This window comes from Aythya fuligula, chromosome 3 (genome assembly GCF_009819795.1).
Source record: "Aythya fuligula isolate bAytFul2 chromosome 3, bAytFul2.pri, whole genome shotgun sequence".
Classification (NCBI taxonomy): domain Eukaryota; kingdom Metazoa; phylum Chordata; class Aves; order Anseriformes; family Anatidae; genus Aythya; species Aythya fuligula.
This window is the reverse complement of record NC_045561.1, coordinates 88,041,611-88,185,789: the sequence shown is the minus strand read 5'-3', so window position 1 is coordinate 88,185,789 and position 144,179 is coordinate 88,041,611. Positions and strand designations below refer to the sequence as shown.

Below are 144,179 nucleotides of genomic sequence, written 5' to 3'. Positions count from 1 at the left end.
CCCAATGTTAGCTGGGCACAAATAAACTATCTGTGGCAACATGATGCATGAACTAACTTTTCTGTCCGATAGGTGGAGTTTTATAATCACCAATGCTCAGATTCTCATGTCATACTGTTCATTCATTATAAATTAAATTAGACCTAACAACGTATTATCACTGTTTAATATTGATAATGCAAGATGTATGTTTGCATAGATGAACGAATTATTAGCCCTTTCCATCTTTTGGTAGTATGGAGGCTGTTAAGACACTTGATGTCAGCAGTGTTATTTCTATCCGTAGTTAAATTGGTGAGCTATTCAAGAATTAGGATTTTTAAACTTTTTCCTTTCAAGCACTCTAGCACTATCAGCAAGGCAGACACCTTGTTTAAAAGGAGCTTTACTGCAAAAAGAGCAGACCACTTTGTTCTATCAAATACTAACTAGCTTTACATTCTTGAGTTATGTTGACTGTTATTCAACTAATTTAAATGACCTCTCAGTCTTTTCTGCAGTCTGCCTCTTTGACTGGGAGAATCAGTGATACAGATGGCAATAATTGTACACCTTCTAGCTACATAAAGACATTTTGGTAACTCCCACGTTGTGATCCCATATTTTTGATAAGCTGACATCTTATTTGTGTATTTGCTTCACACCCTCCATTTGCTTTACACTTTGCACTCCACAGAGTTTTCATTCACTTTGCCAAACAATATTCGTCTTCCTGTAACTGCAAAACTACCTAAAAAAAAATGCAACTGCAATAATGAGAATGATCATGGACTGAACTTGGATGGATGGAAGAGCTGTGGACTGATTACTGCTCCCCAGCCTATTCAGAAATTAGATCCATTCCTTTGGGGTTTAGTTCCAATTCTCATGTGTAAGTCGTGATTGTTTATTGTATGTTCTCCTTCCAACGTGATGAATCTTGCATCATTCTTCATGCAGCATAGCCAGGAGTGCACCTGGAACAATTGCAGTGTCAGTCAGTCCCAGCAGCAGGAGAAATGGAAGCTTGATTGCACATACTCTGAGCACATGTGCAACGTGTTTTGTTATTACACACAAAATAGGTGTGGTGGTACCATTATCTGTAACCATCCTGATTGTTGGTTTGAACAGGCTGTGCTCTGATTAGTCTTTCAAAGATTAGGTATAAATGCCTAATATCAGGGATGGACTCTATGTTCTGGATCCCAGAAGCAGGGAGGAACCTTCCTGAAGCATTGAGTCAGGTACTTTGGCTCTAGGTGAGGATTTTAAACATGCTCCTGCACTTAGCATTTCCTGTTGGTTCCCCATGCAGCACGTGATATATTGGGGTGTAGACCTTAAGGTATGCCGTCCTCTCCTGCTGCCCTGAATAGGAAATTTAAGTGACTAATTTTAAGGCCTGGATTCCATTTTAGGAGGAGAGCCCTAAAATTGAAATGTTGAGTATGCAAGCATTTAAATGTTTTGTTTAGTTTAGTCCATATTACTTTTTAAAAATTTTTTGGACATTTCAGCCATTGTATGATTTTGGCATGTACTCTGGAAATTGCCTGGAATAGTTGTCTCCTCCTACATTTTGTACATATTAAAGTGGTATAGAAAGAAGAAAATGTACTAAGATGGGCTAAATAGAACGTATTGGTTAGATGAGGTATAGTGTCTAGAGATTTTCTATGCTGTTTGTTGAATTAATCCTGAAAAACTATTCAACTACTCAATTATTGAAAAAAAAAAAAAAAAAAAAAAAAAAAGATAAAGGAAAGAATGGATTTACTGGTGTCATCAGTTACTAATAATGTCTTTCCCTTTTGCAGCCAAGGTTAAGAAACTGCAGCTTTAGCAGGTTTTCTTCCTTCTGGGTGTTCTCTTAAACCAGGTATATTGAATTGGACAGAAGCCAAATGTAGACATGTCTGTAAATTATCACATGTTCCAGAGGAATGATAATTTAGGAATCTCTCTTACATTCAGAATAAGAAAATATTACTTGGCTAGAAATTTATGTCTCGTACCAAAAACACACAGAAAATACTGTAAATGCTGCAGGCAAGAAAACTAATAAGAATGTATGCATGCAGATTCAAATGCTATAGTCTGGAATCTGGTTGCAAGCAGTAAAAAAGGGGTTAGATTGTCTTCATATAACATATTACTTCAGTATAACTGTATTTATTATTGTTTATGTACTCTGTCAACATTAACTGTCAGGGTTAGTTGGGTACTGGGTTCATCGTAACTCATTCAGTGGAATACTATGTTGACAATTGAAGAATGTCTGGCATTCTGCAATGGTGATCCATAGCACCTTTCTTACTGGGTAAATATGGATTCAGCTGAACTGGTGGAATTAAATCTTAGGGCAGCAGCTGATAGAACTAGGTCTGGCTGTAGAACAAAAATTCCCTTCGAATGTACTGCAGGATCATAATATTTTTATGTTGGTTCTCAGAAGGGATTCAACAGAGGAAGCATACTTCCTTCTATAGTCTAAAAGCTGGGAGTGCTCAAAGGCATTGATCAACTCTTTTCTTGCCCTGGGCTTGCTTATCAGGACAGGGGGTTGCTGTCTGTCCCTTTCAGGCTTCATGGTACTTAAACAACCTGTGACAGCCTTGTGCTCAGTCTGACCACAAAGCCCGCTTGGTATGCGGGCTACAGATGATGCCACAGGCTCTTGTAGGAAAGACCTAGGCTCCTTCCAGCCCCATAGCAGGTGTCACAAGGGCAGGCAGGATATATGGGGCAATCTAGCAAAGCAAAGGAGTGGCACATCTACATTTCAGGCAAAGACATACTCAGGACTAGCATGGATGTGAGGTTTCTTTAGCATTTCCTGAATGTCACTTTTCTACTATTGAGAAAGATGATGGCCATCCAGACAAACTGGACAGATAGGACTTAGCCTAGGACATGAGTTCGTGTCCACACTGTGTAGTGTAGTTATATCACATGAATCCTGTGAGCAGTGGGAAACCTCTTTCTTTCACCCTGAAGCCATACAGAAACATTCTACAGATTCTGTACAAATTCAGTGAAGATTCTTCCTTACAACATTATCAGCCACCTTATAGGTCACAGAAGATGTTCCAAAGAATAATCAACATTACATGATTCAGCTGAGACTTCCATTTCTCTGGACATACTCCTGGCAGTGAAGTGGTATTAGTTATGTATTGGATATCTGACCGTGGCCTTGGGTTGCAGTACTCAGCGGGGAGCATGGAGGGCCAGGCACTCCAAAGAGAGGAGCAGCCACTCATTAGGGAATCTGTCCACCTCCATACTAGTAAGAATGAGGAAAGTATTATTCTTTAAACATTCAATGTTAGCATCAATCTTATACTTATCTCAAATGATAAGTGAAATGAAAAAGGAGTCTGCCTGTAGCAACAAGGGCTGGCAGTTCCCTGAGGCCATGGCTGAGAGCTGTGGGGCTCCCTGGGGATGTGGGGTAGGGCCTGGCACCCCCTGTGGGGTAGGGCAGAACATGATGGGGGTACTGCACAGCATACTGGGCCTATACTGGGCACATCCCTGGGGAGGCAGATGAGGCCAGGCCAAACCAAGGGCCCTTGAGTGGCCAGGGACACTGTGGTCCCGTTAGAGCCCTCAGGGCCCTGATTGTGACATATGACAGAAACTACTCTACTGTGGTGGTTTTACCATGCTGGGCAGCTAAACCCCACAATTGCTCTCCCACTCCCCCTCTTTTTAGATGAGGAGGGGGAGAAGTAAAGCAAAGAACAACTCACGGGTTGAGATAAGGATAATCTAATTAAAGGGAAATAATAATAATAATAAAATAAAGATTATTATGAACTAAACAATTTAACTAAGGGGAAATAAAAAGGGAAAGGGGAAAAGGGAGGGGGAAAGGGAAAATAAAAAGAAGGGAGGAAAACAAACAAATAAAATAAATGAAGGCTATGTGGAAGTGCAGAGGAAAGAAATTACTCTCTACTTCCCACAAATGAGCAATGATTGACCATGTCCTTGAAGCAGGGCCTCAATGCACATAGCCTGTGTTTGGGAGGAGGACCGATGTTTTCACAACGAGAGCCCACCCCTCCCCTCTTCTGTTTCCACCTTTTATTGCTGAGTGTGACATCACATGGTATGGAATATCCCTTTGGTTGGTTTAAGTCAGCTGCCCTGATGATGTTTCTCTTCTCACTTTTTGCCCACCCCCCAGGAGTGTTAGAGAGAGGCCTGATGCTGTGCCAGTGCTGCTCAGCAGTAGACACAACACTGGTGTGATAACACTGCTGTTCCAGCTACAAGTGCAGAGCACAGCACAGTATGGGCTGCTGCAGGGAAAGTTAACATTCCAGCCAGACCCAGTACATCTACATGCAGGGAATGGCTTGACTAGGAGGGGCTTCAGCTGCAGATATACTGCCTCATCTCAGTAAGCGATATACATCAAGAGAGTTTGCATCTTTTTGTTGTTGAAAGCTTGGAGAACAAGGAGAAAACTGAACTTAAGATACAGTTCAATAAGCAGCTGTAGGACATGACTCAGAAGGGATTTTGTGTTCTTGAAGCAAAACATGCAGCTTCAGCATATAGGGCAGACTATGAGGAGGCATACATTTTAGTATCAAAAAGATTAGGAGTTTCAAACAGCAGAACCACAAGGATGATGAGATCAAGAGATGGTAGACTTCAAAGAAACGTTCTAGAGGGGGGAAAAAAAAAGGCGGGGGGGGGGAACACCAGATTTTTGTAAGAGCAGACATACAAGAGACATAAAAGAAAGCAAAATGAAGATGATTCCTATGAAGTGATTCATGTTAGGGAATGGAGCCCTGGAGAAAGAAAGAGTATTTACTCTGTGAGGGCCACCTTGACTTTAGGATGCTTGTGTGCTACCCAGATTGTAATGGAGACTTCCTCTCATTGGAGAGTGGAAGTGTATTTTAAGGCCACTATCTTAGAAGAGCGTGTTGGGCAGTACATAAATGTCCATGAATTCACTAAAAACAACGGGAACAAAACTGAAGGTCTGAGGGATGCTGATAAAGATTGAAAGAATAGCTAGGGGATAAAAGGAGACTAAAGGGAACAACCCATAAAACATGTGAAGATTGAACATCAGGGAGAAGAAAGCTGTCCAGAGTTATAAAAGTCAACAAGACAGAATAAAGCACTTGAAACCTGGCCAGGAAGATATGTATTTGAGCTGTTTGCACTGTTTCTGCTGCAGTTGCTCAGTGAACAAATATGAATTTATGGCAAGAACAGTGCAGTTTACAGCAGATTTATACATTTCAAAGAATACAGCTAGACATTTCCCTGCTGATCTTTTTTATTCTGTTCCTGAGTTAGTCCCCACTACGTCCACAGAAATAAATGGAAGTATTCCTCATTTTCAAAGCTGTAGACAAAGTCAGAATCTAGCCTAGGAATATATACTTCAAAATAGCTCATTGACATTGTATACGATAGCCCCCTAAATGAGTAAGGAACTCTTTGAGTGTGTCTGCTTTGAGTGCATCTGATCTGCTGCTTGCATAGCAGACACTGAAAGAGCTGCTAGAGGAAAGATAGAGGCAGTAGACAATTGGGTTTATCACAAGCAGTGAGGCTAACAGGGCTTGGGCAGCACCTATTCAGTGAGCCTGTTAACTGCCAAAAGCACTCCATTGTGAGAGAAGCTTATGTCTACCCATATTTTTCTTATTGAAGACAGAGATATTTTAGAATTCGTGATGGTGTTCCCATGGAAACTTTCCCTACGTCATGCACGTTTTCTTTACTACAGGTCACATCCTATTTCGTCGTTAGTCATTTGTATTATTAAGGTAGACAATAATTGTTTTATGACTGTCTTGCAACTCTATAGCTTGAATGCTCCTAAGACCACCCTTTAAGATAACTGGCCTAATTGTTAGGATTTCATCTGTCATTTTCTTCCTGTATAGAATATAACAAGGAAAAGACCCTCATAAAACAGTCTGTAGGCATCAGCAAGAAAAGCTTAAGTAAAATACTCACAAATATCATCCAATTTGGTTTGCATAGGATACTTATTTATATATTTAAAACATTTTTATGTCCTAATAGAACTAGCGAGGGTCATTAACAGTAGTTTTAATAGTTGGACTTTTTACAGGGCAGTACACACAGGACAATTTAAGATTTAAAAAAAAAAAAATGTATGTAGAAAAAACAGCCAGTTGTGCTTGCTTCATTTTGACTAGTAACATTTTAGGTGTAAATATTTCTGGACAGATACTGTAGCACTCTCCCCTGTGATCTTCATTCTCCCAGATATTCGTTCCAGAAATTTTTACATGTTGGACCCAGATTACTTTAGTCCAAGACAAAGCAATCCTGGAGCTTGACTGAGTAACAAAACTTATATATATATGTATATATGCGTGTGTATAAAGACATTTTTCTTCTTTTAAGTAGCTGCAGTTCCAAAAGTGCTTCAGCAGAAAATTGATTTTTAACAAAATAGCCCTCACTCAGGAAAAGTATATGAATGTGCTGATGAAAATCAGTTTAGATCTGGCCAAGTTACAGTTTGCTGAAAATAATACTTGGTGCAAAAGCAATCTTTTTTTTTTTTTTTTTTTTTTTTGTAGAATGATCACTTAAAATTGAAAAAATACTGTACCTGAGTGCACAGCTAGTATTACCATGTATTTTCTTTAGCTACTGTTTCTCAAACAACTCTCTGTAACGTACAGATTTTTGCTGCACCATTTCACAGTTCTTTTCAACAAATTACATTCTTTGTTTCTGGATGCCATATGCACAATATGATGTAAAAATGAAGAAAATGCTGCACATTTATGGTTAAGGTGTAGAAACCACACAACCGCAGACAGATGAGATGTCCTAAAGAGTGATTGAGCAGACAGATTTGGTCGGGACTGATGTCCCAGTTTCCTCATGTTTTTGCAGAGGGATTTATCCTGGCTCTTTATAGCTTTAAGATGATGGAAAACTATACCTACCCTTACTGGCAGTGCCCTATTGTCAAGTGTCTGCCTGGTTACAATTTCTTACCACCCACAACAGAGTGTGAGAAAATGTACAGACAGGGAGTAAGAAGTAGGGCACTGACTCCATTGATGCTGCTTTCCCTACAGTGGGCTGGAAAGGAGGAAATTAAACAGCGAATTGTTTTCTTGTTTTTTTTCACTATATTGTAGCAAGAGCAGAAGTCATAACATACTTCTCTTTTACATGGGCTTTTACAATATTTTTTACCATGTACCCTTGTCTTTGTCCTAAAATAAGTGGTGCCAGTATTTTCAGTCTTCTTTCTCTGGAGAGAAACCTTGCTGTACCTTTATCACTTTTCTCGCCCTTTTTTTAAGCATAACGTACAGTATCTCTGAAGTAAATCTGCATAGCACAGTGTATGCAGATGAAGCTGCACCAGTGATTTGGCCAGTTGCATGTTTCTGCTCTTATTTACATCTTTTTTCTTGTGCATCTTAATATGTTTTTGTTTTTCAGTACCTAGTGGCTCATGAGCTTAATAAATGATACATGTTCTTTTCACAGTGAGATGTTGGTCTCTTGTCAGTTTGATAGAAAACAGTAGGCAAACCTGTGATTGCAGGTGACTTTTTAATATTCAGTTACAGAAGAGGGCATCCATATTGACAGTGCACCCTGAATTCAAGATGGTTTTACTGTGATGGAGTCAGTGGTATTACTTTAGTGTTCCCTGAACACATTTCTGAAGAAGTGTAGAAGTCACCATGATGAAGAAAAAAAAATAAATTGAGTGAACTCTACTTAGTTGGAATTCATGTGTTATCAAAACTATCAGAATAATAAAATCAGGATGACAAACATCTCTGCTCAGAGTATTTCATGTATCTCCTCCTCTGCAGTGTCAGTATCTTCAATCAACTAGCTGATTTCTTGAAAGAGAGTTTTCATTAGCAGAAAGGAAGGGTGACATATCCCATCTTTTAAAAACTGTAATAAAATTATTAAAAAATACATAAAAATATGTAGTGCAGATTGAAAGCAGGTGGTTACATGTAACTGATTCTGTAGGTTTTAATTTCTTAAAGCAGTGACTGGACAGAACACAACACCTTTTCTTAGATCTAAGTCTCTTTCTGACTGCAATAGAAGTAAGATTATGCCTTTTAAATCACTTTTTATCTATTGAACTGTTTCAGAGAAACACCTAAACAGGCTATCTCTATTTCCTCAGGATATAATGCCCACAGAACATGAGACTTTCCTGTGTTAGGATGCACAAACGACCATGGAAGATAATACAAGGGCATTCAATGACAAATGACTGTATGGCATAAATATAACTTCATAGTTGCTCTGTGCAGCTTTATTGGGAAATAAGACAAGCTCAGAGGCAGATTGAACAACTTAGCTACAGCATTACTCCAATTTCTATGGATCCCACAGTATTATAAGAAAGATTCATTAAAACAGAAAAGTTATCAAAAGCCTCCTGGTTTAGTGCTGTGTTTGTAGTCTAAATGGAGACCCAGGGAACACAAGCCAATGTCTTGTTTGAGCTCTCTTCTAAATTTATAGTTTTTTAGCTATGCACTGAGTAAGGCTGCAACAGACCCTGGCTGCGAATGGTGTCCAGGCAAGGGAAAGACACTCAGGAATAAACTGGAATAGCTGTAAGAACAAATTAACTTAATGACAGCAAGAAGGCTCCTGAGTCATTTAACTTCCATTAACTCTAATTAATCAGAATGAATTTTTCTCCATTCTCCAGTGTGTTTAGAAGTTGGGTTTTCTTTTAAAATCTATTTTAAAAGCCAATCCATTTATCTTAGATCCCCACAGTTGGCCAGCTTTTGCTCCAGATCCACTGTTGCCTTAAGCCATCGATACCATACATCAGTTTTGGATTGCAACATCCTCCACAAAATTTCACAAAAATAGTTTGCACAGCCCCAGGCCCTTATCATCTATGCATGACCATCCGAGCTAATTTTAACTTGCAGTTTCTTGAATACTCTGCAAACCTATAGTTGCCATGGAAACCCCTGCACCTCAGCACGCACGTATAAAACTTCCATGTGGAAAACCAGACAGGGTAGCGGTGCCTGTTTTCAGCTTAAACACTAAGGAATGGTTACGAATTTTGTATCTCCAAAATATTAGCGTTTATGCGTTTCATAGAATGATATGGCTGCACTTCACATGCATGAAGTGATTCTGGGTGAACATCACCCATAACAGGAGGGAAAGCATGTTTTGCTATTGTCAGACTAGACAACTCAATAAGAACTTAGTGAAATTTTCGTAAAAATTTAACAGCCTTTGTATAAAAGTTATCTTGTCCATGCTTATTATGCTGAGGAGAAGAACTCAAAAGAATAATAATGTTTTCACTTGACCATACAAAAAGTGACCTCTCTCAGGCAAACAAGCAGCTGGAATTTTGAAACGATGTCTCAGTAATAAATGCTTCAGTAAACCTTATAACACTAATCTGAGAAAAGACAATGAGCTGAAATAAACAATACAGACAAACACATTAATACATTAGTCAATGGCCATAAACATATGCTATTTTGGTGGGTTTTTTTGTTTGTTTGTTTTTAGCAAGGGCAGGCTAGCAATAAGCAAAAAGACATACCACAGAAAAGAAGAGAAATAATATGAGCCAACTGAAATGATCCAGATGATCTTATCATTGGGTATCATTACTATTACTTGTAGTGCATGCTTATTCTGTATTGATTGTTTCAGATGGTTAGGTCTTTTTTTTCCTTTTTTTTTATTTTCTCTTTAATTTCCTATTAAATTGGAAAATATAAAAAACATTCTCAGACTTATATGGACAAAATATTGGTCAACCAGCAGATGTAAAGGTCACAAGAGATATCCTATATACTTCCACTCCACTGGTTATAGTTAACATTTTTAAAATTGTTTTGCCTTTTACCACCCCTCTGTACTTTGTAGCGGGTTAAATCTAGAATAGAATTGAGGCATGCCTGACTTCTGGTCATGGTACTGACACTTTCGGACTGTTTTGGCATGGCTCGTTTAACCTCACTCTGTTTGGTCTCCACATTTGCATAATGGGAGGTCATATTATCTATTTTTAGTGTGTACTTCTGGTTCAAATTCATTATATAACATTGTAAACAAACAAAACAACATAGATACTAAACTTTATAGTTTAGTAAAAAAAAAAAATAAAGTAAGCGTTATTGCTTACTGCAAATAAGTATCATGGCTAGATTGAAAAAAAATGAAGAAAAAGAATGATACCAAATGAAGGAGCCACATATAACTTATGATTTGCATGTTCCTGATCCTAGCTTACGGAACTTTGTAAGCAAATGTATGAATTTTAATCACAATGATTGTAATTTTTAATATAAAGAAATAAGTATCTTTGCTGCAGAACTCTCTAAGATCCATTAAGAAATAACACAGTAGATAATTCTTTATCGATTTCAGTAGATTACCTCTTCCTGACAAAAGACTTCTCTATTGATTTCTTGCCTATTAAATGCCATGGGGTCTCTCCAGAAGAAAGACATGCTTTTAACTAATAGCATTACAACATCACTTCCACCTTCTCTGTCAATAATAACATACAACAAAACAAATCATTTGTATTGGAACATCTGTTATGGAATAGGAAACAACTTTATTCCCCTTTGTGTTGATGGGCAAAGGTCATTCAAAATGGAAAGCTAATCCAAATCTTAGTAATTTTCATATACAACCCACCTGATTTGAAAATGGGTTCTCTGTTCTGAAAGGGCTTGGTATCCTTCATTCAATGTTGTATTTCTACACATGTTTTTGAGTCCACTGACCTCAAATACATGAAAAATGCCATCAATACCATCATAAGTCTTTCTTATGATCAATAGTATTTTAGTTCCACTCTGTACCCCAAATGACGGGGCAGTTGGGAGATGGTTAGGAGTTGCTGATATGTCCATGTAGAAGTCAGACTTGATGAAAATCCCTTACTCAGGTCAGGTGCCCTCTTTTCACAAATGTTACAAATTCAGTCACTGAGTTGAAAACATACAACATATCAAGTTCTATTAAAAAAAAAAAAAAAGTAGCCTTCATGTGCAGGACTGAAACCTGACATGATAAGAATCAAATTTAATCGCATTAAATTTAGTTTCTTTGCTATTTACCATCCAGTGGAAGAGAGTGATTCACTAAGTCCTTTGACAATCCAAGAGCATAGAAAATCAATGTTGTCTATGTGAACATGTCTATTTGCATGACTCTAACAGGTTCCATCTAAGACCTTGAAGGAATTTTACAAAAAAAATAAACCACAACAGTAAAATAATGTGTCAGGGAGTTGCATTTTATCTTGGTTTCATGGATGGAAAAACTTAGGGAAACTGCTGTGTCAAAGATCAGACAATGCATCAATAGTAAAGCCAACACAGAAGATTCGAGTCCTGACAACGTGTGTTAGAATTGTAATTTCCAAATGGCCAATTAGCTTGTGAAGAGGTCAGCTTGCTGAATAATGCTATGATGATGCAATTTATCATTTTCTAACTACAAGCTGTCAGGACTCCTGTCTTTCATGCTGAAGATGCTTACTTTCTGAAGAGTTTGAAAGATTGTGTAAGTCAGAAAAATATGCTGAAGAACTTGTCATGAGGTAACTTAGTAGCTGGTGGACATAAAACTATTTTTATAGGGTATGAACATTTTTCTTGTTCTTTTCCCATGTATCTGAGCCTCATACAGGATCTGGAGTCATGTTATAAAAGGAAGGTGATGGTTAGGTGATAAAGAGGAAATCTCTTCTCCTACAAATGTTTGTTTGATCCATTAGGATGAGGTTGAAAAAGGAAGTTCAAACTATGCACTCTATCAAGGCTATTTTAATAACCTTCCTAGTCTTTTTCTTAATGGTTTCTCAGCTTTTTAATTGTTGGTTTGGAGATTTTATTGCTGGAATCATTTTGGTAGAGACAGGGACAAAGAGAAGGCAGATGTCAATGGAAATGATGCTACAGTGCTGTATTGACTCTAGTTGCTGTACTGGACACTTTTTTTTTTTTTTTGCTGAACTGAGGCCAAAGAGAATCCATTTACAGGATATGATCTTTATCTTTTGACAAGCAGCTACACTGCTGCCAATACCAATTTGAATGTTAGCATACACTTTTGTACTTAATATCTTTATCTATACACTCAGCTATTTAAACTTAGATATTTTTTCACTGTATGTGTGTCTTTTGAAACATCCAAGCAATCCTCTTGTGCCAGAGAGCATATAATTACTGTGACCACAGGATACAAGTCAAGGAGCATCTAAAGAACCACAGCATTTCAGCCATAGCATTTGGGAAGCCCTTCCCAACCAAAGGTGGGGAAGTTGGTGTGGCTGCATCAGGGCAAAGCAGATATGAATGAGGGCCAGAATGTGCAGTCAGGCTGTCTCAGAGGAGGGGAGGCATCCTCGCCCAAGCACACCAAAGGCTGCAGCTTCCGTGCCAACTGTCAATTCTGCACTAGGAGAGCAAACTCTCTCCCCACAGGAGCTCCTGCATGTGTTTTGGTCACCGGTGACAAGGAGTCACCTTACAAGACTTTACAATCAGTCTAGGTGGGAGATATTTTTCTCCACATTCATCTCTGCTAAGTGATTGATCACACTAACACCCTTGTCATCTCTCACTCTTCCTTTGTCTCTTCCTTCAGGGTTCTTTCATGTCTTTCTTATTAAAGGTTTGTAGTCTTGTAATCAAACATACCTCAAGCAAAAGGCAACAAAAAAATGTCCCTGTGTAGGAAAACACTTCTGCTGCAAAGTACAGTAAGGCTGGTGAAGCTTAACCATGCCTTCCTACAGTGAATAAACTCTATGAACTTAAAAGTGGTGAGCTTGGGCAGCAGTGGATTAGACGGATGAAGCAAAGAATTTGATTGTTATGAGTGTACTGCTTGCTGAAAGGCCTGCGCAGTTCTCTTTTAGCAGCTCATAGCTCCTGCAGTCTGTGTACCTGTTAAGTAGAGAGCAGGATATAGGGGACGCTGAGTGTGGTCTACTGTTACTGCAGAAATGAATTTAGATATTCACCGGTGCTCCTCATACATCAAAGTCAAGCAAATGACATATATATCAGTGAATTATGTCCTCAGAAACTATGTGGATTTAGATTACCATTAATCACAAGCACTTGCTTACATGGCATCATGTTATACTTCCAACCACAATCTCAGCAGCTGTGATGTGTCATACAGCCTCTCATGCTTTAGGAGGCGAATCCCTTTATCCAGATTTTAACCTCACTTTTTTTTTCTCTTCCCCCTTCTTTACTGCTCATCCTCTTTTGCTTGCCCTTCTGATTCTCCCCTTTCTTCTATCACAGATTTTGTTCTTCCTCCAGCCTTCATATAGGACTTAACCTGGCACTGCCCACCAGAGTGGGATCGAAGCTTTTAGCCAACTGATGACCATGGAAAGTGTTACTCATGAGTGTATGGTATGTGATAAGTTGATCATTTAAAACATGTGGTTGCTCTTTGCAGTATCTGATGAAGTTATTTAGAGGATGCAAGTAGATGTTGAAAAGGACCAAGACAACGTGTATGTTGACACTGAACATCTATACATTGTGTTAATTGGTGGATGTAGAGTTTCCAACAGCTTTCATTAGCTGCATTTCTACGAACTAGTTGCTTTCCTTTTTAATTTAGCTTCTGTGAAACTCAGGGAGAAAGGATTATCCATCAATGTCAATAAATTAAATAAAACTATAAGAATGGATAAAAGCTTTCTTTAAGTGAATAGATGGTCATCAGAGACTTTAGTGAACAGGTCTAATGAAAGAACTCAAGATTCATCCACTTACTGTAGGACTGAACTCAGTTTTGCAGGGAGAGCAGCCACTTTTCCTCTTACTTCTGCACACTGCCTCATACGCCACAGAACAGCCATGTTCCTGTTGCTTTTCAAATTGGTCAACAGGCACAGATTTGCACAAAAGTAAGGAAAATAAGCAGTGGCTGTGCAGTGTGGAATGTACAGCATAACTGGAGAAGGGTATTTGAAGGGAACTCGTAGTGCATTTGGTCAGAACTGGCAAAGCCAGAAGCTGCGTGGTGTAGGCAGCAAAGCCCAAGTCAGAGCCCAGGTTGCCTTTGGTGGGAGCTGCTCTACGATGCTCTGCAGCTTGGCTTTCTACTCCAGTTTCTCAGTTTATCAATGACGGCTTTGAAGATGCATTTGCATAGCCCAGCTGATAAATGCCTCTTATTATGGAAAAATTTTTGAAAGTCTGCATTCAGTAAATTACAAAGTACTGTGAGTCTGTTTTGTCATACTCTGGTTTTGTGGTTAGAAAGTAAGTTCTGGTAGCTAGAGAAGTGTTACAAAACAGCCCAATTAAGCAATCATGTTCAGATGAGTGCAGACAGAGAGACCAATTCCTGTTTAGATTTAGTTAAGTACACATGGTGAAAGAATAATATTAGCTTAAGTTTTCTTGGTTTTCTTCCTCTAGTAATGTAGTGACTTCAGACCACAGGAAAAAAGGGGCACTACTTCTGTCATGTCAAGAAAACAATAGTTTTCTGTAATTCTTATACCGTGGCACCCAAAGCTGCCCAAAATACTGATGTAAGGCCACACCAGTGAAGAGTGGAGTGGGACATTCATTTCCCTTGGCCGGTTAAATTGGGATACTCTTACATGCCTGTGTTCCTTGTACACACAGGCCCAGCACAGCCATCTCCCATCTCTTCCCTTCTGCATGTAGTCTTTGGTGTGAAGGCCATTTTAGGGACAGGGGAGGTACGTGGTGCATCTCAGTGCACTAGTTCCTAGACAGTCCAGATCAAGGTCTCTTCTGGGAATGCCATTACTCCCTTCTAGCCCTTACAGCTGAGTTTGCTCATGAAAAATTGAGATTTCTATGAGAAAATAAGGATTTGGGGGAGATGAGGGAAGGTGTGGTGAATGCTGAGATCTCATTCTGACATGGAGGTGATACATGAGCAAGCAGAGGATGTGACTGGCCTTAGGAGCCTGGAAATGTTCTCGTGTCCCACAGGACAGACATAACCCTGGTCTGTTGTTAGGATTTCAATTTATCCCTAGCCCGAGGCTAGACTGTCTGAATCTGTTCTCAGTTACAATGCCCTTGGATGAAAGCCTGACTTACTGAAATCATCTGAACAGCTCCAGTCCTCAACAGGACTAGAATTTTGGCCTTTATTTTATGCATTTTTTTAAATAAATGCATATATATATGTGTGTGTGCAAAGAAAAAAGTCAGAGGTGCTGCTGTTCTGTGTTCATTGAATAACTGAACATATTTCAGTCTTGCCGTCTCTCCACTCAAACCAGAAACTGAGGCCAAATGTTCCTTTTTATTTAAAACAATACCATGATTTTCAAAGAAGAATCACAACATGATTTCTTTTTTCATAAAAGAAATGGTATTTAAAGTCTTAAAAATATGGGTGACAATCAGAGCTTTTTATTTTAAGTTATTTATAGTTAATAGTTTCTGCAGAGCAATATTTGTGTCTTGAGGGGGCGACTATCACAGTAGCAAACTGAGACTAAGGTATGAATATTATACTTGCTGTGACAATTGTACTAACAATCCTTTGTTATGAGTGGATATAAAACTGTGTGTTATAGGAAAAGACCTCACCATCTGTTTATGTTCTACAGATTCACCAGTTAAGGGTGTGTAATACCAGACTCCTAAGTATCCATCTGAGTTCTTAGCCCCCTTTCTTTCCTACCTTGCTCAGTATCATTTTTACTTTATGTGAATATTCACATTACTGTTTTCACAAATGTCAACAGTAAAAAAAAAATACATGTTATTTCTCTTTTTTTTATGTTTATATTAGAGATTCTCTCATCTGTCTTGGTTACAAAGTCTAAGCTCAACACGTAACCTAAGGTAATAACCATAACTTTGAAAGACAAAGAATAAGTTTGTCATGTGAGGAATTTGCAAATGAATATCTATTGTTCACATTGTTGATTAGTGACTATGGATGAATCACCAGATGTAGAATTCAAGAGAATAGATGATATCGGTTGTCTAAGAGCACATGACATAAGTGCACTACAATTTAAAATCATGCTGTTTTTCCAACCAGTACTCCTCTGTGTCACTGAAACAAGAATATATAGTAATCACACTTCAAAAAACATGACGGTGCTGAAGGCAACAGCTTATACATGATAGTTTTACTTTCTGCTGGGTGAATACAATTGTGGTAGCGTAAACTTCCATGTATTCCTAGTAATTCCCTTATAATTAACCAGATGAAGCTACACTGGGTATCTATGCTAAGGAATTCTAAAGAGTACTGATTGTTAACTTCATTTTTTGACATATAAAAGCAAGTGTATTATGAAGAATACATTATGGACCTTTGAAAGTAATTTGTTTCTGTGTTTGAATAAATATTCATTTAACTCAAAGCCCTGAAATCATAATATTTATGGAAAAAAATATCAAAAAAATAAAAGAGAAATGTATTGCATTTTAATCCTCCTGATTCTAATTTCTGATTTCCTTCCACTCACTTGTAATCTTATAAAATATTGAGAAATTTAAAAAGTGAAACCCTTCACTTACATAATAAGGAAGGGGAGGGGAGGTAAATAGTGTAGATTCTATATACTTTACTCCTCGGAAGGCTGCATGCATTTGCAGTGCTTGTTTTGCTATGCACACATGTATACAGCAGTCTAATGCTGGGCAATATCAGCATCACAACTGTTGCATGTATGTAATTCAGAATGTAGACTGTGTCTACCTGTTCCTAAAAAAAAAAAAAAAAAATTTAATAAGGCCTTTCCTCCATCAGTTATTATATATTAAACATTATCTTGCTGCCTACACTTATTCTGCAGGCTCCTGGAAGATCACATATAATGCCTTTGCTAGCTCCAGTAGAGCTTGATATCTGTTCAATCAAGTTTGCCTTCTGGGCATTTCTAGAGATTCTTAAGGTCTCTGCACGTACATAATGCTTTCTGTCTGAAAATGAAACCATTACCACAGTGAGTTTTCAGAACTGCTGAACTCCTAGGCATCTGCGCAGCCTGCGGTATCTTGAGGAAAAGTCATACCATGCAGATCGTTCTGCTTTTTGTTTTTATAAGAATCGTGAACAGTTCAGCTGTGGTTTTGTGGACAACGAGATACAAAAAAGAGGTACGCATCTGTAAAATGCAAAACATAGATATGTGGAAGAGAGACTAAGGACCGTGTGCTATTTTCTCTTTATTTATATGGTATACAATGGTGTTTGGGATTTTTGTTGACAGGACTGCAGTTAACTCACAGTTTTTAAACCAATGTGACAAAATAGCACAGGCTTGCTTAGCCTGTGTCACAACACCCCACTGGGACTTCATTTCTGTTAATTTATTAGTGGCTTAAAGGAGATGAAATTTTAAAGTTACAGGGTATATATCATATCTCTCTACTTATATAGTTTTCTGAAAACTACCCATCAAACCTTAGGAGACCTGTATTGCTGCTGTTCTGTGTTCTTTCTAAATTGTCATAAGCATGGCTCAGGTATTATTTATTTGTTTGTTTGTCTATTTTTGCAGTAAGTACAATATTTTTTTAAAGGCATGAGGGAATATTGTTGAACCTGGTTTAGATCCAAGCCTCCCTTTTGAGCAGAGTAATATTCAGCCTTACCCACGGGATCTGTCCAACCGATTGCCAACCATTCTGTTGTTGCCTGATCCTTTTTAATCTTGCAGTTCAGTTACATCCTAAAACTTCCTTTATCTTACTGACATTTTACATACACAACTCACAGTAATGCTGCTATCCTTTCAATTAAGGCAGGCTATCGCATTATGCTGTTGATGGACTGTAGTAGCCATTCATCAGAGCTGTGTTCTCCTTATCTTTGAAAGAATGTTTTTCCCTGTTTTTAGAACAGAGATTTGGTTGACACTCCAGATCCCCTATAACACTTTCGGAAGTATTGAGGAAATCCTGTGACTAGTCAGGGAAAACTCGTGCCAAACACTGTTATCAGTTAAAAAGGGTAAGTTTGTTTTTAAAAAAAAAAAAAAAAAAAAAAGTCTATCTGTCAGCCTATAGCAGGTCCTGAGTATTCACTACAAAACAGGAGCCACCATTGACTGGGGACTTGAGCTCCTTGAGAGTCTATGCAAAGCGTGAAGGGACTTATTCCTATTTATTCCTTATGCAAATAATATGGTAAACAGAAAAACTGAAAAAGGTCTGGTTTATTGGTAGAGACTTGGAGTGATTTTCCACTATTACCAATCTCATTCTCTGTGAAGCTGGCATTTCTAATCTTGGTGTTGACATTTATATCATACTGTGAAGGGGTTTGGAAGTTCTGTTTATCGTGTTTGCTCATATTCCGTAATACGCTTTGGATAGATGATTCCCATCTGGGAAGAGTGGGCATAACGCGCTCGCCTTGCTCAAAGGGAGGGATTACCTGCTTGAGCCAAAACAATACGCAGCACAGGCATTGGAAAACAAGTGATTATGGAGCTGATGATGCTGTCAGCATGCTAATGAACTCAGTATTACTGTTTTTACCTAAGCCAAGAGGTTGAGATTGTTTTCTGTAAACTGAGATGAGAAAATTCACAGCCTACATTTATGTTCCAAAAATAGGGACTTTCATTTTCGCAAGTTTTCTACTGAAGTATGTAATTTCTGAGTTCATCCATAATATCCAGAGATTGGTTAATTTGAATATAAATGCTGAGACAGTGGGTCTTGGAGCCAGATGTATTGAAATTGCTGCCCCAGTTATTACAGAATTCATAGCTAACATGTTTAATATGTCCTCTGCAGTGGCAAATTACCATTTTGCTTGGCAGTTTATTGAAATTAATTTAGTACCTAAGAAGCCTGTCTCCTCATTTAAATAATTATTGAACTACTTTTTTTTTTTTTTAAACAAACCTGGTGGCAAAAACTGCACACTGATGGTAATATAGGGATATCTTTCTGAACAAAATGACTGGCTGTGTTTTAATCAAGCAGAAATTAAGAGTTCAGAGGTAAGTGGAAAAAAAATAGAACCAAAGAAAGGCTTCCATATGAATAAGAAGTTAAGAGTTTAAGTTCAAAATAAAATTACTATGAATAAGAAGAGACATGAAGAAACCTGTCAATGAAAGGAAATTTGCCAACTGTAAGCTGCAGAGGTTCTCCTACCTACCTTCCACTTAAGCATCTTTGTGGGGACCCTGTTCAGTTACCTAACTCTGCTGTGTCAATCCAAAATTTCCCAAGGTCCTCTTCAACTTAAAAGGCACACAAATGTTGCACCTTTTACCCCTCAAAATCTGGAAGTGCTTTGTTACCCCCTTCATTTGTTGTTTTAAACATTCAAAGTTGCTGGGGAGAATGAATGAGCTCCCACAGAAGTGCCAGGCAGAGCCCATGGGCTACTTCAAACCTGCCTGATAAATGCCCAACAAAGACTTCATAAAGGCTGTCCTTGCTCCCTTCTCTGTCAACTGGACTTTGAGACAAGAGCAGAAACAGGGAGAAGTGGCCCCATCCTGCCTGTTTTGGAAGGAGCCCAAGGGCTCTTCTTCCTGCCACAAGGACATGGCCAGGACTCTGTCTGCCAGGTAAAATTCTCCACTGCCTGTACACAAGTGGTGTGAAGTAGTAGCATGTGGCTAGTAGATACCTGGACAGGCATATTGACCCTTCTTAGGAGGATTTCATAGCAAGGGATGGCTGAATTTCTACACAGCTAAGCTAAGGACTTGTGCATCACATGCCAAATATGCTGCTCTCCTTACAAGATAATATGGACGTGTCCATTATCTATTTTCTGATCATTATTGTGCTACTACCACAGAGGTGGTTTTTATTTTCTGAAAACAACTGTGCAATCCTTCTTTCACTTGGATTATACAGGAGACATTTAAGGGCAAAGTCCATGTGAAAAGCTGAGTGTAACAGACCAGGACACCACTTCAATGCACTATAAAAGTCGGTCATTATGTGCTGTGCAAACAACTCCTTGAAGAAAGGAACCATAGAAAAGCAGTTGTGCAAGGATATGCATATGAAGGAGGTAAGCATAACTCGTCATCCCCATATTGTCAGTGTTTATAGTTCTTCCATGGTCTCTGTACCAGAGTACCATGCCTCACCACACCATGCATATATGTATATGCTATGCATGAAGAGGTGTGTCTGCATGGATGTGCAGGAAGCAACAAACATGAACAGGACAGTTGTATCAATAATAATGGTGAGTTCACGTGGGTGAAGGTAGATGTACTGTCTTATAAATCTAGGACAACAGGAAATAATGTCTCATTAAAGCCATATGTAAGAAACAGACAATTCATCCATTAAGTCACTGATTCACATTCCAAAACTCCCATATCAAAATTCAGAGCAATTACAGCTGAGTCACGCAGACAAGGAGACGACCTCTGAGCTGCAGTAGGTATTGCCAAGACAAGATGTAGCAGCGGGGGTGGGGAGAAGGGAGGTGCTGCATCAAAATCTTGGACAGAGCCCAGGGCCACACGATAAGATCAAAGTATCAGTGTTTAATTTAAAAGAAATGTTCCTTCTTCTGTCTGATATGAAGAAAAGATTAAAAAATATAACAAGCTACCTGTTGCTTGAAATATTAGCCTGAAATGTGAGCTTCATTAGGAGTAAATTGTTCTGCTGTGCCTCTCTCTAAGAACTGTTGCCAGATAAAGGAGGAGCATGTACTGCAGAGGCAAGGGGGAGCAGAAGCGAGGCAAGGTTGGCCAATGCAGTTGTATGCAAAGCATGCCCTGCTTTTGGCTCCAGAAGGGCCTTGTGAAGCCTGGGTATGATCTTCTTTGTGAAAAGCCTATCCACTTACATTTTCCTGATTCCCTTCACATGGTGACTTAGTGAAACCATGAAAAGATGATTTATGCATGAAGTACAGAGGTCTGTGAGTCACAGTCAAGCCGTACCAGCTCATTCAATGAAGTGTTCCACACTCAACCAGCCATTATTTGTACTGACTGTATTGGTTGAAGATTTCCCTGCTCCTTTGTACAGTGTACTAATAAGGTGCATAGTTAATTAAGCTACCTACCAGGAACACAGCAATACATCTTTAGAAGGCTTGTCCTGACAGAGCGAGGGATCAAATAAAGAATGCTTTGGGGACATGGTAGCACTCAGGAGAGCCGAAAGTGTCAAAGTTTCCTGTCAGCACTCTCTAATGACTAAAGTATTTCCAGGCATCTAATCCCCATACCATGAATGTGCAATTCCATTGTAGTTGCAAGGGACAGACGTCTCACTCTCCAGCTGCAGAGTGCTGCACTTCTTCCTTGGCCCGTTGCCTCTATCGTAATGTCTCTGTGTGCCAGTACTAAGGCTGCCACTGCACGGTAGAGTGTTGCAGCTCTGAGAAAGTGCAGACTCTCCATTTTTTATGGATCTACAGCCTCTGTTTTTTTTTTCTCCAGTAGAAGTGTGCCAATCCTGTTGGCTATTTAATAAAGTACTGATAGACAGACAGATTTCTCCTGTATGAATTTATTGTGGCAGCTTCATGCTTTCTTATTTAAAATATGCATAAGTTTGTAGAAATGCATACACCCTGACATAATGATTTAAATAAAAAAACCTCAATGTTCTCCAAATATATAATACTCTTGAAATACAACAGGCTTAGCAAGATTTTTGTCTTGTTAGTACCTATGTGATTAAAGATATCTTGCGGCAATACATTTTCATTATCACTTTGGGACAAAAATTCTCTCAATCACTTAGCTAAAATAAAAGTGACATTGTTATTTCCTAAGCAACCCTCACTCTGCATTCTCTGCTTATGTAATGTTGATTAGAGAGTTTGAGAATATGGAAATGGAAAAATCCTAAAACCTGAATTGTGTTTCTGTGTTTGCTGCTTTTTTGGATAGATGGGAATATAGTTATAATGACCACTGATGGAAAAATTGCAGAGCTGTCTTTCCGTATGTGGACTAGAAAAGTTCACATGCAGGGATAAATGTGTGGTAAAACGTGCCTCATAAGAGCACAAATTACCTAAAAAGAGTTAAATATAGATGTCCTAGAGAAACAAAAGCAGTAGGCCAAATTGGAAGAGCTGCTGCCATTGGAAGTTGTTACTCCTGGAGTCGGGGACTGGTTTTGCAATATCACTCTGCTTGTTGGATATAAAAAACCACCATGACTAGAATAAAACAATATAATTGATATTGCTTACAATGACTATTTTATTATTAACAAAAGGAAATGATATGCTGGAAGGAACAGCATTGTAAGGAATAGATAATTTTGTCTTTTCCATATCCCTCTATAGAAAGTTACTGCTGCTGATAGCTTTGAGAGTGAGTCTGTTCTTGGAGGGGCGTAACGAATCTGTGGGATAAAACACAGGGGAGACAGTGTAACAAAAGCTGTAAAGCTGAGCATGGGACAGAAATCCAGTTACTGGTCCTGAGGACAATTCTAATCTCTTTGTTAGGGATTCTAATCTCTTTGTTTGGTGAAGGATCTAGAAGGGAAGACATTATTAGAAGAGGTATGAGAAGAGGCTGGGGTCCCTTGGTTTGTTCAGCCCAGAGCAGAGCAGGCTGAGGGGAGGCCTCATAGCAGCCTGCAGCTCCCTCACGAGGGGAGCGGAGGGGCAGGCGCTGAGCTCTGCTCTCTGGGGACAGTGACAGGACCTGAGGGAACGGCATGGAGCTGGGACAGGGGAGGGCCAGGCTGGGTGTTAGGGAAAGGTTCTGCACCCAGAGGGTGGTCGGGCACTGGGACAGGCTCCCCAGGGCAGTGGTCACAGCACCAAGCCTGCTGGAGTTCAAGAGGCACTTGGACAACGCTCTCAGCCACATGGTCTGATTTTTGTGTCATCCTGTGTGGAGATAGAAGTTGGACTCAATGATACTTGTGGGCTGGGATACTCTACGATTCTATGGTTCCTTCAATAACAGGAAGTCTACTTATTATGTATTATAAATACCTGAAACAATGTGTAGAAGGACTGATAAATTCTTTTATGGAAAGATAGATCCTGTTTGCTATCACAGGTAGCCTATATAGCCTGTTATCTATATACTCTTTATTAACTGTATGTTGTGTATGATATAGACCAGTGAGAGAAATGAGGATCAACATTTTAGTAAATCTCCTTCATTTAAACTACATTCAAATGAGCTAGGTTTTATATTTTTAAATTTAAACTCTGTTTCCAATAAATCCAAATAGCTTTACTCATGCAAATCTTGCAGCTCACCAAATGAATGGTTTCTGACTTTTAAGTGGCTGTTCAAGAATGCATTATCATTTTTTCATAATCTTTTTTCTCTTATGAGAGTGGGTGTCATCTGAGTAATTTCTTTTTGAGTTGTATAAGCCAAAGGCTTGTGTATGCCAGCTGGCTAAATTAACTTCCCAATTAATATAAATATTCTAACACAAATAGCTGTTTTTCTCAGTAACCACTATCACACCTTACTATACTGCACATAATATTCATTCACACAATAAGGGTACCAGAAAACTACTCTGTGGTACATGTTGACATATATAAAACATTTGCATCTGTAGTCTTAAAAGAGAGATACTGTTTTAAACATTTAAATAAACAATTTTTTTTTTTAAATACAAATTATACAGAGCTAACAAATAACCTTGGTAGAAAAAATTGAATGATAAAGGCTTGCTTTGAGATGGAAGATTTTAAAATGTTCCCAGAAGAAAACATTTTCAGCAAGAAATGCTTTAGCATCTTTTTAATATATTTAAACAGAAAATTGGTGCCAAGAAAGAAAGTGCCATGAAAGGCCACCATGACTGTCCTGACTGTCCATGAGCACCACCCAGGCGCCCCCTGGCCCAGGGTCCCACCATCCCCAGGCTGCCAGCCCCTGCCCCAGCCAGGCTCCAGCTCCCTGCAGCCCAGCCCTGCCTGGCCATGGCCCCCACCGACCAGGACCACATCCCAGCCTGGTCTTGGCCTGTCCCTATTCCCCAGGAGGTGCCTGGTGCTGGGGCTACCCCTGTTCCCCCACTGCCCTGCTCCTGGCTGGGATGGTGGGACAGGTCCTGGTGCCAGGCCCTGCCCTTACAGCCCCAGGAAACTGTTCCCAGCCCCACCCCAAGGAGCCATCAACCCCATGGTGCTTTACAGGCCCTCTTATTTCTGCAAAAACATACTTCTAGCCATATTTCTTTTTCTTTTCCTTTTTCTTTTATTTTTTTTTAATCCACAGATTTCAATTTAAAACACGACTATGCTACAAAGCCTGCTTTCTTGAGATAAAGAGCATATGCTTGCCAAACCTTGAAAGGCAGAAATTTCCCATTCTTCACAGAGGAATACCTGTTGTTAGATTTATTGAGTGCTTCTTGACCAAAAAGCAGGTACCTTCAGAGTCTGCTTTTTAATATATTTTTAACTTACAACTGAAGACTTCATGCAAGTATGTCTTATGAATAACAATATCCAAGCTCACCTAAATTTTCTAACAGAGATAAGAGAGAATGGTACAAAAAGTTAAAGCAAGTAAAAACTAACATGTAAAATACAGATTTTAGTGTAGCACAGGTTAATTTACATTGGAAAGGAGCTCTGGAGGTCATTGAGCCAAACTCCTTGCTCAAAGCAGGGCTAGTTCTCAAACTGGATCAGGTTGCTCAGGGTTTTGTCCAGTCAAGTTTTGTATTTCTACAAGGAGGGGCATCCCACCACTGCTTTGGGATCCTGTCCCAGTGTCTGCCCATGCTCATGGGTGAGAATCCTGAGCCTCCCATCCTCAGGATGAACAAGTCAAACTCCTTCAGCCTCTCCTTATACATCATGGCCCCAGACCCCATGGCCTCTATTGCCTTTCAAAGGTCTCACGATACCGCTGGCCAGTTCCCTCAGAGTACTGTCTGAACCTATGGGTTTATGTCCAATGTGCTTGAGCAGTCCGTAGCTCAGTGCTCTTTTACTACAGGCAGTACTTTTCTCCCCTAGAGTCAATCAGTCACCATAGAGATGCCTGAGGAAATACCTAGTTTGTAAAGACTGAGGCAAAGAAGGTACTTCCATGTGTTTTCAGGTTCTTTTTTACCCATCCAGTTCTGCAGCTGGACACATATTTGCTTCATTTTGCTGCTGATGAACCTGCAGAAGCCATTTTTACCTTACACGTTTCTCAACAGCTTTAAATTCAGCTGAGCTTTGGCTTTTCCCTGCATGCCTGGGCAATGCTGCTACACTCCTCCCAGTTAGCCTGGCCCCACTTCCACCTCTCGTACACATCCTGCTTCTATTTAGGCTCAGTGAGGCACTGTCTTCACACCTGGCTCCTAGTCATACCATACACACTGCCTGCTTAAACATATGTAGGACTTTCAGAAAAACAAACAAACAAATGAAATTCTCTAAACTAGTTATATATTCCAAGCATTTTGGTTATAAAATATGTAGGTATTATTAATAGATATTTTGAATAGCTTTGAAGTGAATCACTAAGGAACATATCTACTTCGAAATTTGGATTCATCAGCAAAAAATGATTAAAAATATATTTTTAAATGTCTAAATTTTGTCTTTTTTTCCTAGATTTATTGTATTATTTCTTACAGCCAAGATGCCTTTCTGTAAGACTTTTACCCACTTCTTTACAGATGTATGGGTAAGGTAACATGCCATCAGTCTGTATATTTTTGTGAGAGTAAAAGAAAATGGTAAGTCATCCAGAAAACAACACTCAGTAGTCATCAGATGACAGTAGTCATCTTAACTATTTTCTTGACTGTTAGAAATTTAAATAGCTTAATTGATTTATCATTATTAGTCATCTATTTAATTTTATTTTAATACTTTTATTTGGATACATCTTTTATTCTGATAAATTTTATATTCTAATACATTTCATTCATCTTAAGATATCTAATACATTAAAATATCTAATACATTCTAATACATCTGAACACAGATCCAAGAGTTTTGTTCATAAAAACTATTGAATCACAAATTGCTAGGAATCATACATATCATACATATTTTAATGCTTCATTACAACCATTGCAATTTGTACACAAATTACATCCTCTTATTTACTCATTTAACTGTCAGATAAGAAAAAAAAATGAAGAAAGTTATAGAAAATATGGGAACTGCAAAGAATTTACTTACAAGTGTTGCAAAAATCCTTAAAAAACAGATTATATATATTTTGAGATTATGATGCATAATTATCTTTCATCTGTTTTATTGTCTGCATTTATGGCAAGAAGGTGGTTTACCCTGTGAACTGAAAACTCCTTAACCACTCATTCTGTCTTCCTCCTCACATCTCACAGACTGATCAGGAGGATGTGTCACTCTGCACAAGCAACCCAGGTAGTATTTCAGCAAGGACAGCAACTGAGAGGATTACTTGTTCATACATGGTGCATGGTGACTCAGTGGCTCTTGCTGGAACCTCTGAGGTGAGAGAAAATCTTCTCTCCTATCTGAGTGCCCATGGCACCTGGCTTTATAATTACGATCTGACTTGAATTCTGGTTTTGGTTCTGCTGAGTCACAATGATTCCTAATCCTGACCACACTGGAGAATTAAAGGATACTGTTTTGCCTAACTATCCTTTTCCCACCCCTGACACTGATTTATTGATGTGTCATATGTGATTTATTTAAAAAGTATTTATGATGCATGGCTTGCAAAATGTTACAAAACCCAGATACTTTCACAAGGTAAGCTTGTAGCTGCAAGTCAACTCAAGGCGTGACCTATAACACCTATAGAGATGGAAGATTCAGCCTTCTGAACGCCCTCTTCTCATGTCAAAGGGCAGTCATTCCAAGCTAGCCTTAAGATGTCTCATTTGGATTCCCACTGCAGGTCTTGAGGCATTCATGTAAATTGTTTAGTAACTTAATATTAGTAGATCTAGTCTTCCACTCCTGGATGTATTTTGGAAGGATCAAAGATGTGCTGGGACAGACCATGCCCTTTGCAGGCAGAAGGGCCATGGACCAGGTTTACCTTGCAGACTGATTTGCACAGTGGCTGAGTGCCCTCAGGAAAATAATCTTGATATGCATCAAGTACTCATCAGGAAATACATTCATAAAGAACTCAGAAAAATTGTATTCTTCAGTACACAATTCAATAACTAAATACAGGAATAAAGAACAACCCCTCCACAGTCCACAGATCAGTTTAATGGATATTTCTGGCTATATCATGATAGATTTCCAAGGGGTGGAGGGGGATTTAAGAACCAGTTTAAGAACTGATTACATCATCTTTGGTTATCAGAACAGTTCTCCTAAGCCAACAAAATGAAAAAAATGGCACAAAATCTAAAAAATTGTGCCCAAAACATATTTATACCTGACTCTTAGAAATACTATGTAAGATTTCTGACAGAGGATGAGATGAGAGAAAGAAATGACTTTATTCCATCTACTTCATGCAGCTGACAGTATTTATCTGACTGCTTTTCCCTAGCGAGGCCTGATCAAGCAGCTACTTGCATAATTTTACAGACGGGTAACAAATTCCCCTCACTTCAACACCACCTGGCTTTACAAAACCAGGGTTCTCACCAGCTTGAGGATGAGAACATGAACCACCATTGCACCAGGTCACAAAAGACAGTAGAAAATCAGAGACTTTTGATCTGTTTAAGTGACAGCCAGCCATAGCTGCTCAGCACTTTCCTTTCAGACCATATATCCCACCTCTGTGCTGGCAAACCACTTGTTGGATATGAGCAGTTCATACAAAGAACCAGTGGAAAGCTATTTTCTTTATATTTTTAGTAGGATCAGTTCTCTGATCATTTATTTCCTGGGATAAGCTCGCCATGGAAGCAGCTCTAGGCTGTCCAAGTGATAGTGCAGAATTTTTTTGCATTTGTTTTTTATGCAAGACAGGCTACAATATTAAAATAAGCAGACACATCGGGGGACATGTGTCAAAATGCATCTCTGGGGCTTAAAGCAAGAAAACCAGTAAAGTAGCTTCTTGACCTAACAGTGTTCTTTCAATTTTATACTAACTTTGATTTATAAGAACCAGCTGGTTTGGCTCCAAGGCACTGCTAGAAATCATTAAGTCACTGAGCAAAACTTGAAATGATTACATGAAGCGCAACACCTTGAATCATAATTCAATCAACAGCATCCTCTGAACCCCTACTTTGCTTCAGTGTGTTTTCTGCCCCCAAATAATATTTCTTCTATTGGCATCCACAGGTGTCTAAATTTCTGTCCTAAAGACTCTCATACAACCCCTGTGCCTCTCCACAAAACAGGCTGTCCTCTCCTCCACCTGCCTTAACTCATGACCCATTGGAAAGTCATTCTCAGAGCAGTGTCAGTGTTTTTTCCAAGTCTTAATAGTTGTGCTACCTAGCCTAGGCGGCCTCTTTCTTAGCTTGCCAAATTCTTTTGATCCTGATGTTAGCATCTACATAAGCACATGAATGAAGGGGTAATGCAGAAGACCTAAACTCAAGGAGAAGGGAGTCCCCACCAATTTTTCACTTGTGCAAAATTCTGTAGGTGTCTCTGGTTTAGGTGTGTCTGGTTTTACCACCACAGCTTCTGAGGCAACAACATGTAGCTGTTACTTGTTGTGGACTAAACTGTGCTTCTCATTACCTAAACCCATTTGGATCCAATCCAAGTGCTCATAGTCTTTCCCTCTAAGTCCCAGTCAGGTGGGCAAGACACAGATGTTGCTAAAAAGACTTCTCTATAATACTAAGCAGTATTGTTGCATTATGAAAAGTCCCTCTCTGGCTTGGGCCTCTCATCTCTCAGACATCAATAGTTTTCATGTACACATGAGGCTTTCTTTTTTTTAGTGTTACAAGTATGCTTTGTCATGCTCTTAGTCCTGGTTTTCTTATACCGTTTGACTTCAAGAGAACAATAGGAACTAGACGACAGTGCTTGTGGTATAAACACTTCTCATAAAATTATGTCCTTTCTTCACTATTTCATTTCTTTTTGACAATGTTCAGGTACATTTATTTTCCCTCTTCTTGTTTTCCCTTGAAATACATCTTCCTTAAAATATGGTTACACTGCCAAGATTCAGACAGGGTTCCTTTCCTTTTCTCTGCATTGCATTGTACTTATTTTTATTTTTTTTTTTTTAGATATTCATGAAATTGATAGAATATTTGCACTGAAAATTGGAGTCCAACAGAAACAGAAATATCTGAATTGAGCACAGAAGTATCATCAGGAATCAAATCTTATTTTAAATGCTCTCAGAATGGGGTACAACTTACTGAAAGAGGGAGACAATACCTGTTGTTTAACCATGCTGCTCACTTTCCTGAAGACTTTAAGCCTTTTCTTTCACCCAAACCAAAGCTATTTCAGCTCAACTGACTTTCAAAACCAAATACAATTTCTCATTTATTTATGTGACTTCGCGCTGTTTGGTTTAGGTCTCAGCCACAGGCAGCATTAGCAATTCTAATCCTACAAGGACAAACAACGTGTACGCGGGCATGGAAGGTTAAAATTAGGTTGTTTGTTACTTGTCACATGCTGTAGTAGATTGTATCAGATCCATTTATGTTACACTATACAAAGATAATCAAAGCCAGTGAAAGGAAAATATTGCAATTTTAATACACTGTAAAGAAAAAAAAGAAATAAACTATGTATTGTAGCAGTCCAAGCCTTGCCTTCAAGTAACATTTTCAAAATTATTTTTATTGGTGTTTTGCCCACTTTATAAAGTTGTAGCATATTTTTAGGGAAAGCAACTAGTTTACAGGATTACAGTGTTTATGCACACAAAGTGAATGTAGAGCAAAATGGTTCCACAAAAAGGATAAATGGTTAAATGAGTGCACGATTACCCATGGAAAGCTATGTCTGAATGTCTGAATCACAGATTCTATTAATGAAAGAGATGTTTTCAGTAAGACCAAACCATCATGACTCATGATTGCATTAATTAATTAATTCAATGCAGTACATTTTTCACAGCAGCTGTAGTTAATAACACTCAGGAGAAATGAGTGGCCTTTTCAGCATAGACTGCTCAGACAATGACTCCATCTTTCTCTGTTGCTCTTTATGTGCTAATAAATGAAATGGTGGAGAAAAATTCTGAATAAATCCATGATTAAGTATCAGACCCAGGTTTGCTCAGGGCACTGGGAGAGATCCAGAGCCAGTATAGAACTGGGCAGAATTCTGACTGCTTGATATGTTTGATATAATCAGAAAATAATTTTAAAACATTAGGGAAGATGGTTTATACTCCCTTCCTAAAAATAAAGCTAACAAAAAAGTTTGAAATGATAATATTCTCTAGTGGTCTATCTTTCCTGAATTAAAAATACTGGCATTATTTGAAACTGGTCTAATATATGGACTTTATTAATATTGTGTAACACACACACACAAAGAATAATCTATGTCATTATTGGGTGATATTTCATAAATTATGTATTGAAATATCTTTCATAGTGATAATATTGTTTTTCAAATCAATTTTTACTTCATCAGAAAAAGTGTTGGGCCAAATGTCTTAATGAATAATTAATTTGCTTAAAAAATGAGTTTTAGCCAAAAGTAAATGATATTTTCTGATGTAAAAATTAATATACTGTTTCAGAAAAATGGAAATACTTTGCTTAAACCCTTTAAATGATTTCAAATCCCATTACTCTTAATTTCCAAAAACATTACTTGTTTAAGAATGTATCTAAATTTACTACTTTGAAATAATACACATCTAGAAGCAGCATTTCATATTCAGCTAAAAGAATATTTTGAAGTGAATTAAACATATTTTAGAGGTTTTTTTTTTTCAAATGTTTATCCATAACAGGTAAGAATTTCTGTTTCACTTGACCTAAACAAAACAAAAATTTCCAGTTTCCCTGGCTAGTCAAACAAAAAAATACTCAGGAATTTCTACTATATGTACATTCAACTACTAGAAAAGAGAGCAGATACACTTCATGTGCCTTATATTGGTGATTCATTGGTAAATATTAACACAGATGTTAAACATCATACTATACTCAAGTAACAAACACAGGTTATAAATATAGGATTAAGCATAATGTGAAATTACCAATGTAATTTCTTAGAGTCCTAAGAAAAGATATCCAGGCACAAGCAAAATGGAAGTTTGCTGCATAGCTGGTAAGTGATAAAAATAATGGAAAACATTAGAAAAGTTATTTATAGCATTTTGCAGTGATTTGTCAGAATAAAAGTAATAAATTATGTTTTTAAATCACATATTTAGCCAAATTCTAATAAACTAATATAAAAATTAAAAACAAAACCATATTAAATATGTATCATCTAAAACCTACTTTTTATGATTGCAGTGATAAGGAAAGGTGAGAAATAAAGACAGAACTTTATTTACCCACTGAATATGAACATGCTTGTTCCTTAATTAATTAAATAAATACCTGTAATGGGTTTTAAAATTACTGACACAGTAAGTTGATTGCTAAAAAGAGAAAAACATGCTGTCTTTTATCAGACTACAGTGTTTCTAAAATATCCTGTTTTGAATAGTAAACAGTTTCAAAAGCTTCAAAAATGCCTAAATAAGAAACAGTCAGAAATGTTTGTTTCATTCTTAGAAATGAGAAATAGTTGTAAGTAGTTACTTAAATATTTATTGATCAATAAACTGATAACAGTCTTCAACTGCATGTTCCCCATTTGCACTTCCATTATATAATCAAATCAACATATCTTAAAATATGTTCATGGTCAAGATTAGCAGATGGCTATCTTTCTCTGCTCAAAAAAATCCTTAAAAAGCTGGTCTCTGAATAGCAATTGGAAAAAACAAATATGCAGATGGCAGAAGTAACTTTTATAGCCATCCGTTACTGATATTAAATCATATGGGATAGATAATTTCACAGCGTAATCACTGATGATTAATTGCAAACAACAGACAATGTATACATTTCACTTGCTTGTTCTGAAAGTGGACTGCTGAGACAGCTAGGCATTGAATAAAAAGATTAAATCGCAAATTAGATGTGCTGTTGGCAAAAACAAACCCAAGAAAAATATCCATAGCTAGTCAATCAGCTGCTCAATAAAATAAACGTCTCTTGCACTGTGCCCTGAAGGGCAGCAGTCTGTGCCTCTGCTGGCACGTCAGGAAGAGCGATTTGCTTCAGCTGAAGGAGTCTGCACACAGCATTCAAGCTCAGGAACTAGTCAGGAGAGCATCTAAACAAATCTGAATTGCCTTTTCCAGGGCAAACATTATCATCGTTAAAATATAGCCGGTCTGCTTTACATTTAGATCTCTTCTTCCCTCAGACACACAGGAGATAATCTGTGCTGTGCACCACGCAGGCATAATAAAGAACTTGATGATGGAGCAGGCATCAGAAAGCTGAAGCAGCTTTAGGCTGTCTTTCCATTTTTCTCGTCTGGGACTATGAAAGTATGGGAGTGACTCCTAATACCGTTCAAAATGGTCAGGGCAGCCATTAGGCTACATATTGCATTCTGGGCATTCATATCTGTAGGACCATGCCTGCACTGCAGAGCAAGCAGGCCTCCCTTCACCTCAAACTATGCCATACTCCACGCTGCTTCCTCATGCCCGCATCACACATGCCTTGAGGGTCCTCGTTGTCCTCTTCCAGCCTTCTAGCAGTGCTCGCAGGGCTCGCGTGTCCCTCTGACCCTTCAGAGCGATGGAGTCCTTTCCCCAGGACCGGTGGGTCTACGAAGTAAACATACGGCAAACACAGCGTCTGCATCTTGGTGATGCTCCAGCCAACATGAGAAAGGTATGAGAAAGGAAGAAGATGGCCACTAAAACTACAAATGGAAAACAAACAAACAAATAAATAAATAAATAAATAAAGATAGTCCAGAAAAGAATAGCCATAACCATTTCTGTGGGTTATTGCAAGTGAATTTCCTACACTTTGGGGCCTTCAGTATCAAAAATAGAGGCAAAAATAGGTTTTATACCATGCATTTTAATCTTTTTATTTATCATCAGTCCTAAATATTAGTGTAATTCCAATTCCATGCCATATTTGCTGTTTCCTTAACTACATACACGTTAATAGAGAGCAAGGGAAAATGTGGAAAAAGCAGCATCTCTCAATAACCTTTTGTTAGAGGAAGGTTCAAGACAATACACTAAACAATGCCACATTTTCTGTGAGGATGAAGTGCCTAATCGCTGCTCCTTCAGCTCTTTCTTTCACCAGCAAACGTTAACTATACTTATCAAAAAGGGACCTAATGGGTCTGCACGGCTTTTTATACTCCATCAAACTAGCTATCTGTGACACAGTAATTACTACAGTATCTGAGCACAGCAGAAACTGGGGTAGCTTCACCCTGGTGTGATTAACAGTGTGATCAGTGATATGTCCCTCAGCCCAAGTCAATTTAAAATGTTTATGTACAGCATCCTGAATACCAGTCGTATTAGTTCTGCAGTTGTAGCAATGATAGTTACATATCACAGCTCCTAAATATTTATCACTGGATATTCCTGCTGTGTACCCACAGGAGTGGTGACCCTGTCTTTGGGATTTTTTTTTTTTTTCAAAATACAACTCTAAAAAGACAAAGTATTGATGGAGATAGTGTTCAATGGGTTTGCCAGCAGGAAAAGTGTTCAGACACAAAGAGTCGTAGTATTTTCCTCTCTATTGACAATGTATTCCTATGGGGAAATCAGGTTTCAGTCACTGTAAAACTAACGATCAAACTTTCTAAACAGCAATCAAAGCAAAGACAAGACCCTTCAGTAGCTCTAATCACTTCTTCTCTTTGTTTAATTGTAGTTTCTAGGCCTACCTGTTTTGAAACAGTGGCTTTCAAAAATTTTTTTAAGTATTTGGAAAACAGCAATGTACCTTTGCTTTCTCAAATTCCCATGTCTCATAGCCATTTTGTCATGTTTTTTCCATCCTCCAATGGTCTATTCAGATTTACAATAAAATATATCCCTGAGAAACTTCAAAAAGATTGAATGCACCTAGATTAATCAGGAGAATAAGATTAAACCACCTCCACGAGGTTGGAAGAGCTATAGTTTTGAAGGAAGTTATCATCTCCATTTCAAAAACAGCTGGTTTATTGTACAACTGCAGTCTAAAATGCCAGGTTAAACTGATGAGTTTTCTATGAGATTTCAATGAATTTCAGCTTGCCAGCAGGACCTGTGGCATATAGCAGAACTGCACAAGGGTAATTGAACACAAATTACATACTTTCTGGCCTACTATTGTAGTGTGCCAGTTCCTTCAACTGTCATAGGATGGGAAAATAAAATGGAAGATACAGAGAAGAGAAACAAAAAAGGATATTTAAAACCCCTAGACCATATTTTCTTTCTGACATTTTAAGACAAAATTTACAAATATGAATTTCATGAAAGTGATAGCAGCACTGAAACTTAAACATTTATGATTTCTGAGGACAAAGCATGTTGCCAAACGTATTTATTTCTTAAGCACTGATTTATTTTGGGGGACTTCTCAGCATAAAGGAGAGATACCATTTGTGCCTATGGACATGAAACAAAAAAAAATGCATATTTTTTTCTTGAGAATAAAATATATTTGAGGGTATTCAACATCTAGACTTAAATTTGGTCCTGTATATTATCTCAATGACACCTTTGTATAATTTTGCCTCTGAAATACATACATATTTCTTTGAAAAGTTTTATTAATAAGATATGATCATCTTCATGATAGATAATTGGTTTCACTAAAGAGCATTAATGATTTTCTGTAGAAACAGATAGCAGTGATCAAGCATAATTTGAAAAATTATGAATGAAATCATTATGAGTTAACCTAAGCCATCCAGAATTTTGATGTAAGAACTCTGTTAGGGGGGTGCATTGATTTAATTGCACTTTTTATACTTTTATTCAAAATGTCAAAGGTATGCTCTGAATTTTATATTATCAAGGGCTTGATTACTCGTTTGTTAATAATTGTATCACTCAGCTGGAAATAAATTCTTCTGACATTTAGCTTCATGGTGTTTGCTTTTAAAAGTGAGACACGATTTAGAAAAGGCAAAGAAAAGAGTATGAAATAGGAAGTATACGTATATACTTATGTAAAGTAGGAAGTATATATATAATTCTTTACTCTGTAAAATGACATTTACATTAAACTGTCTCAGACCAGACCAGCTGTGTTTTTTTAAATGCTAGCTGACTAAGTCTGTGAGTGCTGTGCTTTTCTGGATTCATCTGCCTTGGTGCAAGAGATTACCATGCTCTGCCCTCTGCTCTGCGTGCCCTTTGTGCTCCCACCCTTCTGGTCTGCTGAGAGAGTTCCTTGGATTTCACTCATAAGTTCCAGTTTAGCAAGGACTGAATAGTTTAAGCCATTGTTGCATTGTTTGAGCTAATATAAAGATGTATAGCTAGTAGTATTTAAGCTAAAACATGTCACTGCAGTAAAATGGAGTGAGAAGTGCTCACAGGAGCTATTGCTGCTGAGCACAGCAACTTCTTACACAGATTTTGGAAAAGATACAGATCCACAAGTAAGGTTTTATGCCTTACTCAGGGTTCAGTGTGGATAGGTCATAGTCTGGTTAGATCACCTCTTTCAGTAATGATGTTCCCATATAGACATAAAGTGCTTTGATCATACAAACCCTGAAAACATTGAGCAAGAACAAGGTCTGAGCTGGTTCCCAACATGAAGAACAGAACACAAATTCTAACATGCTTTGGGTTCCTCTGTACTGGATGTCTAACCATGCTAAATCCAAGCTACTTTCTGCTGCTTTGACCTGTCCAGGCTTGCTCATCAAATGGAGACTGAATGCAGGAGAAACTGGGGCTGTCAACAGCACAGATAAAATTTCATCACTGCATTTGGTTGCAACATATTTTGTTTGAGGAAGTATCTTCATCATGGTCATACAATTCCATTTAGTACTACAGGGTAGACTAGTAGCAGTTATCATTGGGCCTGGATAAACAGCATACAAAATAACTGCCTAATAGGTTACAAGCAGATTGTATTCTATTAATTTCACTAATTGTTAGTTAAATATTAGCAAATTGTTTCTATTGCCTGGGCAGTTACAAAAAATAATTGACTGTAACATACCATTTTTTTTCCTGTCACTTTAAGTTGTTCTTGCACAGAGAGCTGTTCATTTAGAGAAACTGGGATTCTGGCAGAGGGCAACCTTGTACTTCTGTCCTTAGCAACATTATTTCTCATATTTTATGTAGTGGATTATAAACATTAATAGATTGTCTCAAGTGAGAAAACTCAGTGCCTTCTGACCCTTTTAGTCATGCTTCATTTCCCACAAGGGCTGGCTCAGTTAAGGATCTCCAAGTTTCATCATAATGTATGTCATCCAAGTCTGAGGTGGAGAATGCCTCGTCCCTTGTTACCAGTGCATAGCCAGAGCACTGTGCCTCACGGTCTGAGAAATGCAGAACTAATTAGCTGTTTTCAAGCAATCTTTAGATATATCAGAGCAAAACTTTCATGATATTTATTGCATAAATATTTTCTGTTGTTATGCTGAATGCTGAGGGTCTAACGCATGATGGATGTGCTGATTTTCCTTTTCTGAAGTGCTGATCTCACATTCATCCCTTTCAGTGAGTGGCTGGTGCTGCGCTACCACAACCAATTTGGACATTGTCATTAATCTAAATGTAGTTAGAGCCCAAATGAGATAAGAAAGAGGGACAGCCATGTTTCCATTTGCTTCTTAATCAAATGCTGTTGTTCAAAGAAAAAAAAAAAAAAAAAAAAGGAAAAAAAAAAAAACTACCACCAACAGCAATTACAACAAAAAGGAAAAACTAGGACAGGTATGGCCAAGTCCCAGAATTACTGCGTCTGTCTGAGCTAAAGTGCCAAACTTATTACTTGACATGGTCTCAAAGGAATTGTGTGTCATCCTGCAATGTCTGGGCTGCTTCTTCCTGCCACCTTTCACCCTCTCCCAAGATGCTGTGAAGAAATACCATGCACTATTGCGTTGGGAAAGAAAATGGGTCAGGACCTGTTCTCTGGTCCCGAGAGAAGGTGGCACAGCACAGCTCATGTTCATACAGCTACCTATATACAGCTATATTCTCCTGCATCGTGAGAACAGCCCCGAGCCCCAAGCTCTTCCCTAAACTCTGCCTGGCCATTGCAGGAGAGAATACGAGTTAGTGCAGGCCAGAAACATGCAGAGAAGCACACAACCTCCGTGCCTGTGCCTGAGCACTGTGTGCTGGTCCCGATTAATTTCCTGGTATAGGCAGTTATAGGAGCTGTGGTGTGGGGTTAGAGAACTTGGTCCGTGGTTTTATGTAGAGAAATACAGGACTGTCTGTATCAGAACAGGCCAATTATACTTGTGGAATATATTGTTCTCATTTTTCACTTGTACAAAATGCTTCAAAATTGTTTTTAAAGAACTCGGCATACACTTATCCAAATTAGCAGTATTACAGCATGGGTAAGATTTGTTCCCGATACTGTAAAGTCTGGGGATTTTAAAATATTATCTACTTACTGAAAATCCATACACTTTTTGTACTCCTAAAATCAATCCTTTTCCTGTTAATAGAGGCCAATCATTCAAAATACAGTAGTCATTCAAAATACACTGATCATGATCCATAAGAAAACAAATACATTAGCTGAAATAACTCATAAAAAGGGAGAGATTTTGTGGATGGGATGATGTCTATATATTTTATATGACTCTAATGTACCTTTCATTAAGAAATAATACAAAACATTTAGAGAAGATTATCATGCATTAAAAACAACCCACAAAGCTGGAGACTATCATCTGATGAATCTTTGGCATGCTAACAGTAATGTAATTCGTAATGAAAAAGCCTATTATCCTCAATAGTTTGGGTTTATCATTAGGAGCTGCACACACGCCCTGCAGTCCAGCAGGGGCAAGGCTGCCAAATCCTGATGTCCCCAGCTGCAGCGAGTGGCAGGGATGAGTGTGTGCTCCCAACAGCCTGGTGTCTGGGCACTAATGGGCCTGACTGTCCTTGCCCACCACCTTGGGACTCCTCACACCCTGTCCATGGCCCAGGGTCCCACGTCAGCCCTGAGGCCATCAGCCCCTGCCCCAGCAAGTCTGCAGCAGGGCCAGGCTCCAGCTCCTTTTAGCCCAGCCCTGCCTGGCCACGGGCCCCACTGAGCCAGGCCCACCCATGGGCCCTCAGCCCAGCCTGGCCTCAGCCTGGCCCTGTCCCCATGGAGGTGCCCGATGCTGGAGCTGGGGCTGCCCTGCTCCTGACTTATCTGACAGGTGTCATGATGGCTTTTTTGGGACAACCATTGACAGGGCTGGGCCAGGGAAATCCAATACATTTCCATGATTAGATGATGGGGCCCCACACCCACTGTTATTCCCCTGTGCCTCACCGTGTTTGGGAAGATGCACACTTCATCATATTATCTTACATTCACTATAAGCCCCAAAAAGCAGCAGTGGTGCTTGAGAACAGAAGTGAGACGTGACCTTTTGCAGACACCTCTGTAAGCTTCAATTTTGCTCAGACAGTGCTGCAACCTCACAAGGATGATGACAAAGCTATTCTGGGTTATAAAATATCCCTTAAATTTCAGTTAGTCACATCATGCATATGTTCACAGCAGTATCTTCAGGTGTCTTTGGACTATGTGATTTTACCTAAAGCACAGTGTTCTTTCCTTTTTCCACTAAGCATTAAATCCCAAACCATCTACAATTCAAAGGCCGCATTTTTTGAAAAGACCACTGAAAGTGTAGGTGCAATCTGTAGTTGTGTGTGCACATGTTTACACACAATGTCACAACGCCAGAGTTGAAGGATTAAATAGTTCTGTATGTATTCCAGTGCTTTGGCTTAGTTGTGAAGGTGCCATAGCTGGCTCTACTGCTGCTACTCACTGTCACGGGATCCCTGTGGTACATTTTTTGGATTTTTTCATCCTATTTTACCTGGTGTTTTCCCCATGAAGTCATGACAATCTCACCTCTTACTTGCAAACTATTATGTCTGTAGCTTTCGTGTTACAAAAGTAACAAGGGTTAATGCAATGTACATTAGTTTATTTCGTTTTAAAAAAATCAACATTTTTTAAAGCTCATTATTGGCAATTTAAAGAAAATGTGTTACAGGAGGAAAATAAGGATTTTCTGCCTGGTTCCTACCCATTTCCATATATAATAGCCCATAAACAAGTAGAGGGCATTGGATCCATCCGGCAGTTCTTTCATACTATAGCTAGCATAAGCTGTAGTACTTGGTCTATTTACAAGAAGCAGACACCAAGATACCAAAGGACAAACTGAGCAGGGATCAGGTATAAAAGAAAAGAAACATCTCACACAAGAAAGACATTTCTGCTTCCTGGTTTTGAAAGATTGCTAGCTGTATGTATCTATGGCCTCTTCCCTTTGGTAAACCTTGTGTTCTTGACCACCTCACCTCACAGTGAAGAGGATTTACACAGTAGGACTAAAGGGAGCATAAGCTTTGACATGAAAACAGCTGAACATCTTCCCCAATGCCCCTCTTCCTTCCTTTCTCTGAAGACCTTCTTGTGCCATGTCTGAGTGAGGTTTTGACAACTGGCCTCCTCCTTGGAGTTCAACTGAAAATGCATGCTTGGAGTCATTTAATACTAATTATTTAGGGCATGGTGGCCTGATCCACAACGAACGATTAATGTAAGTGCAGTGATCAATATCAGCACTGTATCCGCATTTGGCCATAACAAGCAATTCAGCTGACAGAGAGCGTGTTCTGTAATCCACAGCATCATAATTCATTGCCTTGCCTCCGTTAACATTTGTGGAGTGGTCTACAGCAACATGTTGTGAACATTAAAACATGAAAATGGTCTAGGACTGGGAAACATTTTCTGGAAAGACTCGATGTGATGGGGAGTCTAACACACTGAAGGTCTGTATTTTTCTCTCTTTCACGCCTTTTTTACTGGAAATATTATAGTGGAAATGGAATATGGATAGCAGCGGGCTCTTGAAATTTCTGCATTCCTGGAACATTTGGGGGACTTGCCTTAACAATTGTGCCAACCACTGCTCAGAAATGTGTTGCTTTCACTCTGTGGAGCCTGGCAAAACAGAACAAAATGAATTGGCCATGAATTCACTGTTGGCAATTGTATCATTGGCCCAGCAGTCACAGATGTTTTCAAGGCAACTCGTGCTGTGCTGTCCACAAGCATAGTCCAAACCTGAAATATTCCCCAAACAGTTGCCCTGAATTGGGTTTAAATTGATGGGTTATGGATTGAATGCCTGTGTATCATCAGATACGAAACAAGCAAGTGCATTAACAGAAAAAAAGCATTATTCGCAAACTTGAAGGCTACTGCTTTGTGTGAATGGATTAATAGGACACAGGATGCCTTCATTATCCAGAGATCTGTTATTATGTCCATGCCAATATGTTGTTCTCTCTTAGCAGCGTCATAAATGTTGTGTCCGTGCCAACTCTGGTTTTAGGCGACCCGAAGAACCATCTGCTGCCTTGATTGCAGACGCCTTGTCCTGCTATGTGCCAGCAGGACAAGTGGCAGCACAATGGCACATGGTGGTGGAGGAATGTGACCCCAGCTAAGCAACAACAAAAGGGGCTGTTTGCTTTCTTGTTTCAGTACTGGGCATGTTTTCCTCTTCACAGTATATTTGTGAACAAAGGAACAGCCTTACAGCCACCAAATGCTTAAAGCTGCTAAGGGTGCATTGTCTGTCACAGCAAAGACAATAAGGAACACCTGTATGCATTTTAAATTCTCAGGTTTATCAGTAATGTGTTGAAACTTGGTCAGTAAGATTGCAGTTCACTGGTGCACTTAGCTTGTATTTAAATTCAGCATTTTTGCAGGCATTCAATGTGAGTGAAATAGCTGTCTGGCTGCAGGGAAATACTATGCAAACATTGCCCATAGCTTTTTCATGGAGCTAAAAGCACAAATGTACCTGTTCTCCTCTTGCCATTGATGTTGAAACAGAGAGCAGTAGAAGCTGCTGATGGTGTGAGGTTCCACAACTCTGGTGTGTGGAATTATTATCCACAAATAAAATGATACAGATTTTAAAGCCTGCTTATCACAGATTCACTCCTGTGGCTAATAAACCTGAGCATCCTTCAACACACCCCTACAGCACGCCACTTTTTGTGATTATTGCACACACAGTTTCCTGCAGCACTCCTGTGTGCTTTCCTTGCTTGTGCTCCAAACACGTGTACATCCACACAGTCCTGTCCATATGCAGCTTGACAGTCATTTTGCCCTGGCCATCCATTATTTTGATCTAATTCCTTGAAGGCTGTCACTAACATTAAAGGAACTGATCTTGTTGCATATGAATCCAATAGAGAAAAATACAGTTTGGAAAGATATAATGTAATTTCCAGTATGCAGCCATAACTGAGAAATAATGACTTTTATCTCAAAAAGAATCCATATTGCTAGCTGAATCTCTGAGACAGTAAATTTCTGCATATTGTGAAACTTTGTATCATAGCTCTTTTCTCTAGGAAAGCACCTGGAAAGTTAATTATTAGTTATCTGTAAATTATCTATCCGAAATATAAACTAGTGTAAGGGCGGAGTCTAGATCTTAGCAGAAAAATCAGCAAGTAACTGTTTTAAATCCTTTTCAGTCTGCTGCAACTTCATGAATACTGTGCTGTTCAGATACCAGCATGGAGGAAAGATCTTATTTAAGAAAGGAAGATATCTGTGTGCACAAGCAAAACCTTCCCATGTCATAAATGAAGTATCCAGATAAGCAGATTTCAAGTTGCAGTGACAGTGAGACATGTTCTCTATCAAAATAACTCAGAAATGCATTGGAATTTTTAATGATCCAAGAGCTATATTTTATTAATCTACAGGAACAGGATGAGTAAGAGCAGCATATTATGTCTTAATATCTCAAATACAGAAATGGAAGTGACTCTAAGGACTGTTACAGTAAGTCATGCTTTGCTGGGTATGCTCCGTGAAGCTTTTTATTTTTGTATTAATGCTTTCCATTAAAGGACACTACCGCATACAGTCACTGCTGCCAGTTTGCAGGAAGGTTTTTCCCATCACCACTGTGAGTGTGAGCAAAAAAAAAGGCTGCGTGGAGCTGGTCTGTCGAGTAGGGAAACATCGTCTGGCTGTTGCAGCAGCAGCAAGGGACTGCAAGATAAGTTTCCGAGATTTCATACACTTTGCAAAAAACAAGGATAGGTGAGCCTATCATATCCCATGGTGATGCTCATTTCTCTCTTCTCTCTCAAGCTTGTTCACAGTCTTCATGTCCAAATTAAGGAAGAGATCATTTGAACTGAGAGTGATCACATCAGCCTTTATGGGGAGCCACATGGAAGGAGAGGCTGGGACATTTCTTTGCAGACACCCCTGTTTTGAACGCCTACCCTGCATTAAATGGGACTCATTGCTCTCAGCACTATGTCCTGGTTCACATTGCTGAGGATGTATTGGATTTCCAATACATTCTCCTGAGAGTGATATATTATATTAATTGAGTCCACACCCTGGCGAATTAGTCACATCAGTGCCTGCTCACAATCTCTGCAGGACACATTGATAACTGGTACATTATAATTATCAATACTCTCATACTTGGCATTTTCTTTACCTAATTCTTCCACTCATATCTGGTTGCCTCGACACTGCTATAAGCCCCCAGGTGTGTGGAGCTAACACTGGACAATTCAGTGTTGCACTCTGAAGAATTAAAGCCATGCTTTCTTTTTCCCTTTGCTATCTTTGGGTCACTTTTTTCAGCTAAGCAGCTGCATGGTCTGATTCCTAGGTCCCTACACCAGTGCACAGGATGGATATGCATCAGCTCATAAAAGAGCATCATTTTGATCTGAATTTAGCAACAGTTAATTTTATTTAGCATTGGCAGCATATGCTTTTTTTGTGTGTGTGTGTTTTTTTTTTTTTTTTCCTTGTGTATACAGCAGTGGGGTAGGTTTGCAAGCATCCAGAAAGAGTTCTGTTAATGCAGTCCACACAACACTAACTGCACGATGTCTACAAAGAAATAAATGCATCCAGCAACACCCGAATGTTACAGGCTGTGTATGTAACCTGCATCTTACCTTAAGGTATTGTAATTTGCAGAAATCCTTCTTCTACATAGTCCCTGAGAGGTTAATGCCAGCCTGCTTTGGGTCTGTACCAGGAGTAAAGAAAGGCACCTGCTGCTGGCTAACAACCGTGATAGGGAGAGCCAAAGTACTGTCCATTTCAGCTCCATCTGCTTAGAAACATAAAGAAATGCTTAAGCCCAATATCTGGGCAACCACAAAGAGGCAGAAAACCATTTATTTTTACTGTCTTGCCTAGACAATAATAAAAAGACATAATCTTGCCTGGAACCAGTTTTCTTGCCTGGAACCTGTTTGCTTACGTGCAAAAATATATATATGTATTTTTCCATAGTACCACTTCAATCACCAAAAAGATGTGTAAATTAAAAAAAAAAAAAATGAGTTCATGGACTAGTTTAATTTGCATTATAGCTTTCTCAGCTTTTGGAGTTCACATTTTCCAGCCTATTTTTATAGGCATAAGAGCAGAGACGTTTGGTTTACTGAGAACTGACACTAGGAATGTGTGCTTATAGTCATTTTTCTAGTAGATGTGTCATTTAAAATCCCAGATAATGTGAGATTTAGAATAGAATAATGAAAGAAAAAGCCAATACTTTGCAGCAGACGTGGCAAAGGACGAGGACTTTTTCTCCATTTTATTAGTTGAAAATGTTATTTTGTGTCAGAAGTGTCTGAAGCACGGTACAATAGCATAAATTTGAACAATAATCTGCAACGCATTTTTAACTCTGTGAGCAATAGTTTTTGTATGACTTATGGTTTTGACAACCATTTGTGATGTTTTAAAGACTCTTCTTTAAAAAATGGGTGTTAGAGCTTTAGCAAATACCAGGGCTAGATCATATCTGAGATAGCTGAAGAGAAAATTGAGTAACTGTTCTTCTGTTGGAGATACAAGCTGGTCCACCCTGACACAGAATCATGTTTTTTTTCCTCAAGTATATATTCAGTTCGATCCAGGGCAACTGAAACCTAGAGCACTATCAGAGTCACAGTGGCGTTGAGAAGACTTCATCAGTTAGGGAAATTTGGAAGTAGACCATCTGTAGTAATAATGAAAGTGTTTGCCCTCAGATGCAACTTCCCTTTCATCTTGTAATGACATCTTACACTACTCAAAGCCAATACAACTTCAGAATATTTTTTTCAACCTCAGTAACCTTGAAAAATAGAATATTTTATTGCAAAAGCTATTTGTTCTCGCTGATTTTTTAAAACTCTTGGGTGATATTAGAAAAAAAAAAAAAAAAGTGTCTCTTTTGACTTAGTTGTTTCAGGATGGTATTTTACCTGTAAATTTCCATTGTTATGCCTTTCATGTTGTTGTGATCTTAAAACCCCAGTATTTCAGAAGCTATTTAAGCAATAATTTATCCCTCAAGACCTAAATTTTTATCCAAAATACAGGTACAGCATTGGTAGACTTAAATAAGTGATCTAGCAGTCCTGAAACTGTGCAATTTGAATCAAATTCTGCGAGGATACCTTCTTTTTAACAGTTCAGGTTGTAAACTTGACAGTAACTCTGCAAAAAAAAAAAAAAAAAATCAATAAAAGACCATCTGGATGTCTTAGTGAATTTCATACTCTATCTAGTTGCACATGACAATTTAAATAAAACATAATTCACGGCTGCTTGCATACAGAAACTTACATTAACACATTTTAAAATCAGTAATGTCATAGATTTGAGCTTATCTACAAATTACCATCCCACTCCCACACTTCATAAAACTCATTTTTAAATTTATTTTTTTTTGCATGCGTGTGTGTGCGTGCGTCTGTGTGTGATTGCAATAATGACTGTGGTGATCTCTTCTACCAGTCCTGTAACAAAACAGTACGGTAATTCTTTAAGCTCTGGCCTCAGGGCCCACATTACTGCTCAAGTCCTTGACAAATCCAAAGCAAAGGACTGAGCAAAATGTGGTTAAGTCCCCCAAACTTTGTTTCTTCTGTTTTCTTCATGCCTGTTACGCCATACCTCTCTCTCTCTGTCATCTTGCCAAGCTTATTATGAGAGCTGAGAGCTCATTTCGGCCATCAATCACATCCTGTAGAAAAGTCAATTTGGATTTATTCTATTGCTGGACTCCCCAGCTCTCAGAACTATATACTCTTATTAAAAAAAATAATAATAATAATACAGAAAATAGCAGTAAATCCCATACTACATAATCAGACAGAAATCTGGGAAAGATACTGTACATGAAATACAACGATAAACAGCAACAAAGAACTGGGAAACTAGATGCGGAAAAACATCTAGCTGAATTTTTTAACTTGTTTTTAGGTTTGGTCTTAACAATTTTCAGTTGTATTAAAGAAGGAAAATCAAGTAACACATTAATTATACTTAGTAATGACAGCTCAATTAAGAAAAGTAATAATCACGAGAAAGAATAGATAGGATCCAGAGAACCTAGGTATATGGCTGGCAAAAATAAACTAACAGCGAGCTCAGAAAAAATGCCAGCAAATACAGCAAGAGTGAAAATACTCCAAAATATCCTGGAGGTGGTAATGGATAGAAAATGGTTCATGAAACACTCATTTGCTATGGCAGAGTAGCACATAAAAAAAAGCTGGGGGGCATTTGACTGACCCAGCAGCACATGCAGTGGTCTCTCTCCATCCAGCACCCGTGGGGTTGTACTTCGAAGGCGATGTTTTGCTCTGTATGAATAATAGAGAAAATGAGAAAGAGTTTATAAACAACCAAGTCAGCGAGCGGAGTTATCTTATGGAAAGAAGCAGTAGTCCTAAAAACTTGTGCAGCTCATCAAGATGGCAAACGGCGATTTCTGGTGGGAACAGAAGTATCTGCAGTATGCACTGCATCCTGTGAAACGATAGTGGCTCGAGCTAAGGGCAGCCTGTGGCAAAGCAAAATGTGATCTGAGTAGGAGGAAATACACAGTGCTATGGGATACCTTTCCAAGAGCCAAGGGGCTCTGGTGCAGAAGTCATTTGACATGTCACCCAACCGCATGGCCAGGCACTGGGAGAACCCAGCCATGGGTACCCCCAAATTGGGGGCATTTCACTGCGGGTACAGCTGGGACCAGAGGCACGAGGATCATTTCCTCCATGACAGGGTCAGAGAACGACAAACAGAAACCCGTCTTCAGAAACCCTGAAGATCTTTAAGTGCTACTTGATTTAAATCTTCATGTTCAATACGTCTTAACTTTCTAAATAGCAATGACACTTAATGGAGATATATTTTCTGTGGTCTCTCTTGGCACTAGACTTTTAAAGTAGATCTCCAAACAGATAACTTTCATCGGTTCTGGCTAAGAGACTCAATTATTTTTCACATTTCCTTCCCTCATTGGTTTTCACTCGATGAACACTAACATAACATACACTGTGCCTTTCTAATGAATAGTTTGACTCCTGCAGCTCTTCCTTGAAATACACACCTGTAAACAAAACCAAATGCAGTTTTCTCTGTAGAATCTGTCTTCCCTGGGATTGCCAGCTGACCATGGGTGTTTTATTCCTACACCCTATGGATTACATTTCTTCCTGTCTTTGTTTCTGAAGGATAATTAATATGCCGTATCTAAAATTTTAATTCCCTGTGAGTCTCACATTGCTGTCTTCTCGTGCCTTCTCTCCTTCCCTTTTCCTTTTTGAACATACTAACAACCTTGGATCATTTTCCTCTCTGTAGCTTCAACTTCTCTTTAACTGATCTCCTTGCGTTAACTCTGTTCCCCATCCTTAATTGCACATTTCCAACACCTAATTTGTGTCCGTTCATTTAACCCTGTGTCTAGCCACTTTCTTCGGCACCTCCTGAAGGGCCTTTATTTCAGGTCAGTACATCTAAACCTGAACTCTTGCTGCTTCCTCTGAAACCAGCGACAACAGCAGTGGTTTGAAAGGTTCCCCATGGCACTGTCAGCCCTGTGCTGAAAGAGCAAGTTCCTTATTTTACCTAAAAGCATGCAAGCTGAAGCCAGCTGCAGCACTGAGCTCCCTGTTTTCCATGTAGAGAGCCTCTGCTGACAGGTGAAGATCGATCCTTTAAATTCTGTAGCCATAGTTTTATACCGGTAATTTATTTTCTATATATGATTCTTCACCCAAAAAGACCAAAAAATTCTCATTTTTCACCATGTGAGGAAATGATCACAGTTGTTAAAAAGTAGATTTTAACCACTCTTCCATGAACCCTGTCCACATTGTGTCCATTTATTATGTAATAAAGTTTCAAAGCTAATTTTAGATTGTCCTAATCAAATTCTTTAAAGTAAAAAAGGACATCCCGATCGTAACACTTTCTATTTTAGTAGCATACTAGTTTAATTATGATTTTGTAATTACATGTTCCAATGAGAACTCTGAGATCCCTTTCAGTACATAAAAGTATCTTTCCATTCACTATTTTCAACACAGAGTTATCAAAATGTTCTCACGATGCAATTAGCTTCTATGTTTTCTCATGGTTAAAGCCATTGCAGAGGATGTTTCACACAAATCTGTTATCCGAAAATGAACATGCCTAGCGCTGTGTATCCTCTATCTAGATATTCGTTTGGGGAACACAGCCAAATCTGGCAGTTGTCTAGAATTTTATTTTCATTGAGCAATCAGTTGAAAGTTCATTCAGCATTTTTCCATATTTTGACAGCAAAGAAGCACAATCAGCAGCTGCTTCTGACAGGAATCGCTCCTCCAGTCATTCAGTTTTAAATCCTAGACACGGTAATACATGAACCACTCGTGTGATATAAACTCGACTCAAAATCTGGCAATCTTTTTCATTCCGTTCCATGTCCAATTTTTTCTTCTGTGTTAATTTTTCCTGAGATTGAATCCTTCTCTTTGTTCTCCCATACAGACTTCTCCGTCAGACTCTTTTTTCTTATTTACTCCAGGCTCTTCTTGAATATCCCCCTGATACACCCATGCACAGTTACCAAGCTTCCTCCACACAACATCCATTGTTGTTTTTTTCTTCTCCCTTGAATCGAGATCAAGCTCCACCCAATTTTCCAAGACTTACGCAGCTCCACTCTGCCTCATTTTTACCATGTTGTTCTTTTCCCTCAATGTGCTTGCTGTGCTACGCGCTGGAGCTCCGTGGAGAGATGCCCAGCTCCTCACTGGTCAGACCAGCTCTGAAACTGGAAGTGGTGCAGTTGCTTTCCTGTGGTATTGCGTTCGGGTTCTCAGTCCTGTTTCTCAGTTCAGCTGCTGGTGTTACACCGCTTTTCAGTTCCCTGGGCTGGTCACACATTGCATGAGTTCGGTGCTAACTTGAGGTGCAGCCCAGTATCGGTGCTGCGTTAAGCCATGCAGACATGCTCATAAATCAGGGAACTATTCTTTTAATGAAATCCTGGATTAGTAAAAATGCTCAGAGATAGGAGCTGAGGATTTAATTTAATTTCCCACAGAAAAAGCAGTTTCAGCAGAATCATATGGCAGGAGTGAGCAATTAGGTTCTCCTGCATTGTACCTAAGTGATCTCTCTGTGCTACTTAATAATGACGATAATCTGCAACTTCCAGATATGCATCTCTAAATTACATGCTTGCCAGTGCATCCAGTCTTGAACGGGGTACTCATTTCATGACAGTTTTCATGTATAGCACACCTATACTTTAATAATCTCCTGGAAATGACAGCAGCTTTGTGTAGCACTCAGTGAGCTGCTATTCCAGAAGGTTGTCTTATTTCAGAAGAGTTGTCAGAGCATCCTTCTTTACGTTTTACATTACAAAGGAGGTCAGCAGACCCCATCCCAAAAGAGTACCCTCTGTCACATCCAAAGGAGAGATGTGGTCAGCAGTCGGGCTGATTTGCGACAGATCTTTGCAAGTGGATTTTGGTGAGGGAGCAGCAGTGAATCAGATGTCTCTAATGGGAACGCTGCCATTTATGGGAACAAACTGCCAGTTTTCTGCTTGTATCAGGGGAAAAGGCTGTTGCCAAGAAATGCTTCCTTGACTTGACAGGAAAGAAGCCTGCTAGATACATTTAACTTATAGGAGAAGTCAAGGCAAGTTTCAGGAGAGATAAAATACCAGTATGATATTGAGCCAGACAAGTGTATGTCTGTGCAAATGTATAAAGCCGATCCAAACCGTCAGCCCGACCCTGGCTACTCAGAAACCAGACCACCTTCAGCAGAATCTGGCTCTTGAGAGCCGTGGCCACTATCTGGTGCTGAGCACCTTTTAATATAAAAATGCTACATTTATGGGGCAAGTAAGTTGGAGGTGTGTTGTGTTGAGACCTGGGGGGTCCTTTTGTAAGACATGCACAAACTGCTTCAGTATTATTTCGTATGTCAGAACTGACTCCACAAGACCGCTCAAGCCTGTCCTGAATCAAGGGTAAATAAGTAAAATGGCATGGATCGATAGCAGTGCTTTGGGAATTACCTTTCTAAAAAGCTTCAAGACACTTGTACAGTCCTGATAAATCAGATGCAAGCTTAATTTAAATCATTAATTTCTCATGAACTGAGATTTCTTTTATGAGAATTAAATTCCCTGATAGCCATGAGTTCAGCCTGCAGTGAGCAAGTTCCTGCATGTAGTGACCAGAGCAATCTTAATCACATTTTAGGGCGATAAACAGGTGCTGGGAACTCACAGGGGTTCCTCACGAAGCTGATCTCAACTCCGCACTGTGATCAGCGTCTCATCCCTCCGTCATTCTTCCAAACCCAGTACCACTCAGGCTTCCTCCTTGGCCAGTCTTAATTTTCTGTTTGCATCTTTGGATGTTGAATCAGTTGACAGAAGTATTACCGAAAGAACCATATCCAAAGTCTAAGAGATCAAATTCAACAGTGCCGGCCACCTGGCTGGCCTAAGACTGCGAGGCTGAAAGACACATGATAACCAAGTGAATAGGAAAAGGCAGCCCTGCTGCTAGCCTGCCTCTTAACTTCTTCTAACACCGATTTCTGTATAACAGCTACGGGTTTAGGGTTGGTTTTCAGAGGGGAAGCCCACGTTGAAGAACTATATTGCAGCTAGGATGCAAGTTTTCTTCGCATCAAGGATTTTATTTATTTTTTAGGGGAAGGAAAGCAGGTAGAAGGCGCCTAAGATGATTTTTGTCTTTTCAGGGAGCCAATAACTTTGTTTTTTTGGCATTTTTTTTTTTTTTTGCACCTCCTGCCTTTCAGGCTGCGCTTGCTGACGGGAGGCTGAAGCACCTGGGCCTCCCAGCCCCTCGGCACCGGGACGATCCGTGCTGCTCCCCTCGCAGCCTCGCCTTCCCTCTTGCCCCAGCCCCCAGCCCCCAGCCCTTTCCCCACAGCAGGGCCGTGGCAGCCCGGCCACCACCCCCGGGGCCCCGCGGGCCATGGCGGCGGCTCGGGGCCGGCCTCCTCCGCCCTCAGCCGCCGCGGGGGCTGCGGGGGCAGCGCTCCGGGGCCTGTCCCGGGCCCCTCCGGAGCCGCAGCGGGGCGGCAGGGGGAGCACGAGCAGCGGGGCCGAGCCGGGAGCCGGGGCTCCGGCTGCCAGCGGCCGCCACGGCGGCGGCGGCGGCGTCTCCCCCGCCAAGCGGCGCCGGCTCGGGGAAGCGAGGGATGCGGCTGCCGCCCGCTCCGCCGCCCTCAGCATAACGCCGGGGCCCGGCCCTCCTCCCCCCCGGCTGCGGGGAGCAGGAAGCGGCGTGCGGCCGGCTCCCGGCGGCCATCCCCCGGTTCCCCCCCCCCCTCCTTCTCCTCCTCCTCCTCCACCTCCAGCCGCCGCCGCCGCCTCCCCGCCCAGCGCAGAGCGGGCGCCGGCGGCGCGGGGCCGCTCCCGGGAGCAGCGGGCGGCGGATGCCTGCGCCACGCCACCCCGCTGCCGCCGCGGCCTGGGCTCCGCCGGGCCATCGCCGCCGCTCCGGGCCCCAGGTCGGTGCCGGGAGCGGGGAGAAGGGGAACGGGAAGCGGGGGGGCGCCGGGCTGGACCCCCCCGGCCGGGCCCGGCGAGGGGACGGAGGTGGGGGGGGGGGGGGGGGACACGGGGCTCGTTTGTGCCGCCCCCCCCGCCTCGCCGGGTGAGCCGCGGGCGGGAAGTTTGGTTGATTTTCCCTGATTTTTTTCCTTATTTTCTGTATTTTTTTTCTGCCCGGGGAGTGTTTTTGACGTTGCCGCCGCTTGTTTACGGCTGCGGGGCGGCGCTGCCAAGAGGGCAGGGAGGGGTTTTTCCCCCCCTCGCCCCCTGCCCGCAGCGCCCCGGCTCCGGGCACGGCCGGCGCCGCTCGCAGCCTCCGGGGGCTTTTTGGGAGCCTGCCCCGAGCCTCAGGGTGCTGGGACCGGCCCTGGGGGGCTCCAGGGGGGCTCCGGGGCTTCAGCTTTCCCCCTGCAGCACCTCCCGGCGGTGGGGTGAGCTGCCCCAACCCCCCCAGTTGTGCACCTTCGGGAACTGCTTCCATAGAAATAACTCTTGGCTTTCTTTCTGGAGCCGTAGGGGTTTCTTTACCTATTATTTCTTCCTATTAGGATATAAGTGAAGCTGTATTTCGTGGCCGAACGTTACCGACATGCTGCTTGGAAGGGACATGGCATGACAAAAAAAAAATAAAATCTATTTTGGGGGATTTGCGGTCATGGTCGGATTCCAGCTAAAGAGGTTGTCATGCCAAGGTGCTCAAGGCCGCTTCCCTTTTCTCCTCGCGGTGGGCTTTTCCGATGGCAAAGGAAGCAAACTTCCCTTGCAATCCAACGTGTTATCGAGTGGCGGGGCGTAAATGCCTTTTTTTGGCTCTCTTGGGTTTTTAAGGCAGGCAGCCGGCGACCTTAATGTGGTGTTATCCGTGGGCAACGTGAGCGGAGATCCCCCCGCGCTGCTTTTCCGTTTGTGGGGCTGATGAGTAGGGAAGGCTGTTGGCGTGATCCTCAGTGCCCTGGAAGGGGGTGTATTACATTTGAGGCCCCTGAAACTCTCACACTTTGCGTTTGGATTGTGAAGCTGAACTCCTTGGCCCTTGTTGAAGGGGAGCCAAGCCTGGTTCGGTCAATCTGTGTTTTCCTGGAGCGTTGCAGCTTTTTCAGGAGGAAAAAATTCCTGGTTTGTGGAAAAGCAAATTACGTATTTCAGCATAGTTCTCCTTATTCCATTCAGCAGTGTTTTGCCTGCTAACACCAAAATGCTGTTTAATAGGAGGCGAACGATAAGCCAGACTTTATTGTATCTTGGCAAATACTCAAAATGAATAAAATGCAGAATTGTCGTATTGCCCCGTTTCTGCCATGTGACGGTGGCAGTCGTGGTGGCAGCACCCACGTTTGCAAGGTCAGAGTACAGCTATAGCTCTTAATCTATACTTCCGTGGTTGGCCATGCTTATTTTCCCTCTCCTGCCTCATTTTTCACCCTGTAAGTAGCATAAGTCAGTTCTTCAGCTTTCCTACAGTAATCAGGAAAGACTAGAACATTAATTCAAACTTCTTCTTTGGTAAGGTTTACATTTGTTCCATGGGAAGCACGGTTCTATAAAACTGGTAAGGATTTTCTGATATCATATGTGGAAGTACTGTTTTTCTTCTTAAATCTACACTTGTTTGGTTAATAAAATGGATTTGTTATCTTCGCTTTAAATTATAGTCTGCATGACTGGCCTGGGTAGGGTTTGGCACACAGAGTAATCAGTAATAGTCAAGTGAACGCAGCAGCCGAAATCTGTCTTCAAAACTGTGATTTCTTGAAATGTGCCAGACAGCCCAATACATTTGCTGATTGAATCTAATTCCACTGCTGTAGAGTTCAGTTCTGTTCTGAGTTCAGCAAAACCTCAAAAGCAGTGTCTCGTGTTGTGTTCAGTCTCCAGTAGAAATAAGCCTTGGTGTCTGCTGTGAAGCCACCGAAACCCTCGTGCAGATGAACTGTTACCTGGCGCTGTAGTTCTGTGGTTGTAATGTCAGCTTTCCACCAGGGAAGGCTGACAGCCTCTGGTGGACTTGATCGTTGTGGTTTTCAGACGTTGTTAACACCCTGCAACAGGATGTTTCTGTCATTATCTCACTCTCGCCAGGTTACAGTCTGATATTTTGGTGCAAGCTTCTCCTTGGCAGTGTTGGAAATGATTAGGATGGGCTATGCGTGCCACAACCATGCTGTGGAACTGGATAGGAAAGCAAATTACGGCAGCAGGGCGAAGCAGATTACTGTGAGTGGCAAAGCCTTGAACTACTGGGGGTAGACAGATAGGGCAGTCCTGTCTGAACTTTGATTCTTGTACTACTATTTTATATTTTTGAAGAGAAACTAGATGTCTATGCCAGTGTAGGAGGTGGATATATAGATGTTTGTCGATAAAATGCTGAGATTACTGGTGCCTTTGTGTCTCTTTCTCAGCATGGGTGCTGTCCTGAAGAAACACAAAAGTTAAGCTGTTAACAAAGGTGGACCGTAATGTGAGAATCACAATAAATTGTTTTGGATTCTTATTACTGTTGCCCGCGTTTCAATATTTGAAGTTATTGATAGAGACTAGTGCTTCTCACCCTTGTTTGGTAAAGGATTAATCTCCTCCTTTCTGTCTTCTGTCTCGAAATCTTTTTGTTCTTTTGCAACCCCTGGTCCCTAAAGACTAAAGCCTAGCCTTGGATACCCTCTAGTTAACCAAGGTTGAAGAGTTGTGTTTTTTTTTTGTTCGGGATTTCTTCCCTCCCTCTTTTCTCCTCATGGAAAAATACTCTCTCACTGGTGCTTTATGTCGTTTTCATGACAGGGTGGACAAGTAGCATCTGTGTATTGACCAGTAATTGTTCACCATGGGTATTTGTTCAGCGAGCCTCCTGTTGTATGTCAGGCACTTCTGACAGGCCGCTGGCTCAGAAAGCGTGTAGCCAAAGCATTGGTGTGAAATACAGGCATGGTCAGTTTCTGCTTTGGTTAAACTACAAATGTAACTTAATGTTTCTCGAGTTATGAATTACTTAGTCTTACAGTCATTCTTCCCTGCTAGTGGAAAAGCTTGGAAAATGTGATTATTTCTTTTAATGAAAAGTTTGTTTATGTAGGAGCCTTCAAAGCTTTATGTGTAGGATATAGGAGCCTTCAAAGACTTTGCATTTTCCTGTTTTAAATCAGGAGCAGCAGACTGGGGTTTGGTTGGTTAAATACACTCAAAAGCCACTTTTTCATCTCCCCGTGAAGTTACTATAGTCAGACTGTTTCTGAGTAAGTACTGCTTCTGCATTTTCCTGCCACAGCTAAGAAGAACAAAAAAGGATGTCCTTATGTTCTGGTAATGTTCATGCACCTCATGTTTTCTGTGCGGCACGGCACGTGTTTTCAAGTTCAAGTATTTGCTGGTTTTGGCTTACTCTGGCATTTTACTGAACACATTTCAATCGCACTAATTCACGGAATACATCTCAGAAAGCATCGTGTATAGCAAGCTGTGTCACTGTGGAAGTATGAACACGGCAGTTAAATATTTATGCATTCATTTCTAGCAAAAGCAGTTGGTATGTTTGCAATGCAGTGTAGCTGATATTTCTAGAAGCCTGTCTTAGAAATTGTCTTCCTCAGAGAACAATACGTGGAACATTTGTGGTAACAAGACTATACAACAAAGAGTATACAAGAAAAAAATCTGAAAGGGAGGAAATAAGTTTGCCATACTTTGGGGTCAGGGAGAAGTGAGGTGAGCGAACTGTGTTTACTTCAAGCAGGAAATCTGTGACAGCACTATTCTTGGAAAGAACAGGCAGGGAAAAGAAACAGAGTGAAGCCTCATAGAGTTCAGTTTATAAGCAGAACAAGGGTTGAAAGTGATAAAGTAGACTGAAATGACATCAGTTCTTTTTCATTAGATGGTTTCAGTGCTGTCTTTTTCTTTTTTTTTTTCATGGATTTGCTTTGGAGGGTTTGGATTTGGGAACATTTTCAGTGCTAAGCCTTGAAGTTTAATATTCTGCCAGCAGTTTTCTTGGAAATAAGACATGAAGTCACCCTTATCAATATTCCTTACTAAAAAAATATATATTTTATATATGTATATACCTACATACATATACATACAGTTTGCTGAATCTCATTTACCAAATAAATCACCAGTCCCCTCCCCATCCCTCCCTAATTCATAGAGTTAAGCAGAAAAAATCCACAGCACTTGTCAGTTGTGCAGGAAGCCTTACCTTTAACTTATGGCATTTTGAAATACTAAGCAGTCTTGCTTTTCAGATCTAGTTCTGTTTGCTGTAGTCACAACCTTGTTCACTTGTTTAAACTTCATAAATTTATCACTGCTATGTGCTACTGATCATGGCATAGGTCATTTGTTACCTTCTCTATACAGGATGTCAAGCTAGATGAGCAAATCATGCTTCCTAGCTATAAAATAAATAAGCTGAATTCTCTTTATGCTTTAGATGCTTCTGAAGTTAATAAAGCAAGTTTCCCTTTAAGGGCTTGAAATTTTGCTCTCAGAATGACTCGCAGTATATCTTTTATCTTCTTTCTATTAAAGCTTATGAAAGAAATGTAATAGTATTTGCTCTCCTACAGGTTTAAGAAGTATTTTTTTGGAGAACCTACTTTATTCTCAGGCTGTCAGTTCAGATGTCACTTTATGATTTTTCTGCATGATGATTGCACATTTCCATTTTATGAATTTTCTGGGCAAACTGATATTATAGCAACTACCAGATAATTCCAGGGCCTGTGGTTCCGCATACCTCTGACCTTAAATTCTTCAGCTCGGTGAAATAAGTTGGTGCAAAATATGCCAAGGTAGTGAGTATCTCTGAGGTAACAGAAGAACGGGGGTGTAGCTAATAGAAAACACACCTTTAATGCTTGTGATGCGTGGAGAGAAAGCCTTTTAATGGTTGAGATCAGTAGCAGAGCTACAAGTGGAAGTGACACCTAGACCTCCAACCTTGCACCTCTTCTGTCAGACTGGACCTGTTCTAATGAACCCCCTTGTGGGGCAGGCAGGGGCTGTGTGCTGTCGGTTTTCACCTGGTAATTTTACCTAATTTTACCTTGAATATTCTCGAGATACGGTCTCTTCTGTGGAAAGGACATTGTGTTACTCTGAAGTAACTTTGAATGTCAGCTAAGGCTGCAAATATTTGGTTTGGCTGTTGGCAACAAGGAGCTCTGGCAGGTATGTTCCCGTCTTTTGATGTGTGAAAGGTACGAAAGCTGGTGGAGTTTAGATGCGAAAATAAATTTGTATGGCCAGTTGGCGTGATCAGCTGTGGTTTCATCCCTCTCATCTAGAATAGGAGGTGATGAGAAGCTGTTTGAAAACTATGTGTCCATAGGGTAGGGAATACCTGTGCTAACTGGGCTCCTGGCTGTTGGGCTTTTTTCTTTTGGATGTGTTATGTTGTATTTAAAAGGCGATTTTCCTTATCACAGCTGTAGCATACGTGAAAGGAGCGTATAAAGGATTTAATGATTACCAACTGCTAGTATGGTATTTTCTGACTAAATATGACAAGTAAATTGTAGGAAAAAAAGGAATGAACAAAAACTGCTCCATATAAAACATTGCCAGAAATTGTTTAAATAGCAATGGTGATGGTTCAGGCTAATTTAAAAATCAGTCTGCTGCTTTGTTTTGATGTAACCCTTCAAGTCTACCCGTTGAAGGTACTGAAGGTGATCATTAAGTTTGTTTTATTTTGAACGTGTTGTTTCCGAAACACAGCGACGCCGTTCTGCGCTCCTGTCAGCTCTCCTAGCAGCTCATCAAGTGTCAGCTTTACTCTGTCAGTGAAATGGCATGTGGGGAGGAGAGATAAAAGGGGCATCAAGCTATTAAGCCGTAAAATAAACAAAAGCAAAACTTGAATATGATAAGGTTGCTATATTTGCCTGTTTAACAGGGGTTCTGTACGTAACTCTTGGTTTGGCACCGTGCTGGAGCGGGAGGAACTGCCGGCTCCGTGAGGGGCCAGCATGTGGCGTGGGGCGCAGGGCAGGCCCGACTCTTTCTTCCTCCATTTCGGGGAGAGGAAGAGCTCTTCTTCAGCAGCAGTTGTGCCTGTCTTCTGAGGCTGGCACTGTAAATTAGTGATCCTGTGAGCAGAGTTTGTTTCCAGACCTGGCAGGACAGAGGACTGCTGGAGGCTCCTCACGCTTCCTTCAGGAGGGGCATGTTGCCATCTTCAGCTTCCCTCCCTGAAACACAAGCCCTTGGAAGAGGGATTGGGACATCCCGAGTGCTGAGCTGTGGCGAAGTCAGGTTGGGGCCCATGCTTGGGCTCTTTCAGCTGTATCCATCCCAGCAGGAGGAGTGCTGTGTCCTGCCTTGGCTCCTTTCCTCTTCCAGCTTGTTTGGTTTGTATAAGGACTAGTATAGGGTGTAGGGCTTTTTACCTCTGGAACGATTGTGAAGAGGGAAAATTGCTCTCAGACTGCTGCTATTCAAGCCTCCTTGCTTGGCCTTGCATTGCCTTGCAGAGAAAGGAGCCCTGAGGGGTTGCTGTCTCCGGCTGCAGCTCGCCGTCCCTTCCCCAGCAGTGGTGGGGACACAGCTATTTGTGGAGCTGTGCTTTGAAACAGGATAAGGAAGTGATCCGATCGAGCCCTGCAAAAATAGATTACTCTGAAATGGTAACTAATTCGTTTTAAAATGCTGTCCCACAAGCAATGTGTCGGCATGTTGTGGGGGTGAGGCTCTGATGCTGTGAAGACAGAAATGAGCACCTGGGCCAGGATCTTCTCGAGCTGCTGTGGTGCTCATGACCGGTGTTGATTCCCGAGAAGCACTGGCTTCAATTCGTGCCATGTCCTTCTTCAGGGTTAGATGTTAATACCGGCCTGACTGCGGATGGTCCCTTCTCTTCTGAAGCTGCAGTATGTTTTTGAAAACTTGTCAATGGTTTTGACTCACAGTCTGAGATACTTTTGCCATGACCCCGTTAGCTTTGTGAGGCCACCGCTCCCAATGGCAGCCTGTGTAATCGGCATCCAACCCTAACCGAACTGCACTGTACTAAAATAATACAGATTGGACTGCAAAGTTAATGCATGTTTTGTGTAACAGAGGAGTCGCAGAGGACGTTGTGGAGTATCTATGGTGAGAAAACCATTAACAAAGAACAAAACAAGAAGCTGTGGCATTTCTCTGACCAGTAGTAAATAAAGGCAGTGGACAGAAGTTGAGAGGATGAGAACAATCCTTTGTATTTCCAGAGTTTTAAGATATTTTTTTTTTCATTTAAAATCAAAGAAACAATCTTTTAGCCTAAATTTATGTGACATAATGTTTGCTACTTTTTTTTTTGTTGAAATTGTGGGAAACTGGAAGCCAAACAGTAAGGGAAAAAGTGATGTTGGAGACCATGTTTTTTGTAGATATATTCCTGTACAGTCAGCTCCAAGTCAACTGGCTTTGTGTTAGGTTATTAACATGATGTGTTAAAAATAAACGAGGCTCCGATACCGTGCCCCCATCTGTTTATGAAATGACTTTTCTCTGCATAAAGGGCCTGGTGGAGTCGCTGTTCCTCCGTGCTGGCACATCCAGCCTGTCACCACAGATGGTGTTGGTGTAGGAGCTACCAAGGAAGTGGTTTTGTGATCGCTGTTCCTGGATCAGATTTACTATCAGATTATCCTGTAATGTAACTTTGATCAGGTAGGCAAACTATCACCTTTCTTAAGTTAGTAAGAGTACACAATATATCATTTGTGCTGACTGTGGGAGGACAGACAGTAGCTATTTGTCATGAAGCCTTCCAGTATGAAATCGACCTGTCAAATCTAAACTTTATTTACTGTCTTGCCAAACTGTGACCTCGGAGCAGGTATTGGAACAGTGACTTAAGTCAGTAAACTGTACTCTCTTTTATTTACAGAATTGCTTAATACGGATTTATTACCTATGAAGAAATAATACACTGTATGCTACAGTACCGTTTACTTCATGTACTGTTAGATTTCTCCTTTATTTCTCTTAAGCTTTATTTTTTTAACAATAAATCTGCTTAGGCTGGGAAGGAAGTTGCAACAAGTGACTCTTTTGAGCATTATTCTGATTCATAAAATATGGCAGAGTAATGATAATAACAGTCATTGCAGACATTTTAACGTGAAATTCATTCATGCATATGTGAGAGTTAATTTTCATGTAATGGCATTGCATGGCACGTGGAGTTCAGAGAAGTGCTTATTTTCTTTCCCTAAGTAGCAAAAGGAAATAAGTACACTTCACGTACACTGAAATAGACCCTTAGTAAACCCTTTATGAAGAAACTTTCCAGTTGGACAGAATCAAACTATGTTGGAAAGCTTCCCCCTCCTAGTTTATTAATTCTTACATAGCGCAGCCTTCGTAAATCCTTGAGGTTATGAGATGGTGAATGTATTGTTATGCAATTTGTTCCTTAAGCCAAAATATTACAACTTGCAGGTTTGTTTTGTTTTTAGTCTATTGTAAGATCATCATGTGCTTTTCATGTAAGTTCAAGAAGACTTTTAATTATCTAGAGTAAGCACTTATTTTTTCTTTCTCTCCCATATTGAGTAGCTTGTTAGGAAAAATAGGTAGATTGTGTTAAATAAAAATTATATGCAAAATAAGTCTATTCTCCTTGGGTTTTAGGACATGAGTGTAGTAGTATTTGCTTCGTTTTTCTCACTTAGCTGATGGCTGGGACCAAAGTGGGACATGGTCTGGCTTACACATCAGTACGCGTCCTGAACCACCACTGCTTTTCATGGAAATGCTACGTTTCGCTGGGACAGACCAGATTGCAGTCCAATTTCTGCTAGTTATTTCCTACCCTTTGAACCATAATTTTGTTTTTTAACATTTTTTTTTTTAGGGGAAGTCTTTGTGAAGGACAAATACAACATTCAGCTTGGTTTGTTCATGTTCCGTTTCCTCTTTCTGTGCAAATTAGGGCTGGAGACCATTGCTCAATTCAGCCAAATGCGAAAGAGGAGAAGGGCTCTCAAAGATGATGAATTGTGTTTTGTGTAAATTGGCGGCTGAAGAGGGAAGACACTGAAGTTAGTGTCCTTTCTGGGAGGAAAAATGCAGAAATCGGCTGCTATGTTGTTTTGTAGCAGCTGGCCCCTCACAGTGGGTATACGTTCCTAGTACCTGCAGGACGTGTGATCTTTTGCCTCGTCAAGGTGTCACGGCAGATAGGGGGTTATCGTGGTGGAGGGGGAGCAATGTGTCTGTAGGAAGGCAGCTTTTTAACTGTGCTGCTTGCAGAACTTCTCATGGTAAACTTCTTAACGAGGAAGCTTAGAAATGCCATGTCATTTGTCGAAGGCCAATGTTAGGGTAAAAGAGAATAAGCCTAATAACTGCTCAAGATATGTTGTTATATCAGATATGTGGTCTGTTAATAGGTTAGAAGAAAAGAAAGGCAACATTTTACTGACTTCCACACTTACTGAGACTAACTGAGTCGTCAGCTCAGTGTAGTATGTTGTTTTTATCAGTGCTGCACAGAGGACCAGATACTGGTGCTAAATTTAAAGATAAAAGTGGGAAAACTTGAGTTTGTATACTGGTCGATTATCTAGCCCATTGAAGTGTCATAGGTATCCTGCATTAGCTTGGTTAGAAGAGGGGAATGAACCCTCGTAATGGCTGTCTGCGAGTAATGCAGCCTCAGAGAACCCTGCAAGAAGGAAACTGGAATAGTGGGGTTTTGCCCTGAGCCTGTGAAATTGGATCATTGTTTAATTATGTTTAAGTAACTGGGGATATTTATACAGATATGTAGAACTATGCAGATTTTAAAACAATACAGTTTTCATTAAATTAAGAAATCCTAGTATAAAGCAGTCTATTTCGTTGTGTTGTTTTGTTTTGTTTTTTTCTTATTATTTTTTCTGAGTGCTAGTCATGGCATCTTTTTAAAATTGGGATAATAAATTTGCATAAGGTATCCTAGATACCTCCACCTAACATTACGTTGATGTTTTTTTTCCCATGTTTTACAACATGATGTTTATGCAACCCAAAATTGAATTAGCTTTTTTTTTTTTTCCCCCCCTCACCTTTTTAATTCTGGAGGAGCAGGGTTTGTTAGTGGTGCTGGGAAGCTCGAATCTGCAGCCAGGACACTGTGGCACTGTTCAGCTCCAAAAGGATTTCAGAAGAAGACAGGTTAAGTGATGCTTTGTGCAGTGGCCTGGGCTCTCCCTGTGGGGGATGCAGAAGGAGAGGTGAAATGATCAAAATCTGAGGCTGGTTCTTTGCAGCACCATGCTGGAATAACACACACGGTGAATTTTTTCCTTTGCAGCTTAACAGTAATTAAAACAAGAGAGGATATTAGCTCAGATGTGTTTTGGCCATCTAGATGGATAGGACACATTTCTGATCACATGCAGACAAATTTGGCAGGAGCTGTGCGTAGCCTTGCCAAAATCTATGAGAACCAAGAGAAAACTAAATGAAAAATGCTCTCTAGGTTTGCAGTGGGGTTGTGCAATGGTGCCCGCTCCCAAAGTAGGTGTCGGGAGTAGCCGTGCAGGTCAGGTTAAGGGCTCTGCTTCAGCCACAATGAGCTTCAGCTGACGGCTGTGTCCAAGAAACAGCTAAAATTGGAACTGAAGACAGTTCTCAGGTGGGGGGGGGACAAATCTGTGAGTCATCAGCACAGAGATAGATGGTGGCGGAGTTTGTGTTGGCAGATACTGGGTCGCCGAGTTTGTACGCGGGGAGGAGAGGACAGGAAGAAAGGTCAGGCAGAGAGGTGCACAACGCTCCTGCAGGAACTTAGAAGAAAAAAAATTTATCTAAAGACTTAAATGCTAGAAGAAAGCTGGAGGAAAGTAAACATTTTGGTGTATTTTCCTTTGTAGGATTCTGTATTTTTGTATTTGACTTCCAAGTATAAAATACTAAATTTAAGGCCAGAGTGATTTTAACTACTCTGAGGACTTTGCACTGAGCTTCGTCCTTTCAAAGGCAAAACAAGAAAATACTGGTATGGCACAGCCTGCACCGTGCAGTTAAATGGAATATAAGGAATTTTGCAAGTTGATGGTATCAGAATTTCATCAGCGCATTACTGATAATTGCACATGACAAGCACACACGTTTTCTATTAAAAACAAGCAAACAGGTAATTTATTTTTTATGCTTCAGTGTCTCTGTTTTCTGTGAAGTGAAGGCAAAAACAGTTCAGTTGCACAACTTGCCTGCACAAGCTGCAGTAGGTTTGCTGTTTATATTTCTCTGAAATTAATACAGAAAGGACATAACTAAGCATTTTCTTCTTTTTGTGTCTGAAATTTAAAAGATGTCAGATAAAGTGGAGAATGAATGATTTTTTGTTGATATTTTAAGTGTCCTAATGCTTCAGAAGAATACAGGGGGCAGGCTGATTCTGAGCAAGTCCTTTCAAGATGGGGTCAGCAGCAGCTTCAGGAGGGTTTTGGAATAGCCAGTGGCATGGAGCTAGCTGCAATGGTTGCTCTACGTTGCTGAGGTTCCCTCTGGAGACCAGGGGGGCTGCGGGGCCCTGTGGGAGCTCAGCTGTGGATGGGAAGCTGTGGATCCCTCAGCGAAGACGGGGCAGGTTTGGCTGAACGTGGCAGTATCGGCTTTGCCAGAGCACTGGCTTCAAGAAACACTTTATTTTTTGGCTTTGTTTTGGAAGAATACCTGTCAGGCTGTTAGACTTGCAGGAGCTGAGGGCAAATTCTGGTATTAGCACACAGAAAAGAGGTTAAAGAACGTAAGTACTGAAAAGTTCTAGATATAATGTTCTTAATAAAGCTTTTTTGTTTTTCTTTTCTAGTTCAAGCAGTATGCTTCTGACAGCAGTAGTGGAGAACTGGACGACTGGTTAATTATCGTACTAAAATGGAGTATTTACCAGTAGAGGTAAGATAACCTGTGAATATGCTGCGGTTTCATTTCTTAGCAGTGTCTTGCAGTTCCTAATACAAGTAGCACTGTTGGACAAACATTTCTCTGAGAACAAAGCTGGTTTAGGAGGTTTCTGTGCACCTCCATCTGTCTTCTCATTGCGCTCAGAGGTGCCCTGGTGCAGCTGCTGTAAAGTATCACTAAAATGATCAATAATTTTAAAAAGAAAAAAAAAAAAAAAAAAAAAAAAAACAGAATAAAGAAACATTTTTTCCATTTTGGTGGACTTTAACAATCTGATATATATATCTTTGATCCATTTTCTGGTTTTGCCACAGAAAAGATGGGTTTGGGTAACTAAAGAAGCAATGAGCTGGTGTGGGGACAGTGTTGACTGGCAAGCATACGTAGGAAATTGTCTCCTTGAGAAAAGATTCATATAGATGAACCCTCAGAGGTGTAAAGGAAAGTAAAGTTTTGGTCCTCAGTATAGGATCAAGTGGCTTTAATGCTGCTTTAACTATCGGAGATATTCAGTCTCAGTGCTTTAATGCTGCTGGGTTTTAAAATGCTGTGTTGATTATTCATAAGTTCTAAGTAGCCACCAAGAGTTGTGAAACCCTCTGTTGTCTCTAACCCTCTGTATTAGGATATTCCTCTCATTTACTGTCAGATCCTCTGATGCGTGTTTATATGCTGCATTAACCTCTGTTGTTCATAACGTGGTTCTTAATGAAGGATTCTTCTGTTTCTTGCAGGCAGGACAAGTGTCAGTTTCTTTCTCTGTTTCTTAATGATAATTATATGCTTTAAAATACAACAATCAACTCATTAAGTATTGAAACGAGTTGTGGACGTGTAATATTATTGAAGTTAGTGCAGGTATAGCTGTAAATTTAAATGGAATCTATACAAAGGAATATCTCTACGGAAGTTTAACTTTTTATGTTGGGTTTTCTATGATTAGCAAACAAAAATTCAAGACGGCTTCTCCAAGTTTCGTTTTCCCCTTTGAAATACTTAGTTGCTGCATAACACTTTTTGTTACACGGTTCAGAGAACTCTGTTTGACTTTGCGCAGTTATGAAAGCCTTCGACAGAAAGTAGTGATTGGGTTTATGTCAGACCAGGACAGTGACTGCTCCCCGTCACCCAGGCTGGGCATGGAACAAGCCGATGCTTGGCAGAGGTCAGCGGATTGCCTGCAGCCCCCGCCGCTCGCAGTGGCACGCCGTACTGCTTGCTGCGTGCACAGCGTCGTCAGCTGTGGCTCAGCAGTTCGTGCTGCTTTAGCAAGACATCCTGGAGCAAGGCAGGGGTGCCACTTTTCCACATATTGTTGATAGTTGATTGCTGCATTACTGCTTTAAAACAGGTGGTGCCGTGTTGTGCACACGTGTGTGTGCTTGTGTTCACTCTGCCGTGCTGCCTGCCCAGGTAATTTTTTGTGGGCTGGTTGGGGATGCTGAGTTGGCTCAGCAGAGTAGGGAGGGACTGGCTCCAGCTAGAGTCGTATCAGACCCAACAGAAATACCCCAAGTTCATGGGGCAATCCTTTTGTAATGCCAGATGTGGCGCTCTGTAGCTTTTCTGTTGTTGAAGTAACTCGCATAAAATGAGCCTTTAAATCTGTGTAACCAGGCTAGTTCTGGGTTGTTCCCACCTAGTTTCCTCCTGGGGAAACGTTTGGGAGTGTTGGCTTGGCTCAACAACTCCTGCAGGAACGGTTTTCCTTCCTCATAAAAAGCCAAATTTCAGGGACAAAAGACAGTGCCATTAGTGCTGGGGAGTCAGAGGCGTGTGATGATCTGATGTCTTGAAAATGTAGTTAGCTTCATCAAAATGCAAACTGCCTCCGATTTTTGAATGGCATCCTTTGTCCTCTGAAGTCCTTTCTCTTTGGCCTGAGGATTTCCAAATGGGGTCCTGTCCTTTCTGAGGTGTCATCCAGCGTCATCACGTGTTACATGCACTGCCTACAGGGTTTGCTCCCTGGGGTCACGGCAGGTCCAGGATCCCTGCTCGGTGACAGGTCAGGTTCCATTTGCAGAAGATGTGCTTGCTGCAAATTGCTGCGAAGTAGTGTAGGTTATCAGTGATAGCCCTTGCACTGCATGCTGTGGCATCGTTCAACTAGTCAAAATCCCTTGATTTGAATTCAGATTATTATGCAGAATTTTTAGACAAGCTGTGTTAAATGCACCACCTGCATGCTGTAGTCCTTACCTGGCATGAAGGGTCCTTGACTGCAGTTCTTCACATTGTCATAACTCAGCTTCAGAAGCAAAATTCCTCTTTCCCTATTCCCTGTTAAGTCAGAAGTACGAAGTTGCTCTTTCTGTGTTCTTAGTAAAGTGTGTGTAGAGTCATTGTATAGGCTGTTAAACCAAGGTCAGAATTTACTTGTTTATACTTAAAAATCTAAACCTGCACAGCAAGTGCAGCAAGGTAAATCTTATCTTCAGTCATATGCCAAGATAATTTAGTTGGTAGGCTAGACGTAGCCCCTTCAGATAACTTTGCTTTCAGGTGACTGATATCTGCTGTGGCTAGGAATTTTCTTTGCCAGCTTTCTATTTTCTGTCTCAGTAGTACCACCTGCTGCTTCACAAACTCCCACATGCTTGTTTAAGCTTGTTTTATAGAAACAAAAAAATCCCATAACCCATTCAAGCTCAGGCCAGGCTCACTATTAGGTTTACTGCTTCTGCACGAGACCCAGGAGTACTAATGTGCACAAAGGGTTGACCATTTTAGGCTTTTTTGACAGTGCTTGTAGGAGCTAGGAAGTTTGAGGACAAGTGTTTGCAGAACGAGTAGTCTGTTTTATTAACCCACTTGATATTGTTGAAGGAAAACCAGCAGAACTCGTTGAAGTCTGTAAGATTTTAATTTAAGTATCAGCAGGCAGCTGTAAATTAGCAGCGAGGTGCCAGTCTGTGGCTGCAAAGAAGACAATGAGAATTAACACTTTGCTGCTAACAAAGATTGACTGAGAGTGGGCACGGTGCCCTCCTTAACTCCTGCCTTCCCTCTTCAGTCACTCCATCAAAGATCCTACAGCTCCTGTCAGGCCTCACTCTGCCCAATTCAGCTGTCCCTGCCCTTGTGTTGGGCTTGAGGTGGTGCCTGCTACCTGTTGGGCCATTCTGCTTCAGCAGGGGCTGGAAGCAGACCAAATACACTTTGTCTCCTTGGCAGGGCTTTTTCCTCTCTCCAGCCAAGTAGCAGAGCAGAGTCGCAGTACGTAGGTATCAGTAAGCTCCAAGGTTATATTATGCTGATCATATCGTGATATTTCTCTGATAATACTTGATTCCTTCACAACAAAGCAAGAAGCTACTGTGGGCAGGATTTGGCATATCCTATATAAATCCTATCTTCATGTTTACCCCAGGATGTGTATATTTAAGGAAGCTGTGTAAAATTGAGTAGCGTTTTCCTGTTAAGGACCAGATAGGCATTGTCCCCAACTTGTATTGTAAGTTTGTTTTCTGTTTGTTTCCAGTAACGAAGGTGCTGACAAGCTTTGACTTCTTCATCCTCATAAACATGAGCGAAGTTCAGGCTATGGTAGAATTCTCCGTGGAGCTCCACAAGTTCTTCAACGTGGATTTGTTTCAAAGAGGGTAGGTAGTGTGTTCCTTAAACCTTTACTGTGATGTGTGGCTGATGTTAGAAAGACATGAATGGGGAGTGTCATGCAGCATTGCTTCATGTGTTATCGACTGTTTTTACAGCGATTTGAAAGTTGTTAATTGCTTATTGGAAAGGTATATGCTTGCTAGAATCGAAATGCTTGAGTAATTTGGCCTAAAACTTAAGTTATAACAAGAATTTATTTTCTGATTGGAGAGGAGGGAAGTTCTGTAGCGTTTGAGGATAGGTTGTGTTCTTACTGGGCTCTTACCCTTTCATATTTCAGTTGCTGGGATCCCTTTTGCTTGAAATATGTCAGGCATCTTTTGGATCTTCTTAAAACGTTTCTGCCCCAATTAACTTATTAATTTATTGATTTGGCAGCAGAGAACTTCACTGGCTTCTGTCGTCACGCTGTGCTGTGCCTCCACAGTAGCAGAAGAATCTGTACTGCATAGGTCTCTTGACTTCCACTTAACTCCACGGGGTCTCTGTAGAAGACCCTGTCACACTCCTTTAATTTGTTGTTACCTGCTTGTTCCCAGATTATTTTCTAAGGTCCTGCTTTCCTATGGCTACGTAGGAAGTAATCCTTTGTAGCTTATTTTTGAGTTATTAAAGCTCGCTAGTCATCTAGCATCGTGGTACATTGCCATTCTGTAAGCTTTCTGAAAGACCACAGTAAAAGTACAGTCAGTCTTTTAGCTGTTATGATAATGGTTTTAGACAAGTCTGTTTGAGGCTGTGTCAGTGCTTACAGACAAGGAACATTATATATCAGTGTTGATTTATGATAGCTCTTTCCAAAATATTGTAGAAGAACTTGACTTGGAAACATTTGAGTTATAATGAAATATATTCTTGTTTTTAAGCTGGTGATAATGCAAACAATTTTTGGTCAGGGGTGGTGGGAATGTGTCCATTTGTTTTGTTTTTCCTTGCTGCAACACAGCTATCTTTGTATTAAATCTCTGAGGTGGATATTTTGGGGGAGAGTGATATGAAAAGGAATTGGGAAGGAGATCAGGAGAAAGTGGCGTAAGATGATGTCATAAAACACATCTTGGCTATCTAGGCTCCAACTTTGCTGTGTTTCTATTAGTTTTCCTCTAGAGCTTAGTAAAGCCAGCCTTTCTCTAACTTTGCCTTGAAGCAGGTACTGAGAAGTGTTGACTTATGTTCGCTACCATTTGCAGTCAAACTGTATGCAGCTGACGAGCTGTGCCCATCTTTTAGAGGAAATTGTAACTTTGCTCTTCATTGGAGGAAGAGGATTAAGGAAGGCTTAAGAGGTCTGGGAAAACACTGAGAATGTTCTAATTACTTTGGCAAAAAGTACACTTGCTTAAACTGTGTCCTTTCTTTTTTTTTGTCTCTGAAATCAGCGTGTAAGGAGAGGAGAGAATATGGCAACACATTAACTCTCATAGAGAAGAACCTGAAAAAAAGGAAGTCTTTAGGTTGTCTTCACCCTCTGATTCAAATGATTCCTCAGAAAGGTAGTTTGGAAGCAAAGCACAGCGTTACAATTACCAGTGTTCAACTCGGCTTGTTGCTTTTTAGCTTACTCTTTAAAATGCAGGAAACTCACACAGCAAGCTGAGGGAGGCGAAATGCTGACATAATGAGAAAAATGGCTAGCAGATACTGCCTCTCTGGTTTCAAGCTGCACCTTTAACTCTGGGCATGTTCCCTTAGAAAGCAATGTCAAGAAGGAGAAGAAGCTGCCAGAATAAGTCAAAAGACTGAGTAATGTGAATTCTGGCATTTCTGTCAATTTGGGCAAGTTCTAGCCTTTGTGTTTAGTGGAGATAGGAATGTAATACTTATATGATAATGCTGGAGGAGCTCTTTGCTGGTGGATTGAATCATCAGGAAAAAAAAATATCTCAATTTCATTGTTGGCTTTGCGTTTTTGAGCTACTGCTGCATTTACCCTGGTTTCTCTCACCAGAAGTCAGGTACAGAACTGAGCGTGTTGTGTGTTTGCTTGGGACTGGGTGCGTTCAAGCCAACACAGCTTAGCTTGTCTGTCTCATGGTGTTAGAAGCACAATGGACTTTTGGACTGTGTAAAATACAGTTGCAGCCATTTCAAGTAATCACATCAAGCAGATCAAGCTCCTTCTTAAAACTTAGGGGATTTGTATCTGAACCGTTTGGTTGGAGAGTGAAGTTGGATTCTCACTCTTCTAATTATTGGAGATATCATAATGTCCAGCCTGAATTTCCTTCTGATCAATGTCTAGTTGTTTATTTTTCCTACCAGCTTTGTCCTGTGCTTTAAATGACTTTTTCAGCCTGAATGTTCACTCTGATGTATTTTTAGATGTCAGTCATTTGTCTTTCCCATTAAGTATAAACTGAATCAGTTTAGTCATCTGAATTGGTGACAGGCTGCTCCCCCCACGCTTTTCTGTGGGGTCCACATATCCCAGTACTCAGTCTCAAACAGCATTATCTCTTCCTGCTTTCAGAACCATCTGAAGACATCTGCCATCTATCGCATCTCACTGTAGCATGTTTTCTTGGGTCTGTATCTGTAGCGACATTGTTTCCAGAAGCATGTAGGACTATATTTATGCCAGCAATTAATTTGGTACATTCAGAATAAAGTGCTAGAAGCAATGTTGAGGTCCCTGTATCTGTGTGGTTTCAGGATTACTTCAGACTAGGTTTAGTCTGGTCCTCTGGGGCAGATGTTTTCATCATGAGTGTGTTTTGAAGTTGTTTGTACCAGTGGTTCGTTCAGACCTTTCTGTCCCCTGGGCTGAAGCACATTTTATGGTATGCAGATGTCACAAACTGGTGGTTTAATTTTCTCTAGGAGAGATCAAGTTCACATACACAGAAAACAGTCAGTGAACTGGAACCAGCATGTAGCAAGTGGGGTCCTTTTTGGACCCAAATGGCTTTTCCTGGAAGTTGCACTGCAGCTGTAAGTAGCAGAGGAATGTAACGTAGTTAAAGAACACAACTTCTTCTTATCTAATTTAGCTATCTCAGTATGTAATATTTTCTTATAGCTCTGCACTGCTTGCTTAAAAGCAAACTTGCTCCAGGTTGTCCTGCTGGCTTATTTTAACTGTTGCTACATTTAGATAAGGCTGCACATAGTTTTCCTTTTTCAACCAGGGTGATGTGATCATGGGAATTTTTGCCCAAACAGTCAGTGGTTGATACGTGAGTATTGTATGACAAAGTGAATAAAAGAAGACCCATCTGAGATGGCAGGGCTTCAAGCTCTTCTGTTGCCTTACTTTATAAAGGCTCCGGTTAGAGTTGGGCCCTGTAGTGCTGGCCTTTTATAAATACAAAGGGAAATATAACGCGGTACGAGGGAGATGCGGGCTGGAGAAATGGAAAAGGAGATGGATGGAAAACTGGCTGGGTGACTGGGCTCCAGGCGTTGTGCTCAGGTGGGGCAAAGGCCAGCTTGTCGTTAATGACTAGTGGCATCCCTCACCGGTGGGTGCAGCATCAGTTCTGTTGGGTGTTTTGATTAACAGCCTGGATGATGAGACGTCGTGCCCTCTCAGCAACTTTTTGAATGACTACGCTTTGCAGGGAATGGTTGGATACAGTGGAAAAAAAAGCTCTTTGGAAGGACCTAGACAAACTGGAGAAATGAGCTGATATTGTATTAAAGGCAGTGATACAAATGAGGCCCAACAACCCCATGCAGCAGGGCAGGATGAGGGATAACTGGCTGGAAGACAGCTTTGCAGAGAAGTACCCAGGGGCCCTGGTGGACAGTGAAGTGAACACGTGAGGTGAAAGGGAGACCTTACTAATTTGTATGGCTGGAGAAGACAGATCCAGGCTCTTTTTGCAGTTTTGCAGTGATAGGACGATGGGCAAGAGGCTCAAGCTGCCGTATGAGACATTCAGATTGTGCATGAGGAATGCTTTTTCACCAACTGGACCAGGTTGCACAGAGAGGATGTGGAACCTTCATCCTTGAAAACACTCGAAGTCTGACTGGACAGGTGCCAGCACAGCAGGGTCTGGTGGGACCTGCCTTCTGCAGGTGTTTGGGCTGGATAACTTCCAGGCTTTGCTTCCAATTTCAATTATTCTGTGATTCAGGTGCCTCTTTTCAGCCTTTGTTCAGAAAAAGGAAAATGCCATGTCTCCCAGCTAAGCGCTGTTTTTTTTAATACTCTTATGATTTTGTGTATTGAGGGATCTAGCTTTGTTTTGTGATTTTGAGATTTCTCAAACATTGTGATTACACCTAAGACATATCAGTGATATTCACTGCCTTTACGCTTTTTGTATGTAAAAATAAATGCATAACCTACTGAAATAATCCACAGGCCATTGCCCAGCACAGTATGAATTACTCTGTTTTGCTAACAGATGCCTGTGGAGGTTTATAACTTTGAAAGTATGACACTTTATTCATGCTTGTTTGTGTCAGTGTGCTGAGTTTTGTCACTGGATGGCAGTCATATTTACTGTGATTTAAGGTCCCCTCATTATGTGATACTTGAGAAGGACAGCCAGTCACACTATGACACATTAACAGGTCTGGTGCCCGTTTTCTGCCAAAGTTGCCCTAACCGAAGATTGGTTTTGCCCTGAACTGAAGATGTGGCAGCCTTAGGAAGAAGTGTGGATTAGGGGCTTGCTTTTGTTGTTACCACCAAACATCTTCCCTACCTTGTCCTGTAGCAGAAACTGGCAAATTCCCTTACTGACTTCCATGAATTTTCCTTTGGTCTTGGCATGTGTTATGTTCTCCCACTTTCAAGGCTATCATTTTGACCTTGTCAGCCTCCTGACTCCTCTTTTCCTCAGAGCATCAAGCGCACTTGGGAAAACGAGGTCTCCATCCTTCCTGTGTTGTGCTGCCTGACTCCTGTCAGCAGCGTGGGCTTGGTGTCAGGCTCTATTTCTCAGGTAGTTTTGAAACCACAATATTGATTTTTCCATACTAATTTTCCTCTTGGAAAAATCTACAAAGGAGATGCTGTAGATTTAGTCTACATTTTCTCTACCTGTTTGCATTCTTAAAATGCCAATGTTAAATTCTTATTTTGTCACTTTTTTTTTTTATTTTGTCAGCGATAGCTGTGCACACACATCTAGCCAGATGTGGATTTAGAAGCTTTTCCATAGCAATGTCTCTGTCTCTGCTTTGTCTTGTTTTTCCAAGTAGAAGTTTCATTGTGGGGTGCGATATCATAGGCATGTGAAAACACTTTTTGGATGCATATCACATCTGAAATTAGGTTATTGGGAGGATTTCAGTGGCACTGATTTGCTTGTGAACCTGAGCCTCATTGAAAGGCAAAGGAATTTAAGCTTCAGGAATTCAGAGACTGTTGGAAAATTAGTGTTATGGTATTCTTCTGTGCCATGGATTTGTTTTCTCATGTGCAGACTCTTGCTGATGTGTCTCAGCAGCATTGACATTTTATGCTTCCATGTGTCTGGTTGTGTAAAAGACAAAACACTGAATCAGAGTAGGAATCTTAGTGAATCTTACTATCATTACAGGGTAATTTAATGAGGAATCAGGCAACATATGAAAGGTTTTTTGGTTTTGGTTTTGTTTTTTTTCCTGTATCCAATGAGTTGTCTGAATTAATTTTATAATTTGTTAACAGTAAATTAAAATTTGAAGAGTGGGGCAACTCATCTTTCTTCTGGCTACATCAGGAGATGGACAGTTTCTGTTCCTAAATAAAGGAGTTCCATGGTTTGTGCCATTAGCGTATGATCAGGTAACAGACTGGCGGGTACTTGGCACATTCAGGCTGAGCTGTTTGGTTTTCTTTGGAATTCATAAACCTCAGTCGAACTTTTGCTTTCAAACTGCATTAGTGTATGACACAGCTTTCTGGAGGTAAGTGTTCTGAACTCCCTTCTGTCGTGTCGCGTATCTTCTGAAGTATTGTGCTCTGATCTTTCCTTAATGTAATGCCATCTCTTCAAAGGGAGAAGAAAGCTGTCAAATTTGTCTAACAGTTGCAAGATAAGCGCTGTTCTTCAGCTTGTGATTGTACAGCAATATGAATAGCAGTATTGCAGATTCAAGATTTGGAGGGCTGGGCTGTAAAAATGGGAATATTCTGTCCGGGAAAAAAAATGCAGATACTTTTTTTCTTTTATTCATATTTTTTAGAGGTGGATCAATTTCTGATTCTGGTTCAGTGGTGGATGCACATACACAGGTCCTTCTTGCTCTGAGGCAAGAATGGGTAAAACTGGGAATGAGGAATAAGAAAGTCATATCTTCTGTTGGTAGAGCTTCAGAAGTGACATGTTAGTGTGATCAAATGTCCAATTAGCCCTTCCGATGCAGGATGTCTGAGAGGCCGTCAACATGGTGTGCTCCCAAAGAGGAATAACCATTTGAAGTACCATAGAATTGGTCCTTTAGAATTGTGCCTTTTAAAAATAAAAAGCCCTACGGTTATTGAGAGTAGAAACTGGAAAAGTAAGTGTAAATTGAGCACTGCTCCCTTTGAGTTAGCTGAAAAAATAAAGCTCTTGAAGCGTGCTCAACCAGTTGGTAATTGTAGTTTTACTGGAGCGATGTTTTACAGAATCTTCTCTTTTTTATTTCCTCCAACCCTCCCCCAGCCAATATTTATTCATAAATACACCTCAGGCTTTGTCAAATGTTCATGGGTATTTATTGCATATTTGAGACTTCGCAGATAATGTGTTAAAATCTCAAGTCACCTGAATTTTGTTCAAGCTTTAGCTCTTAGACCTACATTGTCCTTCTGGAAGGAAACTTAAAATCATAACATTTGAAGTTCATTATTTTGAATGAGTCAGATGTACCCTCCAGACATGGAATTCATCAAAATTCACTTTTTAAGAAAAAAAGTGCTCAAATATATGCTTATGCCATCTTAATCTCTTGCTGGAGCCTGGTAGCACTGTGGTAGGTGTAACTGTTTTGTGTGACAATAAGGTTAAATGTAATTATGACATGCCTTATGTCATATGGCCTCCTTCGAGGACTATGCTTGGAGGTCTGTGTGTAATTCCTTCTTCCTGTGATCAAAGAAAGATGTGCCTTGTGTTTGTAAGACCAGGTGCCATTTCACATTGTGGTATAAAGATCGAGTGTCAGCATGGCACAGGGCTGTCCTGCTGTGAAGACTGCCAGCAGAAACATGATCAGTGAGCTCTGTTTAGTGAGGGAGTAAATGACAATGGAGACAGAACTGAATATAAAATGATTTTCTCCAGATAAAACCCTTTTTTATTTTAACCTTTAGAACAATATACTTAGCTTCTGTGTGTTGTATGAAGGTAGAATGAGAGCAGGTGTTCACTGAGGTGCTGGTTGAAGATATCTGTGTAATGGTTTCTTGAGTATGTGACTTCTCTTTCTAAATCTTTTACTGAGTTGAATATTCTGCAGTGACGTGTGCCAGCAGCAGCAGCTTTAACGTTGCATTAAATACATGCTTAGTCATTAAAATTGCTAATTTTGAGACTCTTTCACAAGTTCAGCAGCACCCTTTTGTAGCATGTAGTTTCTGCATCGGCTTACAGTTCAGACCAATCTCTATGTGATGGTAATGAAAAACAGAGAAAAATCTGACATTTCTAAGTGCTCTGACCTATTTTTGTGCACGTGGTTATAGCAGAAAGATGATTATGTTAGTCCTTTACGTTAGTTTGACATCCATTAAACATCTTTCTCTGCTTCTTCAGATGCCATTGAGTATTCCACAGCGTTGACTGCCTTGTGGTACGACAGGAGGTCCTGGCATTGGGTCTTGTTGTGCCCCTTCTGCTGCATGTACATCTATTCATACATTTATGCAGATCTGTGTCTGTAATCACAGGCAGCAGCTTACTGGATGATGTGAGAAATACAGCTTCATCTGAATATGGAGCCAGGCCCTGTCACACCGCCAGGCCTGCTGCTTCTGCTTCCATCAGGTGTTTTACTCAAGCATCACAGAATCATTTAGGTTGGAAGAGACCTCCAAGATCACCGAGTCCAACCTCTGACCTAACACTAACAAGTCCTTCACTAAACCATATCCTATCTAAACGTCTTTTAAAGACCTCCAGGGATGGTGCCTCAACCCCTTCCCTGGGCAGCCCATTCCAATGCCTCACAACCCTCTCAGTAAAGAAGTTCTTCCTAACATCCAACCTATACCTCCCCTGGCGCAACTTCAGCCCATTCCCCCTCGTCCTGTCACCAGGCAAGTGACAAAAGACTCGTGTTGCTTCACATCTCTCCTTAAAATCTTCCTCTTTCCCTCCTTAGACCTCCTGGTACCTTTGCCAATTACTGTATGCCATACAAAATAACTTTTCACACTCTCAGATTTTTAGCCATTTTTCATGCTCCTGAACTTGTTCCCCTTTCCTAGCTCTGACTTGTGTTGACAGGTAGGAAGCTCAAGACACTTCAGAGAGTTAGAGGCGCTCTAGACTTAGGCTGCTAAGATGACTTAAGTACATATCTGAGCTCTTCAACACATTCATGTTTATCCACAGAACTTTGTTTTGCCTGCAGTGTGGCTTTTATGCCTTATGGTGGGTCAGCTCAAAATGCTAGGCCAGCAGAAAAAAAAAAAAAAAAAAAAAAAAAAAAAAACCACTACATGGTTCTGCTTTTGCCAGTTTGTCTCCCTGTCTCACCTTCCACAAGCTCACTGCTAGTCGGTGCCAGTGCAGGAGCAGAAGGTAAAACAGAGGAGTGGGATCCCTGCCTGTCTCACCAACCAGCCTCCGGGCTGGTGAACTGTAAGGCTGGACCTCATTTGGAGAGAGGTGCCTGTAGTTCAGCCTCTGTGCTGGGAAGACATCTCCAACAGGAGAGTCTGCTGCATCAGCACACCTCAGGCTGAGAGGGAGCAGCCCAGAGATGAGTATGTGTTGAAAGAAACCCTCTGCTTCAGCTGCTGCCTTCACCTCACTTGGCATCCCTGCCCGCAGGGTACAGGATGGGGGCAGACATCAGGTGCGTCAGTTCTGATTTCCCTGAGCTGTCATTTGGGACCTTGGGTGGCAGTGCCAGTTCGCAGGTTCTGCTTTCCTTGCTCCTGGCTGTTTCTTGCTCTCCCTGCTGCCAGAGCTTCCGCAGGAGCGCTGCAGGACCAGTCCAGTGGGCAGTGTTGTCTGCAGGTAGCGTGCTGGTGTAACTGGGAACAGGCTGATACACCGCAGCACAGGGGCAAGAGTGAGGGTCTGGGAGGGCAGGGCAGAGGGAAGGGGGAAAACAGAGCTCTTTAATCCTTTTTTTCCCCTCCAAATCCTTATATTTTAAAAGGCTAAGGTCATTTTCAAGCCCATTTAAACTAGTATCTGAAGGTTAACTCTGATGAGTTTGGATTTTTAACTTTGCTCTTGTAAAGGTACAGGAGAGAATGAAGATGCTTTAGCTGTAGGAGGTGGCTCCAGCTTGGCAAAAATAAAAAATACAAAAAAGTCTGTCCAAGAAAAGCAAGTTGTTTCCTTTACACAGATGGGTAAGAAGTGTTGTGTTTAGGAATCTTCTGAGTTCATGTCTTGAATGCTCACCTTACTTGTTTGACATTCATGAACACTTTGGATCACCTGAAGAAGAATTTAGACAAACAGATCTCGAATTCTGCTGCAGACCAAAAAAATGAACTTGAGGAGCTGATGTGACTTCCTGGAGTGATGTAGCTTCTTACAGGGGAAGATTAAGATGTTAGTAAGGGTTAAAAGAGTAACACCTTTATGTAATGTATCATACAACATGATGGACAGTTAATGTGCATTTTTGGTCACATTTTTGTGAGAATTTCCTTTGTGGTACCTGAATTTCTGTTTCTGGTTAAATGTATGATATATTTGCTTTTAAAACAGAGATTGCATTTCATGAAAGCAAGTCACAAAGTGAATTGTAAAGCTTGTGTATTTGATTGCTGGCAGATGAGAGGAACAGAATTGCACAGCTGCAAAGCTTGAAAAAAAGATTTGAAAGACCATTGGCAGTAAGTACCAGAAAATGAGTTGTCAGACTTGTCTTCTGGTCTCCCATCTGTTGTGTTTGCTAAACCTTGATTTCAAAATTAACATGTTATGATGTGTCTGAGTAAGAACCACTGCCTGTTTGCAAGAGGTGGAGCTTTGGAAAAAACGGTGGCCCTACGTGCCAGGAAAACTCTGCATCCCACACCTTTGTCCCCAGAAAGCTGTCGAGCCAGTCAGCAGATACACACTCGTAATACATCATTTATGATGCTACTATCCTTAATCAATAAATCAACTAAAAAAAATTAAAGCTAAATAAGTACAGTTAGGAAGTTCTCTTATTAGGGAACGTAGGAAATCATTAGCTCTGAAGATGAGCTTCATGGAGCTGTTATAATTTAAAGAGGCAAGACAGCGTGATTTCTTTTTTTGTTCTCTTCAGTAATAACAGGAAATAAAAGGGGAACTAAAATTGTAAACACACTGATACAAGTTAAGAGTTACTTGATTAAATGAGAGCTATTACTATACATTTATATGGCTCTTAAAATAAATGTTCAAGAGTATTTCCCTTTCAAGTTTTTAAACAAACATTGATAGCCACTGCAGGAATTCTGCCCGAGCTGCTGCTGATAGGAACATGGGGAAAAGCTTTGTGTAGTAATAAGGCAAAATCCCTACTGCATTTACTTTCCGGTCTCCCCTGTCTGTTGTATATGATCCTGTTTCATAACAAGCTGCTGTGACTTATTTGAGGTATTCCAAATAAATGCTTCCAAATAAACGTCATCAGACTTTTGGCTTAATAATTGTTTTGCTTTATTTCTTAATAAAAATTGTCTTACCCATCTGAAAAATACCTGGATTTTTCATAGATAGGTTTGATAAAAGAGTTCAAACAAAGTCTTTGGGGCGCAATGATTTCCTGTTGTTCAATGATCTGAAATGAAATTTGTTAAATGGCAGAAACCCCACAATTACAGCAGAGTGTAATCTCGTGGTGCTATATATTGGAAGCACTTACACAAGGTGAGTGTAGGATGGGAAGTTTTGTGTGTGTTCTATGCCTGTATCAAATGCTTCCGTCTGGATAAGCTCTGTAACTAGTTCTAACTTTAACAGGATACCAAATAATTCTGAATAATTTGTAGCAACGTTTAAAATAGAGTTTTTGTGCTCCAAGGTCATTTAAAATGCTCCAAACATCACAGGCAGGCTCAGATTGCCTTGAAAAATGCATGGATGCTGGCATTTACCAGTAAAGGCTTGTGGCCGGTCGTGTGAAATGCCAAACACCTTCATTGCTTTTAAGATAAATTTTTATAAATCCTTGAAAGAATTAGTAGTGTAGGATCTCTGTAGTAGCAAGGGGCTCAGCTTGTAGGACAGAGATGTTGAACAGAAGTAAGCAATGTTCTTTCTGTCACTCTTGGATTCTTTTAATACGTGGCTGCCTCGACCCCTCAGTGCAGTGGGAGTTTCTGTTCTGCATTTGCCTGTGCACCAAGTGAAGCTTGCTTGCCTGAGCTGCTCTGCCACAACTGTCTCTTTGATGTCCCCTTGGACAGCAGAGAAGGAGAGAAGTCTCAGTGGTGGTCTGCACCTGAGCACGTGGATTTCAGCAGGGCCATGCGTTCGGTAGATCCCAGGAGCTCTCCTGAGGTTTTACATCTGCAGGGTCACAGCTGTCCCCTCGTTTCGAGGACTGATAAATGTAGGAGCTGCCCTGCAGGTGACCTGCTGTGCATGTGAGTACTGCAGTCCAAGATGTTCAGTGTTTGCTCGTGTTAGTGTGACTGACGGCATTTATGTGTGCATTGAACACACGGGGACTCAGGGACGAGGGAAGGTCAGAATCTGCTGTGTGCATTTCTGCCTGTCCTCTGCTTGGCAAAAGGAACTGCATAAAACTTACCTCAATGATGAACTGTATTATAAAGCTTTTTCAGGACGTACGCTTCCCTTGGAATGTGCTTTAGCTGGCAAAGTAAGTGTTTTTCAAGTAAATGCTCATGCGGCTATCTCCGTAAAAGCACATACGCTTTCTTATGCATGAGATTTTTGTTTTAATAATGGTTGTTCTTTTTGACTGCATTTGCACGCATTACTGCCCGTGGTTCCATGTGGGAGCATTAGAAAGTCAAATAACCATTCCTTCTTATATTTCCTTTTCTGTTAGTAGCAAGATAAATTCCAATTATTGTCGAACCCACTTCTTGCTCAGATTATAAATGATGTTTTTCAACACATTTAATGGAAAAATATTAGCTACCTAAATGATGATCCCAGTGTTAAAAGAAACCTGACAATGTTGCAGTGTCAGAAGGTAATTCTGGCTCATGCCAGATCCTGCATCTTGAAGATTTTAATGCAGCTCATTTGAAAAAGATCTAATCCTTCATGCAGTGTGGGCAATAAACGTCTTTTCTGTCCACTGGAGAGCAGTAAGTCTAACTACCATTTTCAAAAGGACTTTTTCTACAAGGTCTGTAGTAATGACACTAAGATGCAGGTTTAATAACATGATTATGGACTTGGATATGGTTATTTTCAGGACCAAATGAGACAGTGGACCTTGGCACGTGCACACATTTAGCGCACTGCAGGTACTTGGGTTGACAGACATCCCTTGGATTTTTAGAAATCCTCCATTTCCAAAAACTGACTTCAGACATTTTTTCCTGTGCTCCAGCCCCATCCAAGTTGATGGATTTCTGCTGAACTTGCTTGAGCCGAGGGTCCCAAAGCTGGATACATGATTTCAGATGTGATCTGATGAGTGCTGAGTAAAGAGGGATCATCATCTTTGTCAAAACCTGGCTGTGCTTCTAGCTTTAACAAGGTGCATACCTGGATGGTCTGCCACTGTAGAGCCATGCTAGCAATAGTCATGGTTTCCTTTGCTGAGGGGCAAATGGCCTGATGGTGTTTGGGAAATGAGCAGAATGCATTTCCATAGGTACTGAGTTACATTATCTATGGGAAGGACAAATAGGGGCCCACAAGGGAGTAAACCCTGCAGTGACCCCTGTCTCCAGGGAATGAATCTTCATTCTCCAGGTAAAGCAGTGATACCACGAATAAGTACCGTGCTTCAGCTGTGGAATCTGGGGGAAGTGAGATAATGCAGGAAGAAAATAAACCTTCATAATTTTGAATGCAGTGGTGTCTGTAGAGGTTTCAGAATTGCTCACTCTCCCTCCAACAAAGCGAAGCTTTTAAAAAGTGTTGGATGGGAATTCCTCTTACAGGAATGAAGATTCTCCATAAGAGGGCAAGTATCTACTTTATTCCTTCAGACTAAGAATTTCTGCCAAGTGTCCATGGTCTAAAAGGCCTCGGTACAGGCAATTTATTGTAATATTGGATTCTTTTGATGACATCCATCTGAGCTCTTCTGGGTGTTCTTAGCCACTAAGATCAAAGTACCTCAAAGATGTGCTGCGTATTTGATCACTCACCAGGAGAGCTGTTTTTGCAGCACCTTGTAAATAGTTTCATAACGCTCAGGAAGGCTGTTTCGAGTCTCACTTTGCTCAGTCTCCCTTTGGAGACTTTCTTTCATATCATTTGTATCAGCAAGCATCATGCAGCTGTCGCCTGCTTGTGTTGCTTTGCCTTGACAAAACGGTGCTAAAGACTTGCTCAGAATCATTTTGTTGTGTGGTGCCAGACCTTCATCCAGCTCTTGCTCTGCTTTTCTTCCCAGATCGGATTCGGGCACTGCCCATGCTGCAGTGACTCACCTTCAGATTCTGCTTCGTGAGCTGCTGCTGTAGCCTAAGCTAAAATGCCAAAACCATCTTACATCATCTTACATGAATTATCAGGTGGTGGGTCTTATAAATGCAAAATCTATAAAGTGATCCAACAACTATCACATATCACGTTGTTGCTTCTAGTCAGGGTTTTTAGTGCGTTTTCCATCACACTGTAAAAATGACAGTTCTTGGTGATATTTCTCTTGGGTTTATTTTCTGTTTAGTTAAATACTTGGTTCATTTCATGGGACAAAAGGTAGCCAAGGGTCCTTACATACGGATGCTGATGTTCTCATATGTATAATCATAGAATGGCCTGTGTTGGAAGGGACCTCAAAGATCATCTAGTTCAGATCATCCAGTAATATATGATATTTTCCCCATTTAAGGAGGGGGACTAAGGGAAAGGTTGTAACATGTTTTTTGTTTGTTTGTTTCTCAATATAGTAAAAGAATCAAGAATTCTTGTTCAAAAATACCCATCCAGAAAAATGGAGGCTGGAAAAATTCAGTTTTCTCAGCTTCTCCTAAGAACGTGCATGCCAGCCCTGACCTTCCTTCGTGACAGCATCCCTAGCATCATTATTGTCTGGGATTTTCCACTATCCAGAATACCTTCGTTCTCCCCTTACGAAGATAAGATAATGGAGAGTTGATTGTATTCAGATCCTACTTGCAGAGTATTTTAAGGATATCTGGGATAATTGAATGTGACAAGTCCTTTGGTGCTGAATTGTTATCTGGACTCCCAAGCAGATGCAATTGAATAGAGCAGGTTTATGGGTCACTTGTAGACTCCATCAGACCCAGACGATGCTTCAGTTCCATATTCATATGGGAAAAAGATGGAAGTCATTGGTTTGTGTTGGCATTGTGTTGTTTGTTTGTTTGCTTTTAATAGAAAAGGAAGGATTGTGACACACATCAATGAGTTGAACCAAACAGAGATGGAAAGATGAGGAGAGCAGGGCTGGGGGAGAAGAGAGTAACCACACTTGTGCATTTTTTGAAATCTCTTTTAGAAACCTGCTGTCGCATGAGGAATGTCTCAGCTTTAGAAAACGCTTCCTTGTTTTATGCATTACAAATGCAGTCCCATTGTAAATTAAATACCCTGTTTCAGTATCACAGTATTGCATTTGCAGACAGATCCTTAATCTATACGGTATTTAAAGATGAGTGGCAGTGATTAATTTGGGTAAATACTGTGTAGGAGGTTGGGCTTGTCATTTAAATATCTTGATGCAGTTACATAATTGTTTCAAAGACCTGGGCACAAGATTGGAAATTAAAATTTAAAAAGTTGCCCTAAAATGAACTCCTACAGGATTTAAATTTTCAGATTAACAGGTAAATGCTTTATGTTATAAACTGCTTACAGTTTAAATCTGTGCTGAATATCAAAGCCACCTGTCTCAAACAAGCAGACAATACACCTCCATCTCCACATTAACCTCACATCAAAATCCATCGGGTTTACTGGATACAGGGTCGAGTACTCTGCTTTTGATGAATTGAATGTAATAATAGGAAATGTAAGGGTGTCACAATGGCCTTTGGTTTCACAAATTACATTTTAAATGTGAACAATTCAATTGATTATTGTTCTCTTTGAGGCCTGGTTTGTTAACAGTCATATAGTAGCATCACCAGGACAAATGGGTCTTAACTGGTTTAATAGGGATATTGCCTTGCGTGATACCTTGTTGCAGTCCTAATTCAGTCATCTCTCCACATTTGTTCAAGTTTTTAAGCTATAGTTAAAGTTATGCTGTGTAGAGCTGCATCCTGATACTAAAGGTGAACTGAGAATGGTGCAGATTTGGGCTGTTTTAAAGGCTAGTAAAGGGGCTCAGCTTGGTAGAAGATTAGTGTGACATGAAATAAAATACGTGGCGTGTTTCTGAACTGCTGAGAAATAGTATTTAACCACATCAATTACTTTACATTCTTTTCATAACACCTGAAGCAACAAGCACTGTGGTCTGCTAGCATATTCAAGTCATTTGGGTCGTGAGAAGATGTGGCTTGTGGGGTGTCAAGCTCTTGCTTACTGGGGATCCAGAAATGCTTACTGCGAAACTGGAGCTGCTGAGAAGTATCTCCTTGCTGAGGTTATCGAGTATTGTGAGGACGTGTCCTCGGTGTGCTGAAGCGGGTAACTGACTGGATGATGGAGGCTGCATCTGGCCCACGGGAAAGGAGACATCAGTGGATTGCATCCTGCTGGGGTATTGACAAGAGGGCTCTCCTAATCGCCTTGATGCCTTACACTCTTGTAGAACAAGATAGTGAAAGCTTAATGTTTAATGTTATACTTTTTATCCAGTGCAAAATTAATTCAGAGTTTACTGGTTGTGAATCACTTAGGAAATGTATTTGGAATCGTCTTTGCCTTCAGGTTTCTAATGCAAAATATATAATTACTACTTCGCAGTAGGTTGCTTTATTCAATTTTAAAGTGGTAGGAATGATTTTGCTCTCCACTCTTACCTCTAGCCACATCACTGATTTATTAAGTATCTTCTGTTATAAGGCATTCTTTGATACATAGTTTTGACCAGGCTATAGCTGATTTATTAGTTTTGTGGAAGGATTAAATTAAGAATTATTTTTATTGATTGACTGTCAGACTAGGAAATAGATGCATCATTTGCTGATGAACTACTGGATTGTCAGGTGTAGCAGAGGTGCTAGTAACCAAAACTGGAACAAGAAATAAGCAGGGATGGTTTGGATAGTCCAAACCATGAAAATGAGAGATGAGATTGAATGGAATACAGAAGAGAAATTGCATACAAAAGGTAGTTGAGGCTGTGTTTCTGCCTCTGCTTGAGGATGTTCCTGCTCTCTCGCTTCGGTGGTTTCAAGTTCGTGCAGGTCTGGCTGCACCTCACCCCTTAAAATAAAAACAAATTACCTGAAATGGGATGAGATGGAGAGAACACACCATCTAAGTGTGTATTTATGGGTGCTTGTGTCACGTGAGGAGTCCCATAAAATCAGTATATGAGAAAATTAGGGATCATAGATCAAAAACAAGCTTGGAAACAATATGGAGCTGAACAGGTTTAAAAGCTCATTAAAGGTGGGGGCAGAGACTCAGAAAACAAAGACTGAAGGTTTTGTGGTGTTGGTGGGTTTTGTTTGTTTAATTTATTTTATTTTAGTCTGTATGCCTGCAGCTGCTGCCCTTGCTATCACAAAGGCAGTAGCACTATGTCTTCATACTCAAGTGCTGCCAAATTTTGCTTAGTGTGACCCTTGGTTTGCACCGGGTGGTGGTGGTGACAGGCGATGTCAAGAGTGTCTGGCAAGCAGGGTATTTTGTGCAGTTCCTGGTGCTGTGTGTGCTGCGGTTTCAGAAATAGTTTCCTCAGCAGCAGAGCTGGAGCAGCCTATAGATGTGCTACATGGTAAATCATTATGAGATGGGCGTGTGTGTAGCCGATGATCCTGATTTTTCACTCATATCAGTTCTCCAATAAATTACCCTGTATCTACATAAAGACTTGCATTTACACTGTGGAGTGTGGAAAGTCTAGCTCTGCGTTCAGACCTCCTTCTTATATTCTTATCCATCTGGGTGATGACACACAAGAACACAGTTTTAAGCTTTTTACTCTCCCTTGCTCTGTTCCCCCTTCTCAGTCTGTGTTCCTGCCTTTGCCATAGTATGTAAGCGCATATGGTAAATGAGCTGTACTGTACAGCATGTGTTGCAAATCACTGTCTTTTCCTTTAGCTTTTACCAGATCCGTGCATCTATGAAAATTCCTCCAAGAATTCCACACAAGTTAGAAGCTAGTTTGTTACACGCAACTGGTAAGTGCAAAGCCTTTTAGTAAGCGAGGCCGTTATCTCGACCTGTTGATTAAGGGAGCATCCTTTTTGTCTTGTATTATTATAACTAATACAAAAGTGATTTAATTCAGTCATTGACACAATGAAATGTAAATTATTTCATGATGACCTAATGAAAAACTACTTGTTTGTAGTGATGAGACTCAAAAGCTGATTGCAAAATTTGTGTTACTGATTTTCCTCTGTTAATTCTCTTTGCTGGTAGTGAAACGTGGTGATTCCTTTATGTTAATATCTTTTGTTTTTTCCCCGATATGCTCAGTCTTCTTATGTTTTGGACTAAGGTTACCAAGGACAGTTCTCATTTAACTAGATATCCTCAAAGTAGTGGAGAACTTCAGATACAAACAATTATATGGATTGCTACTTACTGTCTCCCCTTTTTTCCCCTCCAAGAAGGCTCTGAAAGGATCCAGTCTTGCTGTTTTCAAGCTTGCTCTCTTGCTGTCCAGCAGCAAAATTGAAAATTAATTTAAGTCCCTGCACAGAATTAGCTACGCCCTCTTCCCTTTTTTACCCTCCTTCCCCCCCACCTTTTCTTCCCACTTCCCCCCATTTTTTCCCTGTACCTGACCTAGAAAGCAGAACTGCCTTTTGGTTTCTTTGTTGAGGCAAGTTGAACTGGAGAAACCTGTTAGCACTCTTCTAGTTCTGTACAGCCCACACCTCAGTGTGCTGTAGAAATGTGAAAAATGGAAATGAATGAAGTTTTCAAGTGACAGATGAAATTCCTGGAAATGCCAGGTAGAAGAACATGCTGCAGTCCGAGAAAATGGGATGTAAAACTGGGATGCTGAAACCTGAATTTTTGACACTGTTTTAAAAGCAACTTTGAGAAGAACCACAATATAGACACTGAATTTTAATCAAGCTTCCTGCATATTTATGTTTGCTTTGATTTATGTGAAGTAAATAAATAATTCTTACAAACCATGGCTATTCCATTTCAGTGGCAAAGTGTAGGGTTGTTTAGGGAATTTAGCTATGCTAGACTGATCCTTTCACTCTAATAAAACATAGTTTTTAATAGCATTACTTAATGATGTTTAATATTGCTAAAAGAATGTTTTATTTCCATTTCATGGTGTATTTTAGAACAGTCTCCAGCTAATCTCAGAAAGCTGCAGTTTTGTTAATAAATTCTGTGATATGTGTTAGCTCTTTGGTCTCTCATTACTAGGCAAAGCGTTAAAGACTGCAATTTGACAGGAGTTAAGATCAGCAGTGCTGTCAAAACAAATCGGCCTGTGGTTCCCCCAGCTGCTACTCTTTACCTTCATATTGCTCCATGCACTGTATTGACACGAGTGTCTGATTTGGCCTGGAAAGCCAATTGGGAAACTGAATTCAGTTCAGATAAGCAACCGTTTCACAAAAATACAAACCCTCCAAACCCCCAAAACCAGGGTCCTTTTCAGCTCAGTCTCTCAGTTTGTGCCACAGCAGCTTGTGTCTTTCTCCCCACTTTGGTCAACAAAAGAGTGGGTATGGCTGCTTTTTTTTTTTTTGACAGTCACAGTTTTCCCATAGTAATCCAAGTCATCTCACCTAGCTATTTCTCATTCTCCCCAGCCTGTCCACAAGTCACCAACAGTTTCCTTACCCTAGCTGTGTTTTCCCCTCACCTGCAGACTCTCTGATCTAATTCTTCCTTTTATTTCCCCAGGTTAATTGTACGTGCTCATTTGTTCCCTTCTTCCTGTTCCTCCTTCCATCCTGTTTCTCCATCCTTTGCAGCTTCTTCCATCCCTTGCCTGGTCCTTCCCACCTTTTCATGAGGTCCTGTGCTTATTTAAATCCGTATTTCTTCCATTTCTATTTCCTGTGTCTTTTAGCAGTTCCCTTGAGTTCCTGCAGACCCCAGGACAAGTGTCATTACAGTGGTGATACGGCAAGCTGTTTGCCTTAGGGCTGGACTTGAGAATGTCTCCTGGCATTTTTGTGACTTGAAGGGAGATGGAGGAATCCTTTAGGAAATTAAGAGAAAAGCTTAGGCACTTGTAGTCTGTATGAGATTATCTCCTGTTTGATGTTCTTCTATAAGGCAGTTTAGACACAAGATGACCATGTCCACAGGTTCACAGCACAAGAATGAATTCAGTCCCCACTGATGTGAGACCTCGATTCCCAGGTAGACGTGGCTCAGCCTGTTCCTGGTGCTGGCTTTGCCTCTTCTCCTTTCACTTCTGAGGATGCAATTTCACGTTACTCTCAAGTCAGCAGAACCGAGAGCTGTAACTCACGGAGCTGGACGGCGTGTAGGAAGCAGACCTTGGCCATGTGTCTCCATTACTTCTTTTCTATCCAAATGCAGTGGCAGAATCCCTTCTGCTGATGGTGTGTGGTTCTGGCAGCTTACACGTAACGTGAAACCCTGCCCTCTCTGCCCTTCACCTGCAGCATGCGACAAGGACTGGTGCAAGGTGAACGTGCCATTATTTAGGGAAATTGCCATTTAATGAGTCATCCTTTGTAGTTATTTTGTCCAAGAGACCTAGATCAATGATGCATATCAAAGCACTTCAAAAAAAAAAAGTTTTTAGTTTCTAGCTTCTGTAGGATGGTTGAACAATAATGAAGGTTATAGAGTGGGAGTGTTTGCCATACACAGACTCGGGCAGTGATTTTCTGTCAGTGGTCCATAGACTCCAAACCTGTGAAGTGTCAGCTCTACAGATGTCTTTTTCTTTTGTGGACACCTTTGAAGTGATTAAGAATCAAAATGTTTTAAAAAATGTTTCACGCTCCCATTTGCACAGCTTATCAGACTCAGTGTTCTGAGAGAGGTTAATGTTGTTGAGGCTACTTGGTGAGGAGAGATAAGAAACTGTCGATATTTCTGTTGACTTAGTTCTTCCAAATTCCGCCTTCTTTTATGTGTTGTTTCACAGGGTAGTGGCCATCATCATATTTCCTTTGTGATAACCCTTGGATAGTAATTATTGCTAAATACTTCCTCAGTAACTTTTTAAAACTATTCCTTTTCTCATTTCTTCCAAAAGTCTTTTGACCTTTCTTGGCAGCAGATTCCCCAACCATATATCACTCTCTTGTGCACTCTTCGTGATGAACAGCTTCTGAACTGAAAGCAGAAATATCATCCTGAGTAGGAAATGTAAGGTTCAGGTGATACACTTGGAACTAGTCTGGCCAGAGCAGTACGGAAAGATCTGGAAGGAAAGGAGGAACCACCGCTGCTCTTGATTAATTCAGTGGAGTGGATATATATCAGTTAACCTCTGCCTCATCGGTAGTTAATTCCGAATTCTTAGTGTGGTAAAACCTTGTAAAACAACACGAATGGTGAATGAAACAAGACAGACTTCAAGGGGGTTTATTAAAATTTTTGATGCCTAGAGCGTTTCACTCCAACTTGGAACAAATCAGATTCTTCAATCTAGAAATTGTATAAAAAGTGAATTACATTGATAAATATTGATAAAGCATTTCTTAGAAACAAAGTGCTTCCCTTCAAATTCCAGTAGTTGCTGACTGAAATGGAAAACCACAGATATTGTTGGTGTTATGGTTTTAATTGTGGTCATGGAACTGATAGTAATGGGAAATTCACTTATTAGCTGCTCTGGAGTTGCCAGATGCTTGGCCAGTAATATTAATCCTTGTTTCTCTTTTCAGGTGCTGATCTTGCCTTTCCTGCTTCAATCCATGACAATATAGTTTGCAGTAAAACATTTCAGATTCTTTACAAAAATGAGGAAGTGTCTGTGAACGATGTGATGATTTTCAAAATAAAAATGCTGTTAGATGAGAGGAAGGTAATCTGTTAACTGATTTAACTGTATTCAGATACTTAAATCCTTGTTATGTACAGTTTGGATTAGTATAAATAAGAGACATGGAAAGATTTCACAAGTCCACAATTTCTTTTCAGATTGAGGAGTCTCTTAATGAAATGAATTTTCTGCTAACATTAGATCTACACTTCACCGATACAGACTATTCGTAAGTTTAAATATAGAAGATTTTATTAAAGCAACAGCATATGTTAACTTTTTAAACTAATTAAATCTGTGCTATATATAGATGTACTGTGCTCATATTAGACGTATATGAGAGTAAGAAAGAAATCCAACACTGAAGTCTGTTAAGATTTCATAACTGGTTTGACTCATTCTGTGTTTTTTTTTCTCTCCTCTGGGGTAGATATTATTGCATTCCAAAGTATAGACCAATGCTGTATTGTCTATTTATCTGCATTAGTTATTAATAACTCGCTTGCACGTTGCACCTTGAATGTGGTCACTGTAATTGTATGTGTTTGTTTTTTTAGACCAGATGACCTGAGCACACTACAGCCAATTAGTAGCCGAACTTTAAAGTTGCACTTTAACTTACACCGGGGCCTTCACCATTACGTCAATGTTATGTTTGATTACTTCCACCTTTCCGTCATTTCGGTTATAGTCCATGCTTCTTTGGTTGCTCTGCATCAGCCCCTGATAAGGTAATCTCTTGTTAATAAAATACAAATAAAGTATTGGGTGTCCAAATGGAAACGTTACGAGAACTGAATACTTAGGAAGAAGTTAAGTCAACGTAGTTTTCTTTATGATTTTGTAACCCAAGGTTCAGAGTGAGGAGAAGCTTGTTTTCTTAGTTACCTTAAACAAAATTTTGAGTTTGTTTTTATTAGAAATAAGAGTATGCAATGTAATAGAGAGATAATACCCACAACCAGAGAAGAGAGAAGGAATGTATAAACATTGGTATTTATACATGTATATTTGTATGTGTAAATATTTATTCATGTTTTTAATCACTGAGATCTGCTGCTGACTGTAGTTAGTGACTGAAGTAGGTGCTGTTAATAGAATATCCTGAGTTGGAAGCCACCCACAAGGATCATGGAGTCCAATACAAATTGAGCATCTTTTGATGGCTATCTTCTCAGTTCTCAGTTGCTACTGTAGTGGCGATGATTTCTGCAAATGATACATTTACCTCCTCTAAAATAAATGAAACCAGGGGATTTTGTTTTCTCTTTAAATAGAATTTTGCCTAATTTTAGTAAAGCTTTCATTAAGTCGTGTCATCCATTGCAATCGCTGTTTATCTCGCTTACCGGTTCGTTTGTGCTTTTTGCAGTTTCCCTCGCCCAGTGAAGAATACGTGGTTGAACAGAAATGCACCAGCACAAAACAGGGACTCTGTGATTCCTTCTCTTGAAAGCGTGGTCTTTGGCAATAACTACACAAAGCAGTTATCAGCAGATGTAAGAATACTTCAGTTGAACATTTCATTTGTATTTTGTTGGGTGGTGTGAATTTTATCTTTTCTGCACAAGTATTGTTTGATAAAAAATGAACTTTGTTAGAGTTACTTTGCTGTGCCAGGAATATAATATAATATGGAAAATAATAATATGGGAATATTATATAATTTAAATATGGGAAAATAAAAGAATTGTTCCAGAAGGCTATGTTACTTGTTTCAAAACTGTGCAAATGAAAGCTTACAGTATTTACTGTTTAGCCTTATTTTTTTGAGATATTGCAATCCATTGAAAATTGCAAAAAGATGGATGAGATTCATAAAAACAGGCAATTTGCATTGTTAACATGTCCTTTATTGTATGACATTAGTATGTGCCTAAATCTTTCTTCTTTTTTTTCTTTTTCCTAGGGTTGCAGTTTTGTTGTTTCAGAATCTTTCCTCAGTCATGCCTATAATTTCCACTATACACTTTGTGCCAGTTTGCTGCTTGCTTTCAAAGGGTTACATAGTTATTTCCTTATGATAACAAAGGAGCTCCCCTCTTCTCACCGAATTGAACTAGGTATGTTGCATTTAATAAAATATATCACTTTCCTTTTGATGGTTATTAAAAATAACCCCTTTCCTAGGCTAAACTGGCTCTGATTTCATACATCTTGTATATCTAAAATCTTTTTATTCAAACTGAGCTGGAATTTAATAACTCAAGAACACAAAGGAAACAAGTGTGTTAAAAATCTGTGCATAGAAAAATACCAGAAACTGAGGGTTTTCTTTGTAGAAACAAAAGTACTGCTACAGTTACAGTACAGAACATTTCTGTGTCAGTTATCTTAATCTTGATATGGAGGGAAACACCCTATTGAATGACTCAACTTTTAGTCTGTCTTGTAAGGACAAAATGCACTTTTTGCCAAATAGAATCTGTTGGCACTATTGTTACTGTAAAGACAGGCTAAGATTGTGTCTTGATACTTAAATGGTTCAGGTAGGACCTTCAATTCCCCTAGAACATTCTTACAAAATACATATAATGGAAAGAAGCTGACAATCAAATTGCATAGTCAGAAGGTATCTTTTAGTCTTCATTAACATCACACCAAAACAAAACAAAACAAAAAAAAACCACCGTTAAAACCTTCAGTGGTAGGTGGATCAGACCTTTAGTCGTGTCTCTGGGTGACTTAGCTTACCCTAACAAGATACAAGCTTGAAAAGAAACACTCAAAATAAATAAATAAATTAAAAGAAAATTAGTACTTACGTTTAACATACATTGTATATATTCTGCTCATGGTTTGTTTCCTGTGTTGTTATGGTATTTTGCTTTTTGTTTTAATTCTTAAGTTTCTGCTATAATTATTTTCTTATTTCTGAATCTTTTTTTTTTTTTCATTTATTGCAGTTATTTTGTATATACATTGATTGGGGAAATTGATATAACAAAAAGAACTAATAATGTAAATACTAATTATGCTATTATTACTCACTCTTTGCTCATGTAAAATAAACAGTGACACTAATAAATAATTAACACTAATTTCTCTAAAATCTATCAGCAGTTAACAATAATAATTTAAAAAGGAACAAAAAGCCATGTTTCTGTGATGTCTATAAAAAAATGAAGCTCTCTGGACTTCACAAAGAACAAAACTCTCTCTTGCATTTATTTCTAATTTTTAAAGTAAATGAACTGTTTTTTGGTGGAGATTTTATATGTTAAATTTAAATGACCTTTGCAGAAGAGAATCTCAAGTCCCGTTTAAATCTCAAATGGTCACTTTTTAATTTTCAATTAAATTATAACCTCCCTAATTTTGTTTCTTCTGTTCGCTTTGCTGTTGCTCTCTCATATAATTTTTTTAAAAGACAGTGATTTTGCAGAAGCATGTGGAGACAACTGTTGGACTCAGTAACTGTAATTGACCATTTAAGTATTACTGGTTTCAGAAAATCAAAGAATGCTAGCATAATGTATATCATGAGTGATATCTAATCTAGAAATTACACCAAAATTATATGCTTTCGTGTACTGATCTAACTGCACTAATTGCTAGGCTAGCAATAAGCTTTTTTACTAACTTTAAGGCAAATAATAAATCAAAGATGAAAAAAGGAGTGTAGTAACTAGTCATGTGTGTGCAATCCCTATAACTAGCCAAGGCCAGCATGCAGGTCCTTTATGAACGCCTTCTCAGAAGAAAATTTCCACGAACCCAGAGAGACGCCTACCTAGGTATGTTTGCAAAGCAGGTGATATAACCCCTCAGATATTTATTAATAATATAAAACGTTATGTTATTTTGTAAACAGGAACACTATTTCACTATTTAGCCATAGTGAGAGTATGTTGAACTCTGAAGTCTTTAGAGCTACTTATTTTTAGATCTGAGTGTAGATAATAAAATAAGAAAATATTATGCTTTGTTTTAGTGTTGTTTTATTTTAATAAACAAATGATTGAAGAGTTCAGTCAGTTGTCACCATTTAAATAAAATAGCTAAAATTATTTTTATTTCTTTATAATTCATTTTATTTAGTTCATTACAGGCTTTGTTTTTGTTTGTTTTTAATAATTAAAGGCTAGTATTTATTCTTCCTGTGAAATCTTTCAGATTGCTTTTGGTATCTCAAGGTTTGATTCTTCCAAACACTACACAAGACATTCTTAAAGCTTAGGGTGCATTTGTCCACATCTAAATGGATGGCCTTCTCTTTGGAGAGAGTCACTGTTGGTTTGATGTTGGACAAAGTACAGTGCTGTTTAAGCACAAGGCAGTTTATGATGAGAGAAGAATAAAATGGCAGTTTAGCCCATAGTAGGACACCAACTTAATCATGAATAACTGCATTTTTGTTTAAAAAATAAGTCAAAACTATTTTAGCTGAGCCAGTAAAATTTTATTAGATGTATGAACAATGCTGTTATAATACAGTTAATTTTGTATAGTCTTGTATTGTCTAGTGGGGTTTTTTGTTGTTTATTTTTGGTATTGTAGGTTTTTTGATAGCATTATAATTTGGGATTTTCAGAAATGACTTCAGACATCAGCTTTACCTATTGTATCAAACCTATGCTCAGTCGCAGTGTGGCAAACAAGATAACTACTTAGTATCGTGTCTCAAAAGTGAACCATCTAATTTTTTCACTAATGACAAAATCTGTGTGGCCACAAACACTCCAAAAGACATATATAGTGTGTATATAAAATGCTTTCAAATGTTTTCAGAGCAATTATGAAGTGCTGTCTAGTTAACAGGTGCAAGTAGTTTATTTCAAAAACATTTCTAAACTTGTTTCTGAGAACTTCATACGCTTCTATATTGCATATTTCCTCAGAACGTTGAGTTGTGTGAGTTAATTTGTCATGAAGTTTAAACCTAGACATAAGGTATTGCAATTATTTGAAAATCAATATATGCTCAGCAAATCCAGATGGTATCATTCAAAGACCAGATGACTAAGCAAGCTATTGCTGTTCTGCAAGCCTACGTTCATTATCCATATCCTAAACATATTATTTTGGGTTTGGAAGCATGTTTTTTTGGTGTATGTTTTTAAGTAAAACTGCTTTTTTTTTCCCCTTAGTACTGTTTTCCAAAAAATAACTTAAATATTTGTCAGAAATAATTTTAGGTTTGTGAATTACTCCCTTGTTACTGGTACCTCAGATGTAGAAGGAAATCTTATCATAGTGCAATGTTATTATTTAATTGATTGGATTTGGTTGAGTAGAAAAGCAATGATTAATAAGGAACAGTATCTTACATGAAGGAATAAAGACATTGGATGTTGTGATGCAATTTAAGCTGCCATAGCATGGAAGATTGAGTTACTCGTGACATTGAGCTTTTGAGGGAAAGATGAATTAGAGTTTTATCTGACCAAACTATAACTCATCAGACAAGAATCTATGTTTATTTATGTAGCTTACAAATCAGGTAAATAATATACCTGTAGAAAAACAGTGCTGAATTAACAAATGTCTGGAAAATCTGAGGTAGAAGATAAGTTGTGTTACCTTGGTTTTGAGTGATAATATTGCTGCTGAATAGTTGAGCAGTTCTAATAATGTGCAAACTAATTTACAATACAGTGCTTGCAAGTGTAACTCAGAATAAAAAAAATTGTATCCTTGATGAGGTCTGATGATAAGTCTTCGTGATACCTGGCTGCAAACCATTTTTTATTGACCATGTTCTGTCCTCAATCTCAGTCATTAGTAAGAAATTATTTTATCATTTACTTAATTTAAAGTTGATTGTGTTATTTAATGTGACATCAAGTTTTATTTGATAGTTTCATTTCTTTTTAAAGTTTGTAAATTGTTTTGTGAGATAATAGGTTTTACTATGCGACTCAGACAGTATGTTTCTCATAGTTATATACTCTCATCTTTCCAGAAAACATAGATGTAGAAGTCCGTCTTACAGAATTGTGTGAAGAAGTAAAGGTACTACTTTACGTTTGTTGAATAGTAGAGTATGCTGATTTTACATGGTACTTGGGAATAAACTGTTTAGGTGATAACATCCTGTATTTTTTTTTGCCAACGTTTCTTTTGGCTGTTCTTTCAAAGAGTAATCACTCAACTGACTCAAAAACTTACCTACTGATCTAGTGGCTCAGCAGGGCAGTAGTAGCCATGGTAACTATTAAAGATCATAAAACTGAAGATTATAGAAAGATGGATTACTTGTATTAAAATCATAGTTTGAATTTTATGCGTTCATTATTTGAATCCCTTCTTTCTGAAGATTTCAAACAACAGTTACAAGATCAAGTGTGAATAGTAAGTTGTACAAAAGCAGATTCTCCAAGGCGTATCCTCATCCAGAAGGATCTGTCCTGAGGCTGTCTCCTTCTGTTTTCCATGCATTCTCAAGCAAATACTGTCCGCTATAGATTACTTAGACTTGTCTTCTCAGCTCTCTTTCATGTGCACCAGACAGAATTAGCCTAAGCTGATTTCCTTATCACAGACAAATTTAAAGCAGAAGTTTGAAAACGTTTTTGCAGGATGGTCCATGCTTTGCTGCTGAGTGGGCTCTCTACCCAGCTTCTGTAGTAGACTTCACTTTCATTCATGCTTTCAAAAGTAGTGCCGCAATTGCAAGGAAATGTAATACTGACATTGAAAGGATGCTATTTGTATAACGGGAGACAAAGAAAGCCAACACAGTTCTCTCTCTGTTAGCAACTGATAATCTTATTTTATAAACTAGAAAGGCTTTTTTTTTTTTTTTACATTTACATAGTTTCTATGTATTTTCTTGTACTTAAGATAATTTTTTGTTAGTTTTTCCCTTAGCTTGCTAAACTATATTTGTTCTTTCCATTTTCTCCTTTCTGTTCTTTTATGCAGTTCTCTTCCAAAGTTCCTCTTATTTCTACTGTTGCCTACTAAGTTGGTGTTTCAGTATTTGTAATCCTTTTTTATGCTTCCCCTTTAATACTGTTGGTGTTGGATCTTTACTATACTTACTTTTTAAACCCTTTGCCTCAATGCCTTATCTGTCTCCAATTAGTTTTGGAAAAGGTAGATTTTTTTCTGAAATTGTAGGGAACATAAGCCTAACAATTTACAGTTGACTTGTATGGAACCAGATCACAGGATTACAGTACACTCTTAGAAAGAAAAACTTGTTTTGCATTGAATTTGTATGACCTTGTTCTAGGAAACCTATTCTATAACTATCAAATAGTGTAACATTGATTCCTGAACATGTTTCAAGTATATGTAGGCATATAGTGACATATAAGCATTATTGTAAGTTATTAATACTCCAAAGTGGAAATGTCTTCATTATTATTTTTTTTTTTAAGATTGTATCAAATTTGGGCTAATATATCTAGAATCAATTTCCTGTTTTCTAATTCTGATTGCTTTCAGGCACTATATTTTTGCATGTTGGAAAATCAAACAGTTGCAATTCATGGTTATGGTTGCTATTAATGGGTTTGTTGCCTCAATTTAAGATCATGAGTCCTAATGCTAATAGACATCTAGATAATATTTAAAATAATAAAAAACTAATTTGTTAGCATTGTAATATAACTTAATTCAATTCTAATACTTTGACAAAACAGTTCTCATTTGGAATTTATTTTTAAAATTAAATTTCTTAGTAATACACTTTTTTTGATTTTTTTTTTGTCTGTTCACTGTGGTCTAGTAATCATGTAAATCTTTCTTCCATACTTCAGAAAATGGAAAATCCCGATGAACTGGCAGAACTTATAAATATGAATCTTGCTCAGCTTTGCTCACTTCTAATGGCTCTCTGGGGGCAATTTCTGGAGGTCATTACTTTACAAGAGGAGGTCACAGCATTGCTTGCACAAGAGCATCACACGTTAAGAGTAAGTATTAACTCTGGTGTTATAAAAGGGATGTTCATACTCTTATTGGGACACGTTATAATGGAAATGAGACTCCAAATTGTAATTTTTCTGGTTTTATTGGGGAAAGGTAGTTGGAATCACAAAGGGAGCTGTTACATTGCATTGGTTAGTTTGTATGTAATGTTAGAGCATATTCTTGGAATATATGTAAAGTACATACATATAAAATACACATGAAGTATGTTGTTTATGTTTATTCACTGATTGTTTGAATAAGAAACGCGTTTCAGTAGGCAAATTGCAGTCTGTGGGAGATGTGTTTGTGTAAAATGATGTATTTTTCTGCAGGAGCAATGTCTAGTGCCCACTCATTTTCCTTCCCTACTGCAGTTAGGCTGCCAGATTACATCATAAAATGAAATGTATTTTTCTTCTGAATTGAGAACTGATAACGTTCCTAAGCTTTGAAAGGGTTCTGAAGTGGGATTTCAAAAAAGAGACAATTTGGCATTTATGTGTGTGCATGTACAAAAACTGATGCATGGTAACTACACATGCAGTAGATCTGATAATGTTTATATACACTTGCTGCTTTCTACATGCAAAACCAGAGCACATGGTGAAATATTTTCAAGTATGAACTAAACCTTTGCCTGTATCTTCTATTAAATATATCTTTTCCTCCCCTCTTTTGTGGTCAAGGATTTGAAGAAATACAACATTTAAAATTTTTCAGGGAGTAAAATTAATTTAAACAAACAACACTTCCCAGAACCCTTGTTCTGCAATCACACAACTTGATCTTTAGCTAGCGTCACATTTTTACTGTCTGACATCATAATCCATACATATACCACATATACATAAGAGGTCATTTTAAGAGTTTATCTGGAGGCTCTCCTTGTAAAACCGTTTGCAGAGAGTTTATTCGTAGGTCTGGTTAGTGAGAGTATGGAATCGGTGGTTTGTAAATAGTGACAATCCAAAATAAAGTTTTGCAAATTTTAGTTTGCAAAGATTTCATTTGTTTAACCAGGTTTTCTATCACTTGCATCAGAAGCCTTCTTCGTTTAGTTCTGTAGGAGAAACTGATTACAAGGGATACTTGGATTGGGGTCTTACGTAAAGCCTTGAAAAATCACACTGTTGAATGAGGGGATTGTGGTTGTGCCAATAGTCTGTTCTGGAGAATAAGTGAGATCTTTCAGAAAGAGTGCAAGACTTATTTGTTAGAATGAACATGCTAGCAGTAGCAAGGTGTGATCAATTTACTGGCTATCTATGAATCTTTCTTGCCTTTCTCTGCTTCTCATATAAATTCTGGAATCCTTCAACGGGGGTGGAAGCTATAAAATGAGAATATTGTTTCAATTAACCTGCATTTGCATTCAACTGCTGCTAAGGTAGTGTTTGTACAAGTATATGTTGAATAGAGCCAAAAGTATTAATATTTTTATTTTAATTGGACCAATGTAAAATATGTGTGTTATGCTAGTAATGATAGCTTAGCTTCTTAAATGTGGTTCTTAAAGTCTCCAATTTATGTCATTTTCTCTAGCTCTCAAATACTTTAAGAACTGAATTTTACTGCAGTTCTTTTAGGGAATATAAATCAAAGTATTTGGGGGATGAATTGAGATACTGTTGTGTATTAAAAATATTTTTGTGAAAACTGGAAAGCGTCACAGAAGCTGGATAGGAGTTCCCTTCTTCCCTTCCTTCTGACTCATGATTTGTTGGAATCATGCCTGACCAGTCCACAGTCCCACATTACATCTTCATCTCCAACTTGGAGAGCAATGGATTCAAAGGGTAGATTGTTCACTAGAAAAGGAATTGGCTTGAAGGCTGCACCCAGAGGGTGGTGGTCAATGGCTCAATGTCCAGGTGGAGACCAGTGACGAGTGATGTCCCTCAGGGGTCTGTCCGTGGACCGGTGCTGATTGATATCTTTACCAATGACACAGGCAGTGGGATCAAGTGCACCCTCAGCAAGTTTGCAGATGACACCAAGCTGAGTGGTGTGGTTGATACAATAGAACGAAGGGATGCCATCCAGAGGGACATGGACAGGCTGGAGAAGTGGGCCCATGTGAACTGCACGAGGTTCAACAAGGCCAAGCGCAAGGTGCTGCACCTGGGCCGGGGCAATCCCAGGCATGAGGACAGGATGGGAGAAGAACTCACTGAGAGCAGCCCTGCAGGGAAGGACTTGGGGGTTCTGGTGGACAAAAAGCTTGACATGAGCCAGCAGCCTGTGCCTGCAGCCCAGAAGGGCAACTGTGTCCTGGGCTGCACCAACAGAGGGGTGGGCAGCAGGGCAGGGAGGGGATTGTGCCCCTCTGCTCTGCCCTTGTGAGGCCCCACCTGGAGTACTGCATCCAGGGCTGGGGCCCCAGCACAAGAAGGATGTGGGGCTGTTGGAGCAGGTCCAGAGGAGGCTCCACAAAGATGATCAGAGGGCTGGATGGTCCTTAAGGTTCCTTCAAACCAAAGCCAGTCTGTGATTCTATGTAAAGTGTTCCTTGCTATCATACTGCTTTCCAATTGTTTTTATGCCCACTTCTCCTACTAGCTGTCACCCTGCATAAATAATCTTGTTTCAAGCATCACATCATATGCAAATTTTGCTTCTTAATAAGAGGAAAAGAAAACATTTTTATTTAATAAAAGCAGCAGAAATACCCTTTTCTTTAGGTATTAAGCTGCATTTGCAGCGTAGTGGTGGGGAGCTGAAGATGGTTGCATAGTCCTTCATGTAGCTTGCTACTGGGTGATACTTTGTCTCTAAAACTTTGGAGTTTTCAGGGTTGAACTCAGAGCTGACCCTTGTTATTACTGAAAATGTTCTTTTTTTTTTTTTATATACATATATATATACATGTTTATATATATACATATATATATGTGTGTGTATATATATATACATATACATATATATATATATATATACACATATATATATATATAAATAAAAGCTTCTTTTATTTTTGAAAGAAGTGGCCAGTTGCTATTTCTTACTGAGTTCTGCAGTTACTGGATACTACAGTATCTGTCCAAACATCGAAGTCTGAAAAAGAGATGCAGGACAGAGGTAATCTTAAACTTACCTTTTATTTAGGGCCTGATAACGAAGAGCAAGTAGGCTGTCTCCTAGGCTGCCTTCTGGCACGAATTGAATAATACAGCATTGAGAAGGAAATTTTACCTGAGCCGATTTGCATAGAACCAGCAATGTGATCATACCTAATTTTACAAGCACTAATTTGCAGATACTACACTGGTTTCCTGTAGTCCCAAGATGTGAAGAGCTGGTGCAAGCAATTTGCAAATATGTGCAATTAAATATATATAAGAAAACACACTGCCAGCTGAGCAGGAGTCAGCACTGCGGAACTTCAGTAAACTTTAACATTAAAAAGGGATGGTGAATTTGAGCCATGGTATTTTTAAGAGCTTTACTGATTCTGGATACTGTTTTTGAGGGCTTACTATAACATTTTGCAATTTGCATTAATAGTCTTGAGACTTTAAACCTTTTATATAAACTTTGGGGAAACCTGGAATGCTTATGTTTCACTAGAGGCATAATCTGCATGTTAAATGATGTAGACTTTCTGGTTAGTGAATGTAGGTGGAATCTGAGAGATGACCTACTAATTATAATTACTCTCTTGAGAGAATATCTGTCTTTTCTGAAATAAGATTTTTTCACGATACAAAATTTCTGTCCTTTTATTTTAGAAATTGATGTTCTCATCTGGTCTATATTGGATCCTAAATCTTTTCTAAATTTACCTTTTCATCTTGCAGTATTTGTAGACTATGCTCTCCACTGGAAATTTCTCCCTGGGAAAGTTTTATATTAATCTAAGACAAATGAATGCTTTTAGGGACTCATTCATCTGACTGGCTTAGATGTCTTAAGTAAAATATCCCCTAGAAATGCCTGTCATCTGTATTTGGTCAAATCATTTTCACCCTCTGTGCATAGGTGCTTTTGCTGGAGTATTGTTAGAAAATAAGGTCATAATGAAATGCAATATCTTATTTGAGTGCATCTCTGTAAAACTAAATCAGATTTTAATTGCTACATAAAAAGCAGGAAGAATTCAGATTAGAACATCCATCAGCTACAATAGCCCACCAACAAGGTTTGCAACTACATTTTAAAAACTGATTAAGATATTTTATATTACACACAGTTTGCACACTATCTTTGTTTCATAGTGACATCTTCTGGTAGGTCTGAACACGTTATTCCAAAATGATTTCTTACCATTTGGTTAGTCCTAAAATAGGAGAACTGGGAACCAAGTTGGTAGCATCTGAGTCACCAGTGCCAGCTGGTGGGCACTCTGCTGCTGCAGAGCCTGCTTAACAGTGTCCTAGCAAACGTCTCAGTCCCTCCATAAGGTACACACTGATTAAACATAATAAACTACTGTTGTGAGGGTTTTTTGTTTTGTTTTGTTTGTTTTATACTCATCATTTGGGCATTTGGAGCAATTTTGGAGCTTGCTTCCAACTCGTCTTCTACTGTTGCTGTTATACTAAATGCTGTTGGAGCTGAGAACCAGATTTTCTTCAAAAGCACTGGAATTAATTGAGCAATTACAAATGGGATTTATTGCAACTGAAAAAAGCCTTACTTTTCTGTTGGAGGTATTGGCAGAATTGCCAATAAAGATTTGTTGATCTGTTTTCCGTGTAAGCCCAGTTTTGGTTGGTGGTAAAGTGATTGCTTGCATCCAAACCAAAAGCACTTTGCTCCCCTACTGGGAAACAGCTATACGCCCTTTTCTTGGCTCAAATCACAGACATCTAATTGGGAAATGCTCCTGTTTTATTTTCTATTATGCAATCAATTAGGATATGTAATTAATTTTTAGGTTGCTGAGTTTAGAATGATAACCAGTCCAGTCTTAATGATTGAGTGCTCTGATATCTAGTTTTTAAACAGTAAAACAACATTGTACCTTTCTGGGGGAAAGGCTGAGGATTAGCCCTGACAAAATGATGTATTTGCAAGGTAGACGTCTGTTTAGAAAAGGAGCTGGAAAAGCACAGGAGCATAGTTAGGAATGCTTGGTTTTAAACCAGCATGTGTGTGCATAAACTTGGAGTGCCATTTCTGAAGGTGTGTGTGTGTGTCTGGTCACTGCTGAGAGTAGAAGTTGCATTTACAAGGCAGTATAAAATGTAATGCTTTCTGTTGCTTCAAAACATATTCTGTGACTATTCATAGGTGTGACATCACTGAGATTTATTTCATACACAAAGCAAATAGGATTTTGAGAGGTTGGGATGGAAGGATTTTTATCCCCTTGTACAGCTTAGAGATAGGGAGTTTTAATGTTTGTGTGAGGTTTTGGTGTTGTTTTGTTTGTTTAGTTGGGTTTGTTTGTTTTTTTTTTAGGCACCTCAGAGCATTTTTTTTAACCAGGTTTTCTTATATTAAGACGGAGTGGGGAAAAAAAAAAAAAAGAAAAAGGTGGAAATTACAGAAAGTGAAACTCGTGGTCGCTGTCTGGGAAATTAGATAAAGCAAGAGGAAAGCCCAGAGTACCTTGGGAAAATAAAAGAGTAGGGGGCCAAGAAGTGGTTGGTAAATAATAATTGGTTAAGTAGACTAGCTGCATACGTATGTGGTTATCTAAATGGGATAGAAAATTTGTTTTAATTTCTGTAAACAAATTGGCGTTTATGCTCAAGGTAATGCATAAGCAGTTGCCAACAGCTTCTGTATAGCACATTCTCTTTCTTCTATGTCATGCTACAAGAAATAAACTAACGTGTACTAACATAGTGCATTGAATTGCACATTTTGATGCAGTTAATCGGGCAGTTGCAAAAACAAAAGCTCCAAAAATGCGTTCAGATTGAATTAATATTTTAATGTAATACTGGAAATAGGTGAAATCTGATTTGCAAAATTTTGGCTTTTCTAGATATTTTATGTATATATTATCTAGTAAATTGCTGTATAATTCACACTATTTCATGTCTACATAGCTGATGATAAAAAATAGGCTTCCATATGTTATTAAATACCATTTTAATATTGTATGGTTTATTAACTTCAGGCATACAGTAGTCTTGAATACAATGCCTATAATTAGCATACATTCTGTTATTTATCAATCACAGCTGAAATCTTTACAAACAAAAGATTTTTTGCACAATGTTTTAGTTATGGGCAAGAGGGTATTCATGAAATGTTTGAAACGTACGTCTCAAGCTCATGTAATAGGTTTCTCCTTCCAAAGGTAATCCTCGAGCCCATTCAGAAGTGTCCATCAAACAGTTATTTCCTTTCCTGTCACTGAAATTTCTAATAGTTTTTTGTGTGTTATTATTTCAGGTGGGCCTGATTTAGATGATTCATTTCTTGGTAATCAAGTTTTCAGCAGGCAACTGAGTCTAATATAATTTCCCTCAGTCATCTAGTGCACAAGTTAAAATTTTCATTTCACTTTCAAGTCTTGTCCATGGTATCCTCTTCCCCCTTTGCCCAGACTGAACATGAAAAAAACAAACTACCACCACCAAAAACTATACATGTAATTTAATTATTATTCAATTATTATTATTACTACTGTGTAATCCAATTCAAGTTAATGGCATTGCAGTGTAATAATCCTGGTGAATTTTCAGAACTTGTGTGTAATACACAATTAGCTCTAACGTTATTTGGATCTTGCAGGTGCGCAGATTTGCAGAAGCATTCTTTTGTCTTGAGCATCCTAGGCAAGCTGCCCTTGCCTATCAAGAACTACAGTGAGTAGCCTTTTGAAGTGCATAACATTTAGCATGTAATTATTCTGTAGTTAACATTGTGTAGAAGTACTGTCTTGCAAAAATACTTATATAAGTTCAAAAGAAACTTAATTTTCTTAAATAGAGATTTCAAGTTTTTTAGTGAAGAACATACAAGTTAAGACAGTGCAATTCAAATGAGTAATGGAATAATTTTTGTATTAAATAAGTGATTAGGGGAAAAGCTTCTGCTAAAGGAGTTAAACTACTGCTGATTTCTGTTAATGTAAAAATAAACAGTTCTATTTTTTTCATGTAGGACTACTTCATTTTTTTCAGTGCTCAGAGTCATCTACAGATGTGTGCAGCTATCAAAAACACTTCCTTCTGCAGTTCTCTTCCACCCCTCCCTATTGAATGCAGTGAACTAGATGGAGATATGAACTCCTTGCCCATAATCTTTGAAGATCGGTATTTAGATTCAATTACTGAAGGTAAACACACCTCACAGCGCAGTTTCTTTTTGAAAAAAAAAGAGCAGAAGCAATGTAAAAACTGAGTATTTTTATTGTAATTTCTTGATGGCTTTGAAGGAGTATGTTTGTTTGTTAGGAAATGTTTTTATAGTTTGAGTTTTGAGGATGTGTAAAATTCTGTAATTACCAGTGTTTGATAGCTTCAGCTACTTCCATAATCTTATTGTAAACAATCCTTTTTTTTCTCACTTCTTTTGGTAAAAGATCTGGATGTACCCTGGTTGGTAGTTCAGAATCTTCCAAGGTCAGAGTCCAATAAACTGGATAAATTTGAAGCTGAAGAAGGTTTTGTAGCTGGATTTACTAGCCCGGAATTGAAAATAAGACCTGCAGGTGCTTCCAACCTTTGGCATTCAGAAAGTGAAAAGATGCTAACAAAGTCTTTGAAAGGGAAAAATGAAGATGCAAATAAACCTAAAGTTAAGGTTACTAAGCTCATGAAAACAATGAAACCTGAAAACACAAAAAAAGTCGTGAAACAGAACTCTAAGGACTCTGTGGTCTTAGTAGGCTACAAATGTTTGAAAAGTGCAGCACTGGAAGATGCCTCTAAAAGCTCAGAAGGCAGGCCTTCATTTAATGCTGGTGAAGGGCTGGACCCTACGTTAAGTGGATTTCCTTGTGATACAAAGACCTGCTCCAGGCAAATGAGTCAAAGAGAGTTTACGTGTTTGTCATCTGGAACTGAGGAAAAGACTGCCAAGACTGAAGGCGTTCAACCAAGTCAGGGTAGCCCCGTGCACTGTGAAAACGCGGCTCTTTTTGGTAGACTTACGATCTCCCAGGCAGGTCCTGGAACTGTACAAGTAGATAGTGCTCTGCAACCCAGAGGTACACTTGAAGGAGGTCAGCCAGCTTCCTCGGGGGTCAGGACGATTGAGGTCAAACCAAGTAATAAGAATCCCTATGAAGGGGAGAAAGTAACTGTTCATATTGGATCGTGGTCGGAGTTTCCGCAGGATGGAGTACAAGGGGAGAATTTGCAGACGCCCAATATTCAGGCTTCAGAATCTGGAAATAAACTGCATTCAGTAGAACCAGTGCTTGAAAAGGAAGACATCTACGAAAAAAACTTGCGACACACCAGCGATGTCTTGACAAAACTGAAAAATAATCAGCCTAGTTTATCTACAAAAGAAAGCCAACTTTCTGTAAGTGGGGACATGACTAAATTACCAGATGTTAGTGTGACGTATGCCTCTTCTAGGTTTTCAGATTCTGGTATAGAAAGTGAACCAAGTTCTTTTGCAACTCTCCCCAACCCTGATCAGGTTTTTGAAAATGTTCAAGGGCAAAGTGTATACAATACTGAGAGATTATTTCCTCAGCTTTTGCTAAAACCAGACTGTGCTATAAAAAATGCATTGGAAAGCCATTGTACTGAGAGTACCAGCGCTGTAAGTGAAATACAATCATCCCTGACATCCATAAATTCTTTGCCTTCAGATGATGATGAACTCTCACCTGATGAAAATTCAAAGATAACTATTGTACCTGAATGCCAGCTAAGTGACAGTAAAACTGTATTGGATCTTGGAACAGTTGACTTGCCAAAATGCGATGACATTAAAAAATCAAATACCAGTTTGCAGCGACAGTGTGTTCTATTTTCAGGGCATTCAGATAACGAAACTCTGTCTATACATTCCTCTCTCTCAGGAACAAAAGATCTTTTAGGCTTAGTTGTTTCAGATGAAGTTACATCTACTGATTTGAAAAGTAACAGCCCACAGGCAGACCTTGGCACAACTTGCAAAGGCTCTCAGGACCTTGAAAGGCATTATAACACTACCGAAGAAACAGTTAAATTGCATTTAGAAATCACTTGCATGAGTGAGCCATCTGTTGTTTCAGGTTCTTCATCTGTAAGTGCAGGGTACGAGGTTGAAAAAACAAGTGAAGGAAAATATAATGAGCCTTTAGAACTAAAGGAAACAGCGGAAGAATTGTCAGCAGCTAAAAGTGAAACTGGTACAGATAATCCTTCTCCCACCAGTAGTACTGATATTGTAAAGCAAGGGCTTGTAGAAAACTATTTTGGCTCTCGAAGCAGCACAGATATTTCAGATATTTGGCCTATGGACAACAGCAATCCTGTTAGCCCTCAAAAAGAAATGTATGAAAAGCAAATTATTTGCTCTTCCCAACAAGATGAGGAAGAAGAGGACGATCAAGAAATGATTGAAAATGGGTATTATGAAGAAACGGACTATGGTATATTAGATGGAGCTTCCAGTGCTGACCAGGATCATGGTTTAGCAGAAGAAAGAGCCCTGAGATCTGAAAGGATTGATAGTGGGCATCTGCGAGACGGAATGACTGTGCCTCCCGTCTGTACTCCTGGTTGTCTGTCTTTTCCATCTTCTCTGAGAGACTCTCCTTGCAATGTTATCTGTTCTTCAAGGAGTAAATCTGATGCAATTACACAGCAGCCAGGCAGCACATCCTACAGCTCAGCTTCTTCATCCGTTTCCTGGTATGAAAGCTCCCCAAAACCTCAAATGCTAGCGTAAGTGACTGTTTTAAAACAAAGTTTATTTGCTTTTAGAAATGATGTTAATATAGTGTAAAAGGGGGAAAGAAATGTGGTTATGCTCAAGTGCCCCCAAGACAGTGTCTTGTGGATCCTGTATATTCAAGTAACATCACATTTTAGATGTTAATATGGAAAATGTGTTAGCACATAATTCCTTATATGATTTACATTGCAATTCCATGTGGTTTCACAAACTTCAAGCAAAATGCATGTATCTTGTTTCTTTAATATGTTCCTTTTTAAAAAATAAGCATTCAACCGAAAAGTGATGTTGGAGTGGCTACTGAGCATAAAAAATGGTGTTTAATGAAATGGAAGCTGTTAAAATAGCACGTACGGAAAAATATGCTTTGAGTTTAAAAGCATAAAAGCAAAAAGTATCTGTAACTCACTGTCTGTTCTATTTATTGTGAAGCTATTTTGCAATGCTGGCCAAGATTGCAGCCTTATTTTTTAATCTTAACTTCAAATATCCAAAATGTAACACCTCTAAATTACACTACACTTTGGGTACCAGGAAGGTCAAATTTAGAGGAACATTGGGGATCCCAGATGCAAAAATAGGAGTTTCTCCGATAAGCCCTGCTGCTAATGGAATATGGGAAGCAGCAGCTTTATGAGCTGTGTTGTACTGGAAGCAAAATGTTGCTATCAGAATGAAGAAGGCTTGGAAGAGAAGTAGGAACGAGGAGAAAAATCAGCAGACAAAAGAGATAAAGACCAGACAGTTTGTGGTAAGCAGGAGGAAGGATCTAGTGGTTGTGGAGGAAACAAGATTGGAAGTGAGAAGACAGAAATGCAGCTTTGAGATAATGGGGACTGGCATGGACTAGGTTGAAAAGCTAGTTGAAAGCTCTTTGTGGCTTTCTGTAACAATAAAAGAAAGAGGACACTCAGAGTAAAATCAAGAACTTGGCCTTGGGGAAAGCAGTCACTTGGAGACCAAACTTGGGTACATCTCATTCATTAAACATTCCTGTGGTTACAAACTAAGTAAACTGCTGCAGAGAGATAAGACCAGCTCTCTGCAGTGGTCTCTGTTCAGGCTGACTTTATTGAGGTTTGCTCTTACCAGTTAGTGAGGAATGAGCTAAAGAAAAAGCTGGGGAACCAGAGAACAAAAAGCAGAGTGAGAGGAAAACAAGGAGCGGGCAGAAGAGGACAGACTATGGGTTGACACCAAGGGGTCATGTGAAAAAGACAAATTAAGGAGAGAAAGAAGCAAGGCTGTTTGAAGTGTTGCAGGGAAAACTGATGCACAACTTTGTAGAAAGGTCATACACAAAGAAACTACAGAAAGGGAGAAGCACGAGGAACTCCTGGCACTTGGGCAGCTTATAGAAGCTATAGAGTAAGTCCTCTCTTAATAGGTGAGAGATCAGAGGTCTGGATCTAGTTTCTTCTGAAGCAAATAACAATTACTCAGCATATTAAAGGAACTTTATAGTGAGCCAATTCAGCACTAACTCTGCTAACCTAGCAAATAGGTTTTAAATTTGTCAAGAATTATCAGAAGTCACTGGAAATCTTTATCTGGACTTTACAGGAATTAGAACCAGATCTAATGTTGTTATTGCAGTTAAACAAAGCTGTCGCTTACTCAAGACTGGAACTAAACCAGAATCTTCTATGGTTTCAGAAATATTTTACAGTTAGCAGAGATATTCAAAGGAAAGAAGAGTTGATCTTAGGGTACAGATTTTGTTACAGGGGAAAGGGGACTTCAGGAAGCTGAAATGAAAAAGTATTTTGAGGAACTGGGTTATTTTGTGAAAACAGTAATTTGGTAAATATCTTTTCTTTGTATTCTTCAATTACATAGGTGACAAAAGTAAAAAGTCAATAGAAAACTATATCCTAGGATACCCTAAATTTGCCTGGCCATAGTAGATGTTATTTTATCATAAATATTGTTTCATTCCAGTTTCCTCCAGGCTAAAGAAGAATTGAAGCAACTTAAACTTCCTGGATTCATGTATAGTGATGTTTTCAAACTGGCTTCTTCAATACCTTACTTCAGTATGGAGGAGGATGACTGTTCAGGAGAAGGAATACATCTTATAGTCTGTGTCCATGGCCTCGATGGTATGCTGGGAAATATGATACCGAATGAGATGGCAGTTCAGATTACCAGTCAGGCTTAACTTTTGTTATTTGAACTGTGAACTGAACACTTCTGGAACAGGTTCACCTGAGGGAGATGGGAATCTGACATTGTATTGCGATGTTTAACAGTGTGTTCTAGAAATTCATTTAGATTTAGAATTTTATGTAAGATTTGTCTTGAGTAAAACTTCCACGTGCAAAAACCCAGTGTATGGCATAGTTCACATTAGTTATATCTTCCAGTTCTTATGTCATCTAGGTGTTTGTCCGTACTGTGGTAATAGAAGAGAGATAGTAACAAAACAGCTTTATTTAGAATTTGTAGTGTTACATTGTCAAGGAAAAGGTGTGTATATTGTTATGAAAAAAAAATGTATGTATAAAATGCAGTCAAGTGTTTATTAGGTTTTAAAAGCTTAGATCACAAAATGACTGAATGGTTGAGGTCCAGTTCTTCTGCTCAGAGCAGGGTCACCTACAGCAGGTTGCCCCAGACCATGTCCAGTGGTTTGTTGTGTTTTTTTTTTTTACTGTCTCCAAGGACAGAGACTTTGCTGTAGTAGAAATGAGAACATCCCTTGCTAAATGAAAGAAGATAGGAGAATTTAAATAGTGTAGAATAAAACGGTATAGACTAGTTCAGCTGGATGGGATCTACAAAGATCTTTGATTATAACTGCCTGAACACTTGAGGGCTAACCAAATGTTAAAACCTGTTGTTGAGGCCATTGTCCAAGTGCATCTTGAACTCATGACAGGCATGGAGCAACCATCTTACCTAGGAAGCCTGTTCCAGCATTTGATCACCCTCACGGTGAAGAAATTTTTCCGAATATCCAGTCTGAGCATCCCCTGGTGCAGCTTTGTGCCATTCCTGGGCATCCTCTCATTGGTTACTAGTGATAAAAGACTGGCACCTCTCTCTGCACGTCCCCTCAGGAAGCTGTAGACAGCAACAAGGTCGCCTCTGAACCTCCTTTTTTCCAGACTAACCAAACCCAGTGTCCTTAGTCTGTCCTCATAGGACGCATTCTGGCCCTTTTACCAGCTTTGTTACCCTCCTCTGGGCACATTCCTAAGTTAGAAAAAAAATAAAATAACAAAATAGCTTTTCTTTCCTCCTATGAGCAGAAGGCATCCGTTATTAAGCACTTCTGAAACTGAACTCAGAAATGCTCCTTCTTACTAGTGTAGATGGTTGTGTGCTGTTGTATACCTAGAGTTAACACAAAAGTTAACGTGGCCATAAAAAATGTTGTTATAAGAACATGTATTCAAAGCCTTAGAATAATCCGCTTAGTAAAAATTTTATTGTAAAACAGTACATAAAGGTTCTTTCCTATTAATGAGATTTATTTTTTTTCTCTGAGGCAGAAAGGGTACCCTTTCTTCAAAAGTATGCATGATCACTGATACAGAGGAATCTTCAGGAGTCTTATAAAGTAGCTTTAGTTGTCTTGTATACCAGTCGAAGCATATCTTTATCTACTGATGGTCCATTTTGCCTTTTTACTGTATGAAAAACTTTACAACTTGCCATTATTCCATGCTGCTTCACTGAATCCTTTAAGCTAGTTCTGAGTTCTTTAATTGACTTTTATTAAAGTTAATTAGGTTTTCAAGAATTTAATGTTCACAGTGCTATGTATCTCTTGGATGCTATAAAAAAATGAAACGCCTTCCTAAATCCTTGCTTTTTTAAAACGGCGTCTGCAATTGAATGTCATTTTCGTTTTGGCACTGCATTTGACATTGCAGTTTATCTTCCTGAGTCTCACTGAATTTTAATTAGGTCTGAGAATATCATTAACTGTGTTTAAATATAAACTTGTGCCATAGGTTCATTTTAGTACTCTAAATGCTTTTATTGCAAATTCACTTTGCAGTATATAACTCTTGATTGTTTTTCCTCTAAAGGTAACAGCGCAGACCTAAGATTAGTGAAGACTTACATTGAGCTAGGGCTGCCTGGAGGGAGAATAGATTTTCTTATGTCCGAAAGGAATCAGGTATTTACCAACAAAAGAATTTTTGTAAAGCAATAAACACTATGTTTTCAGACATGTTTGTTTAATAGTACTGTTGTATGCAGTTTACCACATTCTATATGTTTTTATTGCATTCCAGCAGAACCTGTGATTTGTTCTGTGGCTTGCATTAAAGTAGTTACAAAACCTAGTATGACATTGAAAAATGTATAAGGAGAAGTATTTGTTGTTGCCATTTTGTTGTGTATACTGATATCTCCGAAATTCTCAGCATTATCAGTTAGGATTGTTTATAAAATACTTTTTTATATTAATGGTAAAACCACTAATAGTAGAAACTTGTGTGGCAAGAAGGGAGATGTGTTATTTTGCAGGATGTAATCTTTTGTCAGGGTATTGCGAGATCTGCATCATGACACTGAATCCATATCAAGTTACCTCTGTCTTCATCTTTTGTGACCTTTATTATTTTCAGATGAAGTAAACTTCGAAAAGCACAGAAGACTAATTTTTACTTTTTTTTTGTGCGTGTTACATATTGTATTAGACATACTTCAGGGAAGTATTAGAACAGAGTCTCTTCAGTGGCTCAGAGGAGAGGTTCATTTAGTGCAGTGGTGTGTCTCTGCAGATAGCTGCTCGGATGCTTTGAGAGGAGGCTGGGCAGACACTGAGCCATGCTTTCTCTTCTGTAGCCCTATAGTTTTTGACAGTCAGCAGTTCTGAAACTTTGGGATTTGGGAATTCCATTGAGACCACTGAGCCTAATAGCTACTGATGGATATCTCTGCTTAATGTTGGCTGATTTGTTTTTGAATGTTTTTACTTACAGTTTACACAGCATACAGTTGAGATTAATTCCGTGGTTCATATACATGAATAATTCAGTTGCAAACAAAGAAAACCAATCCTACATCTTGTTTGGGGGAAAAAAAGTGTCAGTAATTATTCCCCATTTGCTGCTTCAGTTAATCAAGTATTTCCTAAGCAAGAATAATTTCTCCTTCCTAAGGAGGCAACTGAAGAGACCTACTTCATTTAGTATTTCTCAGGAACACATGTGGAACATGAATGATATCCTTCTCTGCCCATTTTCAAACTTATTTAAAATAGTTCGGTCAGAACTTGACAGGGCATTGAAGATGTTTGTGCAGTATGAAATTTTAAAATGCCATATTTATATTTTCTGTTCTTTCCTGATTTTTCTATTGTAGATTATTATAAAGAACACAGATATACAGATTACTGATTACGTGTGCATTTAGGGCTGTTTTTCCCTGTGTAACAATGTTTTGCATTTCTTGCCATTTTATCACTCAGTCGTGCAGTACTATTAAGATTCTTCTGAAATTCTGGTCATTGCTAGATTTGATTATCCTGGATATTTGGTTTCATCTACAAACTCCGATGTCTCATTATTCTCCTTCTTCCCTTTTTCAGATCATTGTTCAATATGTTGAACACTACAGATTTTAGTGCAGATCCTTTGGAACTAGTGTTTAAAAGTTTTAGGCAACCTTTGCCTACCTCTTTTCAAATTTCTTACTGTTAATCATTGTAGAGAATCAGTTATGAATTGGGAATAAGGCTTTAAAGTTTTTTTTTTGTGTGTTTTGAATAAACAACACTAATGTAGACTCTCTGCTGTTGCAGTACTTGTCTCATATTTTTATTTCATGGGCAGTGTGATTTAGTTTTGAATACGTAGTTGGGTCTTCAGTTTCACTAAAGATAAGAATGTATGCAGGGGAAGGCATGGAAGTAAGGCTGGTTGTGTCATGTTGTTAAGATTTGTTTTGGTGTGTTAGAAGAAAGCAGTCTCACAATAAAATGTATATTACTTTATTCCGTGTTATGAGAAAAAAAAAATTAAAAATGAGAACACCAGCTGTAGTGTTTGTAATCAAAGTTAATATGAATGCTTTTATTTGTGTGTTGTTAATCGAAACGCTGGGGAATAAGAGTTCAGACTGAATGCAGAATATATATTGCTGCATTAGAAAACACAGTTGTTATTTTTTATTTCTTTTATTTTACAGAATGATACCTTTGCTGATTTTGATTCCATGACAGATCGCCTTTTAGATGAAATTATACAGTATATACAAATTTATAATCTAACCCTTTCAAAAATCAGGTAATATCTGTTCTATACTATTTATAGAAATAAACTTAACAGTAGAGCCCTTTGTTGTTCTGAACTGTGATGCTCAAAAGCAGGCCACGAGAGATAAGGGAAAGAGAAATTCATGAAGGGGGAGGAATAGGGAAAAGGAGGATGGAGGAGAGAGGGAATTCCCAGCTGAAATCAAACCAAACAGTACTGTGAGTTCACTGAGTCCTGTTGGTGGTTGTAGGGCAGAGTGAGTTACTCATTACATGTTTCCGGACCTGCTGTCCTGTGCCTCCTCAGAGATCCCGTGTGGTAGTGGTCTGTGGTAAAACTGATAATACTTTGAGAAAGTAGAAGGAAACCACAGCAGCGCTATTTCTAGATCAAGTTATCTTTCTTTTAGTTTTAGTCTCTTCACCAGGTATGAGATGGCAGTTTGTCATTCCTACAGGAAAGTTCAGTGTGATATGTGACGTTAAAGGGAAGCTGCATGAGAACAATATTTCATTATTTTGATTTTCTGATTGTTTCATCTGCTAAAAAGCGTGTTTTGCATAGTAATACAGAGGGCTTATCCCAGTGCTCTTCTTCCCTTTTTTAGTTATTTTCAGGATATACCTGTTCCATTTATTTTTTCACAGTAGGGTGCACCGTTTGGACAGATTTTCTAACTGACACAGCTGGAGTTAGCTCACTGTTAGACGACAGGAGCAAATAATGTCCAACTTCACCCATTTGCTTAGACATCCTCAAATTATCCCTCTGTAACGGGTTTTGACTCACTGGTCACTGTTGCGTATCCTACAGCTTGTCATCTAGAGAAAACTTCTAACATGTTTAAGAAGTGAGATGACATTGAAACAAATGTTCATATTTTGAGATTTGACATGGTTAATTTTGTCTGATTTGGTGATTTTTTTTTTAAAAAAAAAAAGCATTGTGCGACTGTGTCTGTTATGCAGAGTGCGTGTGAACACCCTTGGCATCGGAGGCTTCTGTACCCACCAGCACACGCTGATATTTTCTCTTTCCTGTGGTCAGAAGGCAGTGATAGATGTACCCACACAGTTCCTTCTTATTGTTCATATCTGAGAATTGAAGTCTCTTCTGGTTTGCTGCATATTTTCTCATAAAACTTTTGATTTGTAAATATTTTTTTCAGCTTTATTTATTGCCTGACGCTTGAACAAAAAAAAGAAATTACAATTTTTGTTTTAGCTTCCTTTTCAAGATTTACAGTCGTGTTTTGGCTTCATGAAGCAGAAGTCTCCATCTATCAACTTTTGCTTTTCTTAAGAGAAAGTTGTGTCTATCAGCAAATCCTGCAGCTGTTTCCTGGTAGCTGTGTGAGAGATCTTTCAGAAAGACGTGCTTATGTGCAAGTCCTTGAAGGGATAACCAGAAAGCCCAGGAAAGTACTCTTGAGAAAACCTCTATTGAAACAGCCACTGTGTTCCAAACTCATTTTGGCTGTCCCACTGTGAAGGAAGTGGGCTTTGTCTAGCTAGCCATGCTCTCCTGAATGGTGCTAGCTTCTCTTAAATCGTCTGTGTACTGAAGGAAATCTCCGTACAAGTGGTACTCAATAGCCGAGTCAAATTAGAAATCAGCCTTCAGACTTGTAACGATGCCATAAGGCAAAAAGGACTGGGCAGTGCCCTGTCTTAGGACAGCCTGCTCTTTTACATCCAAAATCTTGCTATAGGCAAAATGGAGCACACCTTACACGCAGAGGTAGGTAGTTATCTGTTCTGGAAGGGGCTCCTCAGGGAAGTGGTCGTAGCACCGAGCCTGCCAGAAGCATTCGGACAATGCACTCAGACACATGGTCTGATTTTTAGGTGGTCCTTTGGGGACCCAGGAGTTGGACTCGATGATCCTTGTGTGTCCCTTCCAGCTCAGGATATTCTGTGATTCTGAGGCGGTAGGCTCTGCTTCCAGCAGCTGTCAGAGTCCTGAGGTTGGTGGTTTCTCCCTTCCTTCAGCAGAACAAAGACAAACGGCTTGCAGTCAGACTTCAGCATTTGGGGCTTCACTGGCAGAAGAATGATGTTCTTGATGGGGTTTTCTAACCCCTTGGCCTTGGGTCTGCCTGGATTTATCTTCTCATCTTCTTGGTCTTCCCACATGATCTTTCTTTTCATTGTTACCCAGTCACTCAGTCTCTGTTCTCTGTTGTTCCTAACACCATTTTTATTTCCTGACTTATGAAACTGTGCTTCTGCAGTGGCCATTAATTGGCTGTTGGGGACCTCAGGCATATGACAGCTGTGTTTGCACTCCTCCACAGTGTTTTATTCTGGTGATACACCTTTCAATCCACACAGAACATCTATATGTTATTACTAGAAACTACAGAGAAACTAAACCAACTTTAGACCTGATTTGTTCTTGACTGCTAGACAGTTGTTGTCACAGCTAAAACAAACTAAAATCACCTCAGGCCAAGACAAGTCATGAGAAACTCTGAGATTCTGTACTGGCCAGTTATAGCAAAGCCTCATGCTTTCAAAGTCATATTTAGCGTGCTACGTTTTTGTACTGAGATAGAAGAGGCTCTCCATGTACCATCAGAACCCTGAACCATACAATATTGTCAACTTAATGAACCAACATGTTTGGTACTGCCAAAGGTAATACCTGTTACTGTACCCATACACCCACCAGCAAGTGCATTCGTTTGCTTTGAACAAAATCTTTTTTCTTAGAACAGCGTGGCTTTGAGGAGTGAACTGGAATCTTCATTGAAAGCAACAGCAATTTATTTCTTTAAAAAAGAAATGGATTAAGAATCACACAATACTTTTTGGTTTAACAGACCACTGAAGGCCATCTGGGCCAGCTACCCACCCATAGGAGTGCCACCTTAATAGTTAGGTCAGGTTTTGATCAACTTTAAGAAAGATCCAACTTGGAAACTGCTCAGTTAGAGCCATTCAAGTTTTGAATATCTGTAAGGATGGAAGCCTTTCTAGGTCATGATACAACTAGGAAATGAACGACATGCTTTTGCAGATAGTTTCAGAAACCATCTTCCTCATGTATGGTCCTATATATATTTCTGATCACCTCTATTGGTCTTCGGCTTCAATGGATTTTTCAACTTTTCATCCTCTTTTAAGTAACTTTGGCTCACCCCCGACCCCAAAAAAGGCAATTTTTCATGCTCTGCATACATGAAAACATCTGTTCCCCAGTCAGACTCTGGACTCTGTCTAGCACAGTCAGTGGTGACCAGAGACAAATATTTAGGGAAAGAGTATAAACAGAGGACGTACAATAGGGTATATATACCCTATTATTCATGTACCTCTTGGCACTTTAGATAGCATTCCTGAGCTTGAGATTGTTTCAGCAATTTCTTCTGTTTCTTTTTGATTATGCCTTTTGATGGATATCTTTTTCTTCCATAAATTTTTATACTTGGACATGATCTTTCATGTATTAGCACAGAAAAACAAGGTTGTACTGTGTGTAATTTCCCAGTATGATCTGAGTTTGAAAACCTGGGGCATAAAGCAAATATAAATACTACATTACAATTCTGTTCCTTTAGTGTGTTGAGTTAGTAATACCTTGTATTCAAAAGACGGTAACGTTGCCACCTGCTGTTCAGAAATGCATTGGTTTTTCAGAGCATCCCACAGTTGTAGGTATCTGAAACAATGAGTAGCATGAGTTACGTTTTTGTCTTGCATTTTTCAAAGCCTTTCTTCTCACACTTGATTTGAGAAAATTCCTGAACCTTTCTCTCTTAGAAAATCCTATTAAAGGCTTATTGCATGTTCACCTAAACACCTGGGTTTGAACCCAACACATTACAGTAATTTTTGTTGTGTTTCAAGATCTTTACAAATTAAGAAATGTTTAATCTTTGAAATATGTTCACAGAGCTAATTGCAAGCATGTTTTGTTGTGCGTGTTTGTTTGTTTGTTTGTTTTTTTCCTCAAATGGGTCTTTTGTGTTTCTGAAGTTTTGGTTCAAGTATGCCCATATTCTTGAGGATGATAGGATTAAAAATTGTCCTTTTTATGGTATAATACAAGAGTTTCTTATCCCCTTATGTCATTTAGTAAATGGTGGTTGAACTCTCAAAGAACTGCCAAGAGATCATCTCTGCTAATGTCCAGATCTTGTTCAGAAAATAATCTCTTTTCCAAGAGCTGTAACTGTGGTGCAGACCATCTGCAGGATGAACTTGCTCAATTTCTATGGGCATTTTCTTGTTCCTAAAGAAATAATAATAATAACCTACAGTTTTGGTTTTCTTTTATGGTCTTCATGGAATACTCTAAGAGAATATTTTTAAATCTTAGTATTCAAGAGATTCAGCAACTCAGTATTCTAGTTTGCAAGCACACCTCTCTTGAGCTTTTTAATGTGACTGTGACAACACAGAGGATACCTATTTTTTGTTTCAAAGTTAGGTAAACATAGCAGGCAAACATAGTGGCAAAGGATTTCTGATACTGCAGCAATTTTGAAAATCCAATAGTAAAAGTGACCAGAAAAAATACACATATATTGTTAAACTCTGTTTTGGTAACAAACAAATAGCCTGTTCCATCACCCAGAAATGTACGGTTATGGCAGACTTTAGGAGTGGCTCTGCAATTCTGTGGCCTAATGTTTGATTTTTTCATTTAGCTTTACATTGGAATTTTCAGAGCTAATAGTTCTTGCATGGGAAGAAATTGAATACTCAAATAATTTGTTAGCAGTATATTTTATGTAGATATTGGTAGCTTTGGTGTAGCTATTTTTGTCAAAGAATGCAGTGATACAAAGCGTATTGGAAAGGTGGTATTATGGATATAATGTTGTGGCAATTACATGATTCAGCCACAATAGTTCTAGCATAGATTTCCCATCTATTTTTGGATGGTGGCTTGTTCTCTCCAAGTCATGAAATTACTTCTGTAAAACAGGAAGACAACTTTTTCCTTTCAATTTTGCCTGTCTTACCTGTACCATATCCTCCTTAACTCAGTGCCTAAGTTAGTATGGTCCTTACCTCAGCAGGGATCTGTAAGCATGACTGCATAATAACTAGAAATGCTTTATGTTGTAGTGTCCTTGCTAAAGAAATGCTTTGTATGGATTTGTAGATAGGACTGGAGGCAACTCAGATGAAGTAATAATTACAGGCACATCAAGTTAAAGAGTCCTATCAGTCTTCCCTCTAAATTGATTAACCAGGCATACAACTAAATGTAATATTCTCCTGGTAGACAGATAACTTCAGTTGCCTAGCTCAAGCTGATTATCACTTTTTTTGGTCAAACTGTTAAGCAGATTTGAGATGTTGCTTCTACTTTAAAATATTCAGATTTGTTTCAGTAATGGTTTTCCCCCTTATAAGAATCCTTCTCCAGCAGGTTGATTCAGTAACTCTCATGCATTTATCATACTGAATGTCATCACATGTTGAAGTTGTGATTTATTCAGTCCTGTACATCTCAAAATTTTTTCTGAATACTTGGTGCTAAGGGAAATAGACCCAGCAATAATCTTGGTTTTGGGTGGGAGGTGTTGGTCAAAGTATAGTTTGTTTTCACAGGTTTTCAAAAACAATGTGTAAAATAAATTTGAAGGAGCTCAGAATGTTTTCCTGAGGAACTTGTGTGACTTGGGATATATGGAAAGAAAAGCTGTGTTTCTATTATTTCCTAAAGTACAGGCTTTTGAATGGAAACTTTCTTTTTTTTTTTTTTTTACCTATGCTCCTTCAGCATTTTATGATACCAGTTTTATTTCTTGCTGTCTAAAAGAAAATAAATAAGAAGTTTGCCTTCAAATTCTGTTTTTCTTTTTAAACAGCTTTATTGGACATTCACTGGGTAATTTAATAATCCGCTCAGTGCTCACAAGACCTCGATTTAAATATTACCTCAACAAACTTCACACCTTCCTGTCTCTGTCTGGACCACATCTTGGTACCCTCTACAACAGCAGTGCTCTTGTTAATACAGGTATATTATTATTATTGGTAGTATAAGTTTAGGGGAGGTTTTGTCCTTGAAATGCATTTAGCAGTTACATGTAGTGTGCAAGGTTATAAAAATAAAGTATCAATAAAGATGTGCAGAAGATGGCTGATACATGAGTTTTCCAGTATGTTTGATTCAGGCTTTTTTGTTACATCTTAAAGAAACTCCAGCTTTAATGGACTGAATTCAATTTATAATAAACTGAATTTTAGTATACTAAATTTGCAAAGCAAGTGGGTAAGACACAGTAAAGCAATTCTGAACCATTAGTACTGTGTTTTCTCTCTCAAAAATACCTTACAATTTTTTCTTATATTAACAAAAGAGAAAAGGCTGGATGCCCATGAGTTATCCAGTATGTTTCTGCAGATGCGTGTCTCGTCAATGTCTGTTTTTCTGAAGACTAAATATAGCTCTAGGAGAACTTGTAGAAAATGCTTTTCAAATAAATTCTAGAGTATATTTTCAGGTAGTATACAAATTTAAATTAAATTAAAGATGAAAATTTGTTTCTGAGTTTACCCCCTGCCTTGGAGGGTGCAGAAGCAAACTGAGTAACCCTTATTTTCAGTAAATACAAACATGCTCATTAAACTGTTCAGTGTACATGCTAAAATCATGAAGAAGATTACTTCATTTGGTGCCAGTTTATTGATTGTCCAATTCCTTCATAAAAAAAAAAATAAAAATAAAAAAAAAATAAAGGAAAAACTTTTAACTCACATAGGATTGGCTTAAAAAAGTTAACAGGAATTGTTGGCTAATGGCAATTATGATGGTATGTTATGGAAGCAGACTCTAAGATTTTAGAAAATATCAAGAAAGACCTTCAGTAAATTGTTATTTAAAAATAAATAAATAAATAATTACTTCCCTGAGGGTTGAATCAGCACATAAAGAAATCGTTGAGGCTATAAGGACTTGATTGTGTGCTTTTCTCGTGTGTGGCAAGGGTTATAGGTTTTTCTGAAAAGCCAGTTAGCCAGTTGACTTGCTCATTGACCAATAAAGAGGGTACAAAGTCATAGAATAAGTATTAGTATGGTTTTGCTCCCAGAAAATTTTGCTTCCTTTGTTATATTCTTCTTCCTAGTTATATTTGATGTGTAAAGCAGTGCTGCTTTAAAGCTTATTTCCCAGATTTCTAAAAATATGCTTGTTGTTTAGGGATATATATTTCAACATCAAAATGTTCTAATATTCTGTAAATTATGGAAATAGTTTGTACATTGCCTTATGTCTAACAGCAATATATTTTCACTTTTTTTAAGTATACTTTGTAGGAGGTCATGTACATTAGTTGAAATAATGGTCTTCATGCTTTATTACACATATAGACAAGAAAAAAGGAATAAAAATGTAAAATGCCTAGGTGTGACAGTGCTGACATGAAAAATAGAACAGTCACATCTGAGAGGCTAAATATATGTATGTTACGTACTTTACATTCATTTTCATATTTTATTTTGGATCCATACTCATATTGTACCTTACAATGCAGGACTGTGGTTTATGCAGAAGTGGAAGAAGTCTGGCTCTTTGTTGCAGTTGACGTGTCGAGACCATTCGGATCCACGGCAAACGTTCTTATACAAGCTTAGTAAAAAAGCAGGTAAACTTTGTTATTATTGGTTGTCTTCTAAAGACCACTGTGCATAAATCTGAACAGGAAACCTAGAAAAAAGGTTTCCAACAAGCTCTTGTTTCAGTTTCTTTAAGTTACTTTGGTTTTAGTTCTATATTTTTCAAGTAAGTAAATGGTAAAACATTATTTTTTTCTGGAGATGGACCACTACATTTAGACTTGCCTTCCTAACTAAGGAGTCTTAAGTTTTGACTGCAGCCACTACGCTGTATATGTCAGCCTCCTCTTCAGTCTCTGAAGCTAGTTATTGCAATGTGATGAGTCAAGTACCTCCACGCTCCATAAAGTTTATTGAGGGTTCATTTGACAGGTATTTTGAAATGTGTGTCAGCCAAGCCAGAGGTGCTCATGATGTTTTGTGGAAAATTTGGGCACGTTTCTCTGTCAAAATGTTTGTAGCAGCTTGTTACAGCTGACATTTGGTTGAGAGCTTTGGGCAGCAAGAGACTGGCATCCTTGTTTCTGTGATGTTTGATGTATTAAAACTTACAGGACTTGGAAGAAGCAGAACAGAGTAAGAATAGAAATGATAGATATGTCGTAAACAAATCCCTCCTGTCTATATCATGCAGCTCTTCCTTTGTACAACTTAAATCCATCTGTCAGTATTTGCTGAATGAATTGTCACCCAGAGCTTATGCTACTCAAGTTCCTTAAGTTCTTTACCTCAGTTCTCCTTCACTGTAAAAATCTTTTGGTAGGATTTTCTTTAAAGCAACCAGTGAAAAGTGAAAAAAGTTTTCTTACCAGTTGTTACAGTGCCTGCTATTCATGTATTGTAATTCACCCTGTGATAGCACTGAATGATAATTATCCAGTTCTGAGATAAAAAGTGAACTTGTGAAGATGACATGGTTCGTACTCAAACACTAGATGCTTATTGTCATTAGTTGTGGTCTGATTTTTGTTTGTTTTAAAAAAAGCTGGTGCAAAATTGAGTTTGTACTTCAAGTTTTCTGGCAAATAACATCGATGAAAACCATACCTATGTGTAGTGGGTTTACGTGGCAAGGTTTTGGTAGCAGGGAGCCATAGGGGTGGTTTCTGTGAGAAAGATCTAGAAGCTGCCCCATGTTTGGGAAGGGCCCCATTGTTTTCCAGATCCGAGCCAATAAGCGATGTTGTTTTGCGCCTCTGTGAGAGCATATTTAAGACAGGGAAAAAACGCTGCGCCACACAGCAGCCGGGAGAGTCAAGGGAGTGAGAGAACAGCCTTGCACCAAGGTCAGTGTAGAAGGAGGGGGAGAGGTGCTCCAGGCGCCGGAGCAGAAGTCCCCTGCGGCCTGTGGTGAGGACCATGGTGAAGCAGGCTGTCCCCCTGCAGCCCATGGAGTACCACGGTGGAGCAGGGTTCCATGCTGCAGCCCGTGGAGGAGACCACGGTGGAGCAGGCCCTGCACCGATGGAGGCTGCCGCCTGTGGAAGACCCCTGCCGGAGCAGATTCCGGGCCGGACCTGTAGCCCGTGGAGAGGAGCCCACGCAGGAGCAGGTGATCTGGCAGGAGCTGCTGCCCGTAGGGGAGCCAGGTTGGAGCAGTTTTCTCCTGAGGGATGGACCCCGTGGTACGGACCCATATCTGGAGCAGTTCTGGAAGAGCTGCTGCCTGTGGGAAGCCCACGCCAGATCAGTTCATCAAGGACTGCATCCCGTGGGTGGGACCCCACAGCACAGGGGACGAGAGTGACCGAGAAGGAGCGGCAGAGAAGAAGTGCTGTAGACTGACCATAACCCCCATTCCCCGTTCCCCTGCACCGCTCGGGGGGAGGAGGTGGAAAAAGGTGGATGGGGGGGGAAGGTGCTTTTGTTTTTTTTTTTTCCTTTGTTTTCTCACTTCTCTCGCTTGTTAGTTGTAGGCAATAAATCTTACTATCTCCTTATGCTGAGTCTGTTTTGCCCGTTACAATAATTATTGCGTGATTTTCTCGTCCTTATCTCAATCCTTGAGCCCTTTTCACATATTTTCTCCCCATTCCTCTTTGAGGAGGGGGAGTGAGAGAGCGGCTGTGGTGGAGCTCGGCTGCCCACTCGAGCGGAACCACGACACTATGTTGTGTTATGCCTGATAAATATCACTATATGCTGGAAGAGTGATTCATGTAAGTGACTAACCTTTGTGTTATGAGGTTGTTGTTGACATTACTTGTTATTAGTACCTTTAAGCTAAAAGGAAATACATCCACCTAAACATAGATATCTATGATTTACAATGTGTTCATTGGATTGTTTGTGTACAAGTATGTCTACATAAGAGTTTTGTTTGCAGAATTTCCTCAGATCTAGTATACAGCTAACTCATTTAGAAAGTGATGTCTGGGAGCGTATACATTTTATTCTCTATTGAATTGTCAAGAGTGACAGGCAGGGTATTTTAACAATCCTCTTTATATCTTTCTGATGTATAAATAGGAATTGATTCTTAAATTATAAGTGCTTTTTGAAATGATTGATTCAATAAATTATAGCAACTGACAAGCAATGATGATAGTGATGAACTAAGTATCTGCTTTTCTGTAGCATTTTATGAGGCTTGTCTTTGAGCTGCTTTTGCTTCTCTGCATTTAATGGAGTGTTATACTTGTAGAATATTTTTAAAGTCCAGTACAACTCATTTATTGCTCCGTTACCAAGTGTCTTTGTCAAAGCAGAAAGAACAACATTAAAAAGTTAACTTGTTGTTGAAGCAACCTTAGAAGGACCACTTGTACATTATCTTCAAGGATTCTGAAAACAAAATAATTTGGGGGGATGTGTAATAAGTTACCCTATGAAAAGAAATCTTTATTTTGAAGAATAATAGGGTGCAAGCAGGAAGAAATGGAGACTTAAATATTTTGCAATTTCTGATGGGATTGTTATTTAAACTAAAATATATATATATATATTTTCTTTCTGGACTTGACCATTCAAAAGTTCTTAAGTGAAAGGTATTTTATTTCCTACAGTTAGCATCATTGGTACTTGCTGATAAGGTGCAAAATCTAAACTTACCTGCTCATAAAAAAAAATAAATAGTAGTAGGATAATTCAAAATGAAGAGAGTTCAAGTTTATGATAATTCCTGAATTTTAAGTTACTTAAAGTACTGATCACTTCACGTTGGCAGTTGAGGCCAATTTATATTGGCTTTAACTGGTGGAAAATAGAGATTTCTGCTGTTGTTTCTTCGTAATGACATTTCTAAGAATTATCTTCTTTAACAACAATCTCCTTAAAATTTGCTTGTCATATCTTCAGCAGCCACAATCTGTCTGGTAACTTCTGGGGTCTTGGAAATGATTGTTAGCTTCATACTGCGACAAGAAATTACAGCAGGTTGCCAGCTATGATGACACACAAGCTGTTCGATACAAAAACAATTGTAGCAGCGTAGATGAAAAAACACATGAAAATTACTGTGTTCTGTGTAAATAGAATTTCATGTTGCAGTAATAACTATTCAATAAAAAAAAATAAGTTATTTAAAATTAACTCGATAAAATTTTTGGACAGAAAAATAAAAAATATTTAGTATTATTTTCTAATTGCTTGGCTTTTAGACGTTAGTGTGGTCTGTCTGTTTAGTGGAAAAGAATGCTTCTTGTAACTGAACACCTAATATTTGCCATAAAACTTACAAAATGGTAGTAATACAGACCTGTCCTTAAAAGGATAACTGGAAATTAGTGAAGCATTATCTGAAACCAGTGCATGGATGCGTTGCTTAGCACAGCACCGTGTTGTGATTCAGTGACAAGTTCAGGAATTCACAAAGCTTCTGATATCTGCTCCCATTTAACCTACCACTAATCTTCCACTTACTATGAGAATCAGGCATGCTCAGATTGTACAAGTTATACTGTACCTTCATTTTTTTTCTAACAAAAAAATGGAAGAATTAGGTAGTATATGAAATTCTAAGTGTTTATTGGCATATCACCAAAATAATCTGACTTTTTTGTTGTTGTTGTTTGTTTGTTTCTTTATTTTAACAGACTGAGGAGGGATATGGATTTGATCAGGATTTTCAAATACATCATTTTTTCAGTTGGAACACATTGTAGTTTTTGTCTGAGGAGTGGAAAGGCAGTAGCTTGGGTAGAACTGAAGATGGGGTAGGCTGGTTTTGACATTCTGATTGACTAAAAACAGTGTCAGGGATGTGTAATATTTGGCTTTAGCTTGGTTTCAGACAAATCTTTTGTGTGTGAATACCTTGTTTAGAACCCCAGCACACTGTTCAGTATGGGTATTAAAAGCAAAGAGTCCTGTTCCATCAGCTGGTCTTTGCTGACAGAAACTTGAGCTTCTCGGTCAGCTCAGACACTGAGAATGAAGACCCTGGAGGTAAATCCCAAGTTGATATAAATTTTTACAGGTCATTTGGAATTAAGGACTTCCCAAATAGGGTGCCTCCAGAACTTCAGACAGCACTAGTTCTCTTATAATGAATGTGTATGAGAAGCATGGCCTGCTGAGACTCGCTTCCAGAAGGAAAACCTCAAAGTGCAATTTTCCCCCCCAGTCACAGACTGTTTGCTCACGGGGAGGAGTGCTTCCTGCAACAAACTTCAGAGCTGCGAGTTTTTCTTCCTCGGCTTTATGTATGTATTCTTTTAAGTCCTGTTAGTCAGTCGTAGACTATGCCTGCATCAGCACTTCAGTTTGGCTGAGGAATGCATTGGGAAGCAAATCTCTTCATCATCCGTTTGCTTCAGAACACAATGAGTGAGCATCAGCAGCCAATGCCTGTTCCAGCCACAGGACCAGACAGAGCTGGTCCAAAGTAAACTCTCCTGAAAATGGTCGTTGTGATGGATGAGGGATTCCTCACACCAACAGGGTTGCTCTACGGTTCTGTTCCTTTTATGCCACAGAGTTCACAAATGTGAGTGCATAGCTGTGGTCTCTTTCTGGGCGTTTTTGTACTTACGTAGGTAGGCTTAGATTCATGTGTCTTGGGGCTTCCACGGGTCTTGGTTAGCAGGATTCTGATCTGCTTGTTTATTACGTTATCTCCTGCCATGTTTTCCTGATCTCTGAAAGGAGGAAAGGACAGTTCTTTGGGTTTTAGTCTATTAACAACATTAACAACAGAAAAGCAATGAATAAGCATGGCTGATGTTTTCTGCTTTGAGATGTCTATTATGGAGAGTGAATTTTGAGGTCATGATTCCAGCTTTGTGTGTGCTGTACTAACTTCACAAAGTAGCGCAGAAGACAACCTGCAGGAGAGAGAGCTGCTTTTCACAGCGAGTTTCTGAAGTCCCTATTTTCAGACTGGGTTTTTGGCAAAGCTTCCAGATCCCTTTTTCCAGACAGGTTTGTAAATTGATAGAATTATAGGAAATGTTTGCAATATAGTAGCTTGACAAAACTGAGGAGTTTCATTCAAGTCAAAGCAACCAGATATAATGTGAGCTACTGATCTAACATCAAAGCTGGCCCTGTTTGAGCAAGTAGGTAGGATCAGAGGATCTCTAAAGGTCTCTTACAACCTAAATTATTCTATTCTTGGATTCTGTAATTAGTATATTCCTAAACAAAATGGGAGGTTATTACCAAAATCAGATTGCTATATTTTTTTGAAGCTTATCATAAGTGATTTTGATTTCTTTATGCTCAAGAATTGTATCCACAGTATATACTGTCCATTGCAAATAATTCAAGCCTTGTTTTGAATTAAAGGGGGTTAGACAGAACTTTGTCATCCCTTTTGTCATAAAATGTCAGAGAAAATCTCCAGCCCATTCTACCAGTGGCTTCATCTTCCATTCCCTACTTGCACGTTGACTTCAGCTAGAGGGCAGACTTAGCTTTAGATTTACTCTCTCATTCTGGTACTGGAATGTATATAAGAAAACTATTTCTCTCTGATTGTGGATAGTTTTGGATTACCAGGTCTCTACACCTACTGCTCCAGACAGATTTTTCCAAATGACGAATTATTTGGGAAAAAAAATTGTCATGAATTTTTAGATACCATTCATTAATAATGACTAATGCCATTATCCAGAATTAATTGATGCACTGACATGAATGGAAAGATGGTTAAATGATAAAAAATGCACTCTCTGTGTGTGCTTAAATTAATTTTGACTGAAAATGAAGTTCCATTAGATTATGAGAATCATCGTAAAAATTTGGAAAGCCTAGAAGAGGTTTGTTACTACAGAAAAGAACATTCTGTTGTATGGGACAAACATTATTATTTCAGCAGTGATCCTTCAATTGGATTGTTTAGTTTCCTCCAGGCCGTCTCAAATCCTGTTGAAAAATTCAGTCAGTGCTTTCTAGTTAATGAAAACATCAGTATTTTTATAGTACTCTGCCAAAATGTGATCTGTTTTGCAGATGAGGTCATGTGGTGAGTTCAAATATATTTTGTTCTGATAGAATTCAGTTTTAATCTTCTAGTGTTTTACAGGAATCTACAGGAATCTAAAAATGTTAGCCTAATGAGATTTTGGGGGGCGGGTTCCCAATTCAGTAGCTGAAAATTTTGCTGAACAGGTGAGATTGGTTCAATGATTGCTTAGAATAATTTTACGTTTGGGTTGTTTTGTTGTTTTTTGAATACTTCTGGTGTGTGTGATAGACCTTGTTTTATGTCTGGTGAGTTGTTTATTATTATTTTGGTTTCTTTCTAGAGGGAAAATTAAGATAAGGATCATAGAAATTAACAGAGCTTTATTCTGGTTTTCAGTCTATTCTATAATTTCAAATTTAAAGGCAGGGTATATTTGAAGTCTAGGAAGTAAGTGAAAGAACAACATGGAAAGATGTCTGCCATCCAGTTTTTACATCTGCATAAAAGAAAGATAGTGATAAATTTCTTCTTTGTCCACAAGTATGCTTAAGATAGGCACAGTTGAGCACTGCACACTCCCATATTAGAGATCATTCCAAGCCCGTGCCCTCAGTAGTCTCACAGACTGTCTGGAGAGCAGAAAAGATGCTGTTGAACACTGTGCAGGTTTTTCTCATTGACAGATGGTTTGAGTTATCTCACGTTGTAGACATCCAAGGGGTTGCCAGGCTCTGTATGTTTTATATACACCATTTGAATCCTCTCGTTCTTGGAGTGCACATTTGTAGTCAACCGTGTCAGAAAAAACAACTCCAAAGCACGAGACTTGGATATTTTTCTTCAAAATAAGCACAAAGACCCATCCAAAAAAAAAAAAAACACCACCAAAAAAAAAAAAAAAAGAATGGTTAAAGAATAAAATTCATGCTTATGAAATATGCTGTATGCCTTTTTTGTTCCTATGGGAGAATTCCCTCAAACACTTGAGGAAAGATTCCTTATATACCTGAAGTAAAGGGAAGTCCATTTTATGGAAGTTATTTTTATGAACTATAAATATAAGTTATTGTTTCTATTTTTATATAAACCACAAAAATGAGTCACTGTGACCAAAAGGGGGGTGCCTAATTTATTAACCTGTGATGTCCTAAGCTATTTTTGTTTTAATTCTGGTTTTGTTTGTATGTGAGGCTGAAAAAAGACTACATAAATGTGGATTGATGGAGACTGCTATTCCTCTAAAGATTCCGCAGGACTTTCCTTCCTTCCTCAGGTTGATTCTACGCAACCCACTTCTTTGTACCTTTTACATGAATGCTAACGCGTATTTCTCAAGGGAAAGCTCATATCAGAAATACTTAATACAAGATAGAGGATAAATTCCCAAGGAATTTATAAAACAATTTCAGATTAGCCTGCAGAGAATTCCTGCCTTTGATTCATTCCAAATGCATTGTTTGCAGCCTAGTACAAAGTTTTTGAACTGGTATCTGCATCTTTGTGTAAGATTTGCTGCAGTCATTTTTCATCAGATGTCAAATAAAAGATTCCGGTGATTTAGCTGATCTGCTGAGACAGTATTGTTTTTGCAGCGGTCACAGGCAATACAAATAAACAAAACAAAAAAAAAAAACCACAAACCAAACAAAATGTAAAAGCATCTCAAAACCACAACAGCCAAAACAAACGAACAGAAAGACGGGATTTCATTTTTGAAGAGCACAGGATTTAGTTTGGATGGATTTTCTGTATGTTTTTATAGATATGCAGAATTTTTATTTATTAATTTATTTGAAATCTGGGAAGGTCCAGTTACTTTCTCACACATTAAAGTTGTTCAGTTGTTGAGCAATGCAGGGGCTTTACTCCCTTCTGTCAGCCAGAAATTGAGCACTTGATTCCTGCATCTCCTCCAGTCTAAGAAGCCAGAGCAAGTTTTAAACCATACTGGTTTTGATTAAATAGGAAATGCACTTGAGTCACGCCTGTATATGTGTATTAAAATATGTACAGAGAAAAAGGCCAGTACTCAAAATCTAATTGTTCTGTGTTCTGTCTTTTGTAACTAATTCTTTCTGCCTTTTCATGCAAGGTCTTATAATAAATCACTGCCAAATTTCAGCTGTAAAATATTTAATTATTCTGTACTAACTGTCAAGTGATTCATTATAATATATACTTTTTTCTCTTTTCTTGTAGGTCTTCATTACTTCAAAAACATTGTATTAGTAGGATCTCTGCAGGATCGTTATGTTCCTTATCACTCTGCTCGCATTGAGATGTGTAAAACAGCTTTAAAGGATAAACAATCAGGTAATAAATGTAAAAAGACCACTCATATGAAAGCTTACAGGTTTTGGATTCATCCCATTTAATTTTGAGTGCTTCAGGCACCTCAGCTACGTCTTAGACACCCTTGGCTTACTCTGTAGTACTGGAGAAAATCTACATAAGAACAGAATTGCTTTCTGAATATGTCCTGCAAAAGATGAGACTGAACACATTTCTAGCTTATAAACTTCATGCAAAGTTAGGTGGGACAAACACAGCCCCTGATGTGTTACTCTATGAATAGGGAGGACAAATAGCTTTCATTTTTTGAAGATGTCCAGTTGTAGCTTCAAACACGTGGGCTTTATTTAGTTGAGGCTTAATACTAGCAATGAAGAAAATGCAATTTTCCAATTTTGCGAGATCCTGGAATCACAGAATGGTTTGGGCTGGAAGGGCCCTTAAAGACCATTTAATTCCAACCCCCTGCCATGGGCAGGGACACCTCCCACCAGACCAGGTTGCCCAAAGCCCCATCCAGGCTGGCCTTGAACACCTCCAGGGATGGGGCATCCACAGCTTCTCTGGGCAGCCTGTGCCAGGGCTTCACCACCCTACAAGTGAAGAATTTCCTCCTTATCTAAACCTATCCTCTTTTAGTTTAAAGCCATTACTCCTTGTCCTATCACTACACCTTGCCTTGGTAGAGTCCCTCCGCAACTTTCCTGTAGGCCCCCATTAGGTACTGGAAGGCCGCTGTAAGGTCTGCCTGGAGCATTCTCTTCTCCAGGCTGAACGACCCCAAATCCTTCAGCTTGTCTTCGTAGGAGAGGTGCTCCAGCCCCTTGATCATCTCCATGGCCCTCCTCTGGTCTAATTTGATTACTTCCATACCCTTCCTGAGCTGGAGGCCCTGGATGGCTGGTTGTTGTATTTACTGTTGAGCTATCCTAGCACAGTCATATTCTGATATTATATGTTGACAAGTAAATACCTTTTACATAGCCAGTATAAAAAATGAATACTGATAAGCACATTCTCACGCTAAATGTAGAAAGAACAAAATACAAATCTCAGGTATCTGAGGAAATTAAACTGTACTCAGTCTTAACAGAAAAGCAGCATAACACATGCTGTTAGTGCTCTGGAATGCATTCGTTTTCAGTTCAAGGTCATAGAACTGTGTTTGTTCCTGGTGATTCACGCAGTGCAATGTTTGTTTTCCTCTGCAGGACCAATTTATGCTGAAATGATCCAGAACCTGCTTCTGCCAGTTCTTCAAAATAAGGAATGTAATTTGGTTCGTTATAACGTAATTAACGCGTTGCCCAATACGGCAGATTCGCTCATAGGGAGAGCTGCACACATTGCTGTTCTTGATTCAGAAATATTTTTAGAAAAATTCTTCCTTGTTGCTGCCCTCAAATATTTTCAGTAGAGAAAAGCATTGTAAGAGACTTGGTTATTACCTCATTAACAGATGAATCAAATAATGTGTGGTATTAAAGTATAGCTGCAGCTGTATTTTAAGAGATATTTATACTTTTTATATGGAAGATAATTTATATCATCCACACTTAGGGCTTTTTAACATCAACTTTACTTTCTAGGTAATGTGGCTGTGCAATATTTTTTTTTTATTTTATTCTTTTTACTTTTCTATTACTTTTTCTTAATTTGGGGTACCTGATTATTTGGAGATTAAAGCACAGTGTGTACTTTTGGTTTGTTTATTACGGGCTCTTAGACTACAGAAGTCAATGCTACTTGGCTCATTTTACAGGAGGGTTTAGATGCCAAAATTAATTGGATTTAAAAATTCTGATAGCGGTATTACACATTCAGTCGTCGTATTTTAGCACTGCAAGAAGTTTTAACTGGAAACACAACGAGCTGCTAAAATACTGGGAATTTGAAAATGACTACATCCCTGAGTCTCGCAAAGACCATTAGTGAGTTGTCTGTTCAGATATCACTACATCTTAACAATTTTCTACAAAGTCATTGCCATCGTTACTAAATACGTTACGCCTGTGGGAATATATTTTCTACTGATCTCAAAAACATGTTAGTTTACATACTCAATTTTATTACTGGAACTTTAGTTTTCAGAAGCAAATGGCAACTAAGGATTTTTGAATGTTTAATGATAGCTGCCTTCAAATAATTGGGGTTTTGCAAACTGTATTAAAATTGCTCCTTACTCTGTCAGTTCTTCAGATGAACATGGACAGTTTTACATGGACTTCCTTGTATGTACATAAAATAAGTAAATGTTATAAATTTCTGCAATACTTTTATGAATTTAATCAATTTTTAAATATTGTTAAAATGTTTTATTGACTACAAAGTATTGTAAATAGAAACCAATACATCTTCAAATGGGACAATATTGTAAACTTTACCTGTTTAGTGATACAGATAAAATGTTTTTGATATACAGGAATGTTAAAGGTCTATTGACTTTCTACTGGTGCTGAATAGCATTACGTTGGGTTTCTCCTTCCTTCCCTTTTCTCTGTTTCAAACAATAATTCACTAAAGGTGGGGGGAAAAGGGGGTGACATTGTGCATTCACTAATTGTAATGAACATTTTTTTTGAAAAATATAAATTTGTTGTATAATGCATGTTTATTTTTAGCCTTGTGTTATTGCATCTGGTGTTAATAAAATGAACAAATGGCTCTAATGGAAGCAATTAAAGAAACTGAAATCTTCTGCGAATTACCAAAATTTTGGGGAGGCATTTTTGCATATAATTAATAATTTTGTATTATTTGAAATGAATATAGCAATAATAGTTTATAATGACATGGTTTTGCATTTGATATGGTTTGTTAATACAGTCTTTGTAATCTGTTTCCTTCTCTGGCTTCCAAGTTTCAGCTGAGCACCTGCAGCTTGGCAACGTGTCCATTTCAGAGGTTTTTATTAGAGTTGGGTTAAGCAAGTGCTTATGACACAAAGATACCTTAACATTCCCCCTCTAACAAAGTCTAGCTTTATTAATTATTCTTATATTATGATGGTGCTACCATGTTTGAAATATTTAAATTATGTTCTGGCATCTTGACTGCCTTTTGTTTAAGAGTATTCCAGTAGCTTAATTTTTTAGTATCAGTTTAGGGAGGTAGATCTACAAATTTTTCCTTGATTCACCATGATGAAGTTAAAATACTGTGAGTACAGAACTATTTAGACATTTCTGTCACTATTGAAAAATGTTTTGCTGGATCCCTCTGAAAATCGGAAAGTGTACGTCATGCTTTTGTGATTTGAGAAGCAGAGATACCCTGCACTGTAGTCACTTTTTTTCTTGACTTCTTTTTTAATACTTGAGCCCATACATTTAAGCAGTCTTGCATTTGGCTTGTTCTTTAAGGGAAATGGATGGTATAGAAAATCATGTGATATTTGCACGTAGAGATCTTCTTTTTCTCCTAATGTGTATTGCCCAGTGCAGTCCATTTGTAGTCTGGGAGCCCTCTCAGTACTGCAGCCTTCGTGGGGGCTGTTCAACATCTTGAAGTCCCAAAGGAATGGCCACTACTTGTTGTAAGACAGCACCAAGTGGCATGATGACCCCAGCGTGTCCTGGAAGTACATTTATTAACTGTATGGTATGCTTGCAGTTGCTGTCTGAACAACACATGCACTCATCCATGTTTTGGACAACTGTGTACGTGTTGCACAGCATGCTCCCCCTACTCCTGTTTATTTCTATTTACCAGATAGAAGTACAGACTCATATGCAAAATTAATTCAGTGCTGTGATCCAAAGCAGCCATAAAGTGCTCCCTCTCTCCCTCTTCTGTTTGAATCAGGGCTTCATCTTCCCGTGGTGATAGCGACCTCTCCTCTGTGCAGGTATTGTACAACCACTTGACAGAGGATTATGCTGCATCAGATGCTGCTTACAGGATGGGAGTTATATATTAGGGTCTTGTTCCTTCAGGGAGCTGCCCATCTCTCAATCCCTGAAAGGGGTTTGTTGCTCCTGTTATTCGCAAAGCTCCCAGTGATATTATTAGGACATCATTTTGTAAAATGACAGTGTCTGAAATTCTGCTTGTGTGCACTGTATATAAATGAATTTCTTGGTTTGTATTTGAATCTTCCATCCAAATTAAGCGTTCTGATCCCATGGGTCTGGATACTGATTGGGGGAAAAAAAAGAGAACACTCTGGAAGTGACCAGGCTTTGCAGCAGAGCCAAGAATTTCCACATTGGTGGAAAATTTATTCTATAGCCACAAAACACCCTTCATTCCAAGCTAATCTTATCAGCACAGGTATGTTGTTCACACAGCTAAGGTTTCTTGACTTCAGAAAGGAAATGCTCAGAGGGAGCCTTACGAATCAACTTCTGTTGGCGGCGGTGTGTGACAGTGGTGGATGTCATACTTTCCAGATAACACTCATGGAAAGCTTATGTTCTGGCTCATCTGAATTGACCTGCTGGCAGAGTGTGTGTTAGCTCCAAGTCTCCTATTCCCTGCTTTTTAGAACAGCAAAATAAATAATACAATTTTTGATTCCTCCTTGCAAGGCAAGCTGGAGAGTAAGAGAGAAATGATCAGTACATGGGGGGAGGGAAACAACAACAGCAAGCATTTCTTTTAATCACAAAGTGGCAAATTCCTGTGGCATGTGGTAAATTTGTACTTAGCTATGTTCAGATTCACAACCTGCTCAACTGCAGGATCTAGAAATACACAATTGAGGAGTAAAATGTGCATTTTGCATTTTTACAGGAATACAACAAATAAAGCGTAGAAAATAATGCTTTGAAGACCTCAGCTTATTTTTTGGTGGAAGAATAGTTCCTAGCTAATCCTACATTGCTATTTCATCCTTAACATCTGGGAATGCATGTCAGCAGGATTTTCATGGATTTGCTTTAAGCCCTCAAGCCACAGAGCGTACTGCTACTTGGTACCTGCAGACAGCTTGGTATGAGTATTTTTTAAGGTAAGGATTTTGTGATAGCTTTTACTGTTGCAAGTGCATACATAATTCAGAATTTGTCATAGACCTGTGGGCTTTTTCCTTGCTGCTTTTGGTCAGAAGAGCATTTTTCCTGCACGAACCACCAGTATTACATTTTATTCTCTCTAGTCTAGAAGCCCAGCATCTTGCTGTTAGAATAAAGAAGAGGGCTTCCCATTATTTTCAGTCTCTAATGTCCAATTAACCATGTTATAAAAAGCTTATTGAGGAAATGTCACACAGAAGGCAGTCAGTTAAATTTAATCACTTCCAGCGTGTAGGCATTGCCAGTTGCAGCGCAATAAACCCAGCGGAGTGTGGCTGTTAATTTACTTTCTTAAACTGCTCAAACACAAAATGCTATTTTAGACTCCCATCTCCACAAATGGCTGAGTGAGTGAGTGAGTTATCTTCTGCGGCTTCCCATCCGTGCACAGAGTTTTGAATTCCCTTTCCTGGAGGAGCAAAGTTAGCAGGAGGTGTTAGGAGATTGACAAAAATGTCAGTATGCTCAAAAGAAATCAACTGGAGCTTATGACAGGACCTCCACCCCCCTATGCCCAGACCTTATCTGTGCCAGGCTTAGGTTTGTACTAACGAGCTTAGGGATATGGTTTAGTGGAGGACTTGTTAGTGTTAGGTCAGAGGTTGGACTCGATGATCTTGAGGTCTCTTCCAACCTAGAAATTCTGTGATTCTGTGACTGTAGAGGGTTCAGAGCACTTTCTCAGTGTATAAATTGGAAAAGTTAAAAAAGATGTGGTCTGAAGTACACCATCGGGTTCAGTGACTGGGCTGCGTTGCTTGGTTTCTTGCTGCCTTCTCCCTACCTACTCAGGTGCAGAAAGAGCATCAGCTGGGGGGAGAGAGGTCAAATTTATTAAATAATGAAACAATTATGTGAAGGGAAAAAAAAAGGGAAAAGTCACGGCAACCTTAAAGTTCTATAGCCTTTAATTTATGCGGAGAAAGCCAGCCTGAAGCTCAACCCTGTGGTGCCAGCCTAACTCCCTTATGCAATCATAGATCGTTTGGGGTTGGAAGGGGCTTTAAAAACGATCTAATTCCAACCCCTCTGCCGCGAGCAGGTTCACCTCCTAAACCAGCAGCTCTCCCGTCCCAGCTCCCCTCCGGGTGCTATTTCCCCGCTGTCCTTTAACTATTTTTTATTTCTCTCCGCCCCGCCCGGCGCCGCGCCTCCCGCCCCTCCCTCAGCGCCCAACGGCGGCCGCGCCAGCCCCGCCCGCAGCCGTTGCGCACGCGCCGGGCGCCTGAGGCGGCCTGAGGTGGCCATGGCGCTGCGGCTGCTGCGGGGCGCCGCGGGGGCGGCCAGTAAGCGGCGGGCGGGGAGGGACGAGAAGGGAAAAGAAAAGAAAAAGAAGGGAAAAGAAGGGGGTGAGGAGGACCCTGGGGGTCTTCCCGGCTTCTCCTCCTCCTCTTCCTCGCTTAAGGGCGGTTGCCTCGGTGGCTGAAGGGCGCCTGAAATGGCGGCGGGGGGGGGGGGGGGGTGAGGGGGCCGCCTCGGCGCTCTGTGCCCCGGTCCCGGTGCGTGAGGGATTTTCAGCTTCTCTTTAAGTCCAGCTGGGTCATTAACGCGTTGCGTGGCTTGGGGACTGCCCTCAGGGGGTGAGGAGGCCGAGGGCAGCTTGCAGAAGGCGCTGTGCTGCTGGGGTTGGGTGTGCCTGTCGCAGAGGTGCTTGGCGTTCAACTTCTCGCACCGCTGTGTCAAGGGGAATGCATCTTGGTCAGCAGCAGCAAGTGTTAAAAATAGGAAAAATGGGTTTTGTCTCTCTGTGCTGAGATAATCAATTTCATATCAGTAGCTTAATGTGACTTCTGTTTGAATTCAGACTAGAATATCAGCCATAATTTAGCCATATTTCTCTAAGTGGCCTCTGTTTCAGCTTGCTGAAGAGCCAGTTGATTGGCAGGAGTAGAAGGATCCAGTGTAAGAAGGAGAATTAAATTCTTCCCTGTTCATAGTCTGTTATGTCATAGCTAAAGGGAAAAAAAAATAAAAAAATAAAAAAAAAAAAACAGATTCCTTTGGGGCATTGGCAGTGGGTGGCAGGTATGGTATGGTTTATGTGACCATAGGGTTGAATCTTAAGGTTGTGGGATTTCGGGATGAATGGATGCTCTGGTTGTGGCAGTGCGGGTGGATCGTTGTTTGGTGTAGGGGAGGTGAATCCGCACTGCTCGCAGAGGCTGTCTGCTGAGATCCCTTTAGCACGGTGGGGTAGTTCTTCACAGTGGTTTGCACCTGGGTGTTACCTGGAAGATTCCTGCTTGAATCCTCCTTAAGAAAGGTCAGAGCCCCTTCAGGCACATGTCCACAGTAACAAGAACTACCCTCCAAAGATACTTTGGCTATGGCCTTGGCTTTTTAACCAAGTGCAGAAATATCAGCCATTTTGAGAGGTTTTCACAAGTAACTTCTAACTTGGTAATGACTTTTGAACAATTTGTGACTTATCCTATCCGTGTACCTCTTTGTTTTTAGACTACTTAACTTTGAGGTACAGCTGATCGGCTTTCTCCTACGTTTATGTTTAAAAATCGTTAGTAGGTCTTTGTTAAATACCTTTTTTTTTTTCTCTTTAAAGCATTTGCACAATTTGCAGTTATATAAGTGAATGTAAATGTGCTTAAAGTTTGTCCTGCTTTTGTCTACCAGCTTAATTATTTTACTGTCCTAAACAAAGCCCATCTGTTCTCTAGCAACTTTCTGGAATACCTGTTACTAAAGGATCAATGTTTTTTTCTTTCTTTTTTTTTCTTTTTTTTTTTTTTTTTTAAATGCTTTCCTTTGGGAAGGTGGAAGCTTTTTCTGACTAAAAAGCTGCTGGAAATGAGCCAAAACCTGGAAATCAGCAGGTTTGGGGAGGTCAGGATTCTTCCAGGAAAACAGAATGTACTGGTCTGTGCTAGCACAACTACTATTTAGAGTCTAAAATACAAGAAGGTAATGGTGAAGAGAAGTTCAAGCAGTTTAAAATACACTGTTTATGTGAACAGAGTTACACAACTAACACAGTTTTCCCTGCATATGTTTCTAGGACTGAAAATAAAGAGTCTGGCCTTAGGTGGTTGTGAGTTGAGTTTTCAACTAGTATTTGAAGGGTTTTTCCTTGGCCTTCATTCCCTAGTTTCTGAAGTTAGGTGGTTTGGTGTTTTTTCCCTTTTTTTTTTTTTTTTTTTTTTTTTTTTTTTTTTTTTTTTCCCCTAGAGGTTCTCTAAACAGTGCTAGAGCTGTTCAGTGTTAAAGCCTCATGTTTACATCACACGTGTCCATTCATTTGACAGGGTCATCAGTGCTTTGCAGCTCTCTGAGGAGCACGAGCTCTAACACAGGAGGAAGACCTGAACCCGCTAAGCAGGCACTTAAGAAACCAAAATTGCCAGTAGGTCGATTTGATGAACCGGAGGAGTCCAGTATAGAGAGGGAACCCCTGGAAAGTAAGTCACGTTTTACAAAATTGAAAGCTGTATTTTTAAAAGTCACGGTTTGGAGATGTTGTGCTGAAAACAAATGGAGATGGGACAGCTGTGACAAGTAACACAAAGGATGTATGAACAGAAACTTCCTCGAAACAAGGGTGGTCGAACGCTGCAGAAAGTCACCCAGCGAGTTTGTCACCTAGTGAGGGTTCCACTAAATGTCACTGGGGTGGCCAGCATTAGCCTGTTACTGTATAGCTCTAACTGGTGGTGGTGGCCAAAAAAGTCAGTTCTGTTTCTTAGTCCCCAAAAGATTCCTGACCTGTGCTGTATTTTGGGGTTGCCGTTTCTTAGCTGCGCGCGGAGCGTTTTGAAGAGCACCAGCAGATGCTGTTTCCTGAGCCCTCGGTGGGGCCCTGAAGAACTGCAGCTGCTGGGGCCGTGTTCCCCTGGCCTTAGTGTAGGGGGCCTGGCAGCCCCAGGTACCAGATGTGTCACTGCTGAAGGCTGCTGTAAACATGTGCTTATTTATCAGACAGGAGAGAGAAGGAATCTGTTTCCCTCCCTTTTTGATTAGCCATCTCTCCTTAAATAAAAGCACTAGGCAGACTTGATCTTACACGCCAGTGTGCTGTTTGGTTACTCTTTGTTCACCAGTAGCGATAACCCGCGTTGATCCATTTCGAGGTCTCCAGGATGGGCTTTTTCAATATATTGGTAGATCCCTGTGACTATCCAGATGACAGAACAACTGAAAAATTACAGCATGGTCTGCAAAATGGCTGCAAGCAATTTCTGATTGACTCACTTGAGCACTGACTCAGAGTTGGAGTTGTTCTTTAAGCAGTATTTAATTCTTAATCCCTTGTCCTTTTAGTTCTGGGGAAATAAATGCCATTAGTGCTTCATTTAAAACAAATGCGTAATTATCTTGTGCTTTTGGCTTAAGTGTTCTATATTTAGAGCAAAATTGAAGGTTTCTTTTGGCTTTAGATGTAGTTGTACCTGGGTATTTTTACACATAAAATGAGTTTGTTAAAATGCCCACTGCCCATTGTATCCTTGATGGCTGTTAGAAAAAATGTGAGGGTTTGAGATGGCCATTTGCGATTCCCTCTGCTGTGTAGCTGTTGTGGAGAAACCTTCTGACCTGTGTCCACTGTCAGCACAGCAGCAGTGCTTGGGTATCAGGATGATGACATCTACGGGATAATGTGAGATGCTTTTGTGCTCCTTGAGCTGTGAGGAGTACTCGAGTACTTGATGTTCCCTGTCAGGGTCCCTACGAGTGTCCAGGCAGGCCTCAGGGTGTGTCATCCCGCATCACCTGTAGCCATATGAGTCTGCCTCTGGCACTGCCCTTTTTCATCGCTCTCCAGGGTTCCTGTTGTCTTCTCTCATTCTCAGCCCTGCTCCTTGTTACCTGCGTTCCCACCTGCGCTGGCTCAGTGATGCGACAGAGGGAGCCCAGAGCGGGGTGTACCGGAAGGTTCTGGAATGATTGTGGCAAGGGTGGTGTGGGGTGCAGAGAGCTTCAGAGCACCCTGCAGTCTGCCGCAGGATGAAAAACTACCCAGCCTAGGGTGATGCCGTGCCAGAAAGTGACTCCTCTGTGGCTTGGCCGTGCCTGTGCAGCCGGCCCTGAGTCCCATTCGGAGTCCCATTCACACCCTGCTCAGGAAGGGTTCCCCTCTCCTGAAGGGGCACCACAGGGACTTAGCAGCCTCATGCTCAGTTCTAAAAAGTAAAAAGTCTAATTTTAGTTCTCTAGGATTTCATAGTACCGCCTAGGATGGTGGTGTTTAGCCTGTTGATACACCTCAACATGGTATTTACCGAAAAAACACTGTCCATGAAAACACGGTGTTTTAAGTACAAGAATTACAGAATCTCAACTAAAGTTCTTACACCTGTGAGTCTAAAATCAGAAACCTGAACAAACGCAGACAACAACCTGATATTTTAGATGTAGCAAACATGTTAACAGCATACCTGCACGATGCCAGTTCTTTCTGTGAAGTCACTGTGGTGCTTTGGACATGAGTTGCTTTTTTGTTTGCTGAACAGAATTTGATGACTCTTTTAACTGACTGTAGTCCCAAAACTCTGAAATGATTCTATTATTGCTCGGGGAAGTGCTTAACTCAAGGTTGCCCTTAACAAGATAATTTGTATTTAAGTGTGGACTGAGAGACAAAGCTTACAGATGATGACAACTTTCTATTTCACAGAAAGGTTGGGGTTGGCAGGGCCCTCTGGAGGTCCTCTGCTCCAACCCCCTGCTCGAGCAGGGCCACCTACAGGTCTCCAGGGAGGCAGACACCATGGTATCTCTGGGCAACCTGTGCCAGTGCTCTGTCACTCAGGCAGTTTAAAAAAAAAAAAGTGTTTCCTGATGTCCAAAGAGAACTTTGTTTCAAGATGCACCCATGTTTGTCAACATTATAGGCTTTTTAATGACTTTTCCCTGTCATTCTAGAGTTCCCTGATGGAATCAATCCTACTACAAAAGAGAGAGGTGGACCTAAAGGCCCTGAACCGACACGTTTTGGAGATTGGGAGAGGAAAGGACGTTGTATAGACTTTTAATGTGTAAATGTATCAATATTGCTAATAATGTTCCTGTGAAAAATGTATCATGTATAGAAAAGCCTCAGCTGGATTTGCTGTGAAGCTTCCTGTTTGTGTCATGCTTGTGATGAATTTTCTGAGATATTTATGTAAATAAACACAATAACACGTCAATTTTGGGAGCTGTTGGTTGTATGTGCACCTGATCTTCAATGATATTTATCCTGTGGCGGTATGAATGCAGGCAAAGCGATATGGAGGTGGCGGAAAAGATCGAGATGTCTGTTTGAAAACTAGCTAAATGCTGCTCGGGGGAAAAATGACATTTTCTCACACCTTACAGTCCAAGGTGAGTATTAGATAAGATGATCTTAATATTGCTGGCCTTTAAATATCGCTAAGGTACCTGGCACGGAGCTGAACACCAGTCAGATTGAACTCAGTCACTTGTTCAAGAACTTGCCTGGTCTTAAAATACTTCAGTAGAGTGTGAGCAGGCTGCTTCTGTATTATTAATATGAGAATAAGCTGACATTAAAATGTCTGAAAATGCTAACACTCTAGGTACTTGCTGTGGAAGCTCTTTTTGGTAGACAAAACAACCTGATTTTCTCTAATCTTCAACAACTGAAAGTGTTTGTTCATTTTTTTTCATCCCTTCGTGTTTCCTTGCCTGCGCTTTGCTGATTTCCCAGCTCTACGCTCCTTGATTTTATACGTTCACAATTCCTATTACCTGCTTTTGCCATAGCATCACAATGGGCATTAAAACTGAATTAAAGGGTTTTGGAGAGCCCAGTAGAGTCTTCCATTTTATGGCCTAAATTTCTTTTTCCTATACAAATATTTTTTTGTGCCTTTTGCTATGCCAAAGCAAGTTCTACCTGACTGAATATCAGCTTCAGTCATGATTTATGTTGTTCTGCATTACTCTGGCTCAGTAAGAATGTACCAATTCATCCACTTTTGCCTTTTGCGTGATTAAGTGTGTCCTTGTACAGCTCTCGGTAAAACCTCCCTAAAAACCCACCTGACCTGTGGCCGGTGGGGAAGCTCCTCCTCCAAATCTGTCAGTTTCTTTATTGAGTGTGTATTTTATTGATGTAGTATCATGGTGGTTGGGGATTAAGATGTTTGACTCGCTGCCATGATACCCTACAAAAGTACTATATGTGTTTGGTTAGGTTTATCAACTACATATGTCACTGAAGAATGAAATGAGGATTATTAAAGACTATTTTCAAAAAGGGTGTTAACAAGTGGCAATTAGGTTTTTCATCCCTTAATCTTCTATAAGTTCTGCAGCACTGCTTGGATATCAGAAAATCAGTCTGTATTTACCTTATTCATTCTTGTTGCCCTTCTGTAGTACAGCAGCTACATTTTCCCCAAATCTGTTGAATTTCGAAGTTACCTAAAAACGCACTGGGTAGACTTATTTAATGTATGGTGTTTATTAAAATGTCTATTTCTAGTGGTGCTTTGCCTCTTCAGTTGCTAGTAGAGGGAAAAACACGTCAGCACCCAACACACCGCCTACTTCTCACACACAAGGCAGAAATTTTAATTGGAAACTTCCGCCTTTTCTGCATCTTTATCAATAGGCTTAACGGCTTAATTAGTGAAGAGGCAGGAACGCTACTGCAGTTATTTTACTGTAGCATTCTGAATCCTACCCTTCTTACCCACGGGTTGTTGCACGATTTCTTTACCTCCTGCCAGATTTTGCCTTTCCCAGCACCAGCTCCGTGAATGTTTATCTTGTTCCACTTCTTGGTGCTCCTAATACTCAGTTCCAATTGCTGCCTTCGTCGCAGACAGCTTTCTGGCTGCAGCTGCGCTTCTCTCTGGTTACAGAACAGCATTTTTTGGCTAGCATATAAAAATTGTCCTTATGGTTTTCTTTATTTTTCAGTTCTTAATGTTGTGATTAAGAGCTAAATCTACCGATGATTTTCTTTGCAAAATGGAGATTCCCGTGTCAGAACTTGCCATCCATCCCCTTTGTTGCTATCCTTGAAGAAAGTAAGATCACTTGTTTCCTCCCTGATGTGAAGGCTCTTCAGGCACCTGTGTGTCTGCCTCCAAACAGGTGATGGCTGTCCCTGCCCGAGCCACAGGAGTTGTTTGCAGTGGAGCTCAGGCACATCTTAGGCACTCCCTGCCTGCATCCACTGAGTTCCTTCATTTGAAAGCTGCTTCTCAAAGTGCTGTCTGTACCAAGAGCACCTCACAAAGGTGTTTTTCGTTGTTGTTTTTTGTTCTTTTTTGCCTTCCAAAAGCTAAAAAAGCTGCTAATCAATGTAAATACAAGTTGTCAGTGGGTGGTCGCTCAGGAAATAGAGGAGACCTCTGCAACATAAAGGAACAGGCCTTCTTCACCACCTCCCAAGTCAGTGCTGCTAACCACCACATATTTTGTTAATTTGGTTCAGGAATGTATCGATAAAGACAGGAGAGGCCAAATGTTCGGGCAAAATAAATGGCCACAAGGCCAATGCTGAGGAAAGAGCTTTTCGGTCTGGCTATGGGACGTTTGCCAAAAAGAGAAGCCCTGGGCTCCTTTATTGGTAAGTCCAAAATACTGTTTTGTGGTGCTGCAAGGTCCCCGTCAGAACCAATCATGGTTTCAGTGCAATAACCAACACAGTGACATTGTGGGGTGTAAATGATAATTTCTGTTTGGTTTTCTTGCAGTGTCTGCAGTTGTGAAGGAAGCACTTCAGCACTTTTTCAGTGCAGTCTTCCTGCTCTTTCCAGATGACTAATATTAGCAGTTCACTGTGATGTGGCATAAAGGGTAAGGCATTAGCTATTAGATTAGCCATGAAGGTATGTCTTTATTGTAAATACCAATTGATCTATTTTTGTAGCTCTTTTTTGTTAGTATAAGAGGAATGGAAAGCATCGGGGGTTTTAATTCCTTTTCTGTTCCCTTAAATTTCTGTGAGCCAAAGAGTTGTTCTGCCTGTGTAAGCAAAATCTCGTAATTCAGGAGGATGCTTGTTGGCGCTGTCTACTATAAAGCTGGATGTTGCTTTTCTGCAGTAGTTTTTCATTTTTAAACTTGTTTCTGCTAGTTTGTTTACACACACTCAGTGCATTATTAAAATTAGGAAGCCTTTATTGTTCGACGGAATTGCTCTGTAATTACTTTGTTACAAAATACATGAAGTCGCACTCTACGTTTAAAATGCTTGCTATGTGTTGTCATGTTTGGAAAGTATGTATTTCAGCGCTGATTCTACTGAGTTAAAATGCAAGGTTGTATTATATAGTTGAATCAGTCAAATTATCCTGTCTCGCAGCAGATGTGTTTAAGGGACTGTGGAATGCTGTTGTAAAACTTCACTGCTTGTTTAGTTGACTGCAATAAATGGATCACAGGCACCATCAGTCTGTAGCGATGTGGCATTTTTATGATGCTGACTTTGGTTTTGTTGCTTAAAAAGGACCACAGCACATTGTTCTGAAGCAGCAGGAAAATGATAGAAAACAGTGTATTAATTTGTGAGAGAAGAGGATTTGGAGATTTTCGGGCATTTGTAACTGTTCATCAGTCATGAACGGAGTCATGCATATCAATGCATATCATTTTGGCAAATCCTGAGAAAAGTCCTCTATTTAAAACAAGTATTGTGAAGAGTAGAAGTCATGTAGTCCTGTTTCTTACGAGCTTCTTGAGCCTCCTGTAAATCCAGTTTCTTTCCCCGTGTTCTCCCGTTGATTGACATTATCTCGACCAGGCAAAAGAAAGGCCATCTTTCTGCTCATCTCCTCCCTGGAGGCACTGCTTGGGCTTGGACTTCTTTCTTCTGCTCCCCCCTCACCTGCACTGACTTTTGCAGAGCTGTTGGGAGCTTACTTACCTTGGAAACTTTTCTCTTCTTGATACCTTTTCAGAAGAGGTTAAAGTTGCTCAATGACTTCTAAAGTAATAGGGCAGTGCAGACATTAGCCTTTCATCCTTTGACCCAATATTTTTTTTGTTGGAAATACTCATTGTCTCTCTGCATTTTTCTCTCTAAGAAAAGATGCTATTTTTCCCCCTCAAAGAACATTAAAAGTGCCAGTTAAAGCTTAGGGCGGTAAGACTTTGACAGGCTTTTTCCAGACATTAAGTCTCCCAGTCAACTGTAATCTTGAGCCTTAAAAAATCGCATATTTTAATGGTGTATTTTTAGGATGAGAGTGTTCACGGCTCTTTAAGGTCCTTAATTAACAAATTCATTTATAACAAAGCTGACATACCCAGCCATTAAGACACACAGTTGTAATTTTCAAATGTTAGTCTCTGTCAAAATGAGGTGAGCTACGAAGTGAGTTGGTGGCGAGGTCAGTTCTGGAGGCCAGATAATGAACTATTGTTTGCACTGAGATTCCCACCTCATCAGCTGCTTCCAAAACTCAGCGACTTCCCTAGCCATCTGCGCTCCCTTCCTAATTAGCTGCAGCGGAGGAGACGCCTCCCAACAGGAGCCTGTCTTAGAGTGGGGAGATGAATTCCTCACTACAGATGGTGAATGGGAGGAAGTTTGAAGCGTATCTTCCCCATTAACTAACTATAAAAGCTGCCTAAATAGCGATCTGAAGGTCTCCCTTATCTGAAGACAGCAAGAGCTTATCAACCATTAGATAAGAAGAATTGAACGTGGCGGCTTTGTGGTCGTGGCAGCAGAGAAGCCCAAGTGCCAGCGAGTGCCACCGTCTCCTCCGAGTGAACCGTGTGAGGAGACAGCGGGACCCGCGCTGCTCCTACAGCCTGTGCCCTTCCTAGGAGGTTCTGGTGGCAAAGGACACCCAGAGCCAACTCGTAGGCACCGTGTGAACAGCAAATTGCATCCCTTAAAAGGAGAGAGAAAAAAGCTAGTGTTAAAATAGGCTACACCATACCTGGATGACAGCAGGTATCTCAAACCTGGGAATTTGTGATTTTTTGTCGCCTAATAAGGAAAGGCAATAATAAGTGAAGTGTGTAAAACAACTAAACTCCAATGCCCTGCTAAAAGAAGGGGAACCAATATGAAGATAAAACTGGCAGACTAGTAAAAAATGAATAGATTTGCTCAGCAAAACCTTAATCTGTGTGGTTTCCTTATAGCAGGGCAAGGAACAAAGGGCTGCGTGTTTCCAGTTTTCATTTGAAAGATGGGGAAAATTTCTCCGTCTCCCAGAACATACGTGAGCAAATGTTGCTTAGCTCAGGGAGCCTTCAGATATTTTTTTTCTCCCAGGGCTTTCACTTGCAAGTTCTACAGTGTCTACGTGTGATCATTAGATTTTATTTTTCCAGTGTT

The 144,179-nt window shown here is 39.6% G+C and overlaps 2 protein-coding genes across 3 annotated transcripts; both read left to right on the top strand.

Annotated features, from left to right (window-relative positions):
- The first annotated feature begins 50,915 nt into the window (after window positions 1–50,915).
- On the top strand, window positions 50,916–130,570 carry FAM135A (family with sequence similarity 135 member A). Of its 2 annotated transcripts, XM_032184214.1 has the most exons (22): window positions 50,916–50,972; window positions 62,801–62,886; window positions 66,380–66,500; window positions 83,949–84,028; window positions 87,704–87,843; window positions 87,960–88,030; window positions 88,359–88,532; window positions 89,174–89,300; window positions 89,711–89,864; window positions 91,461–91,538; window positions 93,707–93,756; window positions 95,511–95,666; window positions 102,355–102,428; window positions 102,747–102,901; window positions 103,148–105,452; window positions 107,404–107,564; window positions 109,503–109,594; window positions 111,613–111,710; window positions 117,508–117,659; window positions 119,179–119,289; window positions 127,809–127,922; window positions 129,113–130,570. In XM_032184214.1, exons 3-22 carry the CDS (start codon window positions 66,424–66,426, stop codon window positions 129,316–129,318), a joined length of 4,575 nt encoding a protein of 1,524 aa, XP_032040105.1. In that variant the 5' UTR covers window positions 50,916–50,972; window positions 62,801–62,886; window positions 66,380–66,423; the 3' UTR covers window positions 129,319–130,570. The 2 variants fall into 2 exon arrangements, with proteins under 2 accessions (XP_032040105.1, XP_032040106.1); XM_032184215.1 differs by lacking the exon at window positions 91,461–91,538.
- A 3,574-nt stretch (window positions 130,571–134,144) lies between these two features.
- SDHAF4 (succinate dehydrogenase complex assembly factor 4) lies at window positions 134,145–142,278 on the top strand. Its single transcript, XM_032184685.1, has 3 exons — window positions 134,145–134,202; window positions 136,177–136,329; window positions 138,791–142,278. The coding sequence occupies exons 1-3, from the start codon at window positions 134,163–134,165 to the stop codon at window positions 138,898–138,900; spliced, it is 303 nt and encodes a 100-aa protein (XP_032040576.1). The 5' UTR covers window positions 134,145–134,162; the 3' UTR covers window positions 138,901–142,278.
- The last annotated feature ends 1,901 nt before the right edge of the window (window positions 142,279–144,179 follow it).

What these genes read in the sequence shown, in the direction of transcription:
- FAM135A (XM_032184214.1), top strand. Translation starts at nt 66,424, where the DNA reads ATGAGCGAAGTTCAGGCTATGGTAGAATTCTCCGTGGAGCTCCACAAG. An exon ending in GTGGATTTGTTTCAAAGAGG is followed by an intron (nt 66,501 to 83,948) that starts GTAGGTAGTGTG and finishes CTTTTCCTTTAG; the next exon opens with CTTTTACCAGATCCGTGCAT. An exon ending in CAAAGCAGTTATCAGCAGAT is followed by an intron (nt 89,301 to 89,710) that starts GTAAGAATACTT and finishes TCTTTTTCCTAG; the next exon opens with GGTTGCAGTTTTGTTGTTTC.
- SDHAF4 (XM_032184685.1), top strand. Translation starts at nt 134,163, where the DNA reads ATGGCGCTGCGGCTGCTGCGGGGCGCCGCGGGGGCGGCCA. An exon ending in GGGCGCCGCGGGGGCGGCCA is followed by an intron (nt 134,203 to 136,176) that starts GTAAGCGGCGGG and finishes TTCATTTGACAG; the next exon opens with GGTCATCAGTGCTTTGCAGC. An exon ending in AGAGAGGGAACCCCTGGAAA is followed by an intron (nt 136,330 to 138,790) that starts GTAAGTCACGTT and finishes CTGTCATTCTAG; the next exon opens with AGTTCCCTGATGGAATCAAT.